General features: G+C 29.2%; 11 protein-coding genes, 1 non-coding gene and 1 pseudogene across 27 annotated transcripts; 4 read left to right on the top strand and 9 right to left on the bottom strand.

The window, feature by feature from the left end:
• Nucleotides 1-2,043: 2,043 nt before the first annotated feature.
• Nucleotides 2,044-2,115, bottom strand: TRNAD-GUC (transfer RNA aspartic acid (anticodon GUC)). The gene has a single exon. It is a non-coding gene; the product is annotated as a tRNA-Asp (tRNA).
• A 17,523-nt stretch (nucleotides 2,116-19,638) lies between these two features.
• Nucleotides 19,639-21,494, top strand: LOC137807838 (uncharacterized). The gene is made up of 3 exons (XM_068608660.2): nucleotides 19,639-20,369; nucleotides 20,501-20,634; nucleotides 21,094-21,494. The coding sequence occupies exons 1-3, from the start codon at nucleotides 20,075-20,077 to the stop codon at nucleotides 21,211-21,213; spliced, it is 549 nt and encodes a 182-aa protein (XP_068464761.2). The 5' UTR covers nucleotides 19,639-20,074; the 3' UTR covers nucleotides 21,214-21,494.
• Nucleotides 21,495-26,329: 4,835 nt separating this feature from the next.
• LOC137807842 (LIM domain-containing protein WLIM1) lies at nucleotides 26,330-29,541 on the bottom strand. Its single transcript, XM_068608667.2, has 5 exons — nucleotides 29,011-29,541; nucleotides 27,837-27,933; nucleotides 27,710-27,750; nucleotides 27,482-27,571; nucleotides 26,330-26,751 (listed from the first exon to the last, which is right to left on the bottom strand). Exons 1-5 carry the CDS (start codon nucleotides 29,146-29,148, stop codon nucleotides 26,503-26,505), a joined length of 615 nt encoding a protein of 204 aa, XP_068464768.1. The 5' UTR covers nucleotides 29,149-29,541; the 3' UTR covers nucleotides 26,330-26,502.
• A 3,831-nt stretch (nucleotides 29,542-33,372) lies between these two features.
• LOC137807841 (Calmodulin binding protein-like protein) lies at nucleotides 33,373-38,553 on the bottom strand. 3 transcript variants are annotated; one of them, XM_068608665.1, is made up of 7 exons: nucleotides 37,775-38,553; nucleotides 37,371-37,449; nucleotides 36,211-36,263; nucleotides 35,565-36,052; nucleotides 34,956-35,116; nucleotides 34,348-34,551; nucleotides 33,373-34,256 (listed from the first exon to the last, which is right to left on the bottom strand). In XM_068608665.1, the coding sequence occupies exons 1-7, from the start codon at nucleotides 37,846-37,848 to the stop codon at nucleotides 33,675-33,677; spliced, it is 1,641 nt and encodes a 546-aa protein (XP_068464766.1). In that variant the 5' UTR covers nucleotides 37,849-38,553; the 3' UTR covers nucleotides 33,373-33,674. The 3 variants fall into 3 exon arrangements, with proteins under 3 accessions (XP_068464766.1, XP_068464767.1, XP_090155672.1); XM_068608666.1 differs by having other exon boundaries at nucleotides 34,385-34,551; XM_090299546.1 differs by lacking the exon at nucleotides 37,371-37,449 and having other exon boundaries at nucleotides 37,775-38,442.
• Nucleotides 38,554-57,795: 19,242 nt separating this feature from the next.
• On the bottom strand, nucleotides 57,796-58,995 carry LOC137807837 (snakin-2). The gene is made up of 4 exons (XM_068608659.2): nucleotides 58,685-58,995; nucleotides 58,493-58,552; nucleotides 58,339-58,381; nucleotides 57,796-58,160 (listed from the first exon to the last, which is right to left on the bottom strand). The coding sequence occupies exons 1-4, from the start codon at nucleotides 58,739-58,741 to the stop codon at nucleotides 57,976-57,978; spliced, it is 345 nt and encodes a 114-aa protein (XP_068464760.1). The 5' UTR covers nucleotides 58,742-58,995; the 3' UTR covers nucleotides 57,796-57,975.
• A 2,903-nt stretch (nucleotides 58,996-61,898) lies between these two features.
• Nucleotides 61,899-70,678, bottom strand: LOC137807835 (Glycosyl hydrolase family 47 protein). 8 transcript variants are annotated; one of them, XR_016519159.1, is made up of 15 exons: nucleotides 70,540-70,673; nucleotides 70,136-70,178; nucleotides 69,987-70,052; nucleotides 69,849-69,910; nucleotides 69,607-69,706; nucleotides 69,236-69,418; nucleotides 67,058-67,106; nucleotides 66,797-66,976; nucleotides 66,484-66,604; nucleotides 66,255-66,336; nucleotides 66,080-66,165; nucleotides 65,844-65,991; nucleotides 65,278-65,419; nucleotides 64,994-65,144; nucleotides 61,899-62,405 (listed from the first exon to the last, which is right to left on the bottom strand). XR_016519159.1 is itself a non-coding variant. In XM_068608655.2 (15 exons), the coding sequence occupies exons 1-15, from the start codon at nucleotides 70,671-70,673 to the stop codon at nucleotides 62,187-62,189; spliced, it is 1,719 nt and encodes a 572-aa protein (XP_068464756.1). In that variant the 3' UTR covers nucleotides 61,899-62,186. The 8 variants fall into 8 exon arrangements, 4 of the variants coding, with proteins under 4 accessions (XP_068464756.1, XP_068464757.1, XP_090155670.1 ...); XR_016519160.1 differs by having other exon boundaries at nucleotides 64,994-65,073; XM_068608655.2 differs by having other exon boundaries at nucleotides 65,844-65,944.
• A 7-nt stretch (nucleotides 70,679-70,685) lies between these two features.
• LOC137807836 (DNA glycosylase superfamily protein) lies at nucleotides 70,686-76,370 on the bottom strand. Of its 2 annotated transcripts, none has more exons than XM_090299545.1 (5): nucleotides 75,933-76,370; nucleotides 75,643-75,843; nucleotides 74,118-74,174; nucleotides 73,865-74,048; nucleotides 70,686-70,814 (listed from the first exon to the last, which is right to left on the bottom strand). In XM_090299545.1, the coding sequence occupies exons 1-5, from the start codon at nucleotides 76,287-76,289 to the stop codon at nucleotides 70,780-70,782; spliced, it is 834 nt and encodes a 277-aa protein (XP_090155671.1). In that variant the 5' UTR covers nucleotides 76,290-76,370; the 3' UTR covers nucleotides 70,686-70,779. The 2 variants fall into 2 exon arrangements, with proteins under 2 accessions (XP_090155671.1, XP_068464758.2); XM_068608657.2 differs by lacking the exon at nucleotides 70,686-70,814 and adding an exon at nucleotides 73,375-73,603.
• A 2,948-nt stretch (nucleotides 76,371-79,318) lies between these two features.
• On the bottom strand, nucleotides 79,319-79,977 carry LOC150028858 (uncharacterized; annotated as a pseudogene).
• Nucleotides 79,978-85,210: 5,233 nt separating this feature from the next.
• On the top strand, nucleotides 85,211-93,843 carry LOC137807834 (S-adenosyl-L-methionine-dependent methyltransferases superfamily protein). 3 transcript variants are annotated; one of them, XM_068608653.2, is made up of 8 exons: nucleotides 85,211-85,750; nucleotides 85,829-86,021; nucleotides 86,106-86,215; nucleotides 87,104-87,182; nucleotides 87,275-87,342; nucleotides 88,285-88,351; nucleotides 93,242-93,328; nucleotides 93,679-93,843. In XM_068608653.2, the coding sequence occupies exons 1-8, from the start codon at nucleotides 85,562-85,564 to the stop codon at nucleotides 93,747-93,749; spliced, it is 864 nt and encodes a 287-aa protein (XP_068464754.1). In that variant the 5' UTR covers nucleotides 85,211-85,561; the 3' UTR covers nucleotides 93,750-93,843. The 3 variants fall into 3 exon arrangements, with proteins under 3 accessions (XP_068464754.1, XP_068464755.1, XP_090155667.1); XM_090299541.1 differs by having other exon boundaries at nucleotides 85,552-85,750; nucleotides 87,099-87,182; XM_068608654.2 differs by lacking the exon at nucleotides 93,679-93,843 and having other exon boundaries at nucleotides 93,242-93,655.
• A 4,025-nt stretch (nucleotides 93,844-97,868) lies between these two features.
• On the bottom strand, nucleotides 97,869-99,362 carry LOC137807833 (protein JINGUBANG). The gene has a single exon (XM_068608652.2). It carries the CDS (start codon nucleotides 99,247-99,249, stop codon nucleotides 98,065-98,067), a length of 1,185 nt encoding a protein of 394 aa, XP_068464753.1. The 5' UTR covers nucleotides 99,250-99,362; the 3' UTR covers nucleotides 97,869-98,064.
• Nucleotides 99,363-109,266: 9,904 nt separating this feature from the next.
• Nucleotides 109,267-109,791, top strand: LOC150028857 (CDP-diacylglycerol-glycerol-3-phosphate 3-phosphatidyltransferase). Its single transcript, XM_090299539.1, has one exon. The coding sequence runs from the start codon at nucleotides 109,333-109,335 to the stop codon at nucleotides 109,573-109,575; it is 243 nt and encodes an 80-aa protein (XP_090155665.1). The 5' UTR covers nucleotides 109,267-109,332; the 3' UTR covers nucleotides 109,576-109,791.
• Nucleotides 109,792-115,129: 5,338 nt separating this feature from the next.
• LOC137807832 (aminoaldehyde dehydrogenase 2, peroxisomal) lies at nucleotides 115,130-120,474 on the top strand. The gene is made up of 15 exons (XM_068608651.2): nucleotides 115,130-115,503; nucleotides 115,592-115,734; nucleotides 115,806-115,886; nucleotides 115,974-116,122; nucleotides 116,210-116,302; nucleotides 116,389-116,512; nucleotides 116,663-116,728; nucleotides 117,243-117,309; nucleotides 117,468-117,544; nucleotides 117,754-117,867; nucleotides 118,382-118,459; nucleotides 118,551-118,702; nucleotides 118,808-118,868; nucleotides 118,954-119,060; nucleotides 120,221-120,474. Exons 1-15 carry the CDS (start codon nucleotides 115,395-115,397, stop codon nucleotides 120,309-120,311), a joined length of 1,512 nt encoding a protein of 503 aa, XP_068464752.1. The 5' UTR covers nucleotides 115,130-115,394; the 3' UTR covers nucleotides 120,312-120,474.
• A 4,163-nt stretch (nucleotides 120,475-124,637) lies between these two features.
• On the bottom strand, nucleotides 124,638-128,099 carry LOC137807831 (E2F transcription factor-like E2FE). 4 transcript variants are annotated; one of them, XR_011080604.2, is made up of 11 exons: nucleotides 127,858-128,031; nucleotides 127,699-127,766; nucleotides 127,565-127,617; nucleotides 127,395-127,472; nucleotides 127,253-127,315; nucleotides 127,019-127,124; nucleotides 126,618-126,685; nucleotides 126,436-126,514; nucleotides 126,084-126,145; nucleotides 125,513-125,944; nucleotides 124,638-124,973 (listed from the first exon to the last, which is right to left on the bottom strand). XR_011080604.2 is itself a non-coding variant. In XM_068608650.2 (11 exons), exons 1-11 carry the CDS (start codon nucleotides 127,935-127,937, stop codon nucleotides 124,885-124,887), a joined length of 1,146 nt encoding a protein of 381 aa, XP_068464751.1. In that variant the 5' UTR covers nucleotides 127,938-128,099; the 3' UTR covers nucleotides 124,638-124,884. The 4 variants fall into 4 exon arrangements, 2 of the variants coding, with proteins under 2 accessions (XP_068464751.1, XP_068464750.1); XR_011080605.2 differs by having other exon boundaries at nucleotides 126,442-126,514; XM_068608650.2 differs by having other exon boundaries at nucleotides 125,513-125,918; nucleotides 126,442-126,514; nucleotides 127,858-128,099.
• Nucleotides 128,100-134,736: the final 6,637 nt, after the last annotated feature.

Here is a 134,736-nt window from a genome sequence, read left to right as displayed (position 1 = left end):
TTTTTAGAAATAAATAATTATAATTCATTTTGTATTCCAATCGGTGATGTGGTAGATATTATGCTCTTGATGATGTTTCAATTTGGAAATGCAAGAAATCAAGAGAAAGTAAGAGAAGAAGAACCCTAAACAAAAGCGTAGAAGAATGAAAATATATTTTATTTGTGTCAATAAGCAAATTACATTGGTGTATTTATAAGAAAAAGAATTTTGCCTAAACATATGGCAATAAACAGAAAAGATATAATGAACTTAAACGGGCCCAACTACTTAAACAAAAAGGAATAATTAAATTAAGTTATTTTAACACCCCCTCAAGTTTAGAAGTAAATATATGTCATTCACAACTTGGATTTAAAAGTGTCGAACTGTGGAGAAGCAAGAGGTTTGGTGAAAATGTCAGCAACTTGCATAGTAAAAGTGATGAACAGCAGTTTCAATAAATCAGTATTGAGCTTTTCACGAATCAAGTGGCAGTCAATTTCAATGTGTTTGATGCATTCATGAAAAACTTGATTGAAGGCAATTTGAAGAGCAGATTGGTTGTCACAATATAAAGTTGCAAGTTGGGAAAGAGAAAGATGAAGATCCTGAAAAAGATAGGTCAACCATTGCAGTACACACATAAAGATGACCATAACTCTACTCAACTTCAAAGGAGTTGCGAGATATAGTTTACTACTTCTTTGACTTTCAGGAGATAAGGGAGTTCCCTAAAAAAATTGAATAACCCGTAACACATTTCCATGTGACAAGGCATGTGGCCCAACTTAAACCACAAAGTTGAAGATTATTGTTTTGCAGAAAATAGAGGTCATCACCAGGGTTGCCTTTAAGGTGAGACGAGAAATAACTTATTGATGAGAAGTGGTGGGAGCTGAGAAGAACTAGTTGAGATTGTGAACACAAAGGCGATGTCTGGACGAGTGTTGGTGAGGTATATGAGGTGGCCAAGAAGTCTTTTGTATTGAGAAGTGGCTGCAACATCAAGGGGGTTCCTTGACTAGGAGAAAGGTGAGAAGTGTGAGTCATTGGAGTGGCCACGGGTTCAAAGTTAAGCATGTCAATTTTTTGAAGGAGGTCAAGTGTGTATTTGCGTTGACTGAGATGCAGGCCGACACTGTTACGAGCAATTTTAAGACCCAAAAAGTAGGTAAGGTTACCTAAGTTTTTTATTTTGAAGTGGTGATGGAGAGCAGCAGTGATGGCAACAATTTCCTTTGTGACATCACCAATTAAGACCAGGTCATAAACATAAACAAGAATGACAATGATTTTGTTATCAATATATTTAAGAAAAAGAGAATGATCAACAACAAAAAGAGAGTATTTATGAGATAAAAAAAAGAAGAAGAGGAGAGCTTGGCATACCATTTGCGGCTAGTTCGACAAAGACCATATAAAGAGCGTTGAAGCTTGTATACATGTTGGGGAGAAGGGAGAGGGAGGCTAGAGGGAGGGTCATATAAACTTCTTCATGAAGGCCACCATGAAGGAAAACATTATTAATGTCAAGTTGCTTTAAAATCCAGTTTTTTGTGGTGGCAACATCAAGGAGTAAACGGAGGGTGGTGAGTTTGGCAACTTGTGCAAATGTTTCTAAAAAATCTAAGCCTTCGAGTTGGGTGAAGCCGTTGGCAACTAGTCATGCTTTATGACGATCAATTGTGCCATCGGAATTGTGTTTTACTTTGTATACCCATTTACAACCAATGGTTTTCTTCCTTGGGGGAATAAGAGTAAGCTGCCAGGTATTGTTAGTGGCAAGAGCTTGAAGCTTGATAAGTGTCTAATTTCAGTAATATTTCATATTAAAATATAGACACTTATAAGGTTTATTGCTAATTTACATATAAAATAATCCCAATGGAAAAAGATGCAAAGAAAGATTGGGTCTTTTTGATGTTTTATCATTTAGCCCATTAGCGCGACACAGGAAGCAACCTAACCTTATAAAACTAGGATAAATAGAGGGCTAGAGGTATTTTTAGGGTTCGAACCTAAACAGTGCACTTGCCGTAAAAAAGTCTTCAAAGTTTTTGGCGCCGTTGCTGGGGATCGAACCCGGGTCACCCGCGTGACAGGCGGGAATACTTACCACTATACTACAACGACCCCACTACCAATTATTGTTAGTGGCAAGAGCTTGAAGCGCAACTTACATGACAGATTGCCAACAAGTACTTTTGGAAGCCTCAGTGTAAGAACTTGGTTCATGGTGAGAGTTAATGGAAGAAATAATAGTTTTAAAAGAAGAAGATAAAGAATAATAGGATAAATAATTACGTAGGCACAACAGTAGATCATTATCTTTCTTGTTGTACAACCAAAGAAAAAAATTTAGATATTGGTGGAATAGGATTCATGAGCAGAACATGAGAACAACTATTACTATACTGGTCATTTAGCCCTCTTAGAAACTGTATAGCACGATAATCACATTTTCGTTGATTTATAACAAGATTAACAAAACAAGAACACTAATAAGTACTTACAGGGTGAGGTATGAAATTCTCTAATTCATCCCAAATAACGCAATTTCGTAAAGTAATCAATAAAAAACAAATCACCCTGCCTTAAAGAAGATCCCTCAAGTTGTAAATCAGAAATATGAGCTAAATCTCCTTGACAATATCTAATTTTTAAATCATTCCAGATATCAAGAGTCACATCCATCCAACTAACACTTTGCTTAATAGGGATAAAAACGAAGTGCACTAACCAGAAAACCATAATATTGTTACATCGTGCCAAGAAATTGGGATCGTCTTTTTGAGGGCATGAGTAAGAACCAAGGATGAACTCTAGTTTGTTCTTGGTGCTGAGTGTTGTGATGAAGGATCAACTCTACGAATGTCAGTTCGTTGAATCAATAACGGGTGAGACTAGTGAGGCAACGAGATTCTCACAAGGGTGTAGATAAAGAAAACTGTTTGTTGGTTGCTCTGATGAAGATGACAATGTTGGGTTTTTGTCAGCCATTATTGCAAATAAAGAAATAGTAAAAATTTGTGCAAGAAAAAAAAATCATCAAGAATGGAAAAGAAAATTAGAGAAGTGTAACAAAGCTCTTCATTCGAAAAACTCTGATACTATATTACAATCAGTGATGTAGTAGATACTACACCCTTGATGATGTTTCAATCTGAAAACACAAGAAATCAAGAGAAAGCAAGAGAAGATGAACCCTAATCAAAAGTGTAAGAAAACAATGACAATAATGAGAGAAAGAGATTGAGAATCTGAGATGAAAAAAAATAAATGAAAATATATATTTTAATAAACAAATTACAGTGATATATTTATAAAAAAAAAAACTTTGTTTAAACATATGGCAATCACCGGAAAATATATAATGGGCTTAAATACGTCCTACTACTTAAACAAAAAAGAATAACTAAATTAAGTTATTTTAACATTTTGTGTAGATGTTAATATTTATATTAATTTAGATGAAGAAAAAAATTATTCAAGAAAAGAAAACAAATACGCAGGATGTTGGAGATCCCACATCGACTAGAGATAAGGACATTTCATAATATATAAATGGGTGCAGACCTCAACCTTATGAGCCGGTTTTATGGGGTTGAGTTAGGCTTAAAGTCCACTTCGTAATAGGCTATCATAGCCATTTTCAAGCCTATCCTAGCGAGTGTTTGTGTTGGGCCTATCGTGCCACCCGCTATCGTGCCGCTATCGGACCACCCATAATATATAGCCCCACGCACGAGTTGGTAGTCTCAGCGTGAGGGGTGTGTTGGAGATCCCACATTGACTAGAGATTAGAGCCTTTCATTGTATATAAGTGGGTGCAAACCTCAACCCTATGAGCCGGTTTTATAGGGTTGAGTTAGGCTTAAAGTCTACTTCGTAATACAAGATTTATATATTTTTTGTCCTGGTATAATTTTAAGGCTTTCTGTAAATTTTGCATTAACATGTATTATAAGGCATCTTAAAAAGCTTATGGAGAAAAAAAAATAAAATATCTTATGAACTTGATGTAACATGAGTTGATTCGAACCTACACAAGCAAAGATCAAGTCACCCACATGTCACAAGTCACTCATAATAAGTTACTCAAGACTCATTAGATATTTTCTGATAAACTTTTCTATAAACACGAAGAAAATATTACAATTCTTTCGTTTTTCGTTCTTGTTTTGTTAGTATAATACGAAACTGATTTTTATTTTTGTCCAAACTTTAAATTATCTAAATATTTCTAATATAAAAATAATTGAAATCATACAAAAAAAATTATTCTAATTATTTTCATATATTATAAATATTTAACTCTTATTTTTATAAACTAACATTATCTTGTTTGAAATTAAAAACCAACTTCTTAAAAAGTTAATACGAAGGAAATTAAAGAAGATTAGGTTATTATTTGCGAGAAGGATCGAAGATGTAGCAGTTATGTTGTGTGGTCCATGGCATAAAAATAATGGAAGTTTGATCCTCCAGCTGAAAATGAAACCCACTACAATTCTTTATTACTCTTCTACTCTTGTGTATGTGTGTGACCTCCTTTTCAAATTACTATCATTTTATCTACTTTAGTCTAGTGATTATGCACATTCTCATTCTGGTACGATGGAGAAATAACATGCAGAATAGTCCCCAAAACAACTTATTCAAATTTTGATGCATGGAATGCATGTTCTTCTCCATCATCTGTCTCTTTCACCACTCTCCTCTCTCTCTCTTCTCTTCCCATCTTTCTTGCTCCAATCACACCATTTTCTCACTGTCAATTTCCACACTAATTTCTCACCATCAAATCCATTTTCTCTTTATCCAATACTTAACAATATTATGCTAAGCTTAACCACTTCTACTATTTATCCACTATATCAAACATTATATATTTATTTTCCACATATATGTTTTTATATTTTCCTACACTAAAATTACCAATACACTGTTTAGAAAATAAAAATGAATAATGATGATGAGTGATGAGAGAACACATGGGCCATGTCCGTTACTGTGACACTGCCAGCCTATCATCTAACCAACTTGTATTTCTATTTTTTTTTCTTAGGAATTTCATAATATAAGCAATTTCTTGTTAAATACAGCTGCACTACATGATTAAATATAACAAAATGTAAATTAATTATTATTTCTCACGTATTATATAACTATTATTCTGTATTTTTTATTAATATTATTTTGTATCAAACAACTAAGAGTTTCATGTGGTTGAAGTAAATTTATTTGGTCTTTATCTATTTCGTCTTCCAAAACTATCGTACTTTGTAAAGTTTTTCATGAACAAAAGTTTGCATATATGTTCTATGTGTACGCTTTGTGAAAAACATGAGTAATCTATTTAACATTTTTTTTTTTGAATATTCTAATGTTTTGCATATTTGGAGTTGGGTTCGGCAGATCTTTCTTATTTCTCATTTTTCTAATAAGAATGATCTTCTTTCTTTTATTAAGAGTGATGATAGTTATTTAGTTAAATTGATTAAGCTTGTTGTGATAATTTTTTTTATTAGGATGATATGACGTATGAGAAATTATGCTAGATTTTAGAATAAGATTGAGGTTTCTAGGGCTATTTCGATAATTAAAAATTTAACTTATCTAATGAGAAATTCGTCTAGAACTTCAATGAAGAATGATATGTTGAATTTCAACGTGATTAAGTTTTTTGGTATCAATACTCGTAGTGGTAAAGTTCTTTGTCTTTTTCTTGTTAGATGAGAGTTTTCTTCACTAGGTTGAGTTAAAATTAACATAATGGGACTGCTAGGAGGTATCCCAATCTCGTTATTTGTAGAGGGTATTTTTGTGGGAGTATGGAGAAATTTATCGGTGTTTTTTCTGCGTTTCTTGAAGTTCAAACTACTATGGTTGCTGAGTTTTGTGGAGTTATACATGCTATAGAGGAAGCTCAAAAGATAAGACTTACTAATGTCTGGCTTGAATGTGATTTTGTCTTGTGCTGCGTTTATTGTTAGGACTAATGTTTCGTGGATGCTTCGTGATTGATGGAATATTTGTTTTAATTATTGTGAGAAAACCAAGTTTAGGGTTACTCGTATTTTTCGTAAAGGGAATGCGTGTGCTCATAACTTGACTAATTTAGGATTTATTCATACAAAATCATTTCATTGGTATAATAGGTTTTCATCCAGTCTGTTCTTAGAATTTTTTATGAATATGTATAATCTACCTATGTATCGTTTTTGTTAATATATGAATTTTGGTCTAATCCTGCCATATTTTTGTATTTTCTTTATTTTTTTAATAATATTTTTTCATGTGATGGTGGATGATTGTTATTACTTAAGTTGTTAGCCTAATTGAGATGTCAAGTTGCATAATGATGTTTAATATAAAAACTTTTATAAAAAATAAAATAATAGGAGATGATGAAATACCACTACTTTTTTTTTTTAACAAGAGCTCGTTTAGCCTTTTTATTTTAATTAATTTTTTTTTTCAAAAGCATATACTGATGTTGTAAAGATTGTAAATGCAATTAGTAAGACAGTAGATTTTGTTAATTTGTGTATTAGTTTTTTTATTCACTAAAAAAGGGCCACATGTTAATGAAGAAAACAAGTTAGGTAATATAATTCTTGTTTGTTAAAAGTTGAACTATTAGTATGGGGATTATAACTTTTTTTAGATAATACATATATTATACTAAAAAACTGATGCATTGGTACTGTATATCAATTTTTTATGTCAAAAAAATATTTCTTAATAAATATACATTATTATACTCCCACAGTGTTTGTTTACATTAATAGTTTGTTTTTTAAATTAATACTAATATTTCAAAATGTGATTTTTTTCCATGTTAATACTTTGACAGTATATTATTAATAATTTCTTACGTTTTCAAATTAAATATATGTAGATATATGTTTGTTATTTAATTTTATAATCTCAAATAAAATATACATTTCCTGTCAAAAGTTTTAAGACTGATCACATAAAATATATTGTTATTTTATTAAAAAATATTATTTTAAAAAGATTTAATTAAATTTAAATTACTTCAAAAATTTAAGTATTGTTAATTAAATCTTTATTAAAAAAATGTTATATTAATTATATAAAATATTTTTTATTTTCATCTAAATATCCTACCATTTGATTTTTGTTATCAATAGGATCAAGCATCTTAAACTTATCGATAAATTTTGAATTCATTCATTTTCAATCAGCTCTAACTTCTTGATAATAACTTACTTCCTTCTTTCCTTTATAAAAGTGAGTTGATGAACAAGTTACGGGAGATTAGAGAGGGAGGACACAAATTGATCGAGAACTTGAAAATGAGAAAATGTAAGTAACAATTAATGATAAAATTAAATGATAGAATATTTATATAAAAATATAAGATACTCAAAACTTAATTAATTTTTTTAAATAATTATTTAGTTTATAAATAGTTGGTAATCCAAGTTTTTTACTTGTTTAGAGTTGAAATTAGAATAATTTATAGAAAAAATTATTATCAATTTTTTTTTATATAAAGATAAGAATACTTCAACCACACTAAAGATGTCAATAAATTTGAAGTTGAAAGGACTTCTTCCAAAAAATCCCCAAAAAGTCTTTGGTATTATAACAAATTTGACACTATTACTACTTATTAATTAACTTATAAAATAATTTTCAAAATTTAATAGTTATATCTTTTCTCCTGTACAAATAATTAAAGTCTTATATGCTACTAATTAGAGAAAAAAATATTTACAGAATGAAATTCTAATAAAAAAAATGTTATATGAAATACTATATAAATAATGTAATTTTTATTGCATGTTATAATTGAGAATTCAAAAAAAGAAAATGCTTAAAAGATCTTTATAATTATTAATGGATGACATGCCAACTCATAAATAAATCTGACTATATTCTTTTAATCAAAAATTAAAATTTAGATATTAGATTTGTACTTGATAATTTAAGCATCAGACATCATAACATCATTTATATATTTTTCATTTGGTTTTGTATAATACATTCTTAATTTGGTCTTTATAGTTCTTAATCATCTATTATTAAATTTATTTTATGTTTTTATTTTCAATACGTATCTAGATAATATATATATATATATAATATATATATATATAATATATATATATATATATATATTAAAAAAAGCAATCCAAGTTTGTATTATGAAAATTCAACATATATACACTACCAAAAAACAAAGCTACACGAAACATACACATTTAAAATATAGAAACATAAAAATTGTGCATTGCTAAACCCAAAAATGAAATTGTTCTCCTTGAAGATGATTTTAAGGGGAAAAAAGGTAATAATAATATCCCTACTTATAAGTAAATAAAAAGTAATTTAGGACAACAATATTCTTTACATTTTTGTTTTGGTCCAAAAGTTATCAAAAGTTATGTTCTCAATCTAAACTTACTAAATTACAATTACATGTTTATCTTGCTTTATGACTTCTAAAATGTATGTATCTTATCACGTAAATTTTAAACCAAATGTATCGACACATGATATATGCATAATATTTAAAGAATATAGATATGATGTATAATATTTGAAGATTCTATATCAACTGAAATAAATATATTTAATAATATATAAGTAGGTGAAAATTCTATAATTAATTTTATAAAGTTAGATTAAACTTAAAATTCACTCCTTAATATGATATCAGAGTCATCTAAAATATTTTGATGAGGTTTATCAGATCACATACTATCTGAAATTGATAAAATCCGTATAAAAATACACTTTAAAAATAATTTTTTTTATAATATATAAATTATAAATTGGGGAAATTATTCCAACTCAAAGTATAATAAAATCCTATACTTGTAATGCTATTCAATAATGAGACACTTATTTAATAATCAAACTAAGAATCCAATCTATTTATATTAAATAAATTAAAAATTCCTAAATGACATTCAATTTTAAAATACCAAATTGATAACATTTCCTCGTAAAGAAACTAATATAATGAGTAAAAAAAATAATTAATTATAAATTTAATCAATTTTTTTTATAACAAATATATTTACTTTTTAGTTTTATAGATGTTCACAATAGAGGCCCAAAAAAAAAGTGAATCCATAGGAAATTGGTAGGAGTTTTTGATGTACATTTATTGAGAAGTGAATGTTGTGGGCATTATAGAATAAAGTTGGGTTTGTAAATGGTCCTGAAAAGAATTAGGCACCGAAACAAGTAATGGTGAGCGAAAGCTTTCCCATCTGATCTTCACCATCCAATTTATATGAATATAGAAATGGGTCTCAATCTAGTGGTCACTCCACCATCCCCATAATATAATATCACCGCTCCCAATTAATATTTTCAATCTGTTAACTTCGCTTTCATATGTTATGTTTATCCACCACATTGCTACATTTGAAATCGACCCATTTTTTCTTTAAATTCAAATAACAAATCATTTAAAATATTATTTCTTATATTATGTTATTTTGAAAATAAAAATATGCAATGGTGTTATAACTTAAATTATTTATACTTATAAATTAAATTTCAAAATTAATAATAGTTTTAATTTATCAAATTATAGATATTAATTAATTAATTAATTAAAAATTTAGAAAATATTTATACTATGTAGAAAATAAGAAAAAAAATACAAGAAGGGAGAGTTGATGATGATTACTTGGATGATAGTTTTATATGACAAACGATTTATTGATGTTTTTAATATCTTTTATTTCATCTAGTTGAATGTTGGAGGCTCAAATTTGTAACTTAAACAATTTTACTTGTAAAACTATTTATTTAAAGTATTTCTTATAATTACTATTTCTTTTAGATTAATATAAACGATAATAACATGTAAATTTAAAGAGACAAGGGGAAAGATAAATACATACGGTTGTTTTATACTAGTTTGTCTAACACAACAAACTACAACCAATTATTAATCAACAAATTGAGTTATACTAAGCAGACTAATGCTCTGAAGTACAATCGAGTATTATTTGAGTTTGTAATAACTATTGACTAATCTCTTAGGTATTGTTTGGATAATAGTCCTTTCTAATTAAAATAAGTATAATTTGGAATACAACCACTTGTGACTAAATTGGGTATTCTTTTGAATGCAACCACTCTTGACTAAAATTTGGTATATTTTTTACGCCCCCACTTATAGTTAAAACTAAATATTAGTTGAACAACCATCATTCTTGAATAAAAGTTAGTATTCTTTGAACAAGAACCATTCATGACTAATAATTGAGTATTCTTTGCCAAACAATCACTCATGACTAAGATAAATAAGTTATATGATTAATGATACACAAATCACACAGTAGCTCACTAGATAGTGATAACATCTTTCTGCGTATACAAAGTTATGCTCTCTCTTCTAATTTACTAAGTAAACATAAATTATGTTTTAGCTTAGTATCTGTTCTAGCCAAGACAGATGACCCTTAGCTAGAGCATCAAATGTATTCGGAAATAGTGGTCTCCAATTGTTTCTGGTCCCTTTTCCTGTTCGGCCTCCTTTCTTTCTTATAGAAAACGTCTCCCCTGCCCTTCTTTGTAACGGTTCTCTTTCATGGCTTAATTCCTTCATAAATTCTCGTAACCCCTAGACTTCACAGCCCCTCAGTGATCGTCCCATGACCTCACAGCCCCTCAGTGATCGTCCCATGACCTCTCAGCCCCTCAGTGATCGTCCCATGACCTCACAGTCCCTCAGCCTCAGGCATGAGCCAATGAGGCTAAACAGGCCTTCAACACATCCTTCTTACCTTTAACATGATCGGATTTTGTTTTCCTCAGTCGCATCTTGATCGACCCATGACCTCATAGCCCCTCAGCCTCAAGCATAAGCCAATGAGGCTTAATAAGCTTTCGATATCAGCCCCTTTTATCGCCCTTGCAGCGAGATCGACTCAATGATGGCACAAATGATCCTGAACTTTCTTGTGCAAGCACTTCTTGATGTTCACACCCTATTATTATCTTGAACACATCCCATCGGCCATTATTTTTGCTGCCTCCATCCACGTGTTTAACCCTGCTATAGATATGATTTAAAACTTACAAACTGGACTGAGTGAGATCGACATTTCCTTCACCTGATAGATTAGCATTTCCTTTATAAACTGGACCGAGCTATGTCGACACCCCACCTAGTTAAGACGAGTGAGGTTTCTTCATGCAATGCATGACCTTCTTAATAATTAATATTTTAACCGAACAAGATCGGTTTCCCACTCAGTTAAACTAAGGAGATCTCATCATGCAGTGCATGGTCTTCTTAATGATTTTGATATTGTAACCGAACAAGATCGGTTTCTCACCTAGTTAACTGAGGAGATCTCATCATGCAGTGCATGGTCTTCGTAATTGATTATTTTAATAGAACGAGGTCGGCTTCTCACCCAGTTAAATTGAGGAGATCTCATCATGCATTGCATGGTCTTCTTAATAGGTTTTTCTTCATGTAAGGTGTTCTTAGCAGCTCGAGGTTGTTGCAAAGGCAACTAAACTCATGGAAATGTATTATATACACCATTGACAAAAATTTCACAAATACTTTCAAAGTTTTCTTTACCCAATTTTTACCAAATATCTTATTAATTGTAGTCATAAATTTCCGCTCATATTCTTAATTAGAAATATATGATCATATTTACTTTCCAATTTATAACCAATTTATAACAGAATCTTACTAATTTCTATATTAAATTACAAAATATTTTTTTAATAACATGCAAATTAAAGTTTTCATTTCTTTTAATTTCTTTTAGTTACCCAATTAATATTTAAACAGTTTCAATCAACATAACAAGTAAAATGAGACGTTTATAAATCATTATTATAATATTTTATTAACTAAATCTTTTAAAATAGAAAATAAACAAAACATTAATAGTATAAAGTCATAACAATAAATCCGGATATCGAATCAAAAAACATGATTTCTTGTATAGAAACATATATTTCTTAACATATTCTCATACTAATAAGACACAATATCTTAGAATCAGATAAAAAGATAAGTTCTCCGGTATATTAACGTTTATAAGAAGTTAACTTCATTGCTCACAAAAACACCTTATTACATTTTATGATGACACAAGAGGCAATATTACTAATTTATAAAATAATAATAACTTATTGTAGAGTGCTGTGAGTACATGCATCTATTTTAATTTATTTGATACATCCCAAACTATGCATATTACACATTTAACTCAATTTTACTTTCTTTATAATGATATCTCTTTAGAGGTTTGATTATCTTTTTATCTAGAAAATTTTCTAATAATCTTATGTGACAAAGCATGAACACCAAATCAATTTATAGTACAATGATACGACCATTCTACTCCATTCATCTATTCACATATTTTTCTATTACGATTCGATTTTTGTGTTCAAGGTGAATTAAAATAACAATGAACAACGTCGTGTACTTGTCATGGTGGCGGCGAAGAACTGCTGCATCAACTATGTTAGAATGACTCTTTTATGAGTGGTGTGTGCTATCTTGTGTGAATAAGGACAAATTGACATATATATTGTGGAGGTAGGAAAAGTTTTACCTAGCCCCACGGTGGGCACCAAATGTTCTAGCCAAGACAGATGACCCTTAACTAGAGCATCAAATGTATTCGGAAATAGTGGTCTCCAATTGTTTCTGGTCCCTTTTCCTGTTCAGCCTCCTTTCTTTCTTATAGAAAACGTCTCCCCCTGCCCTTCTTTGTAACGGTTCTCTTTCATGGCTTAATTCCTTCATAAATTCTCGTAACCCCTATCTTCGCCAATTTCGCATTCTATTCTTTATGAAGATTCTACGGGTATCGTCATTAATTTCTCAGATCGGATTGTTATAATATATTAATTGGATCAGCCCATGACTTCACAACCCCTCAGTGATCGTCCCATGACTTCACAGCCCCTCAGTGATCGTCCCATGACCTCACAGTATCTTATATAATTTATAGTTGAACTAAAGTCTTCATCTTATAGATAAAGTATGATTATATTTTACACTTAATTATTTTCAATACTCCATCAAAATTCCATTGGAATTGAACTTTTTCTTAACAATGTATTTTTAAATATTATATATACTAAAATAAAAGAAAAAATTGGTGAACTCACCCGCAGTCTACCTTCAAGAGGAAAGAGCTAAAATTTGTAGCCCTTCCTATTTTGATTTTGACATGTCAATGACACGTTTGACTATGTCATTTTACTACTTATAATATTTTTTATTATATAAGTATTGTTATTTTGTTTAATGCTTCAATTTTAGTTTAGACCAAACTTCTCGTTGTTGATTACTATGATAGTACATCTTTTACTATATATCTCTAAAAGAACTAGGCTTCAAAGTGTGTGAAGTTTTGACCAAAAGAGCGCACTTGGAACATTTATTTCCTCGAGTAGCATTCTTGTGTTAAACATTTATTCAAATAATATATTATATCAAATAATTACTTAAATAACATAGTTTAATGTAACAGTTTAAAATTCACTCTCCTTCTATATTTAATTTTTTTTATTTAAAAATGAAGGAAATACAATTTTAAAACAAAAAATGTTGTTTTGAATAAAATTTTAGAAGAAATATACATTTAAAAAATAAAAGTTAAGAAAGGTAATTATATTGAGGAATAATATTTTAGAAAAATAAATATATTACAAAACAATAATTTAGAAAACTAGTTCTATTAAGAAATAATTATTTGAAAAGTATTATAATTTAAAAATAATTATTCAGAAAAGTAATTATTTTAAGAACTAATTAATTGAAAAATTAAAAATGTAAAATTTAATTTGTTAGAAAATTCAATATTTAGAGAAATGATTATTTAGTTTTGTATTAAATTAAAAAAATTAATATTAATAGCTATTTATTTATAAATGAATTACAGATTAAGTTAATGTATATATAAAAAATGTAAAATAAAATCCTATATTAAGAAATATTCTAAGTCAAATTTTAATTTTTTATTTATAAATTTTTATTTTTTTTCAATCATGCACAATTAATAAAATAATTATGATAGTAACAAGGAATAATGTTCTTTATAGAAAAAATATTTTTATGAGTTATTACTTTTTTTTAATAATTATTTAAAAAAATTTATTATATTTATTATTCAAAAATAAATAATTTAACTTATGTAAAATATCTTTTTTTTTTAAATAAAAGCTTTCATGTTAGGTATCACTATGTCACTTAAGATCTGAGCTAGGCTGACACCTCAAGTAACAACAATCATTTACCAAAAAAATATTATTAAACAAAAGAAAAAAGAAAAAAAAAATACAAAAATACGGGGGACTAGACCAAAACCTATATGTTAACAAAAACGATACATAGGTAGACTATACCTATTCATAAAGAATTCTAAGAACAGACAAGGTGGAAGCCTATTATACCAAAGAAAAGATTCTCTATGAAAAAATCCTAAATTAGCCAACTTATCAGCACACGCATTTCCTTCACGAAAAATATGAGTAACTGTAAACCTAATTTTCCCACAGTAAATAAGACAAGCATTCCATCGATTACGAAGCATCCAAGGAACATTTGTCCTAGCAGTAAACGCAGCACAAACCAAAGCAGAATCACATTCCAGCCAGACATTAGTAAGCCCCATCTTTTGAGCTTCCTCCATAGCATGTATAACCCCATAAAACTCAGCAACCAGAGCAGTCTGAACTTCAAGAAACGCAAAAAAAGCTCCAATAAATTCTCCCATACTCCCACGAAAAATACCTCCACAAGTAGCAAGACCAGGATATCCCCTAGCAGCCCCATCAGTGTTAATTTTTACCCAGTCTGGTGAAGGAAACTCCCATCTAACAGGAAGAGGACGTAGAATTTTACCTGTACGAGTGTTAATACTAAAAAACTTTAGCACATTGAAATCAAACATATCATTCTTCATTGAAGCTTTAGACGAATTACCCACTAGACAAGTTAAGTCTTTAATAACCAAAATAGCCCTAGAAACCTCAATCTTATCCTGAAAACGAGCATAATTCCTCATACGCCATATCATCCAAATAGAAAAAGTTATCACAGCTAGCTTAATTAATTTAACCAACGGACTACCATCACTCTTAATAAAAGAAAGAAGATCATCCTTATTAGAGAAATGATAAGTAGGAAAAATGTGTTGAACCCAACTCCAAATACGCAAAGCATTAGCACATTCAAAAAATAAATGTTGAATAGATTCCTCGTGTTTTTCACAAAGCGTACACATAGAACAAATATGCAAACCTTTATTTTGAATATGTTGATCTGTAGGAAGCCGCCCATGAAAAACTTTCCAAAGGACAAGAGTTTTGGAAGGCGAAATATATGAAGACCAAATAAATTTACCCCAACCACAGGAAACCCTTGGATCCAAGAAAAAAGTCCTAGCTAATTTAAGAGTGAGACGACCAGACTCATCTAGAATCCAATTAGGAATATCTTGTACCGCCCTAACCATGATATGACTAAAAAGATGAGGCATCTGCTGTAAAGACAATGGAATATTCCAATCACTACCTATCCAAAACTGAGAGAGTGTATCCGGAATACTAGCACCATCAGATAATCCTGCAATATTTGCTAAAGAAGTAGTAGCACACCATTTATCATTCCAAAAATTAATAAGAGAACCTGTACCAACAGTCCAAGAAGTATAATCAAGTATAGTAGAATAAAACTGCTTAATTCCAGGCCAAAGAGATGACGACCTATAAACCATTCGAAACTCATATTTTGATTTAAGGACCCTAGCTTTCAAGAGCAGAGACCAAGGCTTGTTGCTATAAGCAAAGTTCCAAGCAAGCTTAAGAAGATATGCATTATTTTCATGGTGAAGGTTAATAATTTTCAAACCTCCATTCTCAAGGGGAGAACAAATCGTATCCCAATTAACAATAACTATACCTTTTTTCAGAATATCACCAGTCCAGATAAAATTTCGACACCACTGTTCAACTTGCTTAAGAAGAGAAACAGACCATTTATACAAATTAAAACTATAAGCTAGAAGACCCGTAATCACCGTATTGACCAACTGAACTCGACCCATCATGCTAAGAGATTTACCTTTCCAAGAATCTAACTTCAATTTGCCTGTTGAAGAAAATAAATAGTTAAAATATTTTTAACTATTTAAAAAAATACATTTCTTTCGTTTTTCTCTATGAAATTTTCAGACATTTTTTTTTAAAATAAATTATATCACAATTTATAAATGTTAATTTTATTGACAACTTTTTCTTATTTATATATTTTTATAAATGATTATTTAAAATATTTTTTTTGTAAACAATTATTTCTTCAAATAATTATTTTTTAAATTATTATATTTTGTAATATTATTTTTTTAATTTTTAAAGAAAATAATTTTCAAAATAATTTTTAAATAATTATTTTTTAAAAACATAAAATTACCAATTCTCTTTCCTTTATTTTTAAGTTTTAAGTAAAAAATAAAATAAATAAATAAAATTTAGAATAGAAGTGAAAATCTGAACTATTAGAGTAAATAATACTATTTAAATAATTGTTTAGCACAATATACTATGTAGATAAATATTTGACACAATAAACTATTTAGATAAATATTTGACATAATATATCATTAAAAAATAAACAATGCAAATGTATTGTTTTAATTTTTTAGTGTTGAAAAATATAAAAAAAAAAACATACAAAAGTTAAATAATAAATACAAATTCCCATACTAATCTCATCTTTGTATGAATATGTTTATTTACATTTACTTGATTATCTCAAGCAGAAAATTTCACTTAATGATAAAATAATAATAATAAGCAAAGCTGAATAACATATGTATAGTTTATATTAAAAAAAAAAGTTGTATATATTCATATAAGTGTTACCTACTATCTAAGTATATATTTATTAGAATGTATTGATAACGTAAATTTTTTAATACTGTTATCTAATAATAAATCGTTTATTTTTGGAGTAAATTATTGGTTTTTGTTATAATTAATTTAGAATATCTAAAGTTGTTTTTTAATTGAGGAACTTTATTCAAATTTTGAGAGTAACAATAATTAAACTACAAAATATCTAACATAGTACTTATTATTTTCTACTTGCCTTATATTTTATAAACTCATAATCTGAAATACCGATGACTTTTACTCGATAAGAAAATCAATTTTTTTTATAAAAGCTAGTTGAAATATAAACACCACGGCCTGTATATTTAATTTTTTATTTGATAACAAAATACAGTGAGTTCGATTAATTTTTTTATATAACTATAATAAAAAGTAATTATTAAAATATGAAAAGTAAAATGATAATAAAATATGCATAAAAACATTTTTTATTTGTCCATAAAAAGTATCTATTAAACAAATAAATTATTATCAATTATTTATTTTAACTAGTAAAAATAATTAATATAATTTTAAAGATAAAACAGAAAATGTGAATATTAAAAAAAATAGTTAAAAAGTGGATAATCTTTGCTAATCATTATAACTTGTGGATGAAAATGAATTACACAGTTTAGATTCTTTAAAGAAAGACTCAGGTACTCAACGAGAAAGTAACAGAATAATAGAAAGGTGAAAGGAAATGTTACAAGTGACATAGTGCAAAGAAAAAATAGTGTAAGAATATAGTTATGTCATTTATGTAGAAAAGTTTATAGTTTTTTGCATGCACCATTGCTCTTACTTTAATGACCATTATTCTTTGTTTGTTTTGGAGTGTAATGCTACTGCTCTTGCGTCAATGTCGGAGTTCTGAAATCCAAAAGGTCAAATTAAAAAGAGTTATACCCTATAAACTAGGGTATAGACTAGGGATAAAGGGTAGAGGGATGTGTTGTGTAAGGGTAAGTGGGTGACATCCATGAGAAGAGTTAACTTAAGAGGAGAGACTTCACTATATTAGTTTTTACATCAAAATACTACAAATTTATCATATATTTATTAGAATTGGTAAAACAAAAATTAATTATGTAAATAAGTTGGTCTAGTCTCTTCTTCTGTGTTCAGTGTTTAGTGGCCAAGTGAGTTCAGATGTTTTAGTGGAACGACATTTTTATTAAAAAGTTAAATTGAAATTTGTGTTCTCATATATTATGATTTTGGTGTTGAATTGAATTGTATAGAAGTGGCGAGATTTTAAAATAATTTTAATTAGTGAAGTCATCTTAAAACATGTAAAGCTGAAGTCATGGATAAGTAAGTAGTATGACTTTAGTTTAAACTTTTTTTGGTTTTATGGTTATTTAGTAATTTATGATTAATAAGAAAAAATAATTAATATATTTAGTAAATGAAATTTTGTAAGTAAGATTTATAAAATATATAAATTTAAAGATTGAGTGGTTAAATAATTTATAAAAATGTATAAGAAATACTTATTTGATAAAATTTAAAAATTAATAAAATTATTGTTTTTCTAATTGTAAAATCTGTTAAAATCAAATTTGGCACAGCAATGAAGATCAATTTATCATGTGTTAGGTTGAAAAGGTATAATAGAAAAAATTTACTAATGTTTAGGAACTAGTCATTCTTTAATTTTTTCACTAATTTAAGTTATATACAATCAGATTAGATGATGGATAGTGTGATTGTCAAGAATTTTAAGATTTTAACATTTTGTGTTCATACTATCATAATCTGTATAGCATGTTATCTATTATTAATAAAGTCAATTTACAATTTATATAATATAGAGAAGGCTTACTAAGTTTAATTTCATCTAATTCGAAACGAAGATTATTAATCTATTTCTATAAGACGAAATTTAATTCAAAATTCCTTCATACAACCTAAACAATTAAGAATACCAACTAATAATCTTATAATAAAAAAATTAATGAACCAATTTCAAAGAAGTCGAATAAATATTCTTAAAAATATTGGTCACATTAGTATAAATTCTTCATATAAACAATAAAATGTCATATTTTTGTATTTTTATAATGACAATTTTTTTACTTTGTTTTAATCTTTGTTTTATTTTATTTTATGTCTTATTTGAAAATTTCTAACATATATTAATAAAAAATAATAATTTTGCCCATATTATACAATTTTTCAAACAATTTTTTTATTGCATTTTACAGAACTTACAGAGTGCGATTTCATTCATCTACTCAATAATTTAACACAATTTTTATTTTTTATTCGTTTTTCAGTTTAAAAAAGAAATAGTTTATTATTTCTTAAATCAATCAACAAATTATTGTTTTAATTTTTTTAAATATTTAACAACTTAATCAAATTATCTCATGTTTGAATCCAATGTCAATAAGAAAAAAAACCCTGCAAAATTAGAATCGTGCTGCTGCAAGATCTGGGTGTAAAACTTATACAATTAAAGACTCACCTCCACACTGGACTTGAGTTGCATAAATTGACCGTTGAAATTATATTCTATATACACGACTTCAACTTTGTCTCTTTTGCACATAATTTGTTCCATGTAGTAATGAGTTCATTGTTAATTAAAATTGTTATCGACTCACACAAATTTTGTGAGAAGTGGAGTTAAAAAAAATAATCTGGAACTAGGTGAAATACATCTTAGCCAAAAATATAATTAATTTACTTTATGAATTGTGATAAATAGAAGATTTGGTGTAAAAGGTGAATACATGAGCCTAAGAAGGTAGACCACGAGAATGTAACGTGTTAGAGGTGCACATCACATCACCTAAGCTGCCAAGGTCCCCTTCTACTTTAGACTGTTTCCTCACCCTTCTTCCAATCCATCTTGGATAACACTTTCACCACTTCTCTTTCTTTCTCCTCTTCTTTCAGCACCCCATTCTCCCAAAATCTATCTTTCTACTGCCCCTTTTTAATCCACATATTATCATTATCATTTCTATAAACTTTCCAACTCCACAACTCAAGCCTTTCCCATTTACCAACCAGTATTTATAGGCCTCCTTGTATATCACTTTGTTTGCCCCTTTTCAAACTTGTGGCTGCTATAAATGTTGCACTAAGCTACTTCATTACTCCCTTCCCTTCCACCACCTTCCATTCTGTTATCCTCTTCTTCTTCTGTGTGTGCCACTCAGATATGGGAAACTGCCAAGCCGTTGACACTGCAACTCTAGTCATACAACAACCCAATGGGAAAGTAGAAAGGTTGTATTGGCCTGTGAGTGCCAGTGAAGTCATGAAGACCAACCCTGATCACTATGTTGCTCTTCTTATCTCCACCACATTGTGCTCATCCAAGGACAATGAAAATTGCCAAAATAAGAGTGAAAACAACACCACCACCAACCCTGTTCGCCTTACCCGCATCAAGATTCTCAAGCCTACAGATACCCTTATGCTTGGCCAAGTTTATAGACTAATCTCGGCTCAAGGTTAGTTCCAACTCTCAGCTTCAGTTTTGAGTTCGACCCTTTTGTTTCTTTAACGCTTTTATGTTGTTGTTTTCCCTTAGATTGTTGATGCTTTGTTCCAAATTTGAATCTTTAAGTGGTGTTTTTCTCAGAGGTTATGAAGGGTCTTTGGGCAAAGAAACAAGCAAAACTGAAGAGAAACTTGTCGGAATCAGCACAAAAGCCAAATCTGACGAAGGAAAGGACAGACAAATCAGCAAGGAGGTCTGAGTCGGAGGACAACCTGGTAAATCTCAATCAAAGTTTGGATTTTTACTGTTTCTACTTCCTTGTTTATTATTGTCAAATTAAATCTTTAAAACAGGCTCTTTATGTAGTATTTGTGCTTATTGACAACCAATTTTTCGTTAAATAATTGTTGGTGTGTTTGTAAGAAGGGTTGGTTTTGCAAATTGATTCAGATGTATTTCTAATGACTAATTAAGGCTTTGCTAGTTCGTTTGGGAGCTTGATACTTCATAACTCCATTTTGCAGACCCGTTTTTCTGTGGTGACTTGTATAGAATTAAGAAAACTTACACGAACCAAGGAAATCTTCGATTTTTATGCTCAATTGCAAGGAATTATAATAGTGGATTTTATTGAAGAAAGGAAAGGGAGAGAGAGAGAGAGAGATTTGTTTAAAGCTATTATGTACTTGGTGGTTTCACCTATGTGATTCTTAATTTTTAATTATGATTTTCAGGAAACCAAAGGTGAAAGACAGGGGTCAAGGACAACATCAACTAATAATGCTTCAAGTGCCACAGCTAAGTCAAGAACATGGCAACCCTCTTTGCAAAGCATCTCAGAGGCAGCCAGCTGATCTGTGTTTTCAATCTTTCCCACATGTGATGTGAGGGACAGAGGAGCATTGAGCGACACTCAAACCACCACAAACAAATTAATCAATCCTTCTTCATGATTGCTTAGATCTGTGGAAATTAAATCAAATTAAATATAGTACATTCAGGGAAGCCAGAGAAAACTGAGAGATGATAAAATTCCCTTCGGTTCAGCAACTGGGTTCATGCATAATAATTGTGTATAGTAAAGGTTGACATATTGAACATCAATTAATGTATCAGATCTTACTTTCTGGTGAAATCACCCTTCAACATCATAAGTTCACCTTTATTCTTATGTATTTTTTTGTTTTTAAATATATGGTTCATCATACATCAACATCAGACAGATAATTACCAAAGACATAAATTCAGCGAACAAAAAAAAGTAATATATTTGTGAGTACTGTCACAGAAGGCTTAAGGTAAATCAAGGTTGCAAAAGAAGTTTTGTAGTTTATACTTCAAGGCGTTAACTGCGAGAACATGAACAGGTTTTCTGATCAGCTATTGTCTGATCTCTTATCTTCTCTTCTTTTGTTCAAGAAAAGAACAAGTTCCACACCAGAATTTTTTTATATTTTTGGAGGGGAGGGCGTGTTACAAAATATTTAAGAGTAATGTTTAAAGTACTAATAGTTTCCAGATCTATGACCTGTTAAAAGCACATATCATTCACACACACACAAAACATTTTAAGAATTTTGATGTATGAATAATTAATACATCTCATTTGAACAGTATTAATGTATGAATTATGAGATGGGGACAAGAGCTTGGTTGTCTTCAAGCATCCACTTGTGTAATTTTAAAATTAAGAAGAGGCTTTAATGAGTATGAAGAAAGTAGTAGTAAGATAAACAATGTGTGGAGTACAAATGAAAAGTTAAAGGGTGAAAGAGAAGGAAGATGTGACACAACACAAGGTTTACTTTAAAACACTTGCAATTGATGTGCCTGTGCAGTTCATCACTTTAGACAACCATGACACCCAGGGATATTTTTTGTTGCATTAGAAGCAGAAGAATTTTTTTTCTTGTGGCCCATTGCATTATTCGCCCCTATACTTTCTCTCTGTCTATTGCTGGTAAAGCAAAAGACCCTTTATTTTGCTTTGTCTTTTTTTAAATGTTTTCTTTCCCTTACTTAAAGATTTTGCATCAAGAAGGATTAAAAAAACAAGAAAGAAAAACTATAGAATAGGACAATTGCAACCAGCTCACCACTCGTGCACTTCCTACGCATGAAATTTAGTTGCACTGCACGAGGGGTCTCAAGATTCCATCATCGACTACATAGAATTTCTTCCACACGGCCCACCAATATTTGGCTTCTTTATCTTTTCTTCCCAAAGTGCTTTCCCAGTGTTTAAAAAATCCATAACATGAGCCACTGCATTCTTTCTTTCTTGCTTTTTGTTTGTCTGTTTTTTTTCCACTTTATTTCCCTTCTGTATGATGAACAATCATGGAGGCTACGCATAGATATTCGAGCAAAACGTGCCTTTTCTCTTTCAGATTGGAGCTACGTGTGTTTGGGTCATTAATTTGTATTATCTCTTTCGCAGCACCACAAGAATACTAGCTAGAGATGCATGTATGTGATATACATACCTGAAAAAGAGGAAGTGGATGTCTATTTTGTCTCTTTTTTTTGTATTGCTTTTTTAAATTATGGTTCTAAAGAGACGTTAATATTTGTTGGAAGCAAATTCAACCAAACATATCTTAAACTGAAAGTGAACACATGTATAGAAAGTGACCAATAGTTGTTGGACAGCAGAAACAAACAGCTAGTAAACAATTTAAGAAACCGCCTTCAAAGTTTGACTGATAATGTATGATTTTTAGATTTTTTTCTCTCTCTCCAAGTAGCATGTACCCTCAGCAAACAAATTTATAGGTGATTAAGTTAGCTTGCATGCCATTCATTATAAAATATTTTTTCCAGGCTGCACCAAAGAATCGAATAAATGAGAAAACTGTTTGTAATCTTTGTCTTGGAAACAAATCCCTCATACACAGGGCATCTAGAGTGGTTGCGGATTACTCGCCCATGGACACTCTACTAGACAGGGTTCATATCATCGACTGAGGTTATACTTATACCGAGACAATCTGTAACCTAAACCAACGATAAATAAATCAATAATAATTAAAAACTAATTAATAAACTCTAATAAATTTATATTTTCAAATTAAAATGAAATTAATCTAAAGAGCTATATAATTCAAGCTAAATGTGAATAGTATTTACCCTCACTCCTATAAATAGGTGACTGTTACCTAATAAAAGTTTGGTTTTTACATTATTTATTATTCTAACTATCAAATATTGACTTGAATATTGAATTTTTTTTTAGGAATCTTTGCATTCCGATTTAGATCTCGGAAGCGATCGAGATTTGAGAAATGACCTATATACACGTGTTCCAGATTAGCAAGTCAATCCATACAAGAACAATTGACGTCCATCATAGGATCGAGAAGGAACATCGCGGAAGATCTCGATGGTATCTACAAGATACACGACTACTGATCAGAAGACAACAAACACGAGAATAATCAAGATTGAACACATGACTCTACTTATGACACTACTCCACATCACTTCCCCTGTGGCTGTTTTGCGATGTGGGGAATGCATATCATGGGACTATTCTCTTCCACTAAAGGACAATGCATGTTCTTATTGGTAGGGATCTACTACTTCACGAAATGACCTCCATCTTGACAAAGAATGTCCAAAAATTTGTATGGAGAAACATTATATATGAATAAGACATCTCACATATCGCCAATTCCTTGACTGAAATATAGTTGAATTCTATGAAAGTTTCAAAAATTGTCACATTACTAGCTCGATAGAGCATCTCCAAACTAATGGGCAAGACGATGTGGCAAACAAGGTGATCTTAAACAAGCTAAAAAAGGACTTAGGGGTCATTAAGGAAAAATGGATAGAAAAATTCTTAAAGATCCTATGGGCATATCGGTGCACACCCCAATTAGAACTTCTATCCAATTATCCTTCTAATCAATGTTGCAAACTCAAGAAATGTCTCTACGGCTTGAAATAAGCAAGTCGCACATATGGTATGAAAAATTATCTTTTTTACTGCAATCTTCGGAATATGCTCAAGCCCATGTTGATCATAGTTTATTTATAAAAAATATTGGTTTTATTTTCACTGCTCTCATTGTTTATGTCAATGATATTGTGCTCACTGGAAATTGTGCTTCTGAGATCACTAAGATTAAAGTCACTCTCCATTCTCATTTCCATATAAAGAATCTTGGCCAGTTGAAATATTTTTTAGGAATAGAAGTAGCTTACTCCAACCAAGGCATTTCTCTTTGTCAACGCAAATATTGCCTGAACTTGATTAAGGATTCTGGTCTCATGGGTTACAAACCCTTTTCTACTCCAATAGATGACTCCCTACGTCTTCATCAAGACTCTAGTGAACCTTTACCTGACCATTTTTCATATCGACGATTGGTGGGACCTCTCATATATTTAACTAGCACTAGACCTGATATAACCTTTGTGACCCAATAACTCAGTCAATTCATGGTCACACCAACTCATACTTATCTTCAAGCTGCCTTGAGAGTAATTCGATATTTGAAAGGATGCCCCGGAAAAGGCTTATTTTTTAGCCGCAGGTCATCAACACAACTTTTTGGATTCAGTGATGTTGATTGGGCCACATGTATTGATACACGACGTTCCATCACTGGTTACTTTTTTTTATTGACAATTCTTTGGTGTCATGGTAAGCCAAGAAAGAATCTACTGTTTCTTGATCTTCCACAAAAGTCGAGTATAGGGCCCTTGCCTCTTCCACTTGTGAGCTTCAATGACCCTTTTTTCTTCTTGATGATTTGAGAATTCTTATCACTAAGAGTTTTGTCCTCTATTGTGATAGCCAAAGCGCTTTATACATTGTTGGCAATCCCATCTTTCATGAAAGAATAAAGCATTTAGAGATTGATTGTCACATTGTTCGGGAAAAATTACTTATTGGACTCATGCATCTTCTACCAGTTTCTTCCTCACATCAGTTAGCAGATATTCTTACTAAAGCCCTTCCACCACGACTGTTTCACTCCAATTTATCCAAGTTGAAGCTTCTTGACATCTTCCAACCTCTTGCATGTGAGGGGCTAAAAGAAAGCTCTACAACAGCCCAAACAAAATAATTTCAATCCAATCTATTATGCATTTTTTTATGAGTTTTTACCAGATTTTTTTAGAAAGGGAATGAGGTGTACCTATGAGTTGTATTTTTTTTGTTATTCTCTTTTTGTCCTTTTCTTTACACAAACAATGTGTATATATTCTGAGCATTGTTTGCAAAATAATACAACAAAATAATTTCAATCCAATCTATTATACATTGTTTTATGAGTTTTTACTAGATCTTTCTAGAAAGGGAATGAGGTGTACCTATGAGTTGTATTTTTTTTTTCTGTTATTCTCTTCTGTCCTTTTCTTTACACAAATAATGTGTATATATTCTGATCATTGTTTGTAGGGTAATACAATAAAATAATTTCAATCAAATCTATTATGTAGTGTTTTTACTAGATCTTTCTAGAAAGGGAATGAGGTGTACCTATGAGCTGTATTTTTTCTGTTATTCTCTTTTGTTCTTTTCTTTACACAAACAATGTGTATATATTCTGAGCATTGTTTGCAGAATAATACAACAAAATAATTTCAACCAATCTATATTTTCTGAGTTTTTACTAGATCTTTCTAGAAAGGGAATAAGGTGTACCTATGAGCTGTATTTTTTGTGTTGTTCTTTTTGTTCTTTTCTTTACACAAACAATGCGCTGAGCATTGTTTGCATAATGATACAACAAACTTTTCCATGATCTTTTTCTTTGTGTCTTTTTTTTTCCTTGTTTTCTCACGTAACATTTAAACTTTCATTAAAATTAATTTGTGTACGAGTCAAAAATTACATTTTGAAAAAGTTGATATATATATATAGATTAATTTTAATTAACAAAATAATTTTATTTTCTTTTCTAAAAATATTATGGATAAGTTTATTCTAATATTCCGAAGCGGCCAACAATAGGATTTTAAATGAAGTAATTGGCCAAAGTATATATGAATAGCTTCTGAATTCTAAATAACCAAAGTAATCCAAAAGAAATTTAAAGTTGTGGTTACAAGCTTGCCTAAAAAGTATTACAACATAAATAATGAAAGAAATAGAAGTTCGGTAGTGTAACAGTGGCACTTGATGAAACCTAAGAGTCATGAACTGGACTTGCACTGCCATTACTTGGATGTAATTGTGTAGTGTTTTGAGTAGTGAGTTGGAGATTTTCATGCTTGACTAATTGACTGAAGTTTCCCTTTTGCTTAAACAGCTGAGTATGGTGGTGTCTGCAATAAAGACGATGTTCATGGGCAACATAATTTGATGGACTGATCACACAACCTCCATGGGTGCATCTGAAACAAGACTTGTGGTAAGATTTCCCATCAACAGCCACCTGAAGAAATAACTCTGTCATCAGTCAAAGGCATGATCTAATTTGGTTTAAGGTACTTCACACTATGTTTTTCATTATGCTGTTTATGGTCACTCTTTTCTGGGGTATATCTTGGGATACCAAGAGCCCAGACCTATGAATGTGTGTGCATTTGACTTTCAAAAAATTATAACATTTTTTATTTATCTTCTCTAATTTTATATATTTTATTTGAATCCACTGTCTCCTATTTTTGTGTGTTTCAATTGCAAAGCATGCATTCTATTTATTTGATGTTTTAAAATTGTAACATTTATATTTTTATATGTATAATGATGATTATTATTAAATTTTATCTGTAAATAAATCACCTCCACTAAGTCAGGATCGTAGATCCACCACAAGATACCATGGTTCTATTTTCATTATAGTTGATTATACCAGGGTTAAAAAATATCATATAATGGTTCTGTTTTAATTGATATTTATGTTTCTACTGCTACTTCCATATTTAATAATATTAAGGTAATAATTTTGTATAACTAGGATAATCATCTTCCAAAGTGAATTTGGTTTTAAAGTAAGCACTAAGAAGGTATCTACTGCTAATTTAATTTAAAGCCTGTCATGATATTAATCTATTAAAGTTTAAGTAGACAGATTCTTAATTGTTCATTTCTTCTAAAGACACTTATTTTAGAGAAATGTTTATTTATGGGACGATCTGAATATCGCTAACTATATCATATACCTTTTCAATAGGGTACACTGTTTTCTTGCAAACAACACACTTTTCCTGAGTTCCAGAAAACAACCTTGAAATCTTGTTGTTGGTTTGGACCTGTGGAATTCCCAGAGACAATACAGAGGGAATTATTTTTTTTTTGACAAGTAGAGAATGCATTTATCTACAATCCTAAATAAGAATCCTAAGGATAGAAATGTTTTTTTTGGGTGTGTATTAATAATGTGTAAAAACCTGATCAGCAGATCTTTCAACTCTAGCAATTCTTGGAATACCTACAAACATAAATATAACAGTCAGATGAAAGGAGAAAACAATAACTTATTTAAAAGAAATAGCTGCATATATAGCATTAATTCACCTTCAAAACTTTTTTCCAAGCTGCCAGTCATCTTAAACAGTTGATCAAAATGGGGCTTACAGTATAGGACACCCTCAAAGGAACAATAATTACCTAGCTGCAGGGATGCAGAATAAAAACAAGATAAATGTGTTTCCTCTTTCTGTCTCTAATTAATGTTTAATAAATAAGAAAATATTGTTGAGAAAACAATAAATAATTTTTTATTTCAAAAGTGATATTTTTGAACAAATAATATGGAATAGAAAGTTGTCACATGGTTCTAAAAATTCATCCACAGATCAAGTCAGTGTCTGATGAGAGAGGCTTATAGATTCAAAGTTGAAAAAAGAAAAACTAAAATAGAAATGTGAATTAAGTAAAGTGCATCAAAATCTCAGACATGGAAAAGAAAATAGGTGTTAGATAAATGGTATGTTTTCAGAATCCAAATGCGAATTCTTAAATTACTATTAGTAGATAAATATAAATAAAGCATCTGAGATTACCACCAGGAGTGCTGTTCATGAAAGATACAGAAAGTTTATCAGATAAAGGAAAAATGTAACCTCACAAAGTAATCGTATTCTACCAGTCAACCACGTGAATTTGCTTAAATTTCTTGAAATTCCTTTTGTGAAAATTAGGATTTTCCTTCCTCGTGTCTAAAGATGGAAATGACATCTGGAGAAGAGTGATAAACACTCTGAAAGAAATGAAGTAGAAATAGGAACCAATTCATCAGAACTCGTGTCAACAAGAATATCCTTTTATTCTACACTTACGATATGGATTCGCCACATTCTCCTTGTTAAAGCAAATAATGTATTATGTATCTCTATCTCTTATTCACGCTAGACCTTTCTCTCTAAGATCCAATACATATAATCAATTCTGGTTTATTTCCAATCCTCAATTCTATGATTACAATGTTACTTTTTCCTATATCTGATTCAACTCACATTGTATGATTATTACTGGAAACACAACAACTTTTTTCTCGCAGGTACTCTTTAGCAACATGTCCTCCTAAAAGTCTCCACTTTCCATGCATTAAATCATAAAAATCATCAACAATCCAAAAGAAGAAAAGAAAAGAATCATTCTACCAATGTAAGAGTGAAAGCTCAAATGAAGCTTTGATCAAATTCAAAGCAAAGAAAATTTAAAAACACGATCCTATGTTCGGTCTCACCTTGAGGGTGCCCTTGCAGTGGTGACATCTAAAGCAAGATTTGTGGTACAACTTGTTGTCAGCAGTTAGCTGTTCCACCCAATACACTTTCTTTTCACAAGCTGTGCACTTCTGTGTAGTGCCTGCAAATGATGCCATCTCAAATGGTGATTTAGAATCCGAGTTGGAGAATTGAATAGAGGGTGGAATACTTTATTTTTTCCTTGTAGTTTTTTCAAAATTCTGCAATGGAAAATTTACAAACGGGTGGTGATCATGCTCAATTGTCCATTGGTCTATATTTAAGAGTTGAACAAAAGACAAATAAAAACAAAGTTAGCTGTATTTCATAATGGCCAGTTTGATGATTTGATTTGGGGCAAGCTGATTACGGCTTTGGGCCACCAATGGCACTGACGGAGCCTCTGCTAAAATGACCATTCTACCATCGACCAAGACAGATAACCATGTACATGTCTCAATCATTCACTCTTATGTCATGTTTTATGTTCACATTTTCATCTGGTGCAAGAGAGCTTATGTACTTTTCCCACTAATTTCTGCATCTCAAATATATATATACCTTCAAAACTTACCAACCATCCATAAAACTTTTATTTTCAAAATCACATTGGACCGATTAAAGAATTTAAAAATTAGTAAAGTTGATTTTTGATGGATTTAAATCGGTTCAGCTACAAGTTATCTAATAATATATTATTTTAATTTTTACTTAAAAATATAAATACCAATTTAAAATATTTAGTATGATCAAATATTTTATTTTAATTTTTAGACATATTTTAAATATTAATAAGCTATAAATTTATATTTTATTTTCATAAAAGTATAATATCACACTTTTTAATATTACTGTGAGGTCATGGGCCGATCAAGATGAGGCTGAGGGAAGCATAAGCCGATCATGCTAAAGGTAAGAATGACGTGTTGAAGGCCTGTTTAGCCTCATTGGCTCATGTCTGAGGTTGACGGGCTGTGAGGTTATGGGCCGATCACTGAGGGGCTATGAAATCATGAGACAATCACTGCTGTGAGGTCATGGGCCGATCTAAGAAATTCATGACGATACCCACCGAATCTTCATAAAAAATAAAGTGCAAAATTAACGAAGGTGGAGGGTTACAAGAATTTATGAAGAAATTAAGCTATGAAAGAAAACAGTTACAAAGAATAATAAAGCAAAAGTTTTCTATAAGAAATAAGGGAGACGAACAGGAAAGGGACCAACAATTAAGGGTCATCTAGGTCATCTATCTTAATTAGAACAATTATTTTACATGTTATTTAATTATTATAGTATTTTTATTAATATTTGTTCTACCCCCGATTGAGTCTTGAACTAGTACTTTGTTCAATTTGATCTAATTTTAAAAACATTATATAAAAAAAGTCATATCAAATAGCAAATGATTTTTCTTTACATCTTACTTAAATTAAACACTGAAAATAGCAGTGAATTATTTCAAATAAGAAGGGAATTGTTAAAAAATTATGTTGAGCAGTGACCATGCCTTGTTAATTAAAAAAAAAAACTAATTTGTAAAAAATTGTCCTGCCGAAATATCTGACTTTCACTTTTTTTATTATTATTATTATTAAGTCAAAAAGGTGTGGTTGATGAACAAACAAATTAAGAATTGAAAGCAAAAATTAGTGACCCGTCATTTTAACTGACCAGTGTAATCAAACATCATAGGAGGCGCCTCCTCTTTTTTTCTTTTTAAGAATTGTAAGCAAAAATTAGTGATTTTCATCATTAGGTATTTTGAAGTTGAATAACTTTATTTATAGTTGTTTAGAGAGGTTGTTTTAAAAAATAAAATAATTAACTTTAAACTTTATTTGAGACCCTGGTACCGTCATGATCTAGATATGTTTGATTTTGAATCACTTATGAATTTTATTTGAGAGGCTGGTGCTATCATTATCAAGATAAGAGAATAGTAGACAAAATCCATAGAATGCAAATAATCAGCAGCTTCAACTTCAACGAATACTTCAAAAGTTAATAAAAGTAAAATTGAGATAAACATCCTAAAATTTTGAAGGTTCCAAAATGTTTAAATATATGATACATAATCTCATGTACAGAACAAACACTGAGAATATTCTTTTTTTGCTAATGGAAGACTAAATTATTGCAAGCATATATTCTCGTACTTCTTCAAACTCATTGTTGTGACTTTAATGATGTTGACAATTCCTGTAAAGTGTACTAAATACGAAGCTAAGGCATTTTGCGTTAACGTCTACAGAAATAGTACCACTTTAAGAAAAATAGAAGTGAGTGTGTTTTGATATTATTAATTAATGAAAATGCATTATATTTAACTTATTTAAAAAAATTTAATGAAAAAAATAAAAAATAAAATGCTATTAAACTATTAAAAATGAGTTTTTAATGGTATTTTTCATCTTTGATATTATGATAAACTTTAAAAATCTTACTATTGAACTAGAGAATGATGTGTGGCAACTCAGAATTTGGGAGTGCAGTTCAGCCTCCGAACTTACCTTAAGCCTCCTATTATTTTATTAATTAACAGTGTAAAAATTTTATATTTATATAGTACATGGAATTTAATTATAAAACACTATTAAATATGTATTTCATGTGATATCAAATTAGTTTTCGTTTCTAGATAAATCTTTAAACTTTTTAGAAAATATATAATAAAAAAATATTAAAATGAATTATTTTTTAAAAAAATTATGTAACAGATCGATCTTCTTTTTTCGTTGATGTCGATAACTACAGAGCCAGAGAAGAAGAAAAAACAATAAGCCAAGAAAAGTTACATTGCAATACATATTTCTCTCTAAAAAAAAGGAAAAAAGATCGAATTTTAAAAAAATAAATTCAAAAGGAAAAAACATAGAGCACAATTGGACTAGCTGATCAATTTTTTATTTATTATAATTGGTTAAATCAGTAATAATCTACATTAAATATTTGTTTATATTAACTTTAAAATACACCTAGAGAAAGATTCCTAGTGAATTATTTTTTGTTAAAACGTAGTCTTTGGTTCAATGGGATATATAAGCTGTTATAAATTTCTTGTATTCAATTACTACTTATAAAACATTCATACGCCCATTTTTTTGTATTTTTTTTGTATTTTTCTTGTATTCAATTTCTTGTATTTTTACTGAAGAAATAAACTTTTTGCTTACATTTATTGTCATGAATCAACCCACAGTTCCATAATAAAAATATCATATTTTGGTAATTAAAAAATATTTTTACATTAGAATTTTTCATAATCCAATTTAACAAGCAGAGAAAAACATACAGAAATAAATCAGCACTTCAAAGAGGGAATGTTACATGATTATTTTACAGAGATAACATGTTTTTTTCTAAAAAATCAACTGAATTTCTAAACAATAGGTTACTTATGGAACGATTTTAAGATTTTATTCACAATTATGGGTGGAAGTATGTAACATGTCTAACACAAAATGTGCTTTGTTTTCTTTAGAAATTTAATTAGATTAATTTATTTTCATTAGGATTGTCTTGGAAGGATTTCCATATTTGTAGTAGTCAATTTTTATCTAATGTCCATAACCATAGTGTTCGCGATCAAAGTTATATAAATAATGACCCTTCTACTCTTTGAATGATAAAGAATAATATTCACTTTTACTCACAAGTCTAGTAAAGCATTGTTCTTTTTCATTTAGATTAGATTTTTAACTAATTCATTATAATTTCAATATTTCAATTCAAATTTGATTTTGTTTTAATTTAGAGATAATTGTTTCATCCTTTTAGATATGGTAAGTTTTATTATTTTGTTACCACTTTGTATTTAGCCCTTGTTATGTTTTTTTTTTATGTTAGTCGTTGTTATATATATATATATATATATATATATATATATATATTAGGACCTGATTTCAATTCCTTCCTCCAGTAAATTGCAAAATGTTAATATTGATGAGTGAATGACACACTCCTTTTCAACCAATGTATATTTCTCGTGTAGAGAGTTATATCAAACTTTTTCATTATTTCCTTCATCTTGTCCATAATCGCATTTCATAGTTATTTTTTTCATTAAATTTTCTTTCACTAAATTCCACCAAAATCAAATGTAATTTTGAATCACAGTTAAGTCATTTTGAATCTAGTAAATTAGTTACAGACAAAACTATGTTTATTTTCTTGTTCACAACACTCGATTTCGAAGCTTTTCTCGAAGCCATATCAAGTTCTTTATAACAAAAAGATAGTGGCAAATAAATCACATCAAATTTGACTTTAATAACAAGCTCATTTTAAAACCAACTGAACCACATCTGAGCTAGTAGGTTGGGTGCGAACATTTTATAAAGTTTAATGGTGAACCAAGATTCTGGGGAAAAACTGATTTTATTAGACAACATGCTTACAAAAATATGATCCAGAAGAAAGGTAAGTGGATCTTGAAATTACTAAGCATCTGCCAACAACCATAAATCCTCTCCTGACCGTATTTACAAAATTAATAACAAAAGGATAGAGTAACTCTATGACATCTGGAAAGCTTTAAGAACAAATGCACAGATGTATTTACATTTAAGAGAAACCATAACTTTTTCTCTTTAAAAAGGGCAGAATGATTTTTTGGCGCATTCATGAGCAATGTACATTACTAACTGAACTTTCATATTCTTCACAATCTTACCTGTATTTGGTTTCCCCGTTTCCTAACCATGAACCATTTTAGGACGTTGCATACCTTTCTCCATCTCCTCTGCGCACCACCATTGGCTGTAGAACGTGCGTGCATGAAGCTATCAACAGCACTCTGTAAATCTGCTTCAACGTGAGATTGAAGATCAGTATCAAAAAATTTCAGATGATCTTCATCACTAAAAGCATGAGCAATTGAATCAGTGTCACAGATCAAAGAGTTCGAGACTTGGACTGGAAAACTGAGGGTCTGATCATATCTAAGGCCCATGCTATCGAAATTAGGCAAGCAATAGTCATCCAAGCTACTAGTTCCACCAACAGAATAAATGGATGACATGATATCCGGAGAAGAAGCGCTTGCTTGGGGGTAATTGAATCCTCCAGTCTTTTGGGGACCCAAGAGCTTGTTGGCACTTGATCCCTCAGTCTTGGGAGAGCTCGGGGAGTGAAGCACATTAGTTAAGTGTGAAGACCCATCCATGAGAGAATCTTCATCTTCAAAAGTTGCATATTTCTCCCCTTGTTTTAATGCAGTGGCAATTGTATTTTGAGCCTCAACCTGATGGTGGAAAATCATATTGCTAATTGTTAAAGAGAAATAAGAGAAGGAAAGAGTAAAGCAAGTAGTATAGGTGATGAGGGATAAATGCCTTTTCAGTTTCAGACAGCTTATCTACTGTGACATACTCGCATTCAGAAAGCAGTCCAGTCACTTGTCCCACAGCATTGAAGACCACCCCATGTTGTTGAGAATTAGAGGGGAAGTACACGTGCCTAGTTGTATCAAGTACACAAGTTCGAGCATGCTCCACAGTTACTTCCCACATCTTTGCAGACATCCCAGTGCCCAGTATCTGCACATTTCCAAGCAATGAATTTATTCATTTGCCCAAGTGAAACCAAGTACTTGACTATTTTAAGAAATGATTAGAATGTTTAACATTCAGAACTTTGGTTAATCAAAGGAGTGGTTTACTTTTATAAGAGGATGAGAATAAGATCATATATGTTTTATATAATGATTCTCCCATAGAGCCTAATCAAGCTCGTGACAGGAACAAATGGGATGTCCTCATCAATGTATGAATCTATTACCTAGGAGGTTTCTGACTTGATAATTACAAATCTAATCTAAATGCCTTGACAGTTGACACAACTGGTGAAAACTACACTGTGCCAATGAAAGTTATTGCCAAAACCCTTCAAATGACAATCTATAAAATCAATTTGCAAGTAAATAAACACTTTAAATTCTTACACTGCGCAGCTTTGCTGGATCCAGATTGAGAAGCGTGAGAAACTCTCTAACAGTGAGGATCTTTTCCCGACTCAAACGCTTGTGGAAAGCTCCATCCTTGCCTATCTTTTCCAGTCTCCAAACTTCATCAGACATACTCGGAGGATGGTGTTTCTTATACACTGCAGACAAAAATCAGACATTCAAACTAAGTTTAAATTCCTCTCTTGTTTTGACAAGTGACTCGAAAAACCCAAATATGTTCTATTATATATATTTACTGTAATGAAGGGGCTTAGTTTTTTAGACTTCTAATTCATTTCCAAAAAGAAATACAGAATGCTTTACACCAAAAAGAAAATCATGGGATAATCAGATTAAAAAATCAGGACCAGTAAACAGCATGTATCCTGGTTTTCTGTTACTACATTCTCGACATAAAAAGAAGTTAAGCAAACCCATCACGACATTATGTCAAATGCATAAATTTTTGTGTTGTTCAATGTTTCTTTTTGTTCCATATCATAAACATCTCAGCCGTCTAGAGTTCAAAATTAGTCTAAAAGGTAAATTTTGATAGCCTCTGCAAACATTAGATCTTGATACGTCTAAACAGATATAAATACTCACATTCTCCCCTGTGATCTCTGACAATAAATGATTCTGTCTTTGCTTCTCTTATTCTAACACCATCAAAGTTGTCCACAACTCTTGCCCCAAGCCTGAACCTGCGACTCCTTGTCCAGCTTGAATTATCTGTATACGAAATTTCACCCATCATACCAACACCATCTTTAAGATATAAAATTACATCTCCTGTAAGAAGGGGCTTTTTTCCTTCCCTCTCTCTCACAATATTGCTCTTGAACTCTTCGGGCATCCAAATATCACTTTCTTCTTCAAAATCACCCTCAAGAACTACAATTTCCACCTTAGCCATCGATTCAGGTCCTGTACAGACAACCTCCCCTGTTAGACCATCAACTAAACTTATTCTTAGGTTAGAGCCATCCTCTCCTTCAATCCGACCACCTGTAAAGACAGGCAGAGAAATGCTGTTTTCAAACTGCAGTTGCAAATTTCTTAATTCAGTAGTATGCAACTCCTTTCCACAGGTCCTGAAAACAAGTAAAAAGGATGCATAAAAAACAACTTCAGTCAAGCTAAACAACTTCAAATCATTCAGTTACAGCTTTTTTTCCCAGTACATTCCTTTAGCTCAATACCATGTCCAAGATACTGGAATTTAAATAATCAGCAGGAGATTATTTCTTACTGTTTCACGCTGGTTAAATGCCTCTTTAGGGCTGCCTCAACTTCTTCCTTAACCTGTAAAGAGATCACATATTTGATTGGTATCTGACATCAACTATCAGTAAAAGTGGAACTAACATTTACAGGATCAAAATCCAAGCATGCTACCTTAGAAGAGAGAGAGAACTAACATAGGAATTCCCTTAAAAAATCACATACAATTATTCATAACATTGATGTCCTAGAAAGGGAATTCTGTTTTGCTGCATTACTGGAATTAACACTCATACCAAAATATGAACACGACTACATCTTGTTGGTTCATTTATCTCACAAATATAATAAGCAGGGTGCAGGGTTAAATTATGAAATGCATAACCTAAAGCAACGAGTATTTTGTTTGTGTAAATCAGTATATATGCTTTCCCGATACAGGAAATAAATAATGGAGGCATAAAATTCATCTTTGGTAAGTCCTCCACATGATCGTCCCAGTCAAAGACCAAAAAGAAAGGTTGGCATCTTAGGGGATAAGTGCACGAGCACAAATTCAACCAGGGAAGTTCTTCAAGTGTTTTCTTCCCCTTCACGCTTCCTTGTTTTTCATTTTATTTATAGATTATAGACAAGTCTAGGAAACTAGGTGAGTAGCTCAATTTTATCAAATTAAATATTTCCAAACTTGTTTTAGTACATCAAAACTATTTAAGCCCAATTACAGGTTTTGAAACCAGTCAAAGTAGGTCTAAAGTATATCTTTGGTTTGTGAGTCTGCTGTGACACAACATGCTCAAAATCCAATCACCGAATGTCACTGCATACCATAGAACTAATATTCAGATGCTTTTACATGGAAAAAGGATTGATTAGAAAGCAGTCTGAAGTTGTCCACAATGGGGAATGGTGACACCTGGTGTTCGGCCAAAACAATAGGCACCATAAAGTGGATGCAACACAAGTTATCTGCAGGCTGCAACCCATGGTGATACTCACAAGCAATACTTAAATCGTCTCACTAAATGAATTTAATCATTTCAAGAAGCACAATGATGTCCACAAACCACCAAGAAACGCCCAAGATTAATAAACATATGACAACTCCATGAAACAGCATAAACAGAAAAGAAAATGGAATAAATAAAAGCAACTAATCCATAATAATATGACGGGTGAAATTCGTACCACTTTACGAACCAATGGCTCAAGAATTGGCTCCAGCAAATGCCCGAGTGATTGTAATCTCATCACGTCACGCACCACACTACACATTATTCATTACAATCAAAGTCAAAAAGAAAAACTTCACAGTTCCGTTAATTAATGATAGTACTCAACAAATTTCATGTGAGTCTGATTTGCCTTTTCCATTTAACAATCCATAGCAGCACATAAATTCAAGTATACATTTCAGGTTAAACAATCAAGAAGAGAGTCGAATTCGCGCTACATTTAAACAAACACATGCAAGTCCCTGATCCCACGCGAGCATTTTAACAGGGAGACCCAGAATAAAATTGAACCTAAAGAAGACGCATTGAGCGGGAATTGAAAAACCCGATTGGGGAGTTTGCAAGTGGGACACGCACCTGGAGAAAGGAGGCGGCTTCCTCCGCTTGTCGTCTGGAGTCTTGCCATCATCGGGGCGGCGCTTGAGCGACATGGGTGAGGGAATAAAGAAGAAATGGGTGCGCGGCGGTGTTGGGTATTGAAATCGAGCAACATGCGGCGACAGGGAGCGGTGAAAGATAGAGAGGAAGAAGAAAGGAAGCAGAAAGTTACATATATAGTGTGTGGATACGACAGGGGAGAGATGGAGGAAGCGGTAAAGGACAAGAAAAGCAGCGGTAAGGTCCAAACAAAAAATGATAAAAGGGGTTAGAGAGCGCAGCGTGCGTTCTTCTTCTCTCCTTCTCGTAGTTCCACTTTTTAGTACTTGCGTGTCATGTTTCTAACCATTGTCCGAGTTTGTTTGCGTCTGGGATGCTTCTCTGCCTTCAACTTTTCTCGTCATCTACTGCCACTTTTGGATTCGGATTTCGCAAACAGCGACAACGCCACCATCACTGTGTGATGATTGAGTTGAGTCAGGGGAAGAGAAGAAGGAAACGGTTATTAAGTTAAAGTAGGTGAAAGAAGAAGGAACAGCACAATAACATCTTAGGCCAAGGGAGAGTCAGTGGGGTCCATTATAAGCGCGTTTTACGACTTGGTAAAACGGGGTCCGCAGCAGCAACACATAAATATCCCCTTCAACGCGCTTCCCGTGAGTGAAGTATATGTGATATACGTTTCCAACCTCTCTTATCCCTCTCCTTCAAACCTTCTCATAACTATCCTTCCACACCAACAGAGCAAAACAAAATCCAAACTCTTTTTCACTCTCTCATACCTTCTTATTCTTCTCTTCAATTACAGATGAAACTCTACGTTGAAGATTACACATCGACTATATAGATTCAGACAATTTATTATATATAAGTGGGCGCAAATCTCACATCATTAGTCAGTTTTATAAAATTGAATTAGGTTTAAAGTCCATTTGATATTTGAAAGAGTCATTTCGAGTCTATCCTAACAAGTGTTTGTTGTCCTTATCAGGACACCCGCTATCGACCGTTATCGAACTACCCATAATATGTTATTTCACGCACGAGTTGTCACTCTCAGCATAAGGAATGTGTGAGTACAAACCTCCCCTCTTGAGCCTGATTTTATGAGATTGAGTTATGCTTAAAGTTCACTTTATAATACTCTAATTCTCAAATTAACTCCTTTCATATGACTAAAGTTCTTTATTTTTTATTTGGAATTATTAAATACATTTCATTATGAGATCATAGTACTTATTTTCTATGTTTATCCACAGTTCAAAATGGAAACAGGTCTAGTTTGGAAAAATCTTTCTATATAAATTTTTTGAACAAACGTGAAAATATTTTTTTAAATTCAAATTAACTCATACCTAAATTAAGAAATATGTTTTATTATTATTTTCGTATATTTTCCTTATAAAAGTCTGTACAGATAAAGTTTTCCAAACTAATTCCTCTTTAAAAAGTTTTTTTTTTCCCAACTAACGAACACAATGACACATAATCATGGCTGTTGGTTGTTGAATTTGAAGAGCATAGTATAATAAAAATGCTCACACCAAACAAAGTATAAATTAGTATGTTTGGTTGTTGAGAATTTTTTTATAGAACATTATGATATTTAACTTAAAATCAACTTGATTTTCATAATATATATATATATATATATATATTAATTATATTAACTAAAGAATTATTTGAAATAATATTTTGTATTATTATAACTCATAATCTTAACAAAGTTGAGTTTGAAAGTTGGATATATAAGGAACGAGGGTTGGGTTTATCTTTTGATCTGTGTCTGACCTAACGAAAACTGGACAGCGAAAAGGAAACATACACTTATCTCCTGTAGGCATGCCTAGGCAAAGTCATGTCATCATAGGTTAAGGGCAGAGGTAAAACAATACAATTTAAAAAACAAATATTGTGTAAATTTATGTGAGCATGACCTAAGAATACAAATCATAAGTAAACTAACTTTATCTTTACAAATAATTTTTTTACAAAAATTTTCATATTAACATTTTTAAATAACACCTCAACTAACAACAATTTCTCATCAGAATATTTTATACCTTATATAAGTTAAAATAAGTATACATTATTTTCTTATATTAAGAACAAAATTGATTCAAAATAACAAATTTATTTTTAAAAAGTGCATCCAACAAACAACTTAATGAAGCTATGAAATTTAGTGTATGGGTGCATTAATTGTTAATATATACGGTGAAAAGTCAATTGTGTTCGATATCATGGCTGGAGAAACACGTCGCAATTTTATTATATGTACATGAATTATTTAAAACCTTACCAAATAATTCACTTATTAACCTCCAAAATTGTCGACACGTAAAAGCTAGTAAATTAATTTGGGCATGATAAATTGGATTAGTCAAATTTGTGCCTAAATGTATGAAAGTAAGATTGTTTTCTTTTTTTGTTTCATTGACAAGAAGGTTGCAGTGTTGGGCAATGGTATGATAACTTATTATTTTCTGACGTAGTGCTGATATGTTAACTACTTTGAGGTGTTTAGAAGAAAACAGTAACATATGTGAGACCCACAGATTAAGTGCAAAACTACGTTGGACTTTGATTCGGAGACATTATGCTCACAGAATTGTGTTTTTAGAAGACTGGATTCGGTATGCTGCTGTGTCTAAATTCCCGTCACGTGTGCTGTTTTATTTTGTTCTCAACAACACCTCACACTTTTTTTAAAAATAAATAAATTGTTCTCATTTAATTAAACTGTGCATTCAATATTAAATTAATTACGAAGATTGTGTGTTAAAAGTAAAATTATTTTCTTTTACCTTGATTATATGCTTCCTATTTTATTTTGCTCTTTTTTTAGGATATATATATATATATATATATATAATTAATATTAGTTAACATATTTGTAACTTTATATTTGGTATTTAACTAATTTAAGTTTAGTCAAGTAAATCCTTATCGATGAAAAATTTAAACCTTTTATAAATAGTTACATTCTTAAAAACTCAATGGTAGAACATCAGGTTTAACCCATTTAGAAGTTTACTTCATATGTAATTCAGAACATGTTTTCTTTAAAAAAATTCTTCTAAATATTTTACCAATATGAAAAATACTCACGAATTATAAATTAATTTTTGGATTATGTAATTTAAAATATTTTAAAAAAAAATATTCTAAATTATATAATCTAAAATTTAAATTTACATTGTACACGATGGTTATTCAAAATATTTTACTTAATTTAGAAATAAGTTCTAAATTGCCTAATACAAATTCCAGATTGCCTAATACAAATTCTGCATTGTCTAATCCAAAAATATTAAAAAAATCAATTAATTTTAAATTATGTAATATAGAGAATTTCCATATTACATAATCTAAAATATACACAAACACTACAAAAAAATCATGAAATAGAAACCAATTTTTAGATACCAAAATAATTAGTTTCAATAATAACTAAATTAAAAACCATTTTAAAATATATTATTGTTAAATAGTTTCTAAATTGGTATCTAATTAGCAATCAATGTTTTAACTATCAATTATTTAATTTCTAAATTTAAAAGACCAATTTGATTTTAATTTTTTTACTTAATCTAGTAGGGACAATAATTTACATCGAATTTATAATTTTTTATTCTGGTATTGTTTCACGCATTCGTATATTATTTGCTCACATCTCACATACAATTACAAAAAAATAAGCACAAGAATGAGTTAGTGAAATAAAGCATATCTATCAAGATATCAAATACATTCCACACTCTCAACTCAAAAAGAGCTCAATATTCACATACATTCTCAAATTCATAACTACTAATTCATTATCCAAGATAACAAGCTAGGAACTTTAAATTCTCAAATCTTAGACTATTTTTATCACTTCAATGACCACTTATCAACTAAATGTTGAGAAATCTAGAGAAAAAAATATTTGTTTTGACATTTCTCACTCAAATGTTAAATTATGACTTAAGTAAGGAGTATCTATTGGATGACCAATTGCACTATTGAGATATCAATTGAACACATGCTTGAATGATAGTGTTATACATGTAATAATTGTCATCTCTTGAGTTTTTGCTCAAGTAATGACTCGACTCTCAATCAATATTTTCAAAAAAAAAGAAATGCTCACATAGCATAATAGAAAACTCACATTCTTATAATAAGGAAAATATAAATATAAAATATTATAGGAGAAATGAAAAATTAACTAGATCAAAATTTTTTATTGACTTATCTTGATCTCCTCGTGTTATCGTTTACTCAAATGAGGAACTTAATCATAAAAATGATGAATAATTATTCTTGAATATTAAAGAAAATACATATATAGTATATCTAGGTTTCAAGAATGAAATTTTAGAATAAATGAACAATTAATTGTTTTTAACATATTTATAAATATGTTTTAAAATATATATATATATATATATATTCACTCTCTATTTAATTTAAACTCTATCTCTTAATATAAAATATTTATCTCTTTAACCATGTTGATTTTCTACCACACAATATTGTTTATCTTATAATTCTCAATTTTGGTCAATTTATTTTTAAAAGATAAACTTTTTCTTATTTGAACTTCTTGAAGTTTCGAACTATGATAAGAATTAGGTACATATTTTCTTAATTGAGACACAAAAAATATTATGCAAATTTGTGAGAGAAAGTGGTAAGACAATCTCACAAGTCATTGTCTATTTGTTTTTTTTAGGTCTAATGACTTTAGGAGTTAATTTTATCAAATTAAAGATGATGACTTTATTGGAAAAATGTTTGACTTTCATTTTTGGATAATATTTTTACACTTCAATATAAATATTCTATTAATATTTTAAAGTAATGTATTCGGATATAGAATTTTAAGAGTATAATTTATTTTTATAAAAAAATTTGAATGTTTTATGATAAAGTATGTTGTTTGAGTCAAAATAAATTCAAAATAAATTCAAATTCTAGAATTTCATTTGAAGAACAAACTTACTTAGGATTAGATAATTTTAAATTCTACCTAAAAATGTAAGAATTTGGAATTCTTTATATTTTCAAATTCAAGTTTTTTTTTCTCTATATTTTTTCTGTAACTTAATTTGGGTTTGATTTGACCAAGATAAATTGGATGAGTACTTTTCAATTAATTTAAACTAGGTTTTTTTATGAGGTTAATAAAACTTATTTTACGATTTAAATTGTTAGATTTTTTTTAAACCACTGCTACTTTTTACTTGATATAAATAAGAATTTTCTTCAGACAATGTCTATGAGTATTTTTTTTCGAAGGTGGATTGAATTTTGTCAATGTGTGTCATGATATTTTTTTTATTAATGTTTACAATAATTATTTTCTTATCATTGATACATATGTTTTTTTTCAATAGTTTGTTATGATTTATATGTTAATTGTAAATATTAACTACAACGATTTTTTTTCGGTGTAAATTTGGAAATTTTTTTAATCAACTTTAATTATAAAGTAAAAAAAATAACTTAAACCATCAACCTCATAAAAAATGTTTAATTGTCATCAGCCTAAATAATTATGATTAACATCAACCAAAAATAATATCACTTGATATCAATTAAAACACAAATTTATAAATATTCGTTAAATAAATCTTAACACACTTTAACTGAAAAATAAAATCATCAAAGATCGATTTTTTTTATAAATATTGATTTTTTGAATTATATGATTATTAGTTTATAAAGTTTAAAGATAATTGAAATACTTTATCCAAAAACAAAATTTAAAATTTAAAATTTAAAATATTTAAATTATCTTCAAACAAAATATTAAAATAAATTAAAATTTAATATATTAAATATTTTAGAAATTGTAAAATTTCGTACGAAAAATAAAAATAAGATAAGTTTAGTTAGTGTATCTTCTCATATAAACATCTACCACTCTTACTTTTCCAAAAAAAAATATTTTATTAAAGAAATAAGATGTATCTTTATATAAGTAAATTTTATTCAAAATGAGTAAAATTATTACAAATAATAAAAAAATGTCCTCTAAAATTGAACAGAAATTAAAACTTAATAACTAATAAAACTTTGTAGATGACAGCGTAGCAATTTATGAATCCTTATATGTGGAGGAGATGACGTCATGATGTTATAATAATAACCTAAAATGTTGTATTTAAGTTGTGATTAGTTATAAGTTATTAACAAGAGAGTTAATGTCGTTTTGTGAAACGTGATATTACTGATGAAATAAGGAAGATAGTGGAAATAATTAGTATTTGTCTTATTATAATTAATATAGCGTAAGGTATAGGTCAACCTTTTTTATCGTTTTCATCTTCCCGGAATCTTCCTTCCTACATCACTGTTTCCACTTAATTCATATTTTACTCATTCCTTCAATATTAAGCATGCCACACTCCAAAAAGTACTACTTTTCCCCATCCTTCATTCAACACAAATCGACAACAATAAACAAACTTACGTTTTTCCACCTTCAAATTATAAATCCTAACAATCTTTTCAAACTACATTTGGAAAAAAAGTGCAAATATTTTTACTACGAATTTAGTTTGCAATGTATTATAGGTTATACATACGAAGCTCAAAAGATGGAGTTTATTATGTCTGGAAGTTCAAAAGATGGGGTTTATTATGTCTGGTTGAAGTGTAATTCTGTTTTGGTTTGTGTTGCGTTTATTACTAGGACAAACATTGGATGTTTTGTAATCGATGGAATACTTGTCTTAATTACTATGTAAAAATTAGGTTTATGGTTACTCATATTTTTTGTGAAGGGAATGCGTGTACTGATAAGTTGGCTAATTTAGAATTTATTCATAAAGAATCTTTTCATTGGTATAATAGGCTTTCGTCTTGTATGTTCTTAAAATTCTTTATGAATATGTATCATTTTTGTTAATATATGAGTTTTGGTTTAGTTCTTCCGTATTTTTGTATTTTTTTAATAATATTTTTTTTATATGATGACAAATGATTGTGGTTACTTAAGGTATCTGAGATCTTAAGTTGCATAATGATGTCTAATAATATGAAAGGTTTTATTTAAAAATGTATTATGGGTTATTGAAGTTTAAACAAAACTATATTTTTATCTTTTAAGATAGTTCAAATTTTCATTTGATTTTTCATACTCCTTGTCCCCATTTTAATCCAAGTTTTATACTTGACATACAAAGTTGGAAATTATGATATTTTATTCTCTTTTTAATTAAAATGTTTTTATTCAGTTGGTTGAGTAAAGTCTTTGAGTTGTATAAAAACTCTTTTAGTACGTAACAAAATTTATAAATTGTCATCAAAACCCTTCTGAACATTTCCAACCACCTCATTATGAATTTATATATCCATACTAAGTACCAAAACATCTTCTAGATCATTAAAAGCTGGAAGCGAAAGTAAACTTAACAAAATGTTAAAAATAATTTAAAAGAGTAAGTTGAATCAAATACAAATTTTAAGCAGTATTAATACAGAAATATAATATAAAAGAATCAATTAAATAAAATATTTTGAAGATTAAATTAACATTGATTTAAACTCAAAGGACAACAAAATATAATTTTTTGTAATATTTGAGAACAAATTGACTCAATTACAACTTGATCATAAACCACACATTTCGGAAATTCAATGGATATAATTATTTAACATTAAAGTTACACAATTATAATATTTAAAATATAAAAGAGTATAATTAAGTCTTTGCCTTATAATTTAGAGAATTGGTGGATATCAAACCAAATAAGATAATGCGTTTTTTAATTATGTATTATATAACTTTAACTCCATGTAAAAACTTACTCTTAATTCATCAAAATATTTGAGATTATGTTTTTGTCTTTGAATTGTGTGTAAATTATGAACTACATATCCAAAATACTGATATACTCTTACACAGTGAAATTCTTCTATTTTTCCATCCCCTTAATTAGACGTCAATATATATAAGGAAATTATTGATAAGTAAAATTAAATTTATATGACAATTTAAATTGTTATTATAAATAAAATTATAATTTATATTTTCAAATATATGTATGTATTTAGAGAAATTTATTTATTATTATTATATACATTATTTTAAAAACTTATTTCTTGTGAATTTTAATTAAATAAAAATAAATTTGTATTCTTTATAATGTATTCTAGATTGCACTATAAATAATTTCTTTATCTTATCATTTAACCATGATCATGACATATAATAAATTTATTAAATTTTATAATAATTATTTTAAAACTATTAATACGCCAACAATAATTTTTTCATTAAACTTGACAAAATAATCTTAAGAAAAAAGATAAATATAATACATGACCTGGTGCTTGCCTCATTTAAGTGGGGTCTCCTAATAATTGTGAAATTTTAACTTTTGATTATAGTTTCTTTTAATAAGTAAAAAAAAAAACTAATAAAATAAGAGGACTAACATACTTCAATCCATAACCGATTTTTTTAAAAAAATATACTAAAAAAATTCTTAAATAAAAATAATAAAAAATAAAAAATAATTAATTATTATATTTATTAAACTATATATTATTATAGAAATTAAAAAATATTAATATCTAATAGTATTTAATAAACTGTCAAGTTTTAATCATCAATTCTAAAATATAAAGTAGTCAATACTTAAAATGTTTATAATTAATTAGATACAATTTTAAAAATTATTTTAAATATTAATATTTTTTTGAATTTATAAATAATATATAATTTAATTAATATAATAATTAATTACTTTTTATTTTTAAAAATATTTTATTAATAAATTTTTTATAGTGTTAGTTATTCTATTTCTAATTCTAATAGAAAGGTATATGGTCATTATCCAACATCACTAAAGCTGTGAGTATAAAATATAGCAAAACATGTTAAACCACACACCAAAAATCATTACGAGGTAGTACTTAGTATGTCCCTACATCTTTTAATTATAGTTTGTGTGGATTTATGTTTGAGGATAACTACTAGACTTGAATTTCAATCAACAATTATTTTATATTATATATATATATATATCATTTCATATTAACATTTACAAAAATTTATAGGTTAAATTTCTCTTTTTGATAAATATTTTAATTTTTATAGATATAACAAGTAAATAATAGTAATGGAGACAAATTTGTTTATACTCAAGTTATTAATTAAAAATGTACACATTTTACTGATATATTCTTATAATTTTTGGTAGGAAGAAAAGTGCTGAAAGAGTTTTTCTTAACTTAAACTTAAGTGTGAGAGATCCGAATATTTAATTTTTTATAATTTATTTAATATAATAAAAATACCATTATTTTCTCTTAGTAGATTTACTTCTTTTTTAAAATTAATATGTAAATTGAACCTTTCATTCCATTTTTATTCAATAATTTGTAATGAAGTTATTATCACAATTTTACACATTTCAACTCTCATTTTCTTTTATCAGATCTATAAATATTTAGAAAACACTACAATAAAAAATAATTTTAACGAAAGTTTATTTTTACATTTTTCAGGGTTAAAACCTCTATTAAGTCATTTACTTTTAGGGTTGCAGTTTCCTTCGCTATACCATTTATAAATGTGTTCTTCGAGGTTTTTTAAACCTCGGGAAAAGCCTTTCATAACACTTGCTAAATACTATGGGTTTAAGAACCTCCGTAAAATACCATGAGTTTCAAAACCTTTTTTAAATACCATGAGTTTAAAAACCTTCAAAAAATATCATGAGTTTCAAAATTTTTGTAAAATAACTTGTCGTTTGAAATAACCTTCAATCATATTTCCCACCATCTCTAGCGATCCTCCTGACCTCTCTCTTCCACCATAAACACACTGCTCTCCGACACAAGCTCAATGGCCACCGACAACAGTCTTAACAAGGAATTACAATTCAGCCACACTTCTGTCTATTATATTTAAGGAGAAGAAACACTAAATAAGGCATTATCTTCTTCTTACTTCAATATTGTTTCTTCAATCACCTTACTGCTCCAACTTGGGTCACAAGTCACTATTACCTAGTTCAACAACAATTGGTGTTTATCACTGCTTTATATGTCCTAAATAATTGCATTATCTATTGGATGTGCACTTCAAAGCCCTATGTATTATTGGTTAAAGATTTGCTAGGAGAAATTAACTTTATTGCTTATCACTTTCACAGTGAATAATTATTAGATGTATTTTAAAATAAAGACCTTAATTTAAAATATTTCAAAATTATGAGAATTAAATATTAACAATTATAACTAAAACTAAATTTGCACATAAAATATAAGTATATCAAGAGCTAACACAAAATAAGTCAAGTTTTTTGAAGTATAAGCTTGTAAAAAAACTAGGAGTTATATAAACCAACTACCATCAATCATAAAAAATATGCAAATATTGTTGAAATACTTATTATCCAAGATTAGTTGTTGATATACTTATTATCCAAAGTTATTTGACCAAGTTTTTAAAATAAAATTTTGAAACTTTAGAAAACTTATTTGTAATGTAAAGTTACACTTTCAAAATTTTAGAGAATTTAGTTATAAAATACATTAAAACTATGTTGTTTTTAATTATATATTTATAAATAGATTTAATTATATTTATTTATTGAAGTTTGAAAAATATAGAGTGTTTTATTGAGATTTTATAATAAATTTGTGGAATTTAACGAAGGTTAAAAAAACCTCCGTTATTTTGCTAAAGTTTTAAAATAATCCTTTGAAATTTAACTAAGGTTAAAAAAAACCTCTGTTATTTTGCTAAAGTTTTAGAATAAACCTTTGGAATTTAACGAATGATAAAAAACTTTTGTTATTTTGCTGAAATTTAACGAAGGTAAAAAATTCTCAGTTATCTTGCTGAGGTTTTTGAATAACTTTTTGAACTTAACAAAGATTAAAAAAACCCTTCGTTAGTTAAATCAATTCCTAGGGTTATATCAATGTAACATTCCTATATTTTTCCACATCCAATAATCAAAATCTGCAATATATATAACTCTTTCATACAATGTTTCAAAATATATCTCTCTTCATAGGGATTTTAAATATATACAAAGGTTTAAAAAAAATATTCAAAATGAAATCACATTTCCATCCTCTAGCTTGTCACTGAGGAGTTCTACCACCTGTAACATCATTTGCTCTCGTGTAAAAACACGATCATCACAAATAAAGGAAAACAACCACAAAACAAAACAAAGAGTAAGCTAGCTATTTTTAAAACTTCTAATATAAGTATAACTTTAAATAGTCACATAAAGTCATCAATTCTCATGCATTTTCACATAACCATAAAGTGTTTATGAAAATTCACAATTCATCTTTCTCATGTCAAACTTCTATTGAATCACAACACATAGACACTTGATTCTACTTGAAATTAGCATCCAAAGACCTACATCTGTCATACTACTCATTGTGAAATCCGCACAACCATGCGCATAATCATTTCAATATCTCATCATTTCATCATCTCATAAGACAGGGTAAATCTATTTGGTTTGCTTTGATCAGTTCTTTCAAACCTCAAACTTAGCCAAATAGATCTCCTTCGAATCTCGCCAACAGAATAACTTCATCTATGCAATTTCATATATCAGTAGAGTCAAAATCGTCTCATTCACAAGACACTCACAAATCAATATGTGATATATTACTTACAATCACATTAGGTTTTCATATAAATAACAAATAAATAATAAATTATTGAAAATAAAAAGTCAATATATCGCCTTTTTACAACTTAATTTTTGAGAACCTCTTCATATATAATTAATTATAATATCTCTTAAATTTGTCCATTGTATATAATCAGCTACTGAACTTAAGAGACAAATCTATTAACATTTTTATTTCATAAACTCTCTATCGACATCATTGACAAGTTATTAGTCATTGTCCATTTCTTATAAAAAATTGTTAAAATGTAATATGTTAGAATTACTTTTCTCATTGTTTCAAAAAAATAACGGGATTTTGTTCCACTAGTTATGATGGATCATCATTTTAAGAGTATACAAAAGCTTCTTTGAATAGTATTATTGATTGATTGATTAATAATGATGATTACATATTTTTGTAAATTTTGTGAATCTCTCAGGAATACTTTTGAAGGTTATATAGTAATTTGTTCCTTAACATCTTCCACGTAATATGTTGTTTACCCATAATGAAAAACAACTATTCATTCAAATTATAAGTATGTCATGAGTGGATCCTCCTTAAGGCATCCTTCATTGTCATGGAATCAAGTGTTGTTCCTTCCCAACTAAGAACATTATGTTAGGTAATATTTTCTGTCACAAAATGAATGGCATGTAAGACTTTAACTTGAATATGAGTCACAATTAGACAAAGTCATTCTTAAAGCGGACGTAAGAATTGAACCTAAAGTATAATAAGGATATTCAAAATATTGTAAAAAAGACAACTAATAACAATCTACCTTGAGTGATGGAAGGAAAAAAATTTATACAATAATCTTAAGTATCATAATATACTATTAAAGAATAGAACACAACTAATAGACATGTCATGTATCCAGATAATTAATTTTTTTTCTCATATTCTTATTTTAAATTTTAAATCAAACGCATTGTTTGGTGCTAGAGGTTGAAGGAAGACATTTGCTTTTGCATAATGGTATTTGTACATGAAATGTTTTGTAATGTTGCATCTTAGCTTAAATAAATATATTGGTTCTAAAATATATGATGTGAATATCCAATAAAAATCTCTAAGCTTTATTTGAATTAGGAAGTGGAATTGAGTGAATAAATTTAAGATGATTTGAAAGAAAAAATGTAAGAAAAATTAGGATGTTTGAATTAATAGAAATAGTGTGAAAAGTGTAAGAGAAAATTTATGAAAATTTGTGAATGATCTCATGAATATGATTGAAATTGTATTTTTTTAAATTGATAAAAATGTAATTTTACACATTTACTCTTGTATTTAAAAATTGTTAAAAAATAATTTGATTGATTATTTGTGAATTATAATTATTTTGAATTAAAATATTATTTTTAGTAATTGAAATATTATCTCTAATAAATGATGTAAGTAAATTACTACTACATCACAAACAAATACTAGAATAGTAAAATCACCTTTTTATTGTACTCGCTACAAATCACTTCACCTCACACAAAAAAATCAAGATTATATTTCTACACCTTTCTTCAACAGTAATTTTTGGTGAATTATGAGATAAAAAAACATTTTTTTCTTTCAGGATGAACAATAATCACCGAATATAGACAGTGCATAAATGAATTTGTTATATGCATGACAATATATGAATTTGTTATATGCATGACAAAATAGACATGTGGTGTGATTCCTCAAGAAAAGATAAATAGAGTAATTGGAATTGTCTTATTATTATTTTTCACCCTCAAATCCCACCTGAATTGCATGGTGCAAAAACACTTGTACGTGTTATCCTTACGTTTTTGCATATTCACCCTTTCACTTCCTCTCTGTGACTTCAGATTACTATATTCAAATGAAAAGTAATTATGTGGTTGTTTCTAATAATTTTCTATTCACACAAATGGAAAAAAATGAAAGTGAAAGAACGAAATAAAAACAAAAGAAATTTTAAACAATAAACTGTCCACCATAGAATAACACGATGTGAATTTTTTTATATATATAATCAATTATGTAAAAGAACATAGTAATTATATATACATACGTATTTTTTTTATTAACATTTTTAAAGTTATAATATTACTAAACAAAGAAAAAAATATTTTTATATTTTATATTTATTAATAATTTTTAATTTAATTAAAATAATAAATAAATAAAAATAAAATAATAATCAATTTGATAGAAAGAAATAAGCTGTAAAAAAAAGTGTTAAGAGAGATGAAAATATGGAAAAAGCTGCCTACAAAATATTTAATAAATGTTTCTACATTCAAAATTTAGAATTAGTAACTGTGTTTTACAAAAGAAAATAATAAAATATTAATTTAAAAAAAAACAGAATTTCAATTAATTATAAGAATAATTAATTATTTATTTTAAAAAATAATAAAAGAATTTAAATGTCTAAGAAAATAATAAAATAAATATTAATATAGCAATAAAATTGATAAATATCAAAAGTTCAATTAAAAGAAATCTCTACGTATAGATAAATAATAATAAAATATTTACATCATTGTATATACTTTACTATTATTTATATTTATGTAATTATTGTTACATTTTTAGTATTTTATTATATATGTTTTATATTACAATAAAATAATTTATTAATTTTAAAATATCAAAGAAATAAAGAAATAAATTTATTACGGAAAAAAAAATTAAAATAAAAATAAAATAAAATAATTTAATTTAATATTTAATTAATAGTTACATTTTATATAGGTAAATGATTAAAATAAAAATATTAAAATAATAAATTAAATTGCTTAGTTTAAATTTTGATATTTTTGTTAATTATTTTATTTTGAAATATAATTTTTATTTTATTAAAATTTTATAACAACATTTTTATTTTATTTTAACTATGATTTATATTTTTAAATATTATTTTATATATAAAATTAATTTTACAAAATATTTAAAAAATAATAATATAAAATACTTATTTTATTATATTAATTAAATTAACTATAAAAAATGACTTATTTTTTATTCTCAATCTCTTTATTCAAAGAACTCAACTTTTATTTTTCATTCCTTTTCACTTTCTCTAAAAAAGCAACAAACAAAACCTAAATGTGTAGATACAAATTTCCAAGTAAGGTTAGTTACTCTTTTTCACTTTCATTCTTTTGTTTTCTACTTCCTATTAGAGTACTCTTTTTATAATAATTAGAAATAATTTCATGAAGATGCAAAAGATAACATACGAAACTGAAGAGGCCATGTGTCCAATGATGTTGTTTACATGCCATTAATTAACAGACGAATGCTGATGTGATGTGACCATGGATAGATTATTGATTTAACAACACACTTCCATTCTGTAAACTCATCCAACATCATAAACCGCTGAGTTCGGTAGTAGCATCAAGGAGCTAAATAATTCACGTAAATAACCTAAAGTGTAATTGCATTGGAGTAATAATGTTTTTTAAAAATATCAATAAAAATAATATTTTAGCATACATTTTTTTAATTGAAAATTTTCTTACAAACATTTTTAAAAAAAGTTATATTTATAAAATTTATATTAAAATGTTATCAGGACTCCACCAAAAATATATCTCGTATCCTAAAGCTGAATTAGGACCAACCTATATATATATATATATGTTAAACAACGTGGATATATAAATGAATATAAACTTATTTTATAAAATAAAAAGTTAAATTTAAAATTTACGTTAAATAGGAGAAGATGATATTATTGGTTTGCATCATGTAACGCTGATGTAAAGCTGATGGATGCATCTCTGGTGTAATTTTTCTGCAGATTTATTTTCAAATTCATTATGATATATTGCAGTATTGTCAAAGTCTTTAGTTCTCTGCTGGTTTGTGTTGGTTATAATGTAGATGGGGTGAAAAACATTTTACTTTGTAGGCTTGTTTTTCTGCAGTATGTTTTGCCTTAACAGAAGATGCTTTGCTGCATAAATATTTATATGTAGTAAAAAGTTAGGCATTCATGAGCTATAGTCGTGTATATTGTTTAAGTTTGTTATGTTTCTGATTGAGAAAACGTCAGAAGGAAAGTTGAAGAGTTTCTTGATGGATAATCTAGAAAATTCTAATTAGAAAGTGGTGATTCATTAGGTTCCAAACCAAATAAATTGCTGTATGTTTCATTGTGAATGAAGTTGGACCACAGTAGTTTCGTAGAGTGGTAGCAATTTTAAAAAACGTGGATGATATAAATTATGGACCATTCACATGCATATATATTATTTGAGCACATGCATCGCTTTACGTACACATAACTTTGATCCTTTGAGGACCAAACTGAACTTAGCTAAAATTCCCCACATCAAGAATCATCAACACTGATTATTAATATACTATAGTTTATTTAACACATTAGATAATCTTATCCTACCTAATAAGCCTTTATTTCAACTGCTCCATGTGAAATCTACATAATTTCTACTTAACATTCTTATATAAACATCTTTACATGCTGGAACAATTATTATTACACAAAACACACATCTTTCCCAGAGAGGAGAAACACAACTTTTTAATCATTTTCTTCATCACCTTAATCTGTCAAGGAAACTTCAACCACCAAAATAATGAATCCATATGTTTTCCCTTTTTTAAATATTTTTCATTTGTCTAATTTATTTATTTTACAAACAAAAACTTTTTCTATTTTTAGAATTAGTTTTTTCTTCAATAAATAGTTTTCAAAAGATGTAACTGATGACGTGGAAGCTATCGATGACATGAAAACTTTGTTATTCAACATAGTAAAAATTATTTATTATTTTTATTATAAAGGTAATGTCATAAATTTCATATTTTATTAATATATGAAAACAAAAACAAGATGATGAGAAAAAAATAACAACTATATTATTTAACTAATGACAAAAATTAAGTAACAAAAACTCAAACTAAAAATATAATTTGTTTTTAATATTCAATAGATTTAAAAAAATAAGTAAAAAATTCAATTTTTATGAAAAACAAATATAAAATATTCAATTTTTAACTATTAATTGCATTATCTTTAAATTAATTACTATAAAAATTAATTTAAAATATAAAATAGTTAGTTAGTAACTAAATTTGATAGTTAATATTAGATACTAATTTAAAATTAATTTACATTTTTTTATTATTAAAAATTTAATTTAAATAATGATAATTTTTAATTTATAAAATAACATCTAACTTATTTATTTCTAAATTAGTTATTATTTAATTATTTTTTTAATGTAATATTTATAATAATAATAATTTTATAAAATGTGTTACTAGTTGTTTTTTATCAACCTAAATTATAATTAAAATTTATCTAAGATCCTAAAACATAATTCTTAAAATTAATGAGACATTTTTGTTAAAATAAATAGCTTTTATATATTAAATTTATTTTGTCCTGGAGGATAAACACTCCCAAGTGATATTATAATTGTTACGGCGTAAAGACCACGCGACATGCGTCATGGGTCGGTGGGTGGGCTGTGATCAAATAGGCCGATGGACGTCACAACTGGGTTATGGGCCGGTGTTAGATGGACCCACAAACCCAAAAGTTTTAAAAACAAACAAAAGAGTCCACGCACATCTTTAAAAGTTTATGGGTATTTTTATTTTATTTTTAAACTATTTTTTTAATAAAATAAACATTTATTGTACTTTTGAATATGTTTGAGTAAATTTATATTAAAAAATAAAAAATTATATAGAGAAAAATTATCTAATTAAAACTTTTGTTTACAGTACAGAAACCTATGTCGATTTCTCTTTATATAAGAATCACTTAAATAAATAAGTTTATTTCTAAGAGTAAGTTTGTTTTTAACTTCTAAATTTAAAATTAATTTTTAATTTATGTAAATTTATAAAAATATTATTTTTTGACTGTATATTTAAAAAAATTCCGTTAAATATTTTTTATTAGATTAAAAAATTATAAATCATTTATACGACAATCTGCTTAAATTTTTGTATTCTTAATATCAAATACTTTATTATATATTTATCTTTCTTTTGAATTTTTATTTTAGTCACATTTAATTTAAAGTCGTTTAAAAATGTTTTTCTAAAATTATAAAAATCGAAAATCGATTTTAAATTTAAGAGATAAAATACAAATTTATCTTAAATTTGAATACTACAAGTATAATTATGGCAAGTCATGTAGTACGGACTATTTTACATATTGATTTAACTTGAATTTATCTAACTTAGTTTTAATTTTGTTTAAATGACAAAGTAAAGATATTATTGTTACTAGCGGAACACAGGCACTGACGTAAATATTTTTTTTTATTTTTCAAAAATAATTTCTCTTACTAACATTAAAACATACAAGTAAATAATCAATCTCTTCATTCTCTCCACTCTCGAGTTAAATAATAACAAATAAAATAAATTTTAAAATTAAAAATTATTTTATTAATTTTTAAAATTATACAATATCCAAATAACCAAAATAAATTAATACAATAAATTATTAAGTAAGGATAAAATGGAAAAAAATTAAGAGGAGAGGGGAATTCCCTTTATATATAGCTATAAATTATTAATAAAGAGGTATAGATTATTAATAAAGGGATATGCATATCAAAATTACAAAATTTTGGTTTTAACACTTTTAATGTGAAATATTTGTGTATTTCTTTACAAAGATTATATGTTTTCATGAGAAATACTATTGTTTGGGATAGATAAAATTACAACAAAAATTTTTATTCAAATATTTAAGACAATAAGTATAGCATCATTAAGCCACATGTTTATATTTTATTGATTTCTTAAAAGAAAAACATGCATTATCTTGTATTACCATTTTTCTTGTAGTACGAAATTTGTATTAGAAATTAATTATAATGTATTGCAAGTGTAAATCAACAAAAATAATAGTCTTTAAGCCTAGTTTTTAATGTAATTATAAAACTTTCGATAAAAAAGTAATTATAAAAGTCAATAATATTATTATACAAATAACCGATTAAATAATAATTTTGTAAAAAAATACTATTAATATACTATAACTATTTTTATATATCTTTAAACTGTCGACACTCTGATAATTTAAAAAATAATTTAAAAATAAACTAAGCAAAATGAAAAAGAACCCTTGTAATGTTTTTTTTGGTTGAATTTTCCAATGGATGCTTTCTCACTTTCCTCACTTGTCTAAGTAGACGTGTTATGTGACTTTTAGATACAGTAGATGATATTACACTATTTCATTTTTTTTCTATAATTACATTTCATAGAAGTGTGAAACTATAATACATAATAAAAAAATAGTAATATATATGCTGTGCAAAGAACCAAATTTGAGTAAGAACCCTTGACGTGATGTTGCATGAAAGAGGAACGTATTTTGTTTGTCATGTTCATATTTTATATATATTTTTTAAAATAGTCCAAGTTGTTATTAAATATTACAACTAAAATTATAAAAAAATAATTTATTCAAAATATATTTTAAATTGTCTTTTGTAGACCAAATAGAAGAACCTATTATATATTATCTATAACAACCACACATTGAGATCTAGAATATCCTCATCTTTCAAATGGATTTTAATCCACAAGCGAATTAAATAATTTTATCATAAATATATTTTACTATAGCTGATTTTATATATATATATATATTATATTTTATGTACATTACATACCATATACAATCTTTCTTTTAGAGTATAAAATAGGAAAAATGTGAATTACAGTTTATTAAGTATATTTCATCATTGAATGTAGTATTATTTCATAACAAGTGGGCTTACTTAAATAAAAGAAGATAGCCCAAAGTTGTTTTTATTATAAATAAGGTTTCATATGGAAGCAAATTCTTCCTGTATTTTATACACTGTGATATATACACCTTTTAATTTCCAAAATTATTCTTCATTTAAAAATTCTAAAATTATTCTCCAGTATTCCAGGTAAGGGGTTCCTAGAGCATTTTTGTCCTGCAGAGTTCAGATTCAACTGATCGGGTTGGGGGTGCAGGTAGTAATTGCCTCATATGGCCTGGGGGTGCAGGTAGTAATTGCCTCATATGGCCCGAAACTGAGATTCCAAATTATACTAATTGATAGCCCAATAGAAAAAAATGTAACATCGAGTTTTTATAGGACTTACTAATTATTCAACAACAAATTAATACACCATAAATTCATATTATCATAACTTAAAACACTCCAAAAAAATTTATGTTCATTTATATTTTTATTTAAAGTTAATGAGTTTCAAACCAACATTTAATATTTACAAACTCAAGCACTAAATGGACAGGTTATATCATATCGCTCTATTATGATATATTGATTCGCTGTATTATGATATATTGATTTTGGTTTAGTTTCGAAGATCCATAATCAAGAAGAGGCACACATATATAAGCGTGGAACTAGGTTAAAGTAAATAGCATTACAAGAACATCTTAAGACCACACATATCCTTAAATACAAAGGCCTACATATTTGTACTAAACTATAACTTCGGAGAGATGAGCTGAGATACGTTAAGAGAACCTTTCTTGGGGTTGTTAAGGTCTAAGGACACTTAGTTTTGTTGCCATGGGTGGTCATATCAGTGTAGCAAGTCCCACAGAGCTCCCTATTACCAGAAGTACCAGGTGGCACACACTTGCACCTCACACAGCACGTCCCACATGCCCTATGGCACAAGTTTGGCCTTGAATGAACACCACACCTTGTTTTGCACAATCCTCCACAATCTGTGTAAACACCAGACAATTTCTCATCTTATTTTTAAGAACACACAAGTACACATTTGTGTAGGTAGTAATTATTTATGGTGTATTGGTAAGAATGAAAATTGGAAATGGGTATTCCATGTTACAAGACCAAAATAAACCTAACAAAGTGTACAAAGATTACTTTTATTATGCTTACCTATGTCTTGCATTAGTCTTCTGTTCCCATCTCTCACTATCAGCTGGAGAGAATTCCAGTCAAAATATTATAAGTATATTGTTACATCAAGCACATAAGAAAAAAATTAAAGAAGCATTTTTGACTAATATTCTGTCAAGAAAACAAAACATACAGAGTTATCAGGAAAGGGAAGTTCATTTTCTTCTTTTTCTATGTTAACATCGGATGAAACCTGTGTATGAGAAAACAACAACAAAAGAAAGAAGGAAAATGGTCAGTCCTATCTTTACCTAAATGTAAACAAAAAGAACTTGAGTTAAAGAATTGAATATCTGATAGACAAAAGTAATGTTAATTTGTGCACCTTGGCAAGACAAACCAGCAGGAATATCCCCATGAGTAGAAGCTCCCGTAATGCCATTGCTGCAGAAAGTATGCCTGCAAATGCTAAAATCTTTGAATTCAATTGTTAGTGATTTGATCACTTTATGCTAACATTTATATAGGCAAAAGGGTAGTAAAAAAATCATATCTTGCAACTTGAAAATACCAAAATGCCTAAACTCGAGTTTTTTATAACCCTATTTTTGAAGACATTTTAATCTACCAAATGCCAGAAAGAAAAAAACATGTTTTACGTGTCAGTGCCTGCTAGTGGTAGCCAGTTAAGTACACTGTTTCAGTGTACGATTTTTTCATATATATCTTCTTAACTACTATAAATAATGCATTTAGTTTTATGTAATGCTTTTGTATAAAAAATAATGAGAATTATAAAGATTACAGTAGAAGAAAACATGGAACTGGGTTTCCAGTATTTTAGATAATAGTACGTTGCACAACTGTTTTTTTCTTTTATTTGTATCAAGATGCATGTCTCATTTATATGATACCAAAAGCTTGTGGAAATTTGATTGAAGAAAATGTGTTTGTTTGATTTTGCATTGTTTTTAAGAAGTGGGGTAAAAAAAATAGTGGAACTTGGTTGAATGCATAGAGATAAATCCAAATTGTTGAGGTGAAATGATGAATTGCATACAGCTGGATGAAGGCTGTAAGCAATGTTATCGGTTTCTCTGCAATCCTTATCCCAATAGTTGGTGAGAACAACAACGATACACTCTGACACTGTTACTTTCTTTCAGTATCAGCACTCACCAAAGGAATAGAGAAACAATTAAATTATTTCATGGGGAAGAGTACCTTGTCTATGAATCCTTTCATCAAACCACAATTCAAAAGGAAAAAAAAAGAAGATTTTACAAAATTATTTCAGTGCAAAACGACTTTAATGCTTTGTTGAGATTAATCCCGTGTTCTTGCCTGTTAACTCTTCACATGAAAGGATTTAAAGCCAAAGTTCAGAAAACGAGGAAAAAAAATGCTAAAAACAATGTAACATTTATCTATAAATGACAATGGAAATATTTTGAACATCGACACATCAAATTTTTAAAATCTAAACCTAAATTGATGTTTTTATTTTAAAATTTTATAAAAAAATTATTTTAACTCTAATTTATATTTTTAAAAACAATAATCTATGTTTCCATGAAAGATGGTGAAATAATAGTTAGTTTATTATTTTTCCATGATAGTGCACCTCCACCCAAAGTAAAAAACATAAGAAACATAACAGTAATTGATTTTGTTTCATAAAAGTATAGTAAATATTAAATATGTATAAATATGAGTAAAGTTGAGTAATAGAGAAGTAGTTGCTACACTTATCATTGCAATTCTTAATGAGTATTCAGATGTGAGAATATGTGAAAGAATTCCTGAAAACCAAGATGGCTTGTGCATGTGTTGGTGAGTGCAGATGTGTGTAAGAATTTTACTCATTCCAATACAATGCACGTGTTTCCATATCACATATTCATGTCATCGTCATAGATCAAGTTTATTTAGAAACTGTCTGTTTATTACTTTATTAATAGAAGTAAGTCAGAAATGAATAAAATTATTTGAAAAATAAAAAGATTTAGGTGTCCTTGTTTGTGCAATTGACGAGTTATCTTAAAGTTAAGATTTAGTGTGTATATTCTTTTATTCTTTATTAGGTTTTTACCCTTTTATTTTCTTTGAAACTTCCTACAACCTAATATATTTTAATTTGTATTTTAAAATGAGTAAAGTGTATTTTGTGTTATTATTTTCAAATTCAGACTTGGAACTAAAGCTCTTGATCCTAAAGGATTATACTTTCCCATTAAATTACTGGCTGCTTTTTTTGCAACTATCTTGACATATATTCATTTGTCACCTTGGTACCTTATTATACTCAAAAAATGGATTCTATTATTCTCTCTATTCAACCACCATTATCATTGCTATTTAAAGTTTCAACTGTTAGGTAATAGTACATGATCCAAATTAATTTTCATGTTTCTTAATAATCACAAAATTAGTTTAAAAAGGTGAAATTTATACTTTATTTATATAATATTATAATTTGGTCATATCTTAATCTAGGTTTTTATAATATTACTTTCATTCTACTGTGATTTTACCTTATTATTCTTTTTTAAAAAATTCATTGACCGATGTTCAACATTTCAATAGGGTATTTACTTTTTCTTCCCAATTCACCACCCTAGTTAGATTACATCTGTATTAGGATTAATTTATTTCACATGCTATGTCCATTAATTAGTCAATCACACACTCATTTGAAAACAGTGATTTTGAATACTTTAGCTATGCAGTACATTTGATTTCATTTCCAATAATGAAGTAAATCTGTCCTACTGTGAATTTTTTAATTACTCATTGAATGGATATTGGTGCAAATCAATAATGAAGGATTGTGAATAGATACAATGCTTCAAAATATCTGAATATGCATTGAAAAATGTAATATATTACTCATGGTGTAGATAATATTTATTAAGAGTTATTTTTAGTAAAATTATACTAATAAAAGACATACTTATTAGTGTTTTTAATCTGTGTAAAAATACCTTAAAAATTTGTCATCTAATAATTTTTCGGGTTCTTTTCACTTCATCATTCACCCTTCGCTGAGTATTTAAAAACCTTGTTTATATCCACATGAGCAAGTATTGCTGTATTTCTACTATGTTAGGCAGGAAATTTGATGTCATTTCATCCTTAATTTCATTTTTAAGTGTTTTTAATCAGTCCTTAGAATCAAGTAAGCTTTGAAAAGGTATTTTGGCCAAGAAGATGTCTTGCTGGTTGAGAAAGAGTCAAAATGTTCTGATGAAGTAATGCGAAATGAGTTTTACTGTGTTAATTTCTACTTCTATCGATGATGTTTTCAGGGACTTACTGATAAGGGTTTCTAGATTTCGTCATGTAATTTTATTCTCATATTAAGAGGAAAAAAATTTCCATGAGCCTCAGTGTATCCTTATCTAATTGAGTTTAATTTAAAAACAATACTGTTAATGGAAAAAAAATATATCACCTTCAAATTATTTAGAAATCACTATAATTTGTTTTATCATTTAACTCAAGCTTCGATTACTCTTTTCTTTTTCCAAGATAAACTTGGTAGGTCTAAAATGGAAAGGGTAAGAGCAGCATGAATGGTAGGTCTAAAATGGAAAGGGTAAATACAATTTTTCCTTGTATCAAATTAAGGCATGTGCAATGGCAGAATACAATGAACTCAGGTTTCTCCCATCTTTACTTCTGTGAAAGCATGCCTCAGAATAAAAGCTAATACCCTTCTAAACAAAACTGGTCAAATGTCTACCTACCAATTTACTCTAATCATGTACCATTAGACGGGTGCTAATTAATGGTTTACAAAGATGCCATACATTGCATTTATTTTTTGTATAATGAAATTTTCACTTATCCTTTCTGATCCTAAAAGAACTCCTTTAAACATGGTATCATACGATGAGCCATAACCCACAATAACCAGCCATGCTGCATGATCTTCTTCTGCATGTAGTGGCATCAACTCCACAATCTTCATCGGTCAAACACCTGAAGTCACTACGAGCATCAGGGATATGGCAAGCACTCTCAATATGTTGACCTGACTTTAAATTCAAAGCAGGGCATACTTGCAGAGACATTGAGCTGATTCGACTCACTCTTGGTTGCCTCTGCACAGTAAGATAAATATTCAATTTTAGGAGTTTTGTGTATTTTGAGCACCACTCAACTTGTTGAAAGTCTTGTTTTCTTTTCCAAGAAAACAAAAATCAATAAAAATACTTCTATATTCTATTTTTTAGTGACAGCTAAGAACATTCTAAGATTATTTTTTCAGCATCATGTGCAAATGAAACGGAAAAAACATAAAAAAAAATGTGTTGTTTTGGGAAAGTTGTATATAAAGGCCATCAACTTGACCTATATGCAAAATGCCATCCAGAACTCTAAAATTGTTTGAACAAGTCCTAAACTACAACAATTTTCATCCACCTGCGATGAAGTTACTTCGGAAGAGTTCAATAATAACAATATTTTTATCCACTAGATGAGACCAACAAGGTTATATCACACGATGTCATTTGACCCAGGTGAAAACTAATTCTCAGGAATATTAATTGTTATGAAATCCTTATAATTATTTCCTCCAATATTGTTGATCTCTATTACGAACTTTTGCGTAGGATCAAGTCACAGTCTAAACATGGAAGAATCATTCTTACAACCGATGCTGAAACCAAGAGGCAGACTCATCCTTCATAGGATTCCTACTAGTTTTTTTTAATAAAACTCATACTAGGCATCAGTAAGAAATATACCATACAAAGAAGAAAAAAAGTTCAAAATATGAGGATCAAACAAGATCCATGTGAGAAAGATACAAAACACTCCGAGAAAGAAAACTAAACTAAGCAAAATATTGGGAGTTGAAACCTGTTGTGAAAGAAATCTAACGTAGAATTCCTACTAGACTAACACAAGTTTTTCTGAAAATTTATCATGATAATATTCCAATCAGACTTTCCTTTTAAAAAGACTACAAAGATATCCCAAATTAATAAGATAAAAACTAACGATTATCCTAATTAATAAAATAAAAAACAAAGATCCGTAATTAGTAGGACCATATCAAACAAATATCCTAATTAATAAAATTATAATTGAATTTTTTCTTAATAAAAAATAATAATTCTAAGGATCTTAAATCAGGGATTCTATTATAATGTGCAGATCTTATCAATATAGGGAAAGATAAGGAAACAAATACACTGAAACAATTTAAGATTTAAATAAAGAGATACAGTACAATAGTCCTAATAAATTGGTCCACATTAATCTCCTTCTACCCACTTTTCATAAGACTGCAATCCAAACAATCTACTCTCATTTATGCTTCCACTAATCTTCGCACGTTCAAACCTCCTTTACCAATTTTTCTGCTATTTATCATCAGGGGTTATCCAATATCTCCTTGTATTCAATCATTATGTATCTTGTCCATTTTTGTGTAACCACATATCTATCTTAACACACTCCTTCCTACTACTCCTTTTTTTTTCTTATCCCTTTAAAGCTCAACATTGACTGCCATAGAGTATAGCTGGTCACATTAACAGTATAATAAAAGTTACCATTGAGTTTGGTAACTACTATGTAGTCGCAAATAAATCCCAGTATTTTTCTGTGTCAACAACAACCCAACTTGTATCCTATGTGATGTCTTCATTAATTTTCCAAACATTCAGTGATTTTAAACCTACGAACTTAAATTTAGACCTGTAGTATAACATTTTCCGAAACATCCTCTTGTTTCGAATTAAAATTGTATCGCATATATTCCGTCTTACTCCTACTCAAGCAAAAATTCTTTGATTTCAATGTTTATCACCAAAACTCAAGTTTAGAGTTAATCTCTTCCCTAGATTTCTCAATCAAAACTATAAGCATGCATTTAGAGATACTGATAGCATTTTTTAAGCCAGCCCCTATGTGCCGCTATCTCGTACAGGCTATCAACAAACAGAACCGATCGAAGCTTTGATTGGATAAATTTCTTTATAAGTACTTTTAAAAGAAAAGTATCAAGAAAAAATGAAATGAAATCCATTAGCTAAAATTAACTTGGGTAAAAACTAATTTGTAGAAGTTCTCATACTAGCTTGTCTATAAGATGATGTTTTAATTTATGCATAAGCTAATTTTACCTTATGAACAAGTTTATTTCATTTTTACTTACTATTTTCTTCTTCTAGAAATGTTTATGGAGAATCTAAGCAGACTCCAACTAACTCTAACTGCAAGTATATTAATTATACAGAAGAGTACAGCTCGCATGAGATGTAACAAAAGGTTTTCATTAAATTCAAGAAAAGTTGTCAAGATAAAACTTCAATTCTGATAGGAGAGAGAGCACAAAAAATACTTATATAACTGCATCTAAGTTTTGTCCTTCTGTCCTAAGTCCTTTTTTTCTTTTTTTGAAGTATGAAGTTTAAAAATTAGATAAAAGTATATTTTAAAGGATAGATTTATAAATGATCAGGATGGAGGCTAAGATTTTACCAAATCACTCGTTAGTTAGAGTACCCAACAGCAGGTGGATGGAAGGATCTAATGAAGCAATTGTTATGGTTTAGGGACCAATTGGGACGACTTTAAAGGTTCATGGAGGCGTTTTGCAAATGATGGAAAATTTAGGAGATTTATACACACTTTTTCAATTTATCTATACAAGCACTTCAGTAAATTGCAAAAATACCTTCACAAAAGTCCAATTAGTTGGAACATAAGCTTGTGGAAGCTCTTCATGCCAATTGCTGAGTACTGGAAGAGGATGACCTTCAGTTGTAAATACATAATTATTCTCATGTACAAACGAATCGTCAAATAGAAGATATAAATATTTGCACCTGAAGAAAACACAGCATCGCTAATCAGAAAATCTCAAATAGAATAATCATTTGAGAAAAAATTCCATTTGTTTTTTTTTTGTTTCATAATTTTTAACTTTTGCATTATACAAAGAGGAAGAAAAGGTCTCACGTTTCAGCAAGAAAAAAACTATGCTGATGATCTTCCAACTGCATAGTTGTCACATCCTTAATGCTTGCAAACCCACCTTCAACTTTGGTGTATAAATTAATGGAATTGACTATTGATTCACCAACTTCCATATACCATGGATCTGAAATTAATAAAGTTTGATTATATCACCATTGGTCAGGTAGGATTCTCTTTATTGATGTTATAGAGATTAAATTTAAAAGATAATATATTTAATAAAATTGAATAATTGTGATACTGATATGATGTTGTGTTGATAGAAAATACGAAGATAATACTCATTTTTATACTAAAGTTCTAGGTTAAGCAAGTACTAATGTATTACAGCATGAACAAACCTAGCTCCCAGATTATTTGACTAAAATGTTGCTATATGCTAATATAGCTATCCTGTTAAATTTAGAGTTTGAGAGACCCTTTTTATCATTGAAAAAAGTATTTACATGTGCACCAATCTTTTTAATAGCACACTATTTTAGAAGCAGACGAACCTGATGCCTAAATATCAACAAACTTAAAATAAAAAGATGGAAGAACTATCAGACCTTTAGTGGCTTGATATAAGTAGAAGGTTGACTCAGCCAATTCAGGACGTAAGGGATAATATTTTTCAGTAGGATGAATCATCTGGTGGTCCAGCAAATACCTTTTACACGGATTTATGATTGAATGTGATACATATATTATATAGTACTGTAAGAACAAAAACCTGATGACAGATTGATGGCAAAATACAAAGAGGCGGTAATGTTATAATGAAACTAGCAAAATCAGAAAATACCTCTCTGGTAGCACTCCGTATCTCTTCCACACATGGAAGAACTCACGGTGAGATGAATTAGCAGCACTAAGATCCCCAATAAGAACCTGCTTTCAATAAGTCATATGCAATTACAAACTCAGAAAGATATCAAACCTAATTTTTAAGTGAGTAAAATTCAAAGTCAGCTACTAGCCTGTAGGCCAGGCCAAAATGCTTGAAGGCTCGTAAGCTGCCAATAAGTTGCTCTTCCAGTCCTCATATCAGCTTCATGGTACCTGCATTAGGCCAACCAGTCCAGGTTACAACTGTTTATCCCATTCTCCCATGATGGGAGTCCCATCAGCATCTTTCAAGTACATCATAAAAGTAGTGTTTTAGACAGCATAAACAAAAAATAAAGACTTTCTTAGCAAGTGTGATACCAAGAACCGTGTCTGAAATATTTTTGCACGGCAACATAAGCAGAGTGAAACATTTTCCAAAAGTCCTCCTTCCCAAAAAGGATATGGGCTTTGAGTAGATACTCATAGAAGGAATCAACCCCTAAAATAATCCAGGGAAATAAAATCCAACAAAAGAAACATCAAGGCAAGTCATTAGCATTTGAAAGTTTAGAATAACAAATTATAAAATACTTTCAACAGACAATAAACATATAAATTATATGTTGCATTATCCAATGAACTGAACTATAGAGAATATCCCAGTTCTGGTTCAGGGTCAGAGTTAACCTACCAGCTCCAATTCCTGATGAATATTCAATCCATTGCCCAGTTGCCACGTCCAGTGTGGTTCCAAATAATTTTAATGAGCTCTGCATACTCCATAGCTTGCGAAGAGCTCGTAAAGCTACTGATTCGTATATGGGGTCACCAGTCATTTTTGATAAAGCACCCATTTCAAGAATAAGAGAACCTGCACAAATATGGAAAATTAGAAGCACCTTAAACCATTTCACTATACCCTAGTCTTAAAATACTAAGCTAGACCTCTCACCACACCCTGAAGTACTTGTTTCTGTAGTCTCATTCTCCATTACTCCATACTGTGTACAGAATATTTTGCATTGGTGCAGAGTTATATATCATTCCAAAAGAGCACAAAGAAAGCTTAAAAATACAACAGGCTACAATTTGTAATTTTTTATGTCTAAATATTTGAAGCAACATGGTTCAAGTACAAGATCAACATCTTATAATCTACAAGTCTTTGATGTGTGTATGGGGGGGGATCACATACTCCATGAGCAAATCTTGCCAAACTAATTCCATTCAACAATTCTTTATCAACATTAAATGATTCAACAGTTCGATTTAAGGTTCTCTTTAAGTCCACAGAATTCTTTGCAATCTCAAAACTAATTATTACTCTATCAATAAAAGTAAATCTAGAAGGGTTGAATATCTATCCATCTATTATTGCCTTTAGTTGCATCATGTCATTGTCCCAGCTTGTGATTTGGCACAGAAATGTAAAAGTTAACCGTTTTTATTCCACCAGAATCAATGGAATCAAGAAAAAAGAGATATAACCTAATGCTCTTTTTTATGCTAATATATTAGGGACAAGATCATGATGTGCCGTACACCTATTACACCCAGCCTAACAACATTCCTAACATGGTTGGACTCAAAATTCTGTGAAATAAAGCTTATAAAGCTCTTAGTTCGTTAAAAATAATTACATTTAACACAGAAAATAATTTTAAAATAAGAGTTCATAAACCAGATGGCTGAAGAGAAGAGACGACATAAAAAATGAAGCATCCCAAAAAAACAGTTGACTGCTGAAGAGATAACAAAATAAGCACCGAAATAATCATTGCCATGGAAACATAACATAAAAAGAATGATGTACAATCAGAAGATATGGTTGGACTGTTGCATCGCCAAGGAGAAGAGACTTTGCAAGAAAGATGTACAAGAGGAAACATCATTAAAAATATTCAAAGTGGGTCCCAAGCTTTTTCAAATTTATCAGAACAGATTTGGAAGCTTTAAACAACATGAATAACCTCAAACTAAAGTCAGAAAAGCAAAAAACTTTGAAAAGTGTGACAGCATGGGAACCGCTTGACCTGTCTCGAATGGGCTTGAAAATGGCTCATAAAATGTCAATCAACAGCACTACCAGAGCCAAACAGTGGCGTGAACATTGTAAGTAGATGTCATGCAAGTATATGCATAAACACAATAAGTCAATTCATGCAGAAATATAAACAGAAAGACAAAACAAGGCCAAACAAACATGGATGGAATAGAATAACACACAGCACCAAAACTAAATGGACAAAAACAGAGACAAAAATGGCCACCACACACAACAGAGACAAGGTCAAACAGCCTGTTCGAGTGATGGAACCAAAACACAATGGGTTGTGGTAGAACCAAATACAGAAGACAAGCTGATCTGTGGAGTGAGGATTACTGAATAGTGGACTGGTGCAGTTTCATGCCAGAACATTGGTAGAGGTCAATGGAGAGGGGTGGCATTCATGGATGGGCTGACTAACGTGAAAATTCATAAACCCCGCTCCCCCTCCTCAAAGTGGCTAATGTTGAATCCAATTATGGGCTCAACTTGTTGACTTGACAATGGGAAGAACAATATCTAGTGACAGCAGCTGCAGTGGACAGCAGAAAACAAGCTGAAAATGTAACATGGACATCAAAACATAACTTCAATTTTTTGTCCACGTCGATTAAAGATAAAACCAAACTATTATCTCACCAAACTGGTTTTGTAAGGCTTAAATTCTAGTTTCTTATGACAGTATCAGAGTCATTCAAAACTTATCCTAATCAAGTTTGTTGGATTAATCGTGTCATCCACTATCGAGTTCCCCCTAGTCTCATGCTCGAGATGTCTAGTCCTCGGCTTGAGGGTGTGTGTTAAAGAGCCCACATCGAGTAAAGATACGACTAAATTATAAATAGGTACAGATGTCACCTTATTAAGCCGGTTTTGTAAGATTGGATTACACTTAAATACTATTTTCTTAAGAAATAGTAATAATGCAAAGAACTGTTGATTACAGGATTAATATTACCATACTTATCTTCAAACATTCAAAAGCTTACAAACCCAATTAAATGAAAATAACTTGTAAGCTGAGTCCTTGCCCTCTAAATAAAATATTTACAGAATGAAGGACTTTGAATGCTCTATGTATACCTTTAAGTTAATCCATGCATACGGCAATGCAGTAGGCGTATTAAAGGCTGGTAGAAAGCGTTTCCCTAAATCTTCAGCCAGAACTAGCAGCTGATTGTTGTAAGCCCCTTGAAACAACTTCTTTGAAGAATCAGATGCAAGTAAATGAGCTGAGACAAGTCCTCCCAGAACTCTTATGTTGCACTGAATGATTACAATCAAGTGGTAGGTAAACACGTTATAGTGTTTCAAAATTGAAGTGTTTAGAATAAATATTTTTCAATATCATTCAGCAGAAATTAAAGCAATGCCCTTTTCAAAATTTGAGCAAAGTGACATCATGTCACACAAAACTCTAGACTCGAGAATTTCAACCAAATTGAAATATTTACCTCAAAAAGATTTATGCGTGCATCAACATCAAATGTCAGATTTTCTGATAGCCAAAGCACTGCCCTCTCAAATTCAGTGCTATTTCCCATAATAACAAGGCTAATAAAAAAAAGGAAAATAAATAAATATATATGTATGTATGTATATCAGTTTCCACTTCAACAAGATAGACAAAATGAACTCATAATAAATAGGACAAATTGAATGAAAACAGAATTACATAAACTAACAACTTATATACCTAGACAGCGATTCAATAAGTGTAAGGGCAGAGCCATGATAGTCTTGAGGCAAGTGTTCAAGCTGCAGTAGTAAACAGTTATTTCCACAGTTTTCTGACTGATTTTCTTCTTCCGTTCTTAAATAGAGATATCATTACCTTCAAATTCCCCAACTCACTTAGGGAGTTGGTGAAAGTTTTAGAGAGAGGTTTAAGCTCATCATGCTGCAAAAATATAACAATCTTAACATTGCACACTATTGTATGTCAATAAAAAAAAATAACGGCATAAAGCAACATTAACTGACCGGAAAGGCATAAGTCATATAGTTGTCATATGCGTGGTAAAACCTACGGACAAAAAGTGTCATAAACCAACAACATTAATAAATATCTGTTCGTCAGAGAAGAAAACATTACCCAGCCTACTTCAAAAATTACTTATGGCAATTCCTACCACTTTCATTGCCTCTGTAAAACTCATTATGAGTATAATTCAAGGATCGAAGTTGCAGAACACATAAAACAATCAATAAGTTCAATACACCTTGTATTTAGCTAGGAAAACTTAAGACTCGTTTCGTATAATGTGTTTTCCCCATACCTAACTCAGAAACTTGGACGCATGAGCTAAACAGTGCCGAGAAAGAGATGTATAGGTAAAATTGAAATGTTAAAAAGACTACGGAATGGGAAGGTGATATTTACATACATATTGCGAACTTTCTCTTTCATGCGTTTTCTCTTGGCAGCCGAAGGAGATTGTGATTGGGATATGGAGAGGTCGGAAAGTACGAGGAAAAGAAGAAGAAGAAGACATGTTGTGTAATGACGAGGAGGAAACATGGGATTTTGAGGACTTCGGTTTGAAACAAAAGGGAAAGAAGAGTGGCGGATTATGGTATGCTGTCGCAGTGAACGAGAGAGGACCCGGTAAGATCTGATCAATGCTTCATTTTTTGGATTTCCGTATCCCTTGTTCCACTTCTGTCAAAATACAGTACATACATGTGTGTATATATTATTTTAAAAGAATTACATTGATAAAAAAATCTTCAAATAAAGAAATAAATAATAATATTCTCTTTTATCATTACTATTACTTTAAAGAAATATACACATTTTTTATAACTATTTTAGTGTTATTTTTTAATTAAAATTTTCATCTTTCAATAATTAGAATAATTCTTATTTAATGCAATCTCATAATTTATCTATTCTATTTAAAAGAAACTACATAACTTTTCCACTTTAAAAGGTAATTTTCTTATATACTGTGTTAAATCAGTTTTATAAAATTATTTATATATATACATGCGGAATGCATTCACTGGTATTTATTAATGTTTTCAACGTTTAAAAAATGTTATTTTAAAAATTAAAAATATCGTTACTATTTTTATTTAAAAATTATTGCAATAATAATTTATCACTCAGTTGATAATGGCAATGTTACACGTCACCGTTGATCTGACAAAATCTTGTGTGTTCTACATGTACACGTGTGTCCATATCAGCCATTTGAATATATGTAAAGTTATATAATTATGTAATTACAATAAAAATCAGTAGAGAAGGCATGCTCGGATAAAATTGTTTTTTTGAGGGAAAATTCTATTTATAGATGACAAAAGCTGCTTCTAAATATTTTTAATGTTTTATAAATTATCAAAGTAATTTTATCATTATAACTGAAGTTAGAAAATTATAATTAAAAATTATAACATTTTTTAAGTTAAATTCACTTATTATTTTATCCTTGACAATTATCTATTTCGATAAATATTTAAAACAATAAATAATTTAATATCCATTTTCTGAAATTTATTATAAAAATGTATTTTTTAGACAATACATAAGAAATAAATTATTTCAAATTACCTTTCTTTTCCTCTAACATATCTAAATATAATAGTGAAGTTCTCTCACTAAAATCTCTATATATTTCTGTCAAATCTTCATTCATCTGGACATTTTTTTTCCTTTTTACTTCTAACCTTCTGAATTTTCTTTTTATATTAATTTGAAAATTTGAACTTCTTTTGAAATTTAAATGAAATCATTATATCTAATATGTGTTATTAGATTAAAAAAAATTACTTTCCCTCAAATTAGAGAAATGTAATATTATGGGTTAAAGCAACGTAATATAATGAAATATAAATTAATTTTTTAAGCTACATAAATCTTATGGACTTATCTATTTTATTAAAACTTCAAAATTAATGGTTATATTGATAACTATTTTTGTAGAAAGTTATCAAAAGTGATATTTTACAAAATTTAACACCGAATGTCAACTGTATAACATTTTTTTTATGAATACTTACACATTTAATAATTTTTGTATATCCAACAAGTGGTTTGTTGGTTATTTATCGGATATTGTTTGAGATAGTCAAGTTTTAGATAGTTTATACATAGGAAAACTTGTACTTACATCTTTTGATGTTACATTAAATAATATTTATATCATCTCTAGTTTTAAAATACATATTTTTTAATAAAAGGATATTCAATTCTTCTATATTCTTAATAAAATAATACATATGAAAAATAACATTGCTTAAAATATAAAAAAATTATAAACAAAAATTTCAAAAATTTTAATAAATAAAATAATAGAGATAAGTATCACTATATTGAAAAACTAATAACTAAAAACATAAAGAACATGGGTATAATTTAATAAAAATAGAATGAAAGCAAATATTCATTTAAAAAGTATACGAAATAAATGTGATTTTATCAAAATATAAAAATGATTAATAACCATTTTAAAATTAGAAAATTTTAGATGTCATTTTAGTAATAAATAACTACTCTTGACTCTGCATATCATATACTATATTAGAATTTTCAACTAGCATCCTTCAGGATAAAACCGTCTTTTACTATACTTTACTTTATTTTATTTATTCTAGTGACCTGAGTTTACCATAAAAATTGTCAATCTTTTCTGTGAAGGAATTGATAATTCATGGTATTTAAACTCAAAATCCACAGGCTTTTGATCACAAAGACATAAATTAAAAGTACAAACTTGACATATTCACTGAAAAAATAAATAAAATATATTGACCCAACCTGCTAAAAACTCAAACCAGGAAAAATTGTTTACATGCACATCAATGTAACCATATAATTAAGATTCATCTGCTTCTCATCAACTAATTACGGCTTAAATTTTTTATTTCTAAAAATCAAATAATATACTTTATAAATCAGTTATACTATAAAAAAAAACAAAAAGAATTGTAGATGTCATTGGGGATGAGGGTAGAATAGAAAGTAGACTATTTTAATATTATATATAATATCAATATTAATAGCACAAACTAGCTGGTTGTAATGGGACCATCTTAGAACAACTCCAATACCTGTTAATTAAGATGACGAACTGGTTTCTTTAAAAAAAAAAACCACATTGAAAGAGGTTTATGTACCACTTGAGTATCTTCTCCTTAAAGAGAGGTTCCTTGTGCACGAAACTATTTCTTCGTCATAAAAGATTATTTCTTGAAGTGTCAACTTCTTACTATTGGAGTAAAGGATATAAATGTGAGTTTCTTCGAGTTTCTTATTAGTAAAACGATGTATTGATTTCTTATGAGAGATGTGACACTACAGAGACAAAAAAATTAATGTACTAAGAAACTCAAATAGGTTTCTTTCTCCCATTGGAGATGCCCTTATACGCAACTCACTAAGTAAGCCTGCAGGTTTAATGTCCATTAAGAGAGATTCAAACAATGTTCCATTTTCCAGCAAGATCCCTTCCACAAGATTAAAAAGGGAAAAACTTTAGACAATATAATCCCTGCAAGTACATCATAAACTAGCACACAGTGTTGGGCATTCTTTCATGTAATATTAAACTTGTTCCTTTGCCTAACAGCCTAAGTCTAAACTACTAGTATTCTATATAGTTAGAATATTAGTTTGAGAACCAAAAATTGAAAATAATTAGTTTGCCCAATTCAAAGTTTAATCTGACTCTTTACAATAATTCAGTAAAGGACAGGACTTATCGTTACCTTTCTTTCCTTGCTGGTTACCCTTTTTACTGGAGCATTTGCGGCAAAGCTTTCCGTGAGTGAACATAAGGCAATTTAGATCAAACTTAAGTTCATTTGGTATCCTTTGGTTTAGATGAAGATACGACTTATTTCTGTCTGCAACAGATGGTACCCAACCCATGGTTTTTGAAATCTCAAATATCTGCATAAATATTCAACTAAATCAAGTCTTCTAAATATGAGTAAACAGTAAAAGATGAATCATGCTTACGTGAGTGTCCACTGGAAAATCATCTTGCTGAAGATTGAACATCAACACACAAGCCACCTACAATCAACCCCGCAATTTAGAGAAACCAACACAAAGGGGGAAAGGGCAAATAAATGTGTTCAATTGAGTTTACAGATTTCCACATGATGTTGTTTACTTACTGGGCGAGGATGTAATCAAATACAATCATCATTGATGTGTTATTAACACAAAAAATTATCCAACGAATAACACAAGCCATACTTAATCCACCGCAAGTATAAACCATCCTGTACTCTTACAAAGATCTGAATGCCTACATACCACGATATCTAAAAAAGAATGGGAAACAGTGAAAACTTTTCCTCATTTCAACTAGAGGATAATCCTCCTCATAAAACAGATTAAAGAAAACAGTGACCCCGGGGAAACTTCTTTATATTTCAACCAAATAAGAAATATGGTGACAGAAAGCTTATCATTTGACCCCAATGGGCAAAGACAGAAGAGGGAATTCAGTGTGAAACCTACTAGCTATTGCCCTGACCATTAGTAGCAATCACATAACGTCCAAATCAAGCTTGTTCTCCCCTAAATAATAAGCCTATCTAATATCTCAAAGCACTTGAATTTAGTGTGTTAGAGTGGCCTGTAGGACCAATTGCCTTCTCTAGTTCTCTCTCTATATACTGAAACTGCTTTGTATTATCTCTCTACATTGTCCGTGTTATCTCTGTTCTAGAGTTCATATACCACCTATAGTTGCTAAAACATGGTCACACATGCATGCACGTGAAAAATAATTTTACTGTGACATTGACTTACTCGAGCTCCACTAGACCGAGGCTCTTAATAAGTCAACAAATAGAAAATCAACATTATTGATAAAGCAAACCAGCACAATGGATGTTTATAATTTTTTCAAGGTTGCCACTTCTTTTGCAGATAAAATGTTTAGTATAGATATGTTGAGATCAATTGAAAATTTTGGATCATGAGAAAAGAACAAAGAACTGAAATAAGCATAAAATTGAAAATAGACCAAGAACAGAAAACTGACTGCGACGGAAACAACATCATGTACCAGAATTCACATTTTTATCAAATTAAAACAGAAGTATCTCACCTTTCACAAGGATTCAAGGCACCGTTTGAGGATTTTTTTTTAAAAGAATTAAAGGAAAAGATTCTGATACTCAATTTCCAAAATATATGGTATATTGAAAAAGGTGCATTTTAAGAACTATCAAAGATTTATATATAACCAGGCATGAAATATTGTACGCGGTCACAAGGTGGCTTGATCTACATAAATCTAAACATAAAGTCACGCATATCAAAAGCAATTCGTATTCCCAGGTCCTAACAAATGTACAGATGACTAAAACGGGATGTTATAAACAACCCAAAACAGCCAACATAAGTACCCTGAGGCCAAATAGTTTTAACAGAGCTGCAAAGTGTTGAGATTTTTAATGCTTGAATATCAGGTGAATAACTGCAAAATGAAGAGGCAAGTAGAACTGCTAAAGAAAAAGAATAATACTGTTTTGGGACCAATTCCTTTGAAAAGGGATAGCTCAGCCTTAGCTTCATCGACGGACAAATCACGCAAATACTCCAGACACAATTGACCTCTTCTTTCGCGCAAACAACGCAGCATGTTCTTAATGCAGGAAGCCTTGGTCGGGGCTAGACCTCCGCATCGAATGGCATTCTCCACGTCCTTGGACTCAGCACCGAAAACCTTCAACACAGAAAACGGCATCGTTTAAAACCCAACAGAAAAAACAAGACTGAAGCGAGCGATTACAAACGATTACGTTTGATACGCACATGTTCCCATGTGGGGAAAGAGGATTTGAGAGAAACGAAGGCCTTCTGGGAATTGGCCTCAGTGGTGTTCTGCGAGAGGACGGTTCGGACCAAACCGTCGAGAACGGGCTCGGGTGACTCCGGTTGCACCGCGTCATTGAGTGGTTGGAGTTTGCGGTACTTGGCGAGTTCCGGGGGAATGCCGTGTAGGGCTAAGAGAGTGTCTCGTACGGCTTCGCATTCTTCCGGGGTGGGTCGAGCGTGGGATGGGAATGGATCTTTCACATTGCCGGTTCGGGTTGGGCCGCCACGAACCGGTTTCGGTTTTCGCTCTTCAGCGCGCTGCACCAGCTGCTTCCTCTTCCGCTTCTTTTCCATTCTCTTCTTTCTTCCCTCCCTCTCTCGGTGATTTTTTGTGTGCAGTCTCTGTTATTTTTACCTTCTTCACCGCTCCTTGCTAATTTTTTAATGAATAAAGTTTATGTGAAACTCTAAAAGTAAAAAATAATTATTTTATAATATTTTTAAAAAAATATTATATTATAATAAAATAATACTATTTTTAAATGTCAACTAAAACAAATTTGAAAAAAAATTGCAACTTTCTTAAATAAGTCACAACTATAAAACCTTTACCCTTTGTTTGGATGCCACCCGAGTTTAATATACGGGTCGAATTTATGATACATAAGTTGTTCTATGATCAACTTTTTTTTCTGCAAAATTAGTGATAAACTTTTGGTTGAATAAGCTATAACTAAATTACTTGCTTAGATTTATTTTTTAAGTGAATGTTTCTTTAAAACAAATCTAAATTTTACTTAATAACTAACTCTTTTAGATCACATTTTAATGGAATTTCTTCAACTTGAAAGTCTTGAATACTTTCACTGTTGATATTCTAAGCAAAAATAATTTTGGTGCATCAATTCTATTTGTGTTTACAATTTCGTATGAAAAAAGTGAAACTTTAGAGATAAAAAACAAGAGCATAATCAGTCAACTAAATCAATTCATTTAGTAAATGTGCTGTAGAAACATGGTATTTGATAGGAAAAATATTAAAATAATCTAAAATTAATTAATTCAATTAAATTGAAATTTGTGTTTGGTGAAATGCAATACACCATTTATTATCTTTGTAATTATGGCTGTGTAACTTATGTACTAAATATTTCTACTGATACAACTAGGATTGCTCTTCCTACTGAAATTCAAGTCTCTTCATCCATTATAATCTCCGACGTTCTAATCTTTCATGTCAAACCCTTACTTACCACTAATTGGTATCAATTTTGCAGGTATTCGTTATCTTCTTGACAATTTTCTTTCATATAATCGTCTCTCTCCTTCTTTTCATCATTATATCATGTCCATTTCATCTGTATGTGAACCAAAGTCATACAATGAAGCTTCCAAGTTTGATCGTTGACTTAAAACTAGTGAGATGTTCTTCACTACCATATTATTTTTATATAATACTATCTTTTCAAGAGTTTAAACAATTTTTTTAGTTTTATAATTAAAGTAATATAATTGAAATTCTTTCTTACTTTATATGAGCATACAAGAACTTCTCAAAATTGGTGTATGTTGTCGCGGCTCTACTTTTTTTGGCAATATGTTGTTCTCTCCTCTCCTTTAATTTAATTTAAAAAAATGAAAAACAAAATAAAATTATCATATTTATAACAGAAAAATGCTGCCTTTATTTAATTGGAAGGAGTAAGGTTTGAATATTTTGGAGAACAATATTCAAACTTTGTTTCAAGTTTTACAATAATTTCTTAAGAGATCATACAATTAACTGAACATAGTATATTAAATAGGTTAGGTAAATAATTTTTAAAAGATAAGATACTTAAAAAAGTTATAATAATTTTCTGAGATTGCATAATTGTTGCTTATATGTTTAAAAGTAGGTTTATTAATTAATTTAACGGTCTTTTATAAAGTAGATTTTTTAGTAGACTTTTAGAGCATGTCAGAATTTCAAAAAGGAAAACATTAAAGAAGCTTGTATATATCATAAATTTGAAAACTATACGTTAATTTCGAGCCTTGTATAAAACATAATTCTAAACTCGTTTTCGCTCTTGATTTTATTTTGGTCTATCATACGATGAATGAAATATTAATCCGATTTATTACCATGAAAATTATAGCATTTTATTTTTCAACTTCATATATGCATTAAATTTAACTATTACATATGTAAGTGTATCATGGTTTATTTAACAGGTTAGAAATTAAGTTCTTAGGGTTAACTGTGTTCTTATTCTTCTGTATATATTTAATAAATGGTAATTTTACTTCTTCCTTCACAAACCACGGAAACTTGTTTAGCTGTCATGTTGCAGGGTGAAGGATTCATTCAATCATAATGGGTGCCACCATTAGTTATGTTTTGCGTTGCTTCCATTTTTATATTTTTAACCTAAGAAAATTTTGTTTTCTCTCTTTTATCTGTGAACAAAATTATCCAAACGTGAAGTAAGAAATGAATAGATATTTGCAGCATTTTAATTTACGATTAAGAACGTACCTAAAAAATAATAATGTAATACATGTATTTAATTTCAGATGTTTTCTTTCTGACTTAACGATGACTCTCAGGACTTCACCTCCGTCCGAGCATGCGTATCGTCATTGATGAATTGCATTTTATATATACATATATACATATATATTCACGTACATGCTAGAGAGAGAAATCTGTGTAGGTCGTTGTGTTCATGAGAAAGATGTGATTGCTAGCTACAACTAGACGTGCAACACATCAAAAACCGGGAAAAATTAAAGGTTAGATAAAGTTAGAGATTGTGGAGTTACGGACAAAGAACATTGAAAGCAAGAAGTACAAGATGTAGAAAATTCAACGGAAAAGGAGTTCTGGTCAATAATTTAGACTTTCTGCTCTTGAGTCTTGATTAGGTAACTCGATTCATCTTAATTCATCCATGAATTCTGATTTCTGATTCATACTTTTGTGTCTGTGTATCTATGTATATTCTTTCCCAGGCATCATCACTAAAAATCTACACCAAAAGGAAGTAAACAAACTAGTGTAAATTAAAAAGATATTGCTGGGAAACCCTAGCTAGACCCAGCAAATATAGGTGCATCATTCTTTTACCCAGAATATGGATACAGTGACAAAGTCACAAAGAGTTCCTTGACTCTTCTCAGAACTATGATTGCCCGAACTAAAGAAACGAATCATTAATTAAATATTACTGACTAGCAATATTCTGATCTCCTTATGAGTTTCTACACTAACAATTTTAGGACGGAGGAAAAAAAGTTGAAAGCATGTATATGGTACCCAAACCTTTGATTTTTGAAGTTTATCAATCACAATAAGTAAGAACACTTGCACACTTAGAAGGAGAGAAGGAAGATGGTGATAAAGCAAACTAACAGAATCCTTCTGCGAATGAAACTAAAATTTGGTATAAAATTGGAAAGAAAAGAAAAAAAAAGGCTACTTAATAAGTAACATAGAATTAATATACTTAAAGAGAAAAGGAAACAGAAAATGGATCGGACCGAGACGCTTGATTCCCCAAGAGTGTGAGTGGCTGGATCCTGGCAGCAAAAGCTAGACCCTTCTCACGACTCAATATATATGTATAAGTTGCTGAAGCTAGCTAGGTGCGAAAGTAGGGTTTTGTGATGAGTAGAAGCTAAGCAGCAGCATGTTTGGATGTTCCTTGATTGTGTTGGTGGTGTTGTTCTTGTGCGTTGTGGCTGTGATGGTGAAGGTGGTGATGATCAGGAGCAAAAGGTGTTGGTGGATGATGATGATGATGATGTTTCTGATAAAGGAAGGGGTGGGAGCCTTGAGGGGGTAATGATGATGGTTATGGACGGTCAGAGAGAGGGGGAAGGAGGGTGAGGGCATGATGATTGCTGTTGGGTGAGGGCGTTGAAAGGTTGAAGAAAAATCCAAGGTAGTTCGTGCCATCTCTCTGAGAAAGAGAAAGAGACTACTTCATACACCTCTCTATTCTCTCTCCTTTTTGTATTGTGGCAACTAAGAAAGAAAAAGAATTATCACGAAAACCGTGGTGCCAACTTTTTTATGCCCTCCAGCTCTTGTTTGCCAGGAAAAGGAAACATGACCCCATTTCATGTTTTTTTTATTTCCTATTTATCTATGCTTCCAAAATTAATATAAACTAATCCTTTCACATATTCAACTACATATATACACTGTCTTTTTTGTACATAACACAGAAGAATTAATTATCTGTTAATATTAGTAAAATCTGGTTCTTCTACCACTGTTATTGCTTGTGGAAAATTTTGTTGAAACAAAATTATTGGGGCACAAAATGATTGGGTGGTTGTAACAGTATTATTATTCCCATGGACACAGTGTGATTGTGTTGACTGGTAGATGAATTAGTGAGATGTGTTTGAGATTTAATGGATTGAGGGTTGAAGATTGTTTATGTGAAGGGCAATTATTAAATTGAAAAGCAGTAAAAGGCTGTTTGTGACTGTATATGAAGTGGATGAATATATTGAAATGGTTATGAGATGAGCTTTATAGGGTTTAGTTAAAGATGGAATTTGGCAGATCAGAGAGACATATATATATGTATAGTATACCGATGGGAATAAAGAATGAGAAAGTGATGAAAAGAATGAGGATGGCAGAGTTTGAGAGAATATAAGTGTAAAAAAATGTTAAGAGGAGGAAGACACATACTAAGTACAAGATAGAAATAGAATATGTGGGCTTCTGAATGGAATGGTTGTCCTGGTGCAAAAGCCAAGTTTATGGGGACAGAAATGTTAGTTACTGTACACATAACGCAATAATGTTCCCGGCATTCTGAAGCTTGGAAGCAATAATTCATTGTTTACAGAGATAGAGAAAAAGATTCCAAGATAAGCATATTTTGAATGTTTGTCCAGTACCATATACCTGGTCTGATGATACTTCTTGATTCTCGCACCACTCAACACTCTGATATATATGTGTGTAAAACATCTTTTACATAATTCTTTTTGTTTTTATATTGCCCTTTCCTTTCTTGCTTTTTCAACATTTTTTGCCGCACGCCCCCAATTCCAACCCCTTCTTTTCTAGCTAACTTCTTTTTATCTAACAAATTCCTCCTATCTTTTACCTCAAAACCTATCCTATCTAATGTCCATTTTTGTTCCCCTTGCTCCAGTTCTAGAATCTCATTAGTTTATTTTTTCTACCCCACTGGATTATGAATTGGCTTCACCCCCTTGTTGTGTTGTTTGGATGCTGTTTTGAGCATATATGTAGAGGACAAAAGTAGTTTTCGAAAATAACCTATCTAAACCTTGGCTTATGACTTTATGTTTGACTCAGATAAAGTCGCGCATTAGCCAGCCTTTTCTTCCACTTTCTCCTCTCATCAATGGAGGAAAATGTGGCAAACCAAATTAGTTTGGTGGAAAAGTAAAACTAGAGAATGAAAGTGGATTTCTTTTCAGAGATTCAAATCTTTTTGGCACACAACATAGTCTAAGCCCCAAGATATAAAGTGCGCAGTGTGCCATGTTCCCTTTGTCCTTAATTTCTTATGCAGAGGTTAATTAGTTGGACCGCCACTGCACAATGTTTTTTACCCCTCCACATTTCAAAACTCTATAATTTTATGGATATTAGGATAACAGAAAACTCCTTTCTATGCTTCTCATTTTTCAAGATGTCAAACTTTGTGTGGTTATAACATTTCTGCTACGGCTCATAAAAAGTAAAGCGCTAGAAAAGAAAAGTAATCGAGTAGTTTTGTTAAATTATATATGCGAACAATTATTCTTTCAGAAGATTGATGAAAGTTATAAAAGATTTTTTTTTTTTAAATTACTTGATGCCAACATCTATTAGATCAATAGTAGATATAATCTTACGCTTTTGAGCTTTCAAAATGAAAACAAAATGATCCCCAAGATACATATACATCAATATGAATTTGATTCTTGCATCTTTGACCACATCAATCCTGCATATTTTGATTTTCTCGATCTGTTATCTGATACACTTTTCTGAAACATTTCAAAGACGGAATCATGAAGGAATTTGAAAAACGAATCAAAGCACAAGAGGAGTGACTTAACTGATCATAAGAGGAGTAGCCTTTCTTCTCTGACACATTCGGCTTATTTTGCACCGATATACATGCTATATTGGGACCAAAATACACAAACTAAATACCTTCTCACCACAAGTTTCAAGCCCTGGATGTAGTATAAATTAGTGGAAATAAAACCCACATTGTAAATTTATTTTTAATTATTTTAATTATGAAGACAATTTATTACAATAAATTTATATTATATTAAAAATAAAATAAAAATTGTGAGAGAAACTATTCCAAAACCTTTTTGGTTAGATCTATCATTGCTGGTCCACACATGAACAAGGAAATACAAGTTCTTAAAAAATTTTTACTTTGCCTTCAAATTTAGCATGTGGTAGTGGATTCACTCACAAACTTATAACTGAAATGATAAAGCCTTTTTGCGTTTTGTTTTGTAAACGAAGATGATCTTGATTTCATCGGACCTAATTACTACAATTTACTTGCTTAAAACAGTACTTTAAATAATTAATGTAGTTTATTTTTAAAATAATAATAATTTGGCTTAAATGTTTTCGTATTTGTAAAATTAGCTATTTTTATTTTTTTAAAATTTTTTCATTTTTATAAAATTTAAACAGTTCTTAAAAAACATGTGAATTTTTGTTTTATTTTCTGCAAAATAGTTTTTTATACTTTTTTTTCCCTCAATAATTTGAAATAAACTTTTAATCTATAATACTCAATTTATGATGGATAAAAATATTTTATTTTACAGATTTTTAAGAGTTTTTCTAACTGTTACATAATGACATTATATCAAAATATTAACTTGCGTTAATAGAAACGTTTAATTAATATATATTTTTTTCAAAATCTACGAACTTCATGAGTATGATTTGGAGTCACAGGAATATTATGATTATTTTTAAAGGTGGAATTTTGGATTATTTCGAAATTTTTTCTTTGGTTTAATTAAAAGTTTGGTTTTTGATATCTACTAAATATTTTTCTGTTTGTTTCTCTTTTTCTTTGTGTATTGATATTTTAATTTGTCTTTATTTTCTTTAATTACGCCGATGTTTGATTTTTGACAAGGATAGTTTTAAAGCGTTTGTCTAGGAGATGTTTTGGGATTGGTTAGGATGGTTTTCAGCGAGTTATCTTTATCTATGTAAATGGGTTAGATCACCCGTGAAATAACTTTTTTTATATATTGTTTTATCACTGATAAAACAAAATATAACACTAAAGATAAAAAAGCAGTGATTCTAAATTTTAGAGAAACCAACAAGTAAATATTTTTTTAAAGGAACCAAACACCATATTTATATAAACTGAAAACATATTTAAATTTGTAGTAAACAAGTGCACGTATCCTACAATCACGGAGGTCTTGCACAAGTGTACAAACCTTTAACTAAAAAAACACTATCTATAATTGAAGAAAAAAAATGAACACAGTTAACCAAAGACAGTGAATGTAATACGAGACAATGATTTAGGTGATGATCATCTTCCTAATTAAGAAATAGAAATAGTTAATGTCTTTGTGTCATCGACATTCAATAGAGGGAAATAATTGGCGATTTTCCACTACATGGTAATTGCTTTGTAGAAGATGCATAAATCTAGATATCTAAACTTGATCGTTGTCCATGGTGAATTCAAAACACTTTTCATCAACAAGTGATCTCGTTCAACTCATCTCCTACATAAGTATGAGACGTTCTAATACCAATACTAAATGTAATAATTTGAAGCTGTATATTAGTTTTCAAATCTCCAAGCGTGTGACAACATAATGGTTAACCTATATTGGTTTTGATTTTTATTTTGTGCTATAACAGGAAGCTTTAACATTGCAATACCATTTTAAGCTTAAGTAGTGATTGGCTATCATACTATATGTATGCCTAAGAATCTACACATTTTGACAAGATGCCTAAATACATCATCAACACACCATGCTTTTGGAAAATGGGTTCCAAAATGATAACATTCTAAAAAGGTTATGTATGTTTTTATTCTATATGGATTTTGATACGAAATTATAATTTATTTTGAAATTGTAGAGTTAATTGATCTTTACACTTTTAATCGTTATGGAAAACATAAGAAGTAAATGATGTTAACGATTTTATCACGTAACAAACGATTTTGACTATTTGTTCACGTTAATTTTATTTTTCATCTTCATTAAAATTAAGAAAAACAAATTAACTCTAAATTTTTTAATCATATTTAACTCTAATAAAATATAATTTGTTTATTTAATAATATTATTAATAACAATATTAATATAATAATAATAGTAATCCTACAAGTTTGTTATAGTACAATTTCTTACTAAAGTGGATGAATCCTACAATTTATCCATGTTAACCTCTCTTTTTTTTCTAACTTTATAAGCCATCCCTTCCTCATCCTTTTCCCTTCTTCTTTTCTTCTTCATTTCTTATCTCCACTTTATCCATTATTTCCTTTTTTTAATCATGAACTCCTTAGAGTTTTTGTTAGAGACAGAAAATTGAACATCAAGCTTTTCACGTTGGAGGATTGAACTCTGTTACTTAATAATTAACTTCAATGTTTTTTTTCTTCTATTTTGTCTAAAATATGAAACTTTTTCAAGTAGAAGCTTCAATCTTGTTATCAAGTTTATTCCCGTTATTTTTCATTCAAGTACATGTTTTACCTTTAACTAACATCAGCAATATAAAAAAATATTAAATAATAACTATTTTTTATTATATTAATTAAATTAGGTAGTCTTTTATAAATTAAAAACTACTAATATTAATTTCTATTATTAATAAAAAATTATAAATTAATTCCTAAATCCTAAACCCTAAATAATCTTTACATCTCTGTTAATCATTTTTCACTTTAAACATCCTTACAATCTCTTCTATCCATCATCTCTCTTTGAATTTTGAACGGAGCCTCACAAAAAATCTAATGTATTTCATATTTAAGTAACAATTTTTTTATTGAGATAATTTTTTTATTTATAGAATAAACAAAATATAAAATTAAAATATTTATTTAGACTATTGTATAAAATATATTCATGATTTATAGAATAAATAAAATATATTATTTATTATTGTATAACAGTCTAAAACTCTCTTTTTTTATTTCTAAATAAATAAATATAGTTTTTATTACTGTGCAAAATTACCTAAATACCGGTGCTTTAGTAAGCAACCGGTACTTGTGTTATCCAGTGAGTATCATGTCATCCCAATAATAAATCCAGATTAGCGTAGCTGCTTATGAGGAAGAGGCTCGTGATTTTGTACCATTGCATAATGCTCCAAGTCATAGCAATTGTTGCACCCAACATTTCTACTAGATTAAAGAAGATGACAATGTTACAAGTGTGTGGAGTTGAACGAGTAAGAGTAATTTTATAACAACACTTTACCAAAACAAGAAAGGGACGTAGCGAGGAAAAGAGAGTTTGCAAATAGAATTTGCCTTATAGTTTTGTCAATTGGGTTTGGGCTTGTAAACCCAAGCCAGCTTAGCAACATAAGTCGTAAAGTGCGGGAACGTAAAAGCGCGCGGGAGGAAATGCTGCTGGGTAGTAACTTACAGTTTTCTCGGTGGACTTTCTTCAAACACCTTCCGACACGAAAATTCAAATTAACAACACTGTGTCAGCACAAGTCCGTAGCCACTCTCTCCCACTTCGGAACGCTAACCTCCCACCAGAAACATCAGATTCATCTCTACGTCGACACTCTTCTTCAATGGAACAAGGTATTCAATTTCTCTCACTCGTATACAACACAACTCACACTCTCCCTGAACAAATGAACATCGCAATTGCGATTTCAGCGCATGAATCTCACTGCTGTTAGAGAGGTGAATGATGTGATGGAAAGGCACGTCGAGGACTCCCTCGCGATTTTGCCTGCGCTCAGCGATTGTTACCGCTTGCACTGCGGCTCTTCATGCGATAAGTTGAGTCTCGTCGATGTTGGAACTGGCGCCGGCCTTCCCGGAGTAGTTTTGGCCATAGCTCGTCCAGGTTTTTTCTTATGTGATGTATTCAATATCTGAATTGTGTCATTGGTCAGCGGAGTCCGTCGTAATATGTGATTCAATGGAATAGAGTGGGATGTAACGCTGATGGAGTCTATGAACAAGCGATGCGTCTTCTTGGAGCACGTTGTCGGTGTTATCGGTTCCTCAAACGTTCAAATTGTAAGAGGAAGAGCGGAGGTAAAATACACTCCTGTTTTTCTTTAACTAATTCCGTCTGAATATATCTTATTTTTTGTTTGTCTATCCATCTTTTTATGCTATTTTGAATTGTTTTCCTTAGAGTTTACATTTTTCTTTTTTTGCCAGGGTCTGGGCAAAAGCCCCAGAACCACACTTATTTATTAATCGTATGATTAGGTGCATCATTCTCTTCCATAAAGGAGTAATATGTACGATGAGAATAACATAAAAAAACAACTTTCTCTAGTAAGCAATAAAACATGTTTCTCAAAGAAGTCAGCCAAATGATTAGCTTACCTTTGAATATGCACAAATAAACAATTCTGTAAAGTATCCCTCAATTTTCTAGTCTCATCCAATAGCTGAAAGAATTGACCCTCCAAGTCTCAACCAGAATTCACCAATCTAATTATTTCAAGACAGTCAGACTTCACAATTAGATTCTGCAGTCCCTTATTATGGGCTATTAACAAACCATGAAATCAGCCTCGAGAACTGAACGAAGAGAAAGCCCACGAGAAAATGCTTGAGCAATAGCACCATTATTGCTGCAGATGGGACCACGGCACCATCACAAAACGGACATAATCAATATTAGTGTTACATTTATTTATTGCCCTTAGAAAGAAAACAAAAGGAGAGAATAACCAAACACGATTTTCCATGGAGATTATTAACCTCAATCTCCATTATTAAAGCAATCACTATGGAGATTATTAACCTCAATTAACATGGAACACGTTTCTTAAACTGAAACACTTCCAATTCCCAAAGATCTTTACATTGCTGTTATGTTTTGTTTTACTTTTTGGCATCACTAACTTGTGATCATCTCAGTATACCTTCCACTGCCTGAAAATATGTCTTGTTCTGTGCATAGGGCAGAATTTAGGGCATAATCCTTGTTTCAGAGAGCAATTTGATGTAGCAGTTGCTAGGGCAGTTGCAGAAATGAGAATATTAGGTAAATTGAGTACTTCCTAATTTAATTCGTTGCATTGACACTTTGCGATTCGTAACTACTTTAGTGTTGGCTTTCTATTTTTGCATTTCCAGCTGAATACTGTCTTCCTTTGGTTCGTGTTGGTGGGTTGTTTATAGCTGCAAAGGGTCATGATCCTGAGGTACATGTAATAACAAATGTTAAACAATTATTTTGCCGATTCATATATTATGCATTTAACAATGCCTGGTCGATTGCTTTATTTAATATTACTTGTAACTGGTATTGATAGTGATTAATGACCCTAAACTTTGAAACGTACTCCTACTCAGGGGATTAAAATTGAATGCCAATATTGAAGGAGAACTTACGGACCTTGTGCTGAAACATAGGAAGAGTTCACAATGTCAAACAAGAATTATTTCCAGGCATCCTCTAGTTTGAGTTCACTTTTAGGGTGTAGTGCTGATTTGATAATGCCCTTAGAGGATATATATGTGCTAATAGTCTAGGAGTTACAGTGAAAGTTTGTTATTATTAAGATTTCGGAAATTTTTATCAAATCCTTATAAACAGTTTGCCTGGAGCTGGAATAGATTATTGAAAAAAGAGAAAATGGAGGCTATTTTTACCCCCTTAAATAATTTGATTTGACTATTTAGTTTGTTTTTCATTCCTCTTGCCCTAGATAAACATTCAACTCAATCATTCATTGCAATGACTCAGACAAGTGACTTATGTGTCTTGTACAAGTTAATGTGAAAACTTTGTTACTGACTATATAAATAAATTATATCTCAACTGTGCTTATATTATTTGAGTTTAAATATGTTTTTCTGTCAGCACAAAGATTTTTACTGTCATTTAATGATGTGTTGGCAGTTGGCACATCATTTAACAAGTTAGACTTCCTACATAGTGATTGTGGTGGTCAAATTCTTAGTAATTTGTCGATGCATGATTGGCTGATAATGTAAATATCTAATTCAATCTATATCATTTTTTATTTTTTCAATTAAGTACATTTCAAATCAAGCTGAGTTATTGTGTGGCTTTTCTATTAATGTCCCATGGACTTCTGAAGTTGTGAATCATCTATTTCCTACATGATAAATTTGGATAGGATGAAATTAAGAAAGCTGAAAGTGCCATCCAGAAGGTGGGTGCATCTCTATTGCAAGTTTGCTCAGGTACACACGGCTTTAAACTCCGCTCTTGTGATATAAACTTTTGTATTGAGTTAAAAAATTTCAAACATGTTTATATTCTTGGAATATATGGAAGAGTTTATGTTCTGAAATGAAGTGGAGAGATTTATGGTTTCTTTGTCCAACAGCGCTAAGCTGCTAACCACCACGTAAATAGATTAGTTTTATCACAAGCTTAAGGGGTAACACCAATTTATGGATTTGATACCCCTTCCTACTCCCTCTGGTTGAGTTTTTTTTGGAGCTTAGCATGTAATGCGTCTGCAAAATGATTGGGAACTTAAGGTCAATGTGGAGTGGCTATGGTTGCCAATGCTCCAGTGACTTTAGGAGGAGAAAACTTCACAAGGACTTGGGGTAAATTGCCCTTTTTTCTTGGCAAGCGTACTTAGGTCCTGTCAAGTTTTCTAGCGTTGTTGCTGGAAATTATAGTACCAAATTTTATTAATTTGTATCTTTTTAATTTAATAGTTCTGTATAAACGTATATAGATTGCAAATTTTATAAATTCTTGTTATCAATTCTAACCGTGCAGTTCTAGCACAATTTGTATGCGAAACAAAACTCTAGCTGAACCTTTTAACTTTGATCCTGGAATAGAAAAGACAACTTGGAGAAATCTTGCGAAAACAAGGAATTAAAAACTAGAATTGTAGCAGACAAATACATCAACTTCAAACTCAAAACAACCAATGACAAACCTTGGACATGCAGGTCAACAATAAAACCCACCTAGAAGAGCTCTGAGTGATCATGCCATGCCAGAGCCCAAACACTTGTCCGACATTGTTGCTCCTCCCACTACAAAGGCAATGGAGATGAAGCCAACTTTCCTAAGCGTAATCATTGCCCATCTATTTATTGGAATGGACCATGAGGATCCATACACACTTGTCAACATTCAATGAGTTGTGTGGAACCATGAGAATTCCACAAGGAGAATATGAAGTTGTGTATCTTCAACTTTTTCCATTTTCTCTAAATGAGAAAGCTAAAGCCTGGTTACAATGTCATCCAAATTATAGCCTAACTTGTTGGAGTAGAAGAAAAATTCTTTAATAGGTTCTTTCCACCTACCAAACACATCAGTGTCAAACTAGAAATCTCTACCTTTAGTAAAGGACTTGATGAACCATTTTGTGAAACTTGAGAGCAATTCAAATCCTTGTTGCTTGAAAAATGCTCAAGTCATGTATTTGAAGATGTGTCCCAACTAAGTATATTGTGCATTGGTTTGAGGTTTAAAACAAAGATGATACTAGATGCAACAATAAGAGGAGCCATAATGACTATAGATGTTGAACAAGCCACTATAACAGAATTGTTGATACCTTTGCCTCAACATATCATCAAGCCCAACATAATAGCCATACAACGTAAAGGGGAGGGCTTGATCTTACTACATGCGATGCTATCTTGGCATAAAATAAGATTTGGACTCAGTAAATAAAAGCTCTAACCAAACATCCTCCGCAACTACTTGTTGTCCATGTTGATTCAACTCATGGCAACAAAATCTGAATGTGATTTTTTCTGGAGGGAATCGTCCTAGTGATCATTGTGTTAACAATTCTGAGGAAGAGGAAGTTAACATATAGGAGGAGCAACAATGCTAGAGAAGCATATGGGCCCTCGTCACATGGCATAGGCCCCCAGAGTTCTACTAGGTGGGTTTTGTTGTTTACCTTCATGTCGAGTGGCCGCCATGCGTTGTTTTGAGTTTGAGATTGATTGGTTTGTCTGCTGCAATTCTAGCTTCTATTTCCTTGGCTCTGAACAATTTCTTCTCGTTGTCTTTTCTATTTTAGAGTCAGAGAGTAAAGACTCAACTAAAGTTTTGTTTCACATAAAAATTGTACTAGAATTGCAAGTTTAGAACTGATGACAAGAAATTAAAATTCATAAACTTTAATATAAAAGAAAAATATACAAATTAATAAAATTGGAACCATAATCCCCTGTGAACGACAACAGAATACTTAACGAAGACTTGGGGTAAATACTCTTTTAATTGGCAAGTGTACTAATGTCCTATTGTAGTTTTCTATAAGTGAAAGTTATCTTATTCCCCGTAAATCACTGGTAAATTTTTATTAACTGAATATTTCTTATTTAATAGTTGTGTGTGTATACTTATGTATTTATAAACAGTGTCTGAAACAAAAAATAATAAATAAAACTATACAAATAATTCTAGATTAAACATACGACAAAACTTGGATCAAGTTCTTTATGTCTTTGCCATTATGTCTCCAATAAATGATGACATGAAGATGTTTATTTGAAATTTTGTAATAAATATTTAATTGAAGTTATTTACTCCTAGAAAGAACATCCTCTCGCCATATTTGAATTGCTTTGAGAACTTGATGATAAGGAATAAGGATATATAGAACTTGATCTGAGTTTTTTCTTTAGATATTGAGACAACCATAACTGTAAGTAAACAATTCTTGAGCTGAAGTTGTCAAAATTCTAAATTCCACACGTTAAAATATCTAAATCCTAAACCCGATTAAGAGAACAGGTAAAAATAATTAATATAAATAGGTTGGTGAGGGAAAAAGAACAAAAATTTTAAAATTGGTGAGACGGTGTATTATTTTTCATCTATTTCTATTCATTTTTTAATATCTTCATCTTTTTTCTGTTTCTCTTCAATTAATCATATTTAGTTTCTTCTTTATTTCTTATTTATTTCAACTATATCCAACTGTATCGACTTCTTTTCATCCAATCTATTTCTCTTCTCCCTACCAGATTTAGGATAAGCTTGTATTATATATTATGACTATATCAATTGTTTGATGCAAGTTCTTTGTTGTGTAAGCTTATCCATCGAATTCCTCTTATACGATCAAATGATGGATAACTAAATTAAGTCGTAGGGGTGGAATTAGCATTGATAAGGTTTTTATGTATGGGCTCATAAAAAATTAATTTTTCACCGTAACTGTAAAGACAAGTTTTAGAATTTTAAAAGGTAATACAAGTTAGTTAACAGTACTTTTGAACGAGTTAATTTTTAAGAAAAAAAATTGACATTTTTTTACAAGTTAAAATTGTAATTTATATACTAGTTAATTTGTAAAAGCTTTCTCATAATTTCATTAAATTTTTATTTTTCATTTAAACATAAGTTAATTTTAACTTGTAAAATAGTTAATTTTATTTTTTATATTTTTTCTTCTAACATTTTCTTTTTGAAGAAACTTGTTATAAAACTTGATAATAATTTTAACTTGTATTAATGTAAAGGAGATGCAACCAGCTCAAATAGGCCGTAACTTTATTAACTTGAATTATTCTTAGCTCGCTACAGGTTTACTACATTAGCACAATCCCTAGCAAAATCTGAATACCATATTGAATTTACCCCCTTAATATCAGGGTCTCGTTTGGCACACTTTTGGAATTAGTCAATACTCTACTGTTTGACGTTGATGGCATATTAGGAAAATAAGAAAATAATGATGCAGATGATAATTGATATTATAAAATTTAATATATTTAAATTTAAATATATTCACTACAATTTATTAACTTGAAGCTTTTTTCATATTTTAATATAAGTTAAATTAGGATCAAATTTTTTTAATATAGTATTTAAAAATAATAATCAACTATGCATATAAAACATGAAAACAAAATGTTTCAATGCTTAATTTTATAGTAATGCATAATGATAGTAAAAAATCAGTTCATTTGACAATTCCAAAAAAACACACAAATATATATATATATATATATATATACTTGGCCATCATGAGGATTCAAGGCTTCTGCGAACCCCTTAAATCAATCACTAGCTATTAGATATGATATTATTTCTTATTATGATTTTGATAAGACATATATCTATATGCAAATCTGATGATGTTTTGTTTCTTTTAATCGAATGTACATAGGGATTATGACTTTTTTTCCTAGGCTTTCGAAACGTCTGAGTAAATCCCTAAATTAGTTCTCAAGATTGTATGGTTTGGACGTGTCAGGCCCTTAATTTTGTTAATAACCTTTGATTTTTACGATGGTAAGAACTAACGTAGAATTTTTATAATCTCGTGACAAAAATGCCTAACCTAAATGATTTTGTGGACTATAGAGATTACGCCTTTTATTTCTGTAAAGTTTAGCATAAATTAAATAAATATAATTATTTCAAGTGATTGGTACTTTTGCAAAAAGTGTTTTATTCTATCCAAATATTGTACTGTTTATCACTAATATATGATAATATTATCTTATCCAAGGCAATGTTTTTCATGAAGTCAATAACGTGTAATATTATGTTTTTTGTTAGGAGTTATGCATATTAGTGTAGCATCTCTAACTATAAAACCAAAATGTGGGTTCTACATTGCCACCTAAGATGCTAAGAGGTTTTTTTTTTCAGTATTAAGAACTCATTTGAAGCTTTTTCTGTCTTGTTTCCTTCCCGTTCTCTCTCGTTATCTTCCCTTTCATATTTTTTTCTTGGTAGCATGGAGAACTTTTCCTCTACTCCCACCATAGTTGACCGAAGAATTCATCCTAGAATCGAGCAATAAAGATGGTCTTACGCATTCTCTAGTCCGTATTACACGACCCCTAAAATTATAATATTGTACATATTAGATTGTAAAAACAATATTGCGCATATTAGAAGATTCACCTGCATGGCCTTATGGGTATATGATCTTTCTTCATATTTCCAGAAATAGTTAATTCTGGGTATGCCCTTGTATTCTTGATCTTTTTACCTTTTTCTTTGGGTGCATGTATTGTTGATTCTATCGGAAGTGTTTGCATTTCATTTCAATTTATTTGTTTCGTACCTGGATTACCAGCTAGCTTGTGTAAGTAACTTTACATTGATGTTGTCATTTCCAGTGGAATCGCAAAGTCCATATGGTCAGCGAACTGCTGTCATATGTTCAAAGGATCGTCCTACCCCATTGAAATATCCCCGTGATCCAGGTACACCAGCTAAAGAGCCATTGTAGCCAAGTTTATTCTACTATGATGGCAGTGTTTTGTTATTTTTATTAGCCAATCCCATGACTCTTTGAACCAACGAGAATCATTTAAATTTGCTAGCAAGAGGGGCATGTAGTGTACAACAATATAGATAACGTGCACCAGTGGTTAGAATTTCAGTTCATATAGAACAAGCTTAGTTTCTGGTGCTACGACGTCGTTCGGAATATGCTACAATACCTGCATATATGCAAAGCTTTACAATATTTTTTGCCTTTGTATAGATAACGACACGGAAATTGCAAGCTGTCTTTATCTTCCTCTCCTTGCCTGTCATGTATTCATTACAGATTTGCTCTATGATTGGAATCTGGAGGCAAACGTTTTGTGCACATCCATTGTCAAAACTTTTACACAATAACTATGATGATGCGTATAGATGTCTACGTCTGCAACGAACCCATTCAGTTTAGAAATGTGAGTTCTTTTTGTAAGTAGCATTCCTACTTCCAAAATTGTCTGATGTTTACAAATCCAGGCACTGGAGAAATGACCGTTACCTAACACCTTAGCCCCTTCTGGGTTAAATAGGGAAAATCCTTAAAAAAATCTAATTAACACAACTAATAAGATTCTAGATTGAAACTTTGATATTTATTTGCACTGAAAAGTAATAAATTTTAAAGCCTTTCAGGTTCAGTTTTGTTTTTCAAATTCGATTAATGTAGTATAAATGTATAATTTATTCCCTTTCCTAAGCGTTGTTGAATTGATGGTGGAAATTTGTAAATAAAGAGATAAATTATTTTAATCATAAAGTAAATAATAATAATATATTACAATAGCTTCGTTATTTACAAAAGGAAATAAGGAATGAATTATTTTAAATGTATAGAAGTCACTAAATTAAAAGTTCTGTGGAATAAATTTCTCATAGAACGAATCTATGAAATAGGAAGAGAATATTAGTATTCAAATCATGTTTTTTATTTATTTTAAAGTAATAATATATATTATGATATTTTTGAAATGAATTGTAAAAGAGGTGTTGTTTTAAAGATGTGAAAGTATCAAGTTTAGGGATAACTCATGGGAACAAAATGATGGTTGATTTGATGTTTTATTCGGATAAGGTAGATTAATAGTATTTTTTGTGTCAATTTGGAAATCTGGTTTTGTCTACTTATCTGCCGTCAAAGAAAAATTATAGTAATGCTTATATTCTTATTTATAATTGACACTTCTAATAATGAAGAAATGATTATGCTAGACTGTCTCACAAAGGAAACAAGAGAAGACAACATCATACAGAGAAGAAACTTTTACTTCTATTAAGAATAAAACTATGGGAAATGTACAGAATGCAGTTTTGATTATGCGAGCACATAAATTTTTATACATGCAAATCGAAAGATTACCTAAAGTCTAAATTATTTTTATAAACATTCAAAAACAACTTGTACGTTTCCAATATGAAATCAAGTTTTATTTGTATTTAGAAAATTATTTTAAATTATAAATTAATTTAATTTAATTATGAAATAACAATGGAATGTTATCGATATTAAAGTTGTTGAATTTTGTATTTTAATACATTAGATTAATTTTGATCAAGAAAAATATTATGAGAAATATTACTGGCAAAAATTATGATAATGAAATTAAAATCTATACAAGTTTAAGATGATGTGAAAATATAAATCAATTTTATGTAAACTTTTAAAATTGAGATAAATTTGTATCTCATTTTTATATGATTAAATATAGTATAATAATACAATATATTTTTATGTTATTTTAATTTTTGTTTTTAACAAGATTAAGAGAGTGTAAACGACAATTTAAATCAATAAAAACATATTTAACATCAGTTAATTGGATCTTCTAATATCAACTCTATAATCATTGTATCATTATTTAATAGGATGCAATTAAAAGTATGGGTCCATAAGAAAATGAGTTTGTGACTTGTAGTATACGAATTCATTCTTAAAAGGGAGTATTTCTTACTTAATAATGGTCTAAATCATATATACTATATACTATAATATTTTGTAATGAGAATTTGAGAAAGAGTTTTTTACCATCTGAATTATATAATTATTTGTATAATAAACTATGACAAATGAATTGTCGATAAAAAAAAAAGAGTGTAATGTCACTATCTAGTACAACATGCTTAATAGGTATTTGAAGATGCATGTAATACAATCAATTGGATTAATTAAATGTATTCATATCATGACTATTTACATATTATTATATTGTAATAATAATTCTTGATAAAATACTTTTCTTGGGCTAGGTGTATGGATTCTTTTGCTATGGTTATATTTTATACATTAAACAAATTATTATTAAATAGTAACAAAATTTAAAAATAAAAATAATTAGTTGTTATATTAACTAAATTAAATACTATTTTAAAGATTAAAAAATTATGTGTATCTAAATAGTTTCTATTATTAATAAAAATTTATAAAATAGTTTTTAAATTGATATCTAAAGTAGCTAACAAGATTTTAGCTATGAATACTTTATATTAAAAATTAGTCTATAAAATACTAATCGAGACTAACTAAAATATTAAATAACTAAAACTTTGGTAGCTAAGGATTATATATCAATTTAGAAACTATTTTATAATTTTTTATTAATAATATAAAACTACTTTAGATACTATTTTTTTTTTAATTTATAAAATAGTCTTTAATTTAATTAATAACTATTTTAATCCTTAAAATTATTTTCATATAATTTTTGGATGAACCTATATTATGAAAAAAAAAATATGTATATATAATAAATTTATTTATTAGGTATAGGAACACTCTATTAACTATATAATTTTAGTTTATAAATATCTATAAATACTACTATTTATATTAAATATACATTATAAGAAAATAATAAATTAGTTTCCAAACAAAAGTGTAGGCTTAGCCGAATTTAAGATAACAAAAATAATTTAAATTTATTTTTACTGAGTTAAAAATATAAATTTATTATAAAATTTATTTATGTTATTAAGTAAATACTTTGTGCTGACGTAATCGATATTATTTAACAAAAATCAAAACAAAAAGCTAGATTTAACTCTAAGTTAAACTTAGAACAAAAATATTAATAAAATTTGATATGTTGAAGTTAAGGTTGGTTTAGGTAGTAATATATTTAATTTTAATATTTTTTTATTTAAGTTATAGTGTAGTTTAGTCAAAATATATATATATATATATATAATATTTATTTAAATCAGTGTTAATTATTTTTAATATTTACTTAAATTTATGTCGGTTAGAGTCTATATTAATATTACATAAAATGGATCTTCAAAAATCAATGACAATGGATTAACATCCATACTTCTAAAGTTTACCACATATACAAAGCAAATTTAACACTATTTATTAAATAGCGTAAACTTTTTTTATTGTTAACATGTGTCAAAGTTGATGTTAAATATAACCTTTCTAGTTGTAGTGATATAAATATTCAAATATTATTATTATTATCTTTATTTTTTTAATTGCACTGTATATCTTATTTGACTTATAACTAGCAAGCAAATTTTTTCAGCTTGGTGTAATTATCATAATAATAATATTATTAATAATAAATAATTTTAAATACAAAATAAATATTTTTAATTATATTATAGATAATTATAAAATACTTTTTACTGCAATTCATAGTGACTTACTAAGAGATATAAAGTTTTTTTAAAACTGTTTCTTTTAAAAAAATATCATCAAACAACATCAACAACAATAATAGTAAATTATTACAATAAAAATACTCCTAAAATGAACTGTAATATTAATATAATATGAATATAATATTAATAATATATTATTATTAATATAATTTATAAAAAATCATGAAATAGAAATCAATTTTTAGAGATCAAAATAATTAGTTACAATAGTAACTAAATTATAGATCATTTTATAAACTAACAAAAAATTTGTTTCTAAATTAGTATCTAATTAGCAACCAAGAGACTAAATTTAGAAACTAAACAATTGGTAGTTAAAACATTGGTTGCTAATTAGATACCAATTTAGAAACTATTTAACAATAATAAAAAAAATTTAGAAACCAAATTTTTATTTAATTTCTAAAATGGTCTCTAATTTACTTACTATTACAACTAATTATTTCATCATAATTTTCTTGTAGTCATATTATTAATAATAGATAAAACATTTCATATACATATTCATTAACTTATATTAAATTGAATATTAAAGTATCTTTGCAAATAACTATTAATTTTTTTACTTGTATCCCAATCTCTTAAGCATACAATGATTAGCAGCTTAATGAGTTGTGGTTCATGCACTTTTCTTTCCCCTTTCAGAGGAACCTTCGGTGGGGTTAGTTCGTACATTATATATGCTTCAATCAACAAAATGAAATAAAGATATTTTTCATTTTTTCTTAATTAAAGAAAATTAAGGATATATCAGGCCTCAAAATATCTTCTCACCTCTCTTTCTTAAAGAAGGTGTTGGACAAAATAAATCCATACAAATAATATTAATGGGTTGCATATAAATGTATTATATTCCGTAAATATCTCCATGAAAAGATTAATCACAAAAGAAATGGTTGATTACAAATTTATACAGCAACTTACACATATAACATTGCTTATGTCCTCTTAGAGTTTGTTTCTAATAGTTACATGTAAAAAAAATGAGTATTAAGATAAGATGGTAAAAGGGGAAAAATTAGGTTGCAAGAAGAGGAAGAAATAGCTGCCAAACTTTAACATCACTGTCCAAACTGCCACTGTAGAGAAGAAGAGATAGTTGGGAAGGGAGATGAGTGTGATGAAGCGTTGCAGTTAGGCTCTTAATTGGGCTCCTGTGTCCTTCCAAAACAGCTAAGCAGGAATAGTCCTTCCGAAGGCCTCTCCAAATACGCACCGTTTTGTCCTCAGAACCACTGCACACCAAATCCGAAACCACAGCCAAGCACAAAATGGACTTAGTGTGCCCCCTCAAAGCACCAACCACCACCAATTTACCATTCTCTCCCTGCTCCGAAACCAGTATCGATCTATCACATGCACCAGAGTACAACACGCACCCGTCACTGCTAAGAGCCAAAGCGTTGATCCCTGACTTGTGTTTCTCCAACGTGTCCACCACCGAGTGCTTCTTCTCCCCTTCCTTTTTTCTCCAAACCCTGATTCTCTTGTCTGTGGATCCCGTGTACACGTGCCCGTCTGCAGAAACTGCCACGGCGTTTATGGCGTCGTCGTGCGCGTTGCGTATGGACTCCAAGCACGCGAAGTCTTTCGTCCGCCAAACCTTGATCGTGCGGTCCCAAGAAACGGAGTACAACAGCGTTCCGTCGTGGGACAAGGCGAGGGAGGAGACGGTGTCCACGTGGTGAACCCAGGTGCACTTCTTGTGCCGCCGAATCTGAACGTGGTTCTTGGGGAGCAAGATTTTGGTGACGCGGTCGCCGAGCGTGGGGAGAGTGGCCACGCGTGTGAACCTCTGCTGGTCGTGGTCGTGGTCGTGGTCGTGGGTGGTGATTCTCCAGACGCGGATTTTATGGTCTTGGTGTGCGGTGAAGAGCTTGTCGGAGTGGACCACTATGGATTTCACAGCACCTTTTCCCGCCGTTAAGATGTTGGTGTTTTGTGAGTGTTCTTCGGAGAGGAAAATAGTGTAGTTCCAGGATCTGATTTCTCTGTCGGAGGAACCTGCGTAGAGGAACTTGCCGGCGAGGGTGAGGGAGGAGGTGTAGGAGGAGGAGTGGGGTTTGAGAGTGGCGAGGCACGTGTGAGAGGCGGTGGAAGCGTTGAAGAGGTGTGAGGGTGAGTTGAGGGAGGGAACTGAAGCGAGACTTGGTTGAGAAGAGAGAGTATTATTGGTGTGGTTGAAGGACGCAGTGCGTTCCATGGTGAGAAAAAAGTTGTATATGGTGGAAAGGAAAGAGAGTTTTTGACTTTATACAAATGGTGAACACAAATTATTTGGTACTTCCTCACACTCCTTCCAACATCATACCCTGCTAAGTGGGGCATGCATGGAGCTTACGTATACACATATATACATGCTTCCATAGCCCTTCCATTTCTGTTCAAATATCTTTCTCTATTTACTTACTTCTTATGTTTTGCTTTTTCTAATTCTACTCATTATTTTCTCAATTTCCCCTCCTTTTCAAGAACTGTAATAGTAACACTTTCTCTCTGTTGCTGTCATGTCATTATTTTTTTTTAATTTGACGAAGATTTCCACAGATAACGTGATTAAAAGAGAAGGTGTGCATCCATGGTCATTATTTTTTTTTTTGGATTTTGTTATTAGGGTTACAGTGCAAGTACAATGGATTTTCATTTGGATACGTGCACGTGTTTCACGACTAAAGATAATTCAAACCCGGAGTATCTAATTGGATTTCCTGCATAAATGCGTATCTGATACCGACTTGACGAAATTGTTAGAGTTTAATTATTTGATTTAATCCTTTATTTTGAATTCAAGTTCAGAATTTTTTATATATAAAGAGAAACATGAAGTCATTAACGGGCTTCATATTGTTAAAGCATATCTTTCGTCATTAAAAGTTGGGGTCGATCCTATAGACTTTTGTTCACCCATAATAAAGGAATCACCTGTCTGAACCGAAATTCGTACAAGATATTTGAGAATTTGCTACATTTATATAAGAAACCCTTAAGTTAATGAAACACTCAATTATTTTTAACCTTGTTGGTAATCTTTGTAAAAGTTGTCCAACACTAGGTCGTGCTGCATCAGGTTGTGTTGTTTTCCATGTATGTGATTTCTAACTCAGATCCACCAAAGTTCGGACTAGTTGGCAACAAACAGCATAAAATAATCCGTGAAGATGGATGTGTCAATGACTGTATAACAATTGCACTACAATCATGGTGGCTGTTACTATCATCTTTTGTAGCTGCTGCTGCTGCATATCATGTAATTTCAACAGCACCAATTACTCGTATGAATGAAAGATAACAGGGACATTAAATAGAATTGTCGGTTATATAGACAGATACTGTTCAATATGTCTTAGAAACAACCATGGAGAGAAAGCTATGAAACTGATTTGTTAAGAACAGGATTTTATATATATAATAAGCATTTATATCTTTAAAAGACTTGGCTTATATGATGCCAACGAAGAAACTGATGGAGTAAGTTACAATAAAGAACAGCATAGACATTAGGTGTGTGATGACTGCACCAATAGTGGGGGATTCTAGTGTTGTCCCTGTGTCTCTTCCAGAGTATTACACAACTTATTTTACTCAAGGTGAAGGTCCCCTACATACTTCCCAACATCAATGTTATTGTGTTTAAAACCCAACCAATATAACTTCAGATCATTTTTTCAGTATTTAGCTTCAAGTTCAGAATAATGGGAATTAATTGTCTTCAAATAACTTTTACAAACATTTATACTGGATTAAAAAATCCAAATTGGGTTTCCCCTTTAATTATAAATATTTTATATTTTATTGAAATAAGAGTTTTTTTCCTAAAAACTAATATAGTAGAGATATATATTTATTGTTAACTATAAACCTAGTTGGGGCAGGTCAACTCGAGCCATTTGGCTTTAACTAAGGAACTCTTGGTCCCATATGTATCCATGCATGGCCTTCTTGTCTAGTTGTCTTCATTTATGTCTCACTCAATCACTCACACATGTGAATTTGCTTATCAGAAATATATATCTAATATATATCTACACACGTATAGTATATGTGCACGTTCCCGATTCTTACCGTACTGTAATGGTATAATAATAGGAAAATTCACACAAATTGCTGTAATTTAATAAGAAAATTACATAAGTAATCAAATGTAAAAAAAAATTAAAAAATAACATTTTTATGTTAAAATTATCAATGATATATACAATACTAATCTGTTATTTTATTTTAATTAAAATCATCAATTGGATTGAAAATTCCAGTTTAAATAAAATGTAAAGAATTTATTTGACAATTTCAATTTTATTTAAAATGTAAAAAAAAAAAGTTATATATTGGGTTGGCAATTTTGATATATTAAACTGAAGTTGCCAACTTGATAGCAACTGCGTTGAATTTTTTTTCTTCCACGAATAATAATTAGTATTTTTTTAAATAAAAATATGTATATAGTAATAACTTAGAAATTTTTTAAATCTATATGAACTTGAAGAATTAAAATATTTTTTTTTCACAAAAAATAAAATTACTCTAAATCAACTTATCTTATTTATTATTATATAAATATTGTTTAAATGCTATCTCTTTATAATTGTGTTAACTATAAACACTACCTCAGAACATAATATTCCAATTTTTTTAAAACAACAAAAATATTTTTAATTTTAACAGTATTTAAACATTTTAGATGTATTGCACAACCGATTTTTAATTCAATTTATTTAAAATAATTCATATAATTTTAATATATCAAAACTTATTTAAGATAAGATTGGTTTTTTTTCAAAACAAAATTTAGTTTTAATTTTTTTCATATTATTTATCTATTAAATAATAATTTTTACACTATTTTTATTTAGTTAATGTAATTTTAAATAATTTCTAAATTATTATTATTATTATATATTTATTTATTTTAAAAGATACTAATTATTATTTTTGAAAGATTTTTTTTAACTTTGCCAATTGTTAACAATTTCAATTTAAATAAAATACACTTTTACATTTTATTTAAACTGAACTTGTCAATTCAATATGTTACTTTAATTAAAAATAAATATTAAGTAAGAGATTGACGGATTTAATTAATGTTGTATATAATATTAACAACTTTAATTGATAAATGTTTATTTTTGTAATTTTTTCTCCGCATTGATCTTGTATATTTTTCTTATTAAATTATATTATTTGTCTGAATTCTTTTTAATAATTTCATCCTAAGATTTTAAGTATATTTTTTAATATAATATCAAAGTTATTTAAAATTTATTTTAATAAAAAAAATTAAATTGAGATAATTTGATTTTGAATTTATCTAAATAATTCTCATATTATATTAAAGATTAAACTTTAAGTATAATTCAATTTTATAAAACTGATTCACAAAATAAAATTTACAGTAACTTTTATATTATGAAAGATGTTTATCTTTAATTCGTATAGAAAATAATGCATTAACACATTAATTAAAATAAAAAGATACTACATATTAAGACCTTTTTTTTTTCTTTCATAAGGAGTTCTCTTTCCTTAAGTGATACTGAAGCATTTACCATTTTGTCTGATAAAAGAGGGGCCTCTGATGGGAATAATGATGGACCCTATTAACGAGTGGCAATTGTTTTTTGTGAACTCATCATTGAATTTTGTTGCCCCATAGCCTTTGCAGTTTATGGTGAGTTTCTTCATAAGTCATAACCACTGGAAAACTCATTTAATCTGGACCCTCCTACTTGGAGTATCCGTTTTCCACGCCCTTTGCTCCCATTGGAACACATCAACATTCATTTGCTTCCTTCATTTCATTGATGCAACGCCTTCATTCATTTTCTCTGTCCCACCATTTATAACTCTAGCTCCATTCTTCTTCTCACACGTTAAATATTTCTTCCATCTTCTTTAAAACTCTTGTGCTTATTATTCTTTTTTCCTTAAAAAATATATTAAACATTATCTCTTCTTCCATTTTTAAACAGATTTATAAATTACAAATTAAGCTTATTACCTCACTCACACTATGCTACTTTCTTTGTATCAACTTCATTGATCTGTCCTATTTACAGCACTGGCAGTCCAATGAATTTGAGACAAGATGGAGATGAGAGATGTGTCGGTGTGTTCTATTTGATTTTATTCTTCATGTGATATACATCACACATGTGTGTGTACAGTCAAATTAAATTATAAATATAAAATAGTTTAATTTTTTATTTAGTACAATATAAGAAAACATATTTGTACTAAAAATGTCTACTTATAAATACATATAAACTGTCAAGGTAAAAGGTAACAAAAAAAATGTACATTGAAAAATATTTTGAATTTCAAAACTTTTATTGAAAATAAATTTTATTCTGTTTTTAAAATATTTAAGAATAATTTAAGTACGTCTCTCATGCCCCTTAACTTATGAAGTGAATTCACATGATAGAAAGCACGTATTGAATTATATTGATTAGATTTTATTTAAATAACTAACGTGTTTTTCTTCGGGTAAATTTCCTATCTAGCACCATTTAGACTTTTATTTCCCTAATTAGCACCCTTTTGTTTTTATTTCCCTATCTAGCACTCTTTTGTTTTTATTTCCCTATCTAGCACCCTTTTATTTTTTATTTCCCTATCTAGCACCATTTCAAAAATAAATAAATAAATAATAATTTATTTATTTATTGATAATTTTAATTTTGAATGCATTAAAAAATAAATATTTTTAATGTTTAAAATAGTTAGAAATATAATTAATGAATAAGAAATGAGTTTTTATAAAATTAAATTAAATTAAAATTAAAATGTCTAGTTTAAAATTATTTTTTTTAAGAATGAAGAAAATAAAAAATTAAACCCTACAACAACATAAAAGTTGAATCTATAAACATAAATTACTATTTATTTTTATTATTACTGATGATGTAATCATGTTAATTTCAAGTAAAAAATACATGACATAATTACAAAAAAATCAAAGTCAATTAGTATTAATTAATAGTGGATACACAAGTAATATTGAAGTGTCTATCCTAAATGCAAAATCCTAAAAAAAAAACTAATGCAAATGTTACACTTAATGCTTAAAAATGAGAAGCAAAAAATGAGAGAAAAAAAAAGTCTAGAAAATAAAAACAGCAACAATAAAAAAAATGGTAGAAAAAAAACAATAACTAAAAACATAAAAGATATAAAATAAAGGCAAAACAAATTAAGATAAAGATAAAAGATATAAAAATAAATCCAAATAAGATAAATATAAGAGATATAAGGAGATACTAAATAAGTATATGTTGATCATAAAAATGAAAATAAATTAAAGATGATAATTTATTTAATATTTTCTTCAATGGTACATTAAATAGTTTGTGCGAAATGAAACATAATTAATGACGAGAAATGCACAATCCAGTAATGTTGGGACATATTCTTTAGTTTGACAATATGAACATTTTTTTTTCGATCATGTTGTTTTTTTATGTTCATATCAGTCCTTATTTAACTTTGTTTTTTTATAATTATGTCTTGTATTTTTTACTTGAAATTAACATAATTACATCATCAATAATAATAAAAATAAATACTAATTTATGTTTATATATTCAACTTTTATGTTGTTGTAGAGTTTAATTTTTTATTTTATTCATTCTTAAAAAAATAATTTTTAAACTAAACATTTTAAATTTATTACTTTTTTATTTTTATTGTGTAAAAACACATTTCTTTATTCATTAATTATATTTCTAACTATTTTAAACATTAATTTTTTTTTGTTTTTTTAATGCATTCAAAATTAAAATTATAAAAAAAAAATTATTATTTTTTAATTTATTTTTGAAATGGTGTTAGATAGGGAAATAAAAAATAAAAGGGTGCTAGATAGGAAAATAAAAACAAAAGAGTGTTAGATAGGAAAATAAAAACAAAAGGGTGCTAGTTAAGGAAATAAAAGTGTAAATGGTGCTAGATAGGGAATTTACCCTATTTTTTAATGCATTCAAAATTAAAATTATCAAAAAAATTAATTTATTATTTATTTATTTATTTTTGAAATTGTGCTATATAGGGAAATAAAAAATAAAAGGGTGCTAGATAGGGAAATAAAAACAAAAGGGTGCTAGATAGGGAAATAAAAACAAAAGGATGTTAGTTAGGGAAATAAAAGTATAAATGGTGCTAGATAAGGAATTTACCTGTTTTTCTTCATCATCTAAATACTTATCGGTTAAAAATAATATATGCATGGTCAATATTTTTTTTTAATATCCGCTAATGAACATTTATTATGTAATAGTCAAACATAGTTTTTAACACTACAAGAAAATCATGAAATAAAAACTAATTTTAAATATTAAAAATAATTAGTTGTTATAGTGACTAAATTAGAGACATTTTAGGAACTAAATAAATTTTTAGATTCTAAATTGTAGCAAAAACTTTAATTCGATACCAATTTAGAAATCATTTAACAATAATAGAAACTAATTTAGAAACCAAATTTTTTTTAGTTTCTAAAATGGTCTCCAATTTAGTTATTATTGCAACTAATTATTTTGGTCTCTAAAAATTGGTTTTTATTTGATGATTTTCTTGTAGTGCAATTAAACCAATGTAATGATTTTTTTATTTTACTATTCATTCAAGTTGTTTTTCTTTCAACTAATATCTTAATGTAAATAATTACTTTTAAGTATTTATAACTAATTAAATTTCATAATATTTTTTTAGACATAAATGATCACATTTTAATATTAATATTGATATTTTTTTATAAACAAATAATAAATGAATAAAAAAGACAGTTGGGGTGTTCCAACCCTTTAATAAAAATTCACAAAAACAAGAGTTGCTAAGCTTCTATGCCTATATGACACTCCTACACTTGCAAGTAAAAAAAAAAAAAAATTAAAATATATTAACATTATATACCACTAAAAAAAATATTAGAATGGACAAAAAAACGGATCCTAACTATGAAAAATCTACGCAAAATACTATTTATCGTGGCAATAACATTAACGGGAATTTCGAAACTAATGTACTCAACGTAAAGATATTGGCGGGTGCGGGCGACACATGACGAAACCTTAGTTACTAATTAGACATCAATTTATAAACTATTTAACAATATAATATAACTAATTTAGAAATCAATTTTTTTTAGTCTCTAAAACAGTCTCTAATTTAGTCACTATAACAACTAATTATTTTTTATCTCTAAAAATTGATTTCTATTTCATGATTTTCTTGTAGTGATATATATATATATATATATATATATATATATATATATATATAATCATCTATATTTATATTTATTACATTTTTTCCTAAGTAGCCGTAGGTATTCATACATCTTTAATATATTCATGTTAAATGGTATAAAGAGTGAACTAAATTTTGATTTATGATTTTTTAATATCCTTTCTTTTCTTCCCCAAACATACCCCGTTTTATATTCTATTAAAAAATTATATAAATTAATGTTTTAATAATTATCAGTATTATTTTTTTCTGACAATTGTTAATCGAATTTTATTTATTAATAAATATAACTCTTAGATACTGTTTTGAGTGTTCTCATTAATTATTTTTAAACTTCTTTTGTAATGTCTCAAGCCACCTTCCACTACACCATACCAATACCAATTTCGTATAATATTAACTCTATCAAGCTGGTTGATACATATAATTATGGACTTTATTTATATTTGATATTAGATATTATATTTAGAAAATTAGGATTTTTAATTTTAGAAAATATAATAATTAATTTTATGAATTTATTCATACTTATGTGGTATTTATTATTTATATGATCATTTTATCACCACCATTTTGTGCAAAAAAAATTGTCTCCAAGAGTTGTATTTTAATTACCACTCAGCAACAGTTTTTTTTAGTGAGACCTTCCGGTGACAGTTATAAGAGGGCTGCTTCTTCCTGCACCTCCATACCTTCTTCTCTCACCTCCATATATTTTTGTAATTCCAAAAATGCCCCTTTGTAATATTCCGGATTACATAATTCGGAAGTCATTTTTCAAATTTGTAATTAGCTTCCGGATTATATAATTCGGAAGTCTTTTTTCATATGCATGATTACTTTCTGGATTACATAATCTGAAAGTCTTTTTTAACTTCCGGATTATGTAATCCGGAAGTCTTTTTTCAAATGCGTTTCTGGATTACATAATCCGGAAGCTATTCTATGGGGTGGCACAAGAAGGATAAAATTGTATTTTCATGTTGGGTATGGAGGTGCCAGAAGAAGATATGGAGGTGCAGGAAGAAACAGTCTTATAAGAGGCTTTATTTAAGTGGATCTACAATAAAAGTAAGTTATTTTTTTAAGTACGGGCTTAATTATTTGCACTCCCATTTTGCTATTGGCACATCCCTGCTTTCTTTTATTTTATTTTATTCTATAAGCATATTTTTATTGATCATTAAATAAAAGTTAAAACTTCAACATGTTTTCATTTTCGTATTTATCTGACTTAAATGTATTTTTACTTTCTCAAATTGGTAAAAAAAAATTAGTTATTCAAAAAAAATAATCTTCAAAATTAGTTTTTATAAAATATAATTATTTTTTATTTCTTTTAAAAAATAAAAAATAAAAATAATCCTAACAAGAGGTATCAGTTCATTCTATTAATGAAGAAGGTTATTCGTGTATTCTCTTATTCACCAAACTAATTTTATTTTATAGAAGAAATAAAACTCACGTCTTCCAAGCAAACACAACCCAGTAAAGAATATATTATTTTCCCAATCCTTGTACCACCAATTTCATTTTATTTTTCATAAAACAAACTTGTAGTATTTTATTTCATCGACATTAGCCATTTATTAAGAATTTATAGAAAAAAAAATTACATATCCAATATGCATGTCTTATCGTACAGTAGATTTGTAAATCAAATGTGGAGTTTTGTGACTTGTTCTCAATTTGTCACTGAATAACATTAAGGAGGTATATAAAATTGAGAGAATAATTTAAGCATATAAGATTAATTTATATTGATTTATTCACTAACATCTTTTTACTGAGTTAATCAGATAGTAAAAAGAATGGGTGATTTGTCAAGAATCTTAAAAGAGTATTAATATAATATATAGATTAATTTTAAAAATTGCATAATCAACATTCAAATACTTTATTATTATTCGAATTTATAAAGTTTTTCTTAAGTACTATAATAACCATTTGAATTTTAACATGTGATGGTTGTTATAAAGTCAGGATTTTAATCCAGAAGACGTTGATGTATATTGAATGGTTTTTTAATCATGACCGAAGTGATTTGTTACTTTTTTTTTATTTTTAGTTTAGATATTAAGAATTCAACATGTTCCTTTGTCAATGACTTTAATTACTTCAATGCAAATTTTAATTGGAAATATTAATAGAAACAAATTAATTGCACTAACTAAATTATAGACATTTTATAAATTAAAAAAAAATGTTTTCTAAATTTGTTTCAATTATTAAATAATTTCTAAATTGATATCTAATTAGCCATCAAGATTTTAATATTATTTAGTTTTTATATTTAAGAAAAAAAACATTGATTGTTAATTAGATACCAATTTAAAAACTATTTAATAATAATAAAAATTAATATAAAAATAAAAAAAATTATAATATCTAAAATAATCTCTAATTCAATCACTATAACAACTAATTTTTTTTTGTAGTGTTTGAATTATGATATTTTTACACCATGTTCCAGATGTTAAAAAATTATTTTTGATTTATTTTCTTAATTATGTCAAAATAATTATTTATTTTTCTTACAATCCACTAGTTACAACGTCACATAAAGATCTTTCTCTATCACCAAACCCAGGTCAACAAATCCATTATGAACTAATCCCCTTATCCTCGAAGCTTCTGCAGATGAACAAAAAACACAAAGAATTTTGAATCGTAAGCACAATCGTGGATGGATTGGCCCAATCTGTCGATTCAAAACTTCCAGATTTTTTATTACCCTAGTCAAAGAAACTTCTCAAAAAGAAGGTTCAATCCAGACGTCAATGTTGAACATGACGGCGTGTGAAATTTCTCTATTATACTTCTGATGAACTGTAAACAATTAGTTTCTGATTAATAATGTAATTAATGTAAGTGGCTACAATCAAATTTCCAACCTTTGACCTTAACTTCATGCATTTGGATATAGTTGATTTCTGATAAACTACTAGCGAAAATTGCTATAAAAACCCTTGAATTGGTCCCTTTGGAAACACTCGTAGATCAGAAATCAGTTGAATCAAGAGGAAGTCATAGAAGTTGAGAAATGGATGGTAGCAACTACAATTCGTGGGCTGATCAATGGGATGATGGACCTGACCCTGTGACGGTTGGTTCGAACAATAAAAAGAGCAACGACAACGCCGCCAAATACAAACAAAAGCTGGGTGAGGGTTTTGGAAAGACCAAAGCAGTGGCCTCCACCGGTGCGAAGAAGTTGAAGGACGGTACATCCGTTGGCCTTCACTGGATCAAGACCAAGTATTCCAAAGCCACCCACAAAAATTAATTTCTAGATTCATTCATTCATTCATTCTAATCTCCTACTTTCATTCTTCTCTCTTTCTTTTACTTTCATGCTTTCTATCTCTTCACTTTCATCCTTCGTCGATTCCTTTATTCTTCCTAGTTTGTACAAGGAGTTTCTGTATTACTTTCCATGTTTGTCATGCTAATTATATGTGTTATTCTCTATACTTTATATAACGGACAGTTTGATAGAAAATAACAGTTTATTCGCTATGTTATTAAAAAATATGGTAAAAAATGTAAGTTATATAAAAAAATATCATTTTTTATTCATTGATATTTATACGGCGTCTAAGAAAGAAAATGTAATATCTTTGCGATGGTTAAAATGTTTGTCAAATTCTTATCTGATAATAAATCAATAGTGATTGGGTGAACGATTTGTTAAATAATGAGCAATTCCCGTTGTAAGGAATCTCTTGGTTAACGTTTCTTAAGATAAATAGAGTTACCATATATTTTATATTTTTATGTAGTATTTTAGGAATGGATATCCTACAGAATTCCAACTATCATCCATATTGTAAATTATTAAGAGAAGAAAAAATAGGTAAACATTAATAAATAAAATTGTACAAGAGGTGTTATTAGGATGTTTGATAAAAATTATATATTTTATTATTATTCAGCAGTTTAACATGTAATATATAATGTGGTGTAACAGTCAAATTTAGGGTTAGATGAAATTTGGTTTATTGCTATAATTGTAAGCAAAAGGGCTTTGAACATGCTCGGATTAGTGCATAATCTGGTTAAATTTATGGTTAATTAATATAACAAAAACAACTGCTATTGGATTTAGGGTAGGAGAAAATGATAATACAGAAAATATATCTGGATTCAAATTCTTACATAAGAACCTACATTTATCTTATACAAACAAATAAAAATTCAAATCGACACCATATAGATTATTGGAATTAAGTTATAACAAATAATGTATATTTTTACTATGAATCTGAATATATATATATATATATATATATATATATAAATGTTAAGATAATGGTTAAGCATAAATAAATTATAAATTAAGTTAATTAATTGTATGACTAAGATTAATTAAGAATATGCATGAAGTTAAAAAAAACAAATAAAGTTCTAAACAAGTTTGGTTTATTTCTCCGTCTTTAACTTCTCATCTGGTTCAGTAGAATTAGTGTCACACAGATCTTATGTTTAATTAGGGTAAAAAGTGAAGTAAAAGAAAGAATAAAAATAAATATAATGAGAATAATGTTATGTCGATAATAAGAAATAGAAAAACAAATAAGTGTGAAAATTTCTGTCATTTATTTCGATGACGAGTACAAAAAAGATAGTAAAAAAATATAAATAAATATAGGAATAAAATTTACATTAACTAAAATCATTTTTACTATATGTTATAGGTTTATCCCATAAAGTTGTTTATTAATTTTTTATGTGGTTATAAGAGAACTATAACATAAAGAATAATTTATTTTATATATATACACTTTTGACTGCTGCCATTAATCTTTCTTAATTACATTTTTTTATAAATAAGAATTGCGCACACTTGATAGATTCATAAGAACTTATTATGCATGTACTCAATCAACTGAATTAAATATCTTTTACTTTCCGTCGCATTTCATAGTGAGCGGTAATATATGATGATATACGACATGTGACATCATTATTGACATAATATAAATATATATATATAAAGAATTAAAAAATGAAATATTAACAAGAATTAAGATAAATAGAAACAATAATTTCATAAACTAAAACGAAAATTCATATTTTAAAAAAAAAAATTTAAATTTGATTTATAAATAAAGATGAATTTCTCAAAAAAAATATTTTGTTTGCAATTAGTTATTTTTCGTATAATGCATGCTTTTCACGACAACTTAATTTAAAAACTATATTTTATTTTCATGTTTAAGCCCTTTAACACTTAAAATAAATTGAATATATATTTATCTAATTATAAACTTTAATTCAATAATTAACTATATATTTGTTTATCATTTTATAACACATGAAAATATGTCGTATCTTTCATCCCTTACATGGATTTTAAAACATTTATTCATATGTCCATCTTTATCACTTGATTAGTATTGGATTTTACGGTCTATTGACGATTACAAACTCACCCTAAGTCCATATATATTTTGAAGAATACCATTGGGAGAACCAACTTTTTAATTACAAAACCTGATGAAGTGTTTAATTGATTAATTGTAATTCCTTTTTATTTTTAACCCATATTAGGAAGAATTAATTTATCTTAATTGGGCACGAATTGAAAACCTGAGTGTAAAAAAATTTAAATGAAATTTAGAAAGAAACTTCTAACATTCTTCAATACAAAATAAATAAATATTACCATTTACATATAAATCAACACTAATAGAAAATATATCTCCCGTAATGACTTCTTCTATCTTTGCTTCCAGTTTTCTCAACCTTTAGGTTGTGTATAGTCTTCTAGTCAAGTCTTTCACTTTCACCGAATGATTGTAAGGTACTCTGATGATAAAGTTAGTCCGTGTAGAATATACAAGTGAAAGTTGGGAGAAAAAAATTACCTTTGACAATTGGCTGTCTCTGGTATTTATACATTTTGGTTGGACATTTACTATCATGGACTTGCTCATAGGGTTCAAATGAAGGCCTAATTATACCTTAATCATGTTTTGTAGATAAACTAACTTAGTTTTTGATTAAATGGAATTTTAAGTGTTCTGTTTAAGTATAAGTGGGCCAAAAGATTGTTTATTGTCAGCCATTGATAGTCATTTGTCCCCCAAACTCAAGTGGAAGGATTTTTTAATTTATGTTTGTGAAAAAAAAATATTTTATCTTTAACTATATATTACATGATCGAGATCTGGATTGTCTGTCGATCTGATCCGAACTATCATGTTTTCTTTACAACGTGAGAAAAAATAATATAATGAGAAATCAAATTTCTATTAGATTTTTCTCTCACTCACTCTAAGCTGTTTTATTTTTTTCATCATTTTTTTTTCTAACAACTTAACAATACATCACAATATTTCATTATCATTGTTGAATAATGTCCCTCCAACATGTTGGGAAAATCACAAAAACAACGAGCGAGGATAAAACCCAATCAAAATCTTCCATATATAAATAATAGTAGGTTCTGGATAATATCAAATCAAATAAATAATAGTAGTAGTAGATAAAATAATTAAATGTAAGGAAGGAAACCATCAAATACCAAAACAATTTGAAGTAGAGAACCTGAATGTTAAAGAAAAATCTATATGAACTAATCGAGTAAAACTTTTACAAATAATAATTAATGGTGGATAATAGTATAATAAAACTCTAATGGATATTTAGCTAGACAATAGAGAAAGTCAAATAAATAAAATAATTGGTAAAAAACAATTCTGAGCTAGCTTTTATTATACCAGGAACACTAGTTCTTAGTATCTTTTTTTTCTTTCTCTTGGATTCTTTTTTTTTTTTGGAGATATATTGCTTTTTTTTTTGTATTTCCTTAAAAACCTATTGCAAAAAGGATCATTCTTTAAAATGCATAATGAAACCTATAAATAGAAAACACAATTTTTTTTATTTTTTTAATTAAGTGCAGTTTTAATAAATTGGTGACCCCTCTCACAAATATCCCTCTCACTTGGGTCATAATTAATGAAACTCATTTTCTCATTAAGTATGGACCTTTTAGATGTTATCTGCTTCAATTTTCAATGATAATTCTTCATATCCAATGCATAATGAAGTCCAATGACTTCAATATGTTTTTTCCTTCTTGAATGAAAGGTTAAGTTTTTAGTGAGATGGATTACACTTTACTTATCACAATACAAAAACATTTTTCTTGTGATATTGTCAAATGTTGTAGGAATTTATGAATCCAAAAAAGTTCCTAAGTAGCTTTTGTAACAGCAATATATTCTTTTTTCCTAAAAGAAAAAGCAATGACATTGGTTCCCTTACAAAATTCTTCATTAACCAAAAGTACACTTCTTAAAATTCATATCATTAGTCATCTCTGTATCTATGTAAGCATTCAATACAAGTTTACCACTTCTAAAACATAAGCAAATTCTAAAAGTACCTTTGAACATGAATATCCAATTTACAACTTGTCAATGTTCTTCGATAGGATTAGCCAAGAAATAAGTGACAACACTACTACCAACAATCTTTAACCTTGTGCACATATCTAACATACATTAAACTACCAAATGTAGATGAATATATAATATTTTACATTTATTCTCTCTCTTTCTCACTTGTGGGCATTTCTTCGAGTTCAACATGAAGTGACTTGTAAGTGAGTGTTAAAAACTTAGAATTGTCCATATTAAATATCTCAAATAATTTATTTGTTTTGTAGGACTAAAATCCTATATTGCAAAAGAATTGTTTAGCTCTTTTTTATACATTGCATTTTGTTAATGTTATTATTAATAACTAACATGTGATCAACCTAGAACAAGAAAATAATAAATTTTTTATTTGAAAAATTCTTACTTAAAACATTATGATTATAAGATATTGTACATACTTCTGATTTATTATGAAGAAATCAAACTTCTTATACTACTATGATTATGAAGGTCTCCATCATTTAAAAAATTATTTTTTTACCTATAAGTTTAATTCATTTTTTTATACTCATTAAAATCGTATTTGAAGTGTACAATTTTAACTGATTTAATTATTTTTATGCTGATTAAAATTATATTTTTTAAGTACGATTTTATTTAAAACCTGATTAAAAAAATTATACATAAATTATTCATGATAATATTTTTTTTGAAAATTTTGAAAATCATCAATATATAATAAAATTTTTCAAAATTAACTTGTATTTTCCATATATAGTTTGTCCAATTCAAAAAAATAAAATTTTAATTTATTATTTATTATATTCAATTTACACTATTAAGTGAAAAAAAAAACTTGATCTTTAGAGAAACCATGAACCATTTCCTTTCCAAATTTCTTGACAACTACCAATTTCCATGATATTAAAAAATTATATTGCTCATAATTTCATTTGAATTAAAAAGAACTACCCAAAACATTGGCGTGGTTGAAGAGTATTTCAATTTGTTCTCTTTTACTCAAGTTTCACGATAATAAAAATATAATATATATAAAAAATAATTTTGAATGAATCAAAACTGAAAAACAATAAATGAAGGATAGAAAATGATTGAAAATTGAAGTTATTTTATTTGATATGTGAAATTTTGTGTGAAAATGTGTGAGAGTATATTCTTTAATTCTTCCTGTTGTTGTCTTAAAATAAAAAATTAAGATAATAGTCATATAAAAATTGTACACTAATAATAATTTAAAAAATTAAAAATAATTTTAATTTTAAATTTTTTTATATAAAATAACAAAATATTTATTAATAAAATGAGATATATTAAATAATAGTAGAATCCAAATTCTTTCCGCTATATAAACGGTTATAATAAAAAATCCTTAAAACGGTTATAATGCGCTTTATAGTATAGATTAATGTAAAAAAATTCTTGATATTTAACCATTTTCATTTTTGAAATAAAGTTAAAATAATTAAAATCAAGTTAGATTCTCTGGTAAAAGAACTATTTTCATTTCATTCCGAAAAAATGAGAGGAAATGTGAGATAGAAATGGAGAAAATAAAGGAGTGAGAAAAGGAAAGATAAGAACAGAAAAAGCTGTGGAAAGTCAGTAGTTACTCTCACTCGCACTCACACTTACAGTTGCACGCAGCAATTGGTAGGGTCATCTCTCCTTCTACAGACAGAGCCACCGCAACAATATGGCCATCTCAATTTCCAACCGTCAATTGTTCATAGACGGTGACTGGAAAGCCCCAGCCCTCAGCAGACGGATTCCCATCATCAACCCTTCCACACAACAGATCATCGGTTCTTTCTCGTGCTCTTCTTCTCTCTCCACCGTCTCATCAGATTTCATTTTCAATCTCATTCATCCACACTTTCCTTATCAATGCAGGGGAGATCCCAGCCGCAACTAAGGAAGACGTCGACCTCGCCGTCGCCGCCGCCAAAGCCGCCCTCTCCCGCAACAAAGGCGCCGATTGGGCCTCTGCTTCTGGCGCTGTTCGGGCTCGCTATCTCCGCGCCATCGCTGCCAAGGTTCTTACTTCACTCGCCTCTATTTTCTCTCTTCTATTGATCCATTTCCTCATTTCCACTCTCCCTCGCAGGTCACCGAGAAAAAACCCGAGCTCGCAAAACTCGAAGCCATCGATTGTGGAAAACCGCTGGATGAAGCCGCCTGGGACATTGTAACCTCACATCCCTAATTTGGAAATAAAATTAATAAAAAACTAATTAAACTTAAATCATCGAGCACGGTTATTTGTTTTGTGTAGGACGATGTTGCTGGTTGCTTTGAGTTCTACGCTGATCTGGCTGAAAAATTGGACTCCAAGCAAAAGACTCCGGTGTCTCTTCCCATGGACACATTCAAGAGTTACGTTCTTAAGGAGCCAATTGGGGTTGTCGGATTAATAACTCCCTGGTACTATCTTTTTCCTTCTTTTTTGACCCGCTTTGATCAATGCTCGTCCTATATATAATTGATTATTATTGTATGTTGTTGTTTTAGGAATTATCCTCTGTTGATGGCTACGTGGAAGGTCGCTCCTGCTCTGGCAGCGGGTTGTGCGGCAATATTGAAGCCCTCTGAGTTGGCATCTGTGTATGTTTTGTTCTCGTTGACTGTTGCAGCTCGCTTCTTTGTTTTGTTGGTTTATTCTCATGCTGTGTGTTATGTTCAATTTTTAGGACCTGCTTGGAGCTTGGTGAGATTTGCAAAGAAGTGGGGCTTCCTCCTGGTGTGTTGAACATTCTCACTGGATTAGGACCTGAAGCCGGTGCTCCATTAGCAGTCCATCCTGATGTCGATAAGGTTCAATTCCCTTCACTTCTTGGAACAATTGAAGTTCTATTCTATGGGGTTGTATCTAGTTTTCTGTCTTGCATAGTTGCATGTATTGTTAATGCAATGTATTGAGTTTGCAATGCTAATGTGACATCGTGACCATAATATCTTGGACAGATTGCCTTTACTGGAAGCTCGGCAACTGGGAGCAAGATTATGGCGGCCGCAGCTCAGCTGGTCAAGGTATTTTTAAGCAGTTATCTTTTTAACACCATGTTTGGTAGAGGGGGAAAAATAGAGAGGAAGTAAGTTGGTGACAAAAGAAGAGAAGAGTAAAAAGTTACAAATAAATTGGAAATAAAGTATCTGGTTGAAGAGAAATAAAGTAGAAATAAATATGCTTTGTTAAAGAAGAATGGAGTTGAAATAAAAAAGAGAAAGAATTTACATAAGAATTAAAATTAACGGTGATTTACTTTAAAAATAATAAATATGTTTAATTGATTATATATCTGTTGTAACGGTTTATTTTGACTGTAAAATACAACTGTAATTGATTATGTAATAATACATAACCTATTATAAGTTCAGTCCCTTATTAGAATTCTTTTTGCTCAGTTCTCACATACATTTGCACACATGAACCCTTTTTCCCCTTAAGTTTTAATTGTGTTTTCCTTGTGCATGAATCTTTGTCCTGTCAAATTTGTGGTTTCTTCATGAATCACTGTAATATCAAATTTGTGGTTCTTGGCAGCCCGTTTCACTAGAGCTAGGTGGAAAAAGTCCAATCATTGTCTTTGACGATGTTGACCTTGACAAGGGTAAGTGACTTTCTTGGGTATAGCAATTTAGTTATGGACAGCACTTGTTTACTTGCGTCATGGAATCACATTTCCTTAAATACCGAGTGAGAATGAGTGAATTTTTTGTATCAATTACCTATTACATGATTTGGATCATTTCTCCATGATTTAAAAAGCTGCTGAATGGACCATCTTTGGTTGCTTCTGGACAAATGGTCAGATATGCAGTGCAACTTCCCGCCTTATTGTTCATGTAAGTTTACTGGATAGATCCTGCTCCTTCCAAATACATGCGATTAAAAACAAGTATTTGCAACTTCCTTTTTTCTTCTTCTTTGTGAACATAATGGGAATGGTTATATTAACTTCAATTGTGGTTGAATTTTTTTAAACAACTTGATATAAATTATGTTGACATTTATCTGCTAAAACTGATAAGCAAATATACTCTCATTGTTTCAGGAAAGTATAGCAACAGAATTTTTGAATAGAATTGCAAAATGGATAAAAAATATCAAAATTTCTGATCCCTTGGAAGAAGGTTGCAGACTAGGCCCCGTTGTTAGCGAGGGACAGGTAACTTGCCGTTTCTCACTTCTTTATATGTTATAATATTTACACAAGTTACCCCCTACTCTCTTTCTATTAAAGGACAGGTATGCTTTGGTATGTTCAAATGAAAAACCTTATTTAATAGTCAAAATGAAAATGTAGTAGTATTATGTTATAATCATTAATTACGAATTATGATCAGACTGAATGTGTTTTATATCAACAAGTTATACTTAGGTTGTCAAAGACCCAACACAATTTCCTTCTTTATCTGGGTTTGGGACTGGCAGTGAGGTCACAGGTGGAGTTATGGTCAACCTAAATGTAGTATGTAATGATACAAAAGATTGCATAGAAGAATTATTGGTTAGCTGGTTATATATATCATGAGAGGGAGTCAGGGAACCTGATCAATGTATATGTTCCCATGCTTTAGCATTCTTTCTGGTCTTGCAACTTAAAATATCTTACTGATATAAGCATACTTTCCTTGAACAAGGTTATGTGACATCTAATATTTATATTATATATGGTTCAGTATGAAAAGGTATTGAAGTTTATCTCAAATGCCAAGAGTGAGGGTGCAACCATTTTTACTGGTGGATCTCGCCCAGAGGTATGATTATACTTTCTTTGAAGGTATGTTTTGGCTATGTGATTCTGCAATTGCTCAGGACGGGATATTTTTCTCTCAAATTCAATGGCAGCATTTAAAGAAGGGATTCTTTGTTGAACCGACTGTCATAACTGATGTGACTACCTCCATGCAAATTTGGAGAGAAGAAGTATTTGGACCTGTTCTTTGTGTAAAAACATTTAGCACTGAGGAAGAAGCTATTGCTCTAGCAAATGACACTGTGTGAGTTAGTGGTTTTCTGTGAACTGACATTAACTTCGTCTTTAAACTTATATTTCTCTTCACTTGTGATTTGATATCTGAGTTATATACTTTGACTTTCCTCAGATATGGCTTAGGGTCTGCTGTAATATCAAATGATCTAGAAAGATGTGAGCGAATTACAAAGGTGAGATTGGTCCTGGGTTATCACAGAAAACAACATATTAATTGGATTGTTTCTGCTGCTTAATAGATCATCTTTCTTCATGCAGGCTTTTAAGGCAGGAATTGTGTGGATTAATTGCTCTCAACCATGCTTCACTCAAGCCCCATGGGGAGGCATTAAACGCAGCGGTTTTGGTCGAGAACTAGGAGAATGGTATGTTCTTTATTTCCTAAATTAACAAATGCAAAGTAACCACAAAGGTCTTCTTTTTTGGGGATATAATGTTCAACATGCAAAAGAAAAACCACACTGACAAGTTGAAGTCCATAGATTGTTGAATGCTCCAGTACCACTCATCTATGTACCACCAACACTGCAAAAATTATAATCTCATATATATATATATATATATATATATATATATATATATATATTATTTTGAATTATTTAAATTGACAATCAATATTTATATATTCAAAATCATATAGAAAAAGTTAGTCAAATATAACAATCTAAACATAAACATATTGTTACCTAATGCAAAAATTAATCTAATCTAAAGTTCAAAAAGTGAAAAGAGAATCTAATTCATTTAAGACATTTTACCCATTTCTAGATCATCATCATTGAAAAAGACATCCTAGCCAAGATTAAGATTCATCTAAAGACAAATTAACAATTTCAAAGGACTTAAATTATATGAAGATATAATACGAGAATAAATAAAAACGATCCTGATTATATATATAATTTAAATGTTCCTCATTATATTGGATCTGCTTCCTATTTTTATAATTATATTAGAAACATTCAAGGTAAATTTCTGAGTTTCTAACTTGTAAAAAATAATCACTGTGTCTGCCTTCATTAACGTCGAGTCGGAGTAGTGGTGTCAAAGAACCAAAGAAAAACGTTTTTTAAATTGGACACATCAACGAAGTGTCTGATACGTTTCTTATGAATGTTGTGAGACTCATCCGTTGACAATTTGTTGACCATCAGCTGTGCAATGGCTCTGATGCATTCTTCGCACTGTCTCATTAGAGCAATTTTAAACCATAGAGATTGTGATGTGTTGACACCTTGAAATCAATAATCTTAATAAAAAGTCTACTTGTATATAATGAACATGAATAAAAAAGCAATACCAGTTTCCTTTAGTGGCTTGTCGGTTTAGTGAATTTATACTAATTTGGCATAGTGGGAATCTAGCATAAAAATGAATAGGGTTGCGGAGACAATATACTAACTCTTGTATGATTGCAAAAGAGAAAAAATGACTTCACATTTATCATTTTAAGATACGGAGTGGAAGATAAAGTGTTGTGGTTTTATTTGAGCTTGTGAGTAATTCTTTTTGTTAACTTTTTCAGGGGACTTGATAATTACTTAAGTGTGAAGCAAGTGACTCAGTACATCTCTGATGAACCGTGGGGCTGGTACCAGTCTCCTTCAAAGCTGTGACAGGTATCTAAAAGCTGAGATGGAATAAGGTGTGGGTAAAATCCAAATTACGATTAGGATCCCAATGTCGAGAAGACATGATGTCTATGTATAACAGCAAAACTGTTTTCAACTTTTATGGTGGTAGTGCTTTTAATTTTATTTGGTTATAGTTGGCCCATCATCATGCATCTAATTTCTTATATTTAAATTCCATAGTGCCAGACTTCTCTGAATTCTAGTTCACCCGGACCGAAATATCATTCCCACTATCCATGCCACACTTTTTTCTTGACGGGTTGAATAGTGCAAATCATATTCAAATGTGGAATATGGTGGTGACATTTCTCAAGTGAAGCTTGAAGGTAATATTAATAGTTGCATATATTTAAAAATATAGAGAAACTACTACCACCACTCCAATTTGGGGATTTTGAACAATTTATTCATGGAGGTTGTTGGCAAAATTCTAAATGCTTGTTTGGTTTAGAGAATGGTTATAATATGAAAGTAATATCTTGAACAATTTTATTGAAGTTATTTTTGAACAATTGTGCAATTAGACGTGTTCCTTAATTTTTGTCATCTTCAAACAAGTAAAGTTAGAGCTCAGTATATATAATTGACCAAGTGTCTTTACATCTGATTAAGAAAGATAACAGTTATAGGATAAAATAATATAATTTTTATAAACGACTTTTCTCTCTACCTCTCCATGTTGCATAATTTGTTTCATTTTAAATTTGTCAAGTTTTTATATTTTTTGTCCTCCCTTATCTGTTAAAAAAAAAACTTAAGTAAAAATGTTATATAAAGAGAACTGCACTTTAACTAACAGAAACACTTGAGGTTATTTCGAAAGTGTTTATAATTTTAATTTGTGAGAGGGAGTACATCTTAGAGTAAGGAAGCATTTTTCTAGTGACTTGTCAAATAAATACAGAAACTTAAGATACATGTTCCATTGTTTTATGAGTCATCTCCTCTTTTTTTCTTAATATGTATTTTTTAAATACCGCAGTGTTGGAAAATAAAAGCCATGTGTTTTCTTTTGTGAATGAAATTTATATTGTTTCTATATTAGCAATGATGATGACTGGCCTCACGTTCCGGAGAAAAGTTTGGTGGGTAGGTTCAGATACCATCCACCCACCATGTTCTGCCTGTTATGTTATGCCACGTAAATCAAAGTCCATATATAACTTCCTAGCTACTAAAGCTATATTCAATTAAAAACTACACTGTGATGAGTTTACACTGCATGAAAAGGCATTAGCATGTTACATGTGTTGTTAATGCCATGTCTTTGAGCATGTTGGCCAAAACTTTTGGGTCAGATTAATTGTCTTTACTTAAAGATGATAAAATTTTACTTATATATGTGATTCAACCCTTTCTGAAATCCAATCTAATCCATTCGTATTTTTAAAATAAAGAAGGCACTTTAAGAAATTGGATGGATCATGTAATAGACAAACGAATAAATTACACTTTTATCTTTCTGGGTCCTTTTCTGTTTTGGATGGGTCAAGTCCAATTGCATCTTTTCTTGTTTCTTGTGTGAATTTAACATGTAACCCTTTTCTTGTGTAAAAGGTAGTTCAATTTTAATAAAGATTTTTTTTCTCTGATTAATTATTGTGTTTATCTTCTTTCTCCCTGTCCTTTGCCACGGCGCACCGCTCTCTGTTCTTATCCAACGCTCACCGCACCGTTCATTGTCCTCTATAAGAAGCGACATGAACAACCTTCAAAAGTCCAAGATGGTATCAAATGGGACTGCTTCTTCCTGCACCTTCATACCTTGTGCCACCTCCATAAAAAAAATTATTTCAAAAATACCCTTTTCAATATTTTGGATTACATAATCCAGAAAATTTTTTTTAGATTCAAAATTAGCTTCTGGATTATGTAATCCGAAAGTCTTTTGTGATTAGCTTCCGGATTACATAATCCGGATGTCTTTTCTATACATAAGATTAGCTCAAAAGACTTTCAGATTATGTAATTCGGAAGTCTTTTTTTCAGATGTGTTATTAGCTTCCGGATTACATAATTTGGAAGTCTTTTCTAAATATGAAATTGACTTCCAAAGGGGGTGAAAAAAAAGGATAAAATGATATTTTCATATTTAGTATGGGGTGACACAAGAAGGTATGGAGGTGTAGGAAGAAAGAGTCATCAAATGGACATGAACAACCTTCAAAAGTCCAAGATGGTATCAAATGGGTATAACCCGCTCTGCTTTTCGCTGCCAACAGTTCTGTTTCCTTTTCCGGGCTTATTTTCTTTCCTTTTCGTTTTCATTTCCTCGGCATTTGTCTCCATGGCTGAAGTTCAGGAAAATCCTGGGATGATTTTGGTCACGCTTGGAGAGAGTAGCTATGAAGAGAGCTTTGCTCTCCCAGAATAAATTCAAGTTCGTTATCAGAATCATTTTATAGTGACAATCAATATGAGAATCATTTTATAGTGACAATCAATATGAAGCATGATTGAAATATCTAAGGAAAGGAACTTCTAACTAAAGATCTAAAGCAACATAATCAGGCTATACAAAAAATTTAGTCAATAATAAATAATAAAACTAGTTAAGAGAATACTTTTTCTAACTAACCAAAATAATATTAAACTTATATATAAACAGAAAATTTAGAGGATTTCTAGAAAAAAAATATTAGATTTAGAGTATGACTCAACAACAACAATTACATGGTCGAATTAAGAATTGAGGTGAGAATTGAAGGGAGGGAAAGGATAGAGCAAAAGAGTTACATAAATGAAAATAAGTGAAAAAAAAAGGTAAAATAAAGAGATAAAAAAATAAGAATAAACAAATTCGTAAGGTAAAGAAATAAAGAAATAAAAATAAAGAGATAAAAGATAAAAACAAGGATAGGATGATAAAAATAATGAAACATAATATAAATATGAGGTTGATTTTCACAAAAACATGTAAATAAAATAAAAGTAAACTTATTTTGATAAATCTCAATCATATGATTAAGGTTCTTACTGTTTTCTCATATTCTTCTTTTTTTTAAGGTAAATATTTAACACCTATCAAAAGAAATGTTATCTTTTAATGGAAGAATTAAAAAAAGCACCATTTCAATGCTTGGATCACTGGATGGGAACTTCTTACTGAGAATCTCCCATAGGCATATAACTCTTATTTTCAACCTTCAATTTTGTCACTAATATTGATATTCACATTTTTAATTCAATCATATTTAGTCTTATTTTCAGACTTAGAAAAGAACGACCAGTTATCTTCTAGATAATATTAGTAAAACAATTTAGATATAATTCACCCACTAGCATGACACCTATTTATAATAATAATTAATAAATAATGAAAGAAAAAGGTTTACCAAAAAAAATACAAAATGTACACAATGCAAGAATATGAACAGATTATATCAAAAAATTCAAAATATTAAATTATTAGAATTAGATATAATTAAATATTTGAGATATATAATAACTTGTTATACATAATATCTGTGATATATAATGATATCTGATTTTAGTATAAACAATTATAATAAATAAAATTTGTAATGAAAGAAATTTTGGCAGGAAAGGATAGTTAGGAAATGATGTGATCGATTAAAAAGAAATGTGGAATTTTGAGGAAAATATAACCTAAATAGATGACACATCAAAAAGTAAAAAAAAAAAAAAACAAGGCTTTATACTTTCAAGTGGGTCGTGGATTTGTGCCACCCAGATGCTCAATCTATCCCTTTCAAGGATATTTTTCTGCATCCCTATATTTTTTCTGCTGCATTCCTAATTTTTTGAAATGCTAGAACTATCCTTCATAATTTTGGATAATTTCAAAAGAAAGATTCCGTATGAAAAGGTTAGTATAAGGTTCCCGTATTCTTGTTTTCAGAATAAGGGTTAGTATATTTCTAAAATAAAAAATTCAGAAAGCAAAAAATATTATGAAATATTTTTTCTAAAACACATTTTTATTTTTCAAAATAATAAATCCAGAATTTATAAAATATGTTCAAAAAATATTTTGAAAAAAATTATTTAAAAGTTGTTTTTAAAAAAGATAAAATAGTCTTTTTCAATAATTATGAGACACAATAACGAAGGCATTTCTCGTGAGGCAAGGAGAAACACCCCTCTTTCAAATGTTGACAGTATAGGATGGTCTTATATCCTAAATTAGCAGTACCATTAAACATTAAGGTCAGATTAGCTACCAGATTATATACAAATATTAAATTAATCTATTATTTTATCACATTAAGGGCCAAAGTAACTGCAATTGGCAATCTTGCATTAGTCTTGCACTCCATAATAATCATATTTTAAAGATGCAAACTCTAAAAAAACTCATGAATTTTATTTTGCTTAAATTAGCAGACTCGGTACAAGAAATAGAAGGGCGCACAAGAACTCCCACTCCAATAGATAGAAGGTTGAAACTATACAAGAAACAAATGTGATAAATAATTTGCAAGAAATGCCTAAGCTGATGTTGGTCATGCACCTCGGTTGAAAAAGCCGTAAACGGAAGCTCTGCGGGCGCATCAAGTAAATGCATATAATTCATTTGTTCTTGTGAGGAAAGTTACAAAATTTGTAATGGTCTCTTAGCAGCAATCTCAGAGTACCACGATTTCCATGCCTCCATGTAATGTGAAAAGAGATCTTTCAAAGCTGAATCAAAAATAAAACAGTTGGTTTTCAATGAACACGTCAATAATCAAGCTACTAAAAAATAGAAGTGAGTTAAATGAGACCTAGAGCATCTCCATAACGGTTGTTACAGGTTCGTAAATTTACAACCAATGTTTATATAAGACATAGGTTGGAGGAAATTTGGCCTTTTACGTAGGAAATGGTCCTCACCTATGAAAAAAAACAGCATTTCACGTAGGAAATACCATTTTCTATCATTAAAAAACGGCTGCAAAAAATGCACGCAACTGTCTCCCTCTCAGAGCATGCGCATCACACTAATAAAGCTTTGAATACCACGGGAAGGAGGCGAGTGGATGGTTTGAATGAGGATAATTACATAAACAAAATCTTCCAATGCATTCATTCAATATTAAAAAAATGACTAAGATAAACATATTTCTAACTGAAAAACTAAAAATGATCAAATTAATAGACCAATAAATAGATATATCTAAATTGAGCTTGCTAAGTAGTTAACCACATTTTATGTTGGGTAAATGTGAAATATTGATTACCTTCGTTTTGATACTGTGGGCTGTGTGCATTCACTAGACCGTCCCAGTCATGCACCTGCTTCCCATTATGTTTCCCAGAGGCTCCAACTCTGGGCACGCACGCTGGAGCGAAAGGACCAAACTGATAGCTCTTCGAAGTTTGTTTTGTGTCTTGTTTTAAATTGTTTTCATCTGCCTGACCCGGCTCTATATCGTTTTCAATTTTTAGTTTCTTAGGATTCGAATTTAAGTCTCCGTTTGTGAATAATTCCACCTTACTCCTCTCAAAACTGATGTTTGTAATATCACTTCCAAACGCCCTTTTCCTAGAGTCGTTCTGATTTGATTTGTGAAGTGACTCATTCCATGTCTTCCCTTCAGGACCCAGCCACCTGAATGCTGGTTTTCTTGTATCTGACGTATGGGTCTGTCAATTTGTAAAATCATCATAAGCTGAGGACAAGAATATGCTTAGTTATACAATTACGGTAAACTACTCAACACAGAGGAGGACATGTGAACCTCACTCTCTAACCTATTTTAAGACATTTAAAAACAAATTAGTAAAAAATGATAGAATGGCGAGCATCACCTTCTCGATAAGGTTCATGGAGGATAGCACATTTGCGATGTCATATAGGCGTCTAACTTTTGCTGCAAAGTCAGATCAGAGTGTAAGTGAAAAAATATAGGAAGTTTTTACTTTAGCCAAGGTTTAAAGAACCACTTGCATTGATCATTGACTCACAATGCACTTAATACACATTAAATTATAGTTTAAGGAAGAGAACCAAAAAGTATCCATGGTTTATCCAATTACAGAAAAGTGAGTTTTTATGCAATACTTACTTACCATGTGTTGCCTCATTATATTTTTAAAACATCGATGAAACAGTTATATTCATATTGTCCAGTACTATACTTTTCAATGAATAAAAACATACTCTTACTTCTCATTATTGAAGTATTGTGAGCATCTCCAAGCAACAATTTTGCAGCCTCGTCAAGGGAGATCAATTCAACCTGTAAAGTAGAGTCAACATTGTTAATCTTGAACTACCTTGCTACACAGATAAGAAAAATATACATTGAATAGGAACGTCCAAGAAACTTGTGTAACCCTCACATTAGAGCACACAAAGAGCTTGACAAAATTCTGGGTCAGCAGAGCCAAAGATTTTTCCCTTCGATTTTCTGCAAAGCAGTGTAGAAGCATCAAGCCTTGAGCAAGAGAAATTTCTAAAAGTTTAGCATTCCCGTGCTTATGAAAATTCACAACTACAAAGGTAACAACCTATTCAAACTTTAAACAAATCGACAATATGCCTAAATGTTAAAGTTAATATTACATTTCAGAAAATGTATAAAATTAACTAAAAATAATCCCAACAAAATAACATGGAGCAAACACGTATAACCTTAATCAAAGTTTGAGGATTTTTTAAGCAATAGTGTGAAGATGTACAACAAGGCATTTCCCACGTAAAAAGGCAAAGCTTAATTCTTTTTTGTTTAGGATATAATTACCATTTTTTAGTGATCTGGGTTGAGTAGATTTAGGGTTCAATTTGTCATTTTGACTTCCAGTAGCGGCGTTGGATTGTGTTTCTTCATCATCTTCATCATCGGACACCTACGACACACAGTCAACAACAAATTATTTGCTGACACTAATTAATCCAGTCCTTATTCTAAAAATGTATAAATTTAACTAGGAGAAAAAAAAAGAGCAGCAAGTTTCAGTATTTAGGCAAAACTCACTTTATCCATGTCGTCGTTAGTGGACCCGCGCAAGGAATTGGAGTTCTCCCTCTGACCATCTTCCTAAGAAACCATAACGAGCTAAAAATTAAAACCTACATATGAAGCTTGAAAATCATAAGCTGACAAAAACTATAATTACTTTGAGCTCCCGAAGAGTGAGAGGAATTGCAGCAAAACCTTTCCAGGTATACTGATTTTTCGCTTTCCTTGAGAGAACCTAAAACACGCACGGATCGAAAGGATAAACTGAGGTGAAACATGAACAAAAAAAAAAGTACAACATAAGAAAATAGAGAAAAATGCACACACCCCAATACTCTCGAGAACGTTAACAATGTCGTAGATCCGTCTTCTCTCGACTCCTGGATAGAAACAAGAATTAGATTCAAAACAAAACAAAAAAAAAAAAAAGAGAAATGAAGAGAGAATAGATAATTAAATACCTAATCGAGTGGCAGCGTCATCAAGGCCAATTAAGTGCACTGCGTCTCGGTTATAGAGACTCAAGAAACTGACATGAAAAAAAAAAAGAGGGAAAAAACGAATTAGCGATTGAGTTGAATTGAGATGAAGGAATAGGAGAGGAAGAAGAGAAGAAGTACTTGGTGCACAAAAGTCCCAGTGACTTCTGTTTTCTGTTGTAAGTGTAGTGTTTGGAAGAGATGGGATCTGAAGAAGCCATGGAAGTGTGGGAGAAAGCAAAGAAGAGAGAGATTGAGGCCTTATATAAGAGGGAAAGAGGGGAGAAAAGCGGGGCAAAATTTTGAAAATTGGATCTGAAGAGGGAGTGGGAGGGATGTTGTTTTGTTTTTTAAACAAAAACAAACAATTAAGCGGGAACTTCTTTCTCAACAACTGCAATCAAACTACTTTATAATTTTCATTTATTATACACATTTTGTTCTACACAATACATAAAATGTAATCTATTTATAATGTTAAATGATTTTATAATCTTATCTAATTACAAACTGTTGGACAAAATAAGATAAGATTATTCATTTTTATAAATCATGCTAATCTAAATTTTTATTCAATAAAAATAAGAATATTATATATTTTTAATCCTTATATTATTTAAACTTTACATAATCATTTATACCTGGAGAAAATATGAAGTGAGCTTAAGTCAGTTATTATCCCATTGAATCAAAATAGTTTGAAATAAACTGAATTGTAGGATTAGTTAGATAAAATAGATTGAAGTGTATTGTGATTTTAATCAAATGAATTAAATTAGACTTTTCTAAATAACTCGCTGTAGTGAAATGTATGAATGATTATTAATCACTTCTTATATTTATTAGTTATACAAATTATACTTTTTAAATTAGTTTAAAAAATCATATTTTTAAAATTAAATTATAAGAGAAGTTCTTTTAAAATTAATTCATTTTTTAGTGTAATTATGTTTAATCCATTTTTATCAACTATAATCATTTGTAAGATTTTTATATTTCATCTATACGAATTACATGTTATGGAATAAAAAAAAAACTCACACAATTCAACCAACCTAAATTATTCTCTTATACCATATAATATTCAACGAATTTATTTATGTTTGATAAAAAAAATATTTGTGAATTTTAAAATAACTATATAAGTAAACACTCCATGTATTTTATTTCATCTTTTAGTTTAATTATAACTATGTCCGAATTTATTTGAATTACTTTTGGATATTTTTAAATTTTTGTTTATTTTAATAAATATCGAATTAAAATGATCATGAAAAAAACATGTTAATAAATGAATTACAAATTATAAAATATACGGTGACTATGGTTTGGTGAGTCTTTGATGGATGACATTAGGGTTTTGTCATCTATATTGTTATTTGAAGGTGGGCGATTGTTGGCTGACAACTAGGATTATATCTTTCTTTAGTAGTGTAGTTCACTAGATGTGCGGTTGTATTCTATTGGTTTTTCTTTTGTATTTCTCGTTGTAATCTAGTTTGTAGCGTGAGTCCTTTGATCAACATTTTGTTTGTCACTGTTCTTGTTGGTTGATGGTTAGTATTGTTCTTAGTGGCTCGATTTTTCACACGTTTGAAGTGTTTGTCCCGTTGGTGGGATGGAGACGGATTCTTCTAGTTTTCAAATTCCTTAGGGTGTCTTGAGATCCAACGTTCTTCACAAGTCAACTAATCTTGTATGGCACGAACACAAAAAAATACTTTTGCACAAACCTTAAATAATGCTTGTGATTTACCTCTCTCAAACATGACCTCTCCTTGCATCAAGGGAAATTTGATATGTGTTCAAATTGATGAAGGTGTGTATCTTATAGGTTTTAAAGACGCTAAAAGTCACCTTCATGGAATAATAATACTATCAAAAGGTGGCAAACCTCTTATTCATATGGGCATGTGCAAAAAGTTGGATTTTGCTTGGAAATATTTGGGATATTAAAAAGTCATTTTGATGAGAAAGGGTTTTATGAATTTGTTTTTTCTTTCCTTGAAAACATGAGAAGAGTCTTAGCAGTGGAGTCCTGTAATCTTAATCTGGATATCTTGAGTGTCTTTGTTTTGACTAAATACTCTGTGTCGTCTTCCATGAAGTTCACTAAAGCTCAGTGTTAGGTCATGATCCATGATCTTCCTGTGGAATATTAGCAACCAAAAACAATTTTCTTTGTAGCGAGAGGGATATGTATTCTTTTGTCTCTTAATGAACGCACCGTGAATAAATCTACATAGTTTGTTGCTAAACTGTTGATTGATATGTTATTTGTTTTGTCTAGTCAAACTTTGGTGAAAAAACTTGATTTCGTTTTTATTGTAGATATTGAATTTGAGAAGTTGTATCTATTTTGTTATTCATGCAAAGTTATAGAACATTTTATTTTAAATGTTATTTTTAAATGCAGACATTATCATGATAACCTCAACAATACAGTCAAATCACCTATTATTTTGTCTAAACTTATTATTGTACATGTACATTATAAACTTGTGACTAACTAGACCAAATAAACTAATGGTGTCTCTCACAAATAAATAATTGGTGTCATATAGTAACAAAATTTTGCATTTGAGGTACAAATACATGATGTACCTATTTGTAATACACGGGTGATGGAAGTTGAGAAAATTATTATTAATCTTGGTAACCTTGTTGAATAATTATTTTTGTATATAATCTAAGTTTTAGATAGAAAATATATTTTTAAAGAAATTAAGAATTGGCTTATATATATATATATAACGTTTATAAAAATTAAAACATTTTTAACATTCATCATTAATCTTTAAACTATGTCTCTTTACTTCTTACATCCTCGTAAAAATAAAAATTGAAATTAAGATAAAATAAAATAAAAACATCTATTAAATATATATTTTTAATTATGTTATACTCACTCTTATCTATCTCTTCTCTATCTTTCACGTTAAAAACAAGTCATCATTTTATTTGTAACTTTTAAAGGTTCAATTTCCGTATAAACACAACTATCATCCATCATTAATTTTAAATACTATTCTTTAATTGCCAATAAAACATAAAATACGTCTTCACATCATTTATCAGGTATATATGTGAAATAAATAACTCTAAATCATCATAGAAGTGAAAAATTAAGCAAACTCAACTCAAATTTTTATTTATCAAGTATATATATATATATATATATATATAGAAGTGTGTATAATTTGTTTATTATGACTTAAGATATATTAAACCATTAATTTTTAGTTTTATCAAAAATTTGAGTAGTTGGAATCCAATTTTGCAAGCATAACTCCATATGTCACTTATATTAAATTATATAAGAAATATGTACAACTATAATAATAGTTAGCCCAAAAAGAAGGTATCTCCTACGTTTATCTAAAATAGTAATTAATCATTCACTATCAAGAAAGAGACTAAATCCTGAGTGTATTGGATTTCTTCCTATTACGAAGTGGACTTTGAGCCTAACTCAACCCCATAAAACCGGTTCATAGGATTGAGGTTTGCACCCACTTATATACAATGAAAGGCTTTAATCTCTAGTCGATGTGGGATCTCCAACACTTCCTTCTTTACGCATGATATTAGATTTAATTCATTTGATTTTCTTTTGGAATCATACAAATTGGTCAATAGTTGATATCTTTTAAAGAATATAACTGACCATGTTTAATAAAAAAAATCCTTCAAATTATATTATTTTCATTAAAAAACAACATTAAAATAATTCAGTTTTATTCGAAAACCAAACCCTCCAGTCATAATTTTGATTAAAAATTCTCATTGTATAAATAAGATAATTTCACATTAGATAAGTGGGATAATCTTTACGAATAAGTCTCAAACTTTAAAGATACATACCTCGATGTAAAGGGAACATGTATGAGATTCTACATCAATTAGAAATAATATTAATTTATAATAAAAACAAATATCATTGGACAAGTTACTTTTATAAAAAAGAGTTTGATTTAAATTCAATTTTTAACACTATAACAAAGTATTTTGAACAATAATTATTGAATATTATATCATCCGTTATAATACCACTTACAAATATCTAATATATAAGAGTATAAGTGAAGAAAATCTTACCCCTACAAACCCACTAAACTTATAAAATATTTTAATTAATCTAATTTTTGTTTATTTTTATGATGGAAAACAAATTTAAGGAGTTGTTGTGATGCTAAATACCAGTAATATACTTTTAATATTCAATTTTTGTATAATTTTAGCTATCTGGTAAAAATGCTTCATTATTAAACATATAAGTATATTTTCAATTTAATGATATTTTTTAACTGAAACTATGTTTTCAAAAATAAATATTAAAAAATTCATAAAAAATGTATATTAAAAAAATTAAAGTTTTTAACACTCTTCAACTAATTATTTTACCATAAGAGCACAATCCTTAAACGATAATAAAATTAATTTCAATTTGAAATATGTAATTGTAATTATTGATACAAATACGAATTAAAATTATGATAATGAAGTTCTAGAAGTTTAAAACCACATTAATTATTTTTAATTAATAATTTAAAGTATACTTTAGTTTTTAAAACATAGATGTGATTGAAATATAGAGTCAACTCAATTGTAATAAAATAAACAGTGAAAATCCTTAAATTATAAAATGTCAATCTAAGATCTATCAAACCTCAAACTAAATTTAGTGTAATTTGTTTGGAATGGATGGATAAAAGTAGAAGGAATGAAAGTAAATAATACAAAAAATAAAGAAAGAAACATGTTTTTCCTTGTTTGATTTTTTAATTAAAAAAGGAAAGAAAAATTACTTTTGATGGTCCTGAATTAAACACGCTTTCTCTTCCATATGAGAAGTGCTGGTTTACATTAAAAAGAAGAGAGAAAACGAAGATAGAAGATTAAAAAAATTCATTTATGATTATTTACAAGGAAGGAAAGAAATACAAATATTAGGCTGACCTGGGTGGAAATCTGAAAAAAAACTTGTTTTTTTATGAGATAAAGTATTAAATTCCTCTCAACTTTATGCACTATTTGGTGAAAGATAGATATTCTGTAGTCTCAGTATAGTTACATATCTTTTAATAATGAAATTTTGAACTTTAAAATAAATAATATTTTAAATTAATTAGAATGATGTTTTTTCAATACAACATATTATTTAATACCTATTTATCTATATAATAAAAAATATGTTTATCTTTATTTTTTATTTCTTCTTCAATCAAATTATCTAAAATCCATCTTACTTCATGCATCAGTTGGAGTTGAGTGAGTCAAGTTATTTAACACTATTGACCGACTGACCGAAAAATAAACTAATATTGATTTATTGAAAATACGTATCAGATATAGCTCATGAATCAAATGACCCACTACCAAATCTTACAAACAAAGTTTGTTTTCTATGCAAGAGTAATGTACGTTTTTATCAATTATATCATACACATACAAAGTACTTGATCGTCGAAAAACTTTTTGTAGATTTTTTTCCGATTAAGCACCAAAGAATCAAAGAGATCAAGAGTTGAAGTTATCAGGAACATAAGTGAAGTGAAGGAAGAATGAACAAATACAAAGAAGCGAATATCAGAAGAACAACCAACATTATTGTTACCGCCAAGTACTATTTATACTCATTTTATCTGCACAAATCTCTATAATTTTTGTTTCTATTATTTTTCATTTCCTCAACTAAACAAAAATGAAAAAGCAAGAAGAGAAATTATTTAAATTAAAAGGCGAAACACGTCATTCAGAACCATTCAGACATATTTATTTTAGAGTGTTAATGTCATCCTTCACTTTCTCTCTATGGTAAAAAACTATGAAAGAATATAGCATAAACGAATCATATCAGCATTGTAATTAAAATCGCAAATCTTATAAAGGTGTAGAATCCGAGACTTAGAAATCTTATAGTACTCATATCAAGAAATATAGTGCTTACTTTAAAGAAGCAACAATAAAATAAAACGTCATGGTGGATGGAGCACAAAATAGAAAGCATACGAGAAAACTATTTTTAATTTTTTATTTATTTCTAAAAGTGTTTGTGTAGATGTTCGTATAAATAAACTATATAAGTGTGGGTTTGATTTGAGCGGAAAATTTTAATTTGTTTTAAATGTAAAAATATAAAAAGCCTTTGAACTAACTTTAGTTAAGTACATTGATTTCGTGCCAAATTAAGTTAGTGTGTGTTTAGTTTTACGTTTGGAATCTCAAAATTCGTTTTTTATATGTGAAAAATATAAGTCATTCAAAATTATTTTAACTTGAACATGGATAATGAATTCATGTTTTTCTACTATAAAATTTTAAAAGTATCATATTTTTCTTAAAAAAGAAAAATACATAGATTGTGATGCCGGTAAAAGTGCAACATAATTACTAGTGTTGCACACATAAATAATTATATTGCTAAAGTATATATTTAAGAGTGTTATTTATACAATAATTGTTTATCAGGCATGTTAATGTTAATGTAACTATGTGATCTAATTAAATGGATTGTGGTTTAGTAAAGATGAAGTGTCTCTTTGCATCCGGGTGATAGTTGAAGAAATCCACGTGGACTAAGAGATATTTCATTCTTACATTTTCTAAAATGTTTTAAAAAAATTTCTTCCAACCATGCATACATGCATAGTGTAGAATCTTTATTTATTTTATATTTATTTAAATACTAATATTAAATAATTTAGATTTGTATTTTCTATAGGATTTTAAATACTTTAATAATTTTATTTATTTTATATTTTATTTAAATACTAATACTAAATAATTTAGATTTAGATTTATTTAGAATTTTGAATATATTTTTTTTTATTTCATATTTTTATTTAACTATAATATTAAATAATTTAGAATTTATATTTACTATTTTTTTAATAACTTAGAAAATTTAAATTTGTAAAATATTTTCACATAAATTTTAATTTGTTTATGCGTAAACCAATTTAATCATATTTTATTTTAATTTAATTTTAATTATAATAATAAATTTATAATCTTACA

Source organism: Phaseolus vulgaris, chromosome 3 (assembly GCF_051622355.1).
Source record: "Phaseolus vulgaris cultivar YP4 chromosome 3, ASM5162235v1, whole genome shotgun sequence".
Lineage (NCBI taxonomy): Eukaryota > Viridiplantae > Streptophyta > Magnoliopsida > Fabales > Fabaceae > Phaseolus > Phaseolus vulgaris.
Note: the sequence above shows the minus strand (reverse complement) of the source record. Positions and strands in the feature narration are given on the sequence as shown.

Excerpts from the sequence above, each read along its gene's own strand:
- LOC137807832 (XM_068608651.2), top strand. The coding sequence starts at position 115,395 with ATGGCCATCTCAATTTCCAACCGTCAATTGTTCATAGACGGTGACTGG. Across the intron at positions 115,735-115,805 it reads TCCGCGCCATCGCTGCCAAG|GTCACCGAGAAAAAACCCGA; the intron begins GTTCTTACTTCA and ends TCTCCCTCGCAG. Across the intron at positions 117,868-118,381 it reads CCGTTGTTAGCGAGGGACAG|TATGAAAAGGTATTGAAGTT; the intron begins GTAACTTGCCGT and ends TATATGGTTCAG.
- LOC137807831 (XM_068608649.2), bottom strand. The coding sequence starts at position 127,937 with ATGGCTTCTTCAGATCCCATCTCTTCCAAACACTACACTTACAACAGA. Across the intron at positions 127,767-127,857 it reads CTGGGACTTTTGTGCACCAA|TTTCTTGAGTCTCTATAACC; the intron begins GTACTTCTTCTC and ends TTTTCATGTCAG. Across the intron at positions 126,686-127,018 it reads ACCCAGATCACTAAAAAATG|AAAATCGAAGGGAAAAATCT; the intron begins GTAATTATATCC and ends ACTGCTTTGCAG.
- LOC150028857 (XM_090299539.1), top strand. The coding sequence starts at position 109,333 with ATGGATGGTAGCAACTACAATTCGTGGGCTGATCAATGGGATGATGGA.
- LOC137807833 (XM_068608652.2), bottom strand. The coding sequence starts at position 99,249 with ATGGAACGCACTGCGTCCTTCAACCACACCAATAATACTCTCTCTTCT.
- LOC137807837 (XM_068608659.2), bottom strand. The coding sequence starts at position 58,741 with ATGGCATTACGGGAGCTTCTACTCATGGGGATATTCCTGCTGGTTTGT. Across the intron at positions 58,553-58,684 it reads TGCTGGTTTGTCTTGCCAAG|GTTTCATCCGATGTTAACAT; the intron begins GTGCACAAATTA and ends TCTCATACACAG. Across the intron at positions 58,161-58,338 it reads AAGACTAATGCAAGACATAG|ATTGTGGAGGATTGTGCAAA; the intron begins GTAAGCATAATA and ends GTGTTTACACAG.
- LOC137807835 (XM_068608655.2), bottom strand. The coding sequence starts at position 70,673 with ATGTTTCCTCCTCGTCATTACACAACATGTCTTCTTCTTCTTCTTTTC. Across the intron at positions 69,707-69,848 it reads CTTATTGAATCGCTGTCTAG|CCTTGTTATTATGGGAAATA; the intron begins GTATATAAGTTG and ends TTTTTTTATTAG. Across the intron at positions 67,107-69,235 it reads ATGCATGGATTAACTTAAAG|TATGGAGTAATGGAGAATGA; the intron begins GTATACATAGAG and ends TTCTGTACACAG.
- LOC137807838 (XM_068608660.2), top strand. The coding sequence starts at position 20,075 with ATGGGAAACTGCCAAGCCGTTGACACTGCAACTCTAGTCATACAACAA. Across the intron at positions 20,370-20,500 it reads TAGACTAATCTCGGCTCAAG|AGGTTATGAAGGGTCTTTGG; the intron begins GTTAGTTCCAAC and ends TGTTTTTCTCAG. Across the intron at positions 20,635-21,093 it reads CTGAGTCGGAGGACAACCTG|GAAACCAAAGGTGAAAGACA; the intron begins GTAAATCTCAAT and ends TATGATTTTCAG.
- LOC137807834 (XM_068608653.2), top strand. The coding sequence starts at position 85,562 with ATGCTGCTGGGTAGTAACTTACAGTTTTCTCGGTGGACTTTCTTCAAA. Across the intron at positions 87,183-87,274 it reads TGCAGAAATGAGAATATTAG|CTGAATACTGTCTTCCTTTG; the intron begins GTAAATTGAGTA and ends TTGCATTTCCAG. Across the intron at positions 93,329-93,678 it reads GAAATATCCCCGTGATCCAG|ATTTGCTCTATGATTGGAAT; the intron begins GTACACCAGCTA and ends TATTCATTACAG.
- LOC137807841 (XM_068608665.1), bottom strand. The coding sequence starts at position 37,848 with ATGTCGCTCAAGCGCCGCCCCGATGATGGCAAGACTCCAGACGACAAG. Across the intron at positions 36,264-37,370 it reads AGCCATTGGTTCGTAAAGTG|GTTAAGGAAGAAGTTGAGGC; the intron begins GTACGAATTTCA and ends ATCTCTTTACAG. Across the intron at positions 34,257-34,347 it reads AGCTGTCTGAAACTGAAAAG|GTTGAGGCTCAAAATACAAT; the intron begins GCATTTATCCCT and ends TTCCACCATCAG.
- LOC137807842 (XM_068608667.2), bottom strand. The coding sequence starts at position 29,148 with ATGGCATCATTTGCAGGCACTACACAGAAGTGCACAGCTTGTGAAAAG. Across the intron at positions 27,934-29,010 it reads ACTGCAAGGGCACCCTCAAG|CTAGGTAATTATTGTTCCTT; the intron begins GTGAGACCGAAC and ends GCATCCCTGCAG. Across the intron at positions 27,751-27,836 it reads CTTGGAAAAAAGTTTTGAAG|GTATTCCAAGAATTGCTAGA; the intron begins GTGAATTAATGC and ends TTATGTTTGTAG.
- LOC137807836 (XM_068608657.2), bottom strand. The coding sequence starts at position 76,289 with ATGGAAAAGAAGCGGAAGAGGAAGCAGCTGGTGCAGCGCGCTGAAGAG. Across the intron at positions 75,844-75,932 it reads CTTTCCCCACATGGGAACAT|GTTTTCGGTGCTGAGTCCAA; the intron begins GTGCGTATCAAA and ends TCTGTGTTGAAG. Across the intron at positions 74,049-74,117 it reads ATTTTCCAGTGGACACTCAC|ATATTTGAGATTTCAAAAAC; the intron begins GTAAGCATGATT and ends ATATTTATGCAG.